This window comes from Pararge aegeria, chromosome 23, assembly GCF_905163445.1.
Source record: "Pararge aegeria chromosome 23, ilParAegt1.1, whole genome shotgun sequence".
NCBI lineage: Eukaryota > Metazoa > Arthropoda > Insecta > Lepidoptera > Nymphalidae > Pararge > Pararge aegeria.
The window spans coordinates 9,859,751-10,000,000 of NC_053202.1; the positions used below are offsets into that span (position 1 = coordinate 9,859,751).

General features: G+C 36.6%; 3 protein-coding genes across 3 annotated transcripts in view; 2 read left to right on the forward strand and 1 right to left on the reverse strand.

The window, feature by feature from the left end:
• The first annotated feature begins 44,282 nt into the window (after positions 1-44,282).
• LOC120634102 lies at positions 44,283-45,053 on the forward strand. The gene has a single exon (XM_039904495.1). The coding sequence runs from the start codon at positions 44,283-44,285 to the stop codon at positions 45,051-45,053; it is 771 nt and encodes a 256-aa protein (XP_039760429.1).
• Positions 45,054-51,744: 6,691 nt separating this feature from the next.
• Positions 51,745-121,658, reverse strand: LOC120634279 (T-cell leukemia homeobox protein 2). The gene is made up of 3 exons (XM_039904768.1): positions 121,106-121,658; positions 79,439-79,667; positions 51,745-52,363 (listed from the first exon to the last, which is right to left on the reverse strand). The coding sequence occupies exons 1-3, from the start codon at positions 121,656-121,658 to the stop codon at positions 52,066-52,068; spliced, it is 1,080 nt and encodes a 359-aa protein (XP_039760702.1). The 3' UTR covers positions 51,745-52,065.
• Positions 121,659-130,079: 8,421 nt separating this feature from the next.
• Positions 130,080-140,250, forward strand: part of LOC120634103 — a 34,453-nt gene continuing 24,282 nt past the window's right edge. The window contains exons 1-9 of the mRNA XM_039904496.1: positions 130,080-130,135; positions 132,442-132,593; positions 133,847-133,923; positions 135,883-136,100; positions 136,712-136,885; positions 137,539-137,700; positions 138,324-138,496; positions 139,219-139,299; positions 139,542-139,597. Of these exons, the coding sequence (XP_039760430.1) occupies positions 130,133-130,135; positions 132,442-132,593; positions 133,847-133,923; positions 135,883-136,100; positions 136,712-136,885; positions 137,539-137,700; positions 138,324-138,496; positions 139,219-139,299; positions 139,542-139,597 (1,096 nt within the window). The 5' untranslated portion in view covers positions 130,080-130,132. The remainder of the gene's footprint in view (positions 130,136-132,441; positions 132,594-133,846; positions 133,924-135,882; positions 136,101-136,711; positions 136,886-137,538; positions 137,701-138,323; positions 138,497-139,218; positions 139,300-139,541; positions 139,598-140,250) is intronic.

A 140,250-nucleotide genomic window follows, 5' to 3' on the forward strand; every position in this document is an offset into this window, starting at 1 on the left:
ATTTTTCATCAAACAGTCTATCTTTATTTTGAGTGTTACGTATTTTCGTATAGTAAATATGCGAGGCTCTGCCCGACCTTCCCCAGTGTGTCCTTTAGCATGATTAAAAATATGTATGTAGGTACTCATTTACAAAGATAATGTTCTTTGTCATGTACTTACCTGCTCGCGTATTTGCGTACAATGACGTTATAAGTAGACAAAGATAAATAGAACTTGATAGCAAAAAAATCGAAACAATACCTAAAAGAAAACAAAATAGAACAGTGCAGAAATACTTACGCTTTTATAACATACTGACTTTAGACAAGTCAATATTAGAGAAGAGTTGTGATAAACCAGTGGTTAGTGTTTCAGCTCCCTGCAGCTCCCTGCAGCTACATTGTAATGAAGCAATTTTACTATAGCTCATCCCATTTCTGAGCAAAGGCCTCTCCTAGTTTCATCCCGGTTTTGGAATTTTGAGCAGTTGCTGTACCACAACGGGTGTATACCTATAAGCATACAGTATACAAAAAATAACATAGTATACATCCCATTTCACGTATACCCAAGCCTTAACGTTTTTATATTGATAACTTCCTCAAGAATCAACAAAAAAAGCAGACTGGTGTAATTCGTTGAAAATAATAATATTTCCATACGTACCTTTGTTAAAACCTGCATCAAAATCTTTAGTAAATATACTAAACATAATTAAAAACTTTCAACATAATTAACATTTTTTTCATGATAACTAAAATCAACTTATTTAATACATTATTTCGGCTCTATTCGGCATTTATAAAATTATTATAAGCAAAATGTATTAAAAAATATTAAGTAATATTAATTAATATGTATTAGATAAGCGGAATGTTGACAACATTATAATATAATTATATAAATGAAATACTTAAATGATGAAAATAAAAAATATAACTATAGTCATATTTGTTTTTTTTTACTATAGTTTATATCCTACTTCCAATTTTTGTTTATTTATTTATTTATTTATAATATGGACGGGTGTGTGGGCAGCCTAAGACTCTTCTGTGAAGTTCCTACTTATCATAATATTAAGAATAATCTTTTATAAATATAATAAAATTGGAGTGTCTGTTTGTAATATTGAAATATCCGTTTTTTACTACATGTACTTAAAAAAATATTACCGTACCTATATATATATATAGGTACGGTAATATTTTTTTATTTAACACACAAAACAGATCATGTCATAACAGAACCATGAGAACAACAACCAATAAAAATAAAACTAGCCACTCTCAACCACATGTATATAAATTTGCAATTTACATCTCTATATATATAAAAGACAAAGGTGACTGACTGACTGACTGATCAATCAACGCACAGCTCTAGCCACTCGACGTATCGGGCTGAAATTTTGTACACAGAATTACAACGTATTTTTGCAAATTCCAACCCTAAGATGGTAAAATGGGGGACGAAAGTTTGTATAAAATCTTTATTTATCAATTTATTGTTCAAGTTACATCCACTAAACTTTGATTGCAGGTTTTCAATTAAAAATAAAGAAATACGAATTTTAAAATTCCAACTCCATAGGCATCAAATAGGGGATGAAAATTTATATAAACGATTCTGATTTGTTAAGTAATTTACGTTCATATTTTTCCTTCCTATTTAAGACCTTTTTTTAAACGTTTGTAGTGTGTAGTTGCCGCGGGCAAAGTATCATAGTATCATATAAAAGAATATAGTGTAAGAGAATACAGTGTCGAGTTAAATTATGAAATATTATTTTATTTTTACATACAAGCAGAGTGCTACAACTAGGTATGCGGAGATTTAATGAAAGAAGATGTTAATATCGCAGGAGGAAGCCAGCTCGTTATGAAGGCGGCATATTCTAACCACTGTTTGTTCAAGCAGAATCTACTGAACAGATTTTGGTATACCTACTTACAGGTAATATCTTGAAAACGATTACTTGTATGTAGGTTTTAAATACCGAATAAAACCAAAGTTCTTATGGATCTAGGGGTTAATATTACTTTAGAGTGACGGCTGATTGTCGCAGTGGACAGCGACCGTGCTTTCTGAGTGTCGTGTGTTCAAGGTGTGATGAACAGGAATGTTTTTAGAGTCTGGGTGTTTATCTGTATATTATAAGTATTTATGTACCTACATTATTCACAAAAATATTCAGTCATCAACACAATAGCTACGCTTACTTTTGGTCTGATGGCGATGTGTGTGTGATCGTGATGATCCTATGTTCGGATCCCTTTAGTGTAGTGTCTTAAATCTTCGTATGAAAACTTAAACATAGCCCGAAGTTCCGAACAATCTTCTGCGCTTGCATGCTCCCGCAGATTTTTACATCAGATTATTCAGTAAAATTTTCATTATAGCGCCATCTACATTTTACTGTAAAAACCACTTCGCAACGTAAAATTATGGAATGTATTACAGAGCCATCTAGTAGTGAGTAGATGATAATTTGATTTAAACCATTCAACGCAAGATGTCGCTACTAACTCTTAAAAGAGTGAAGTAAAGCTTATATTATCTGAAAGATCGGTCTTTTTATTTGTTATTTTCTTCACGGTAAGTATACAGAGGAATGATACAGAAGAAGGAATATGTAGGTATCTACCATATAATCAAGAATCGAAAAGCTTTTTACAGCAATTACTTTATAAGTTTAATAACTTTTGGTTTAATAAAAGGCGACACTTTTGGCAAATTTTTCACTTAACAATTATTCATTGTAAAGTAATCATCTCCTGCGGATGCTACTAATTTAAATTTATCAACAACTAGCGAAATTATTTATTACAAAAGTAATAAATAGACTTGTATAGGTATAAGTATATTTAGAGATTTCAAAAAACTTTACAAACAATTTAAAACACTTTTTTAAACGTGATGAATTTTTGTTCACTTTGCTGTTCACAATTGATCCGTTTGAAATTAATGTTGGAAATAAATAATCCTAATCGATTATGTCAAGAAGCGTGGAGTATATATGACATATACTTACGAGTTACGACCAATCCAAATAATTATTTTTAAATATCGGAAACTGCACAGAGTTAGCGCCAGCGTTACTTCCGTCAGAAAAAAAATCTGAGTTACTCCCTAGTCGCGCCTAAAGAACTTTTACTTCAAAAACTTAAAACATGTTTGCTAAAACATAATCGGTATTTTGTTGTTTTATGTTAACGTCATAATCGAAGAGCTATGTCCAGTTAACCTATCCTAGGTACTTTTAAACCAGTATTTTAAAAAGCTTTCAAAGACGCATAAAAAACATCAACATTGCTTCCTGAAATACAGTATTAACAACTATAAAAAATACGACTGCTGTTTTCAGTTTGCGTTTTTATGTATGACATAAAAATGCAGGGTCGTTAATGCTATTCTAAATTGCTCTCGAAAGTCGTTACCTACCCACAAACGTTAATGCCAGCGTAAATACTCGATACCCCCATAATACTTCACTAAATATGCCCTAATGGTGCTTATTTAGAATGATAGATGATGCACAAATTACCTACCGAATATAGAGGGAACTATATTGATCATTACCAGCCGATTACGGCCCACTTCTGGGCACGAATCTCTCAGACTGAGTAGGATTTAGGCCATAGTTCACCAAGCCGCACCAAGTTATAAATAAATAAATAAATATACTACGACAATACACACATCACCATCTAGCCCTAAAGTAAGCGTAGCTTGTGTTACGGGTACTAATATAGCTGTTGAATATTTTTATGAATATAATACATATAAATACTTATAATATACAGATAAATACCCAGACACTGAAAAACAATCATGTTCATCACACAAACATTTTCCAGTTGTGGGAATCGAACCCACGGCCTAGGACTCAGAAAGCAGGTTCACTGCTCACTGCGCCAGTCGGCCGTCAATTAAGTTATTGATAGACTTCACACGCTTTTAAGAACTCTCCGGTATGCAGGTTTTCTCACGATGTTTTCCTTCGCCGTTGAAGCAAGTGATATTTTAATTGCTTAAACGCACATAACTTTGAAAGGTTAGAGGTGCGTGCTAGGATTCGAACTCGGCCCCCCGAATTTTAAGTCAAGCTCCTAATAATAGCGCATTGGTATTACCGCTTCGCTTCATAAAATGTTAAACCTAAAATCGTATTCATACTAAACTAGACGACTCTTACAAATCATAAATAATTGCAAAAATAAATGCAACGTTGCAAGCTGGAATCGAATGCCACGCTCTCAGATTGCAGGTCCTAATAATAGCCGTTCGAAACGCGACATCCCGCATCCTCCAACGATTAGAGCGTGGTGGGTTTAGAGTCTCCTGCAGAGGGGTCTGTGCCCAGCAATGGATCAATAATAGGCTAATAATAGTCGTTCAAAACCCGCCATCCCGCCTCCTCTAACCATAAGAGCGTAGTGGGTTTAGCCTCACCTGCAGAGGGGTCTGTGCCCAGCAATAGATCAATAATACGCTGAGGAATAACCAAAATAAGTGCACTTTATTTGGCAGCGTACCACAACGCTAAACTACTTAACTGGGGTACGAAAATGAGGTAACTCTTAAGTCTAAGTTTAACTCAAGCCACCACTCAATAGACGGGATCGTTCAGTAAACTTCACGCGGTCTATCTCAATTAGATTCCGTAGTGTTGTAAGTTATCGATAAACCGATATCGATAAACTAAATATGTACTTTTTCATAGCGAGAATTAGATATAGATTTAAGAATAAGATAAACAGCGAGCCCTCGACTAAATTTCTTACTAAATTATCATACGCTTTCCATGACAAAGTAAAATTTTCTCTATCGCTTAAATGTAGCTTCAACGAAGGAACGAAAATCAGAAAGAGTCCAATAGGCTAAACAACCAACGCTCAATATTATCGCTGAGTAAACTTCAGGCAGTCGATTTCAATTAGATTCTAACACTAAATCAAGTCATCCGTAAGTCATCACTTACGGATCAGAGACATGGTCGCTAACTATGGGCCTCATAAGAAGGCTCAGAGTCACTCAGCGGGCGATGGAGAGAGCTATGTTAGGAGTGTCTCTACGTGATCAAATCAGAAATGAGGAGATCCGTAGAAGAACTAGAGTTACCGACATAGCTCAGCGAGTTGCGAAGCTGAAGTGGCAATGGGCGGGGCACATAGCTCGGAGAACCGATGGACGTTGGGGTCTTAAGGTGCTGGAATGGCGACCCCGCACCGGTAAACGCAGCGTAGGTCGGCCCCAAACGAGGTGGACAGATGACATCAGGAGAGTAGCTGGGAGCCGTTGGAGGCAAGCGGCCCAGGACCGTGCATTGTGGAACTCCCTACAAAAGACCTATGTCCAGCAGTGGACGTCAATTGGTTGAGATGATGATGATGATGATGACTAAATCAATATCAATGAATGATGATCAATATCAATGGCATACACATTTGCGAAGCTAGAAATGTTTTGTAAGGTTTTTTATTCAATGGCAAATTTGATGTTTATTGCATATCATACACTGCCGCAAAGTAAAGTCTGCTTCTATCGATTAGAGATACACGTGCCAACAAAGTCATCCTATATGAGTTCCATTTTCCCTTTATCATTTTGAACCATACAACGAATAAAATCACAAACAATAGTTACCAATAAAACATAATCTATATCTATATAATCTATCTATATCTATATAAAAATAAATGTGTCTATATATTTTCTCTGCCTTGGTAATGAAAAAGGGCAACTTTTTGTCATTTTGCTAAAACTAAGTTTAAGATTTTTACTGCATCTGCAAAAGAAGCTTAAACTACGTACATACCTAACTCGTTTTTCCACAAAACCGAATCGAACAAAAAGACATAGAAAAAAAGAGTAAAATACGCAGTCGCAGGGCAGCTTTATCGATAAAACATAACGCTACACAACCCTAAAACCGCAAGAATGAGATGCCCTAAACTTAAATCCGTTTCCCGCCATCGCACAATCTGTTCCACGCAACCGACCAATCAGAGGGCAAGAGGGCGTCAGCGGTCGACAAACAGCGATGGCGATTGGCTGAAATTATTGAAACGATAACAAAAAACAGTCTACATCATAAAGCTTACAATTGAGTGCCACTTTTCCTTCTTGCATTCATTGCCAACATGTAGAATGTACGCGCTATATGTATTATAAAAAAGCCAAGGAATAAAAGAAAGGGATGGCCTTCTTAGGTATAAGAAACCGAGTAATAACTTTTAAACGTCTTCTCGAACGCCTTTGGATTACTTTTTAAGTTTTTACAGCACTTTCTATTTAAATCATTATCTAAACAATATTAGAAACAATATCTGTAGGTATACAGCACACATAATACTTATACAAACAGCTTAAACCATTTTTAAATGTACATTTCTGTACATATAACAAAAAAACTGTAATAATAAATAGTACAGATTTTTAGGTTATACCTGAGATATTATATACTATTCTATATTTTTATTGTTTTGGTATTTTTGCTTGCTACATAATTACCAACAATTGATTGACAGCCTAAGTATTTATTATTTAAAAAAATTCAAATTCAAAATTCATTTATTTCACGTAGGCCTATAAGAGCACTTTTGAAAAGTCAAGTCTATCTGAGTGAAGTGACTCTACCACTAGACTGAAGATTTAGAGAGCGACGCTAAAGTGTAACATCTATTTAAACACACAAATCACAAACATTACTTTATTGGCTTCACCGTATTACGATAAAAAATACACATTTAAAAAATCATACGTTTTTTCTCTTTCTAGAAAAAAAAATAAACATTTTCCTCATGAATACATATGGCGCGATACATTTAACAATTCGTTTTAAATTGATGAAGGACGTTAAAAAATTCCCGTCGAGATGTACCTCTATTACCTTCTGAAAAAGAAAAATGATTTATTATCACTTAACTTTTTAACTTATTGGACATTAATGACTTTTGATTTCGCTCCATCGCTTTTAAAACTCCGGGGGATTTTTTATTTTGTTCCCGTTGAAGCTATTGTTCTGACAGCGCCTACTTGGACAAGCAAAATGGCCGCCAATCAGAGTTTAATGGGAATAGCAATATTTACTAATAACTCTGAACTTTGTCAATTTATTTTCCACTGAACAATGACTATATAGTGTTTCTATATTCATTGTTCGGTTTATTTTTGTAGCAATTACCAAGAGATTGACAGCAGAACGGGTTTTTTTTGCGATTGTAGGTATGCCGTATGTATTTATTTATCAATGTTGTACTCTTTTGCCACAGACACTGACCTATATTAAAGAGCTCAGTAACAAAAGAGAATAGAACCACTGCATTGAGGGCCATTGAGGAAAGGTAGGTACGTCAAAAGATACGTTTAGATATCATAAAAAATCTGGGCCAAGGAGGTAGTAGGTATTGTATATAATTTAAGGCAAATGGCCAAAGCAATCTCAGATAAAGAGAAATATCTCAGAGTGCTTTAAATGCTAGACACATTGGGAACAAAAAAATAATTCCTTTTTGCATAGTGATATATTAAATCAATATTTTTGGCTTTGGCTCTTTTGCCTTAGATTATACACAATGCTACCTACGTTTATGACCTCAACCTATCCTCAATGGCCCTCGATGCAGTGGTTCTATTCTCTTTTGTTACTAAACTCTAGCAAGCTATCTGAATCTGACTGAGGACCAACTGAACAAACTTGAGCGTCTCCAAAATCTTGCTATTCAGTTCATATTTGGCCTGCGCAAGTATATGACCACGTTTCTGAATTTCGTCAAAAGCTCAAGTGGCTCCCTATTCGCCGTCGCCGGGATCTGCGCGTACTTTCGCTTCTGTACTGTGTGTTATTTAATCCCAAAACACCTCCTTACTTGAAGGATAAGTTTAACTTTGTAGGAGCGGCATCTGACTTAAGATCTTGTCGTATGCTGACTTTGAGCATGCCATTCCACAAGACCAAGTTTTATAAGCTTTCCTTCGCAGTTCAGGCTATCGAATTGTGGAATGCTCTCCCTACGGACATACGCCAGGCAAAATCGCTTGATATGTTTAAAAATGCAGTTAAAGCTTATTATCTTGCGCAATAAGACGACTGGTTATTTTTATTTATTTATATCATCTATTCATTAATATAGCTTTTCATAATATATATTAGTTTATTATTTTTATATTTATTTTATATTTATATATATATATGAATATTTTATTTTATGTTTTTATTTGTGTATATTTTGTTTATTTATTCGTTTGTAGTTATTTGAATGTAGGTTTATAATAATTTTACACCACCTTTTTGTTCTCGCTCTTGTTGTCTCCTAATCCTAAGGTTGCCGGGCAGAGATCGCTTTTAAGCGATAAGGCCGCCTTTTGTATTCTACTCCAGTTTTTTGTGTTTCTCTCTATTCGTCCTTTATTTTCCTAACTGTGTAGTGGTGTACAAATAAAGAGTTTAAATAAATAATAAATAAATAAATAAATAATAAAATAAACTCTATAATATAGGTCAGTGTCTGTGGCATTAGACTAGGTAGGTACAACATTGATAAACACCATATTTTGTTCTCGCGTACAATCTAAACGTATCGTCTGAGTTCTGACGTACCTAAACCTTTCCTCGGTGACCCTCTAGCAAATATGGCAAATAGGTATTGTACTGTAATTTTTACGCCAGAAATATTTATTATATAAATGCGAAAGTATTAATTGTCCTTCATTCACGCTCTAAGCAACCATCTATCTTTTTTTCTGGCATAGAGTTCCGAATCGTTTCTTTTTCTAGGATAAAAAGTTGTCTATGTTACTCTAAGTCCTTTGTCGAAGTTTGCACTTACCTAATGCTAAAAATTTTTATGATTGGTTTGCTGCCATTCCCCCAAGGTTAACCCGCTACCATTCAGACTTCATCATCAGAAACCAGAGAATGCAGACTGCAGTCAAAGGCTAGCTTCTTCACATCAACCCTACCGAAATGGCTACAGAGTACGGGTCTCCTCCCACAATGAGAAGGGGTAAAGACCGTAGTCCACCACGCTGGCCCACTGCGGATTGGTGGACTCCACACACCTTTAAGAACATTATAAAGAACTCGCAGGCATGCAGGTTTCCTCACGATGTTTTCCTCCACCGTTGAAGCAAGTGATATTTTCATTTCTTACAACGCACGTTTTCAGTGTCTGGGTGTTTATATGAATATTCTAAGTATTTATGTATATTATTACTGAAATATTAATCGGTCATCCTAGAGTCCAATAGGCTAAACAACCAACGCTCAATATTATCGCTGAGTAAACTTCAGGCAGTCGATTTCAATTAGATTCTAACACTAAATCAATATCAATGACACAATCATAACACAAGCTACGCTTAATTTGGGGCTAGATGGCGATGTGTGTACGATTGCCTTAGTATATATATTTTTTTTTTTATAAATGTCAATGGGTAGTTTATTGAAGAATTTTATGCAATTTCCTTTAAACGGATTAAACTTTTAAGAACTCCCCACATGTGACGCCAGCCTAAACATAAAGGCCGGTCGTATACTAGCGAGCGGCTGACGTGTCGTGGGCGACGCGATATGGTATCGTGACGACTTTATTCCGCGGACGCAATTTATTCGCGCCGATAACGATGCTCCAATAGATCCGATCTTAACGACTCTCTCACAACGATAAAAAAAACAAACAACGATGCGATTTAAAAGTTCATGTTGTAAGTAGAATGAGCTTATCGCTTGGTTGAAACTAAATTGTTATTCTTTGATACTGTGATTTCAAGCCATGTATGTATGCTATTTTAATCCTTTGCTGATGACTGATGAGCGCCATTTTTTTTCTAAATTATAATTAATAATGGACCTAGAGGTGGACCAAGTAGAAAGCCCGCTTGATGGTAAGTGGAAAACCATCGGCAATAAACTGAGTAACACTTATCAGGTCATGCGAGGAGCACATCCTGCAAAGTGTTGCCCTGCGTCCAACAACGATTAAAGAAATTAAAATTCATATCTTGAAAACTACTGAATTGATGTTGATGTCTCTATCGTATTTTATTTTATTCTTTACTAGCTATTGCCCGCGACTTCGTCTGCGTTTGAGTTTGGTTTTTAATGTGGCATTAAATTTAGTTGCAGATCTAAAAAAAATTTAAGTATGTAGTAAAGCCTTAAATGAGGGGTTTGCTGCTGTCCGCTGAGGAGTTCTGTCCTCTATCTCCAGCCACAGTTTAGGCAAAATTGAACACATATTATAACCTCTATAGTACAAAAATAATTATTTAAATCGGTTATAATTTGTCGGAGTTGTGTAAAATCGTCAAACACACATATCCCCTCTCTCCAAGGAACCGAGCTCAATGTCGGAATAAAAAGTATCCTATATTACTTCTAACACGTCCAAGAATATGTGTACAAAGTTTCATGAGGATCGGTTATGTGGTTTTTGCGTGAAAGCGTAACAAACAAACTTACATTTACAGTGCAGAAGTCATTTGTGGGACTGAGTATACGCTTTTATAATATGATTCCTAAGGTAATTTTTGACCTACCAATGCATAAGTTTAAAGAATGTGTTAAAACACATTTATTACAGCGAGGTTATTATACAATTGATGAATTTCTTAATGACAAGGTTGCTTGGAAGCATCCGGCTCCGCTTTCATCTCTCACAAGATAGAAAAATGAATTTTGAAATGTAAAATGTAAATTGTTAATGTTGGAAAAGAGCAACTGCTGAGTTTCTTGCCGGCTTCTTCTCGGTAGTATCTGCCTTCCGAACCGGTGGTAGAGTCACTACACACAGACAGACTTGACGTTTCAAAAGTGCTTATATTAGGCCTACTTGAAATAAATGAATTTTGAATTTTGAATTTCATTTATAATATGAGTAGGGATAGGGATAGGGATTTTACTACAAGTTACCCCCTTCACTGCAATCTCACCCGGCGGTAATTGATGACGCAGTAGGTACTATGATGGTAGCGAAAGCGATAGTAGAAGATAGTCACGAAGAAATACGTTGACAAACAAACGTATATTGTGTGTGCATATCTACATAGTATAAAACAAAGTCGCTTGCCTCTTATGTCTGTTAATCGCTCACTCTTCTTAAACCACGCCAAAAATTTTGATGCGGTTTTAATCATCGTTGAAATGAATTTGTACAGATGGTTTAGTATGGTAAAGTCTAAGTTTTTTGTAGGCAGAAAAAAATTATATTTTGTAACTAAATCGTTGAAAAAATATATTTACTTATTTTTTTTTCTCATTTATATCGCTAGTCAAGTATAAAACTACCCACATATGTAGGTATCTACTACACCAACTAGTTTCATATAAGAAAAACGAAAAACGAAAAAAAACCCCAATCAAATCCGTCAGTTTTAACGCTATGATGTCACAAACAAACATATTTTAGAACACTCCTCACTGCGTCAGAAGATAAAAAAAAAAAAAAACAACTTAGTCGGTACTATATTGCAATAAAGCTTAAAGATAAGGGCTATTTCGCGAAGTGAGCGCGATTTATTTGATTTTGATAAACCCACTACAATGGGTAGAATTGTAACAACTCTTTTGTAGATTGTGTAGGATGGATTTAATGTGCACCGTGCTTTATATAAAGGATGATGCACATTATAGATAGTTTTTAATCTAAACATGTTGTTATGATCATATTTCATGGTAAAGAATATACAACCTAGGTAAAGAGTAAGAGAGTTTTTTTTTTATATACATAAGTTACTTAAGGTATGATGGGGCTGTCATATCCGTGTTGGTTTATCCAACACGGATATGACAGCCCCATCATACCCAATATATTCCCGTCCCAAATAATTATAGATTAAAAAAAAAAAAATACTAACAGTAGAAGAGATTTTTGGGACAAAGCTCGTCCGGGGAAAACCTACCGCTACGCTTATTTCTGCTGCTAATCAGCAATCTGCCTTATTTCAGTCTGAAATGCGTGGTTGTTGGTATAATACCTATCAGTTCATACGTTTAAACAATGCGTCAAAACACATTATTTACAGCGAGGTTCCTATAAAATTGATGAATTTCTTAATGACAAGGTTGTTTGTAACAAAACCGCTCCGAATCCGTCTCAAAAAAAAAATTAAGATTTTAAGAGCTGCTGTTTTCTTGTTGGATTCTTCTTGGTAAAATCTGCCTTCCGAGCCGGTAGTAGATTCACTATAAACAGACAGACGTCACGATTCAAAAGATATTATATTAGGCCTACTTACTTGAATTGAATGAATTTAAAATTTTTGAATTTATTTTCTTAGAATTTAGATTTTTTTAATTTTGAATAAAAGGCAGAATCTTTAGACTTTCCTCTCAGGTTGATGGACCCAGGACGCCATTTTGTAGGACGCGTTTGTTGCATTCCCTGCGAAGTGTTGATCTATTTATAGGCAAAAGATTAATAATATTAATAAATAAATATACTACGACAATACACACATCGCCATCCGAAGTAAGCGTAGCTTGTGTTATGGGTACTGTGATAGCTGATGAATATTTTTTGTTATGAATATAATACACATAAATACTTATAATATACAGATAAACACCCAGAAACTGAAAAACATTCATGTTCATCACACAAACATTTTCCAGTTGTGGGAATCGAGCCAACGACCTTGGACTCAAAAAGCAGGGTCGCAGCCCACTGCGCCACTCAGCCGTCAATATGGCACCACTCATCATCTAACGTTTTTAATATAGCTCGTTCGGAAACTTGTTCCTCATGATGCATAGTGAAGCATGTTACCCACTAAGCTATCGGGGCATGTCTGACATACACGTCAATAATGTATTATAGTGAAAAACGAGAGGCATTTGTACATTCATTAATACCTGTTGTTTATCGCGGTTTCATTTAAATACCTCCGCCATGTAATCCGGAGAGTGTGGACGCCGGGTGAAAGTATTGGCAGTTAAAAATTGAGGGGTTCGAATTTTGACACAATTAATGTTTTATTTTTGCTAGTTTGTCCAGCTAGCGAATATAAAACGAGTAGGAAACGTTATCGGATGTAACGATTAAATCGGATGCCTAATGAAAAAAAAAGCGTTTCACCATCCCTTAGAAGATAACTAACAACGTTAGGTGCCATCTAAAGTTACGAAATTGATTCGGCGATGCTTAATGTTTAGGGAAGTCGTAAGCTGTTAAAAATTAAAAAAAATGTTTTTGTTATATAATCGAAATTCATACGAAAAAAGAAAAATATGATAATACAAGCAAAAATACCACACCTTATGGCAAGAATTATAGACAAGTTATTTCAGTTGCCTAGTAAAAAACGGACATAAAGAGTAAATATGCTGTTTAGTGGCTATAGGTATTCAAACTTGATGGCCCATTTTTTGTGATTAAATTGTAAAATAGATGAAATATTTATTGTACAAAATCACACAAAAGATCAAACAAAAAATAATAACAAGACATAAAAATGAACAAAGGTTCTCTATAGAGAGTTCTCTCTAAAGGTCTTTTCTATAATATACATTTTCTTTTGTTTTTTAAATACTTTTATACTACCATTAAAATTTGACATTTTCTCTGATTTATTGCTATTACTATTTTTATCTTCGCACAATAATTATAACCAAAGCTTGGACTGGTAGAAAATGTCTCCAGGCACTAAGTTTATGTAATTTTATGTACATATTATTTTTTTATATATTTATTATTATCATCTTTATCAATGCCTTACCGGTCCACTACAGAACACGGGTCCTCTCAGAACTAGAAGAGTTTAGGCCACAGTCCTCCACGCTGGCCAAGTGCTGATTGGTATTGTTCAGTAAAGAATTAAAAGAAACAAGATTGTTGCAGAGATTTAGCGGAATATAGATAATAAGCATGCACACTTTCCTAACTATACTATAAAACAATTAAGACGGTTGCAGAGATTTAACTGAATAAGGGTAACAAACAAATAAACACACATTTACACCTATAATATTACTCCACCAGCCAAACCCTTGACTATCTATTCCGAGAATATCCCCGCTTCGGACCATGAGTGGGCCTTTGGGCATCCCCGAGCTGCGGTCCCCGATGCGAAAAAGAAATGCCTTGCAATCATACAATACTTAGTGCATTAAAAAATTTTAGTTATAATTATTATAAGTGTGTAATTTTTATAGTTTTAGTTTATCTACCTATCTAAATATTTGATACATCGGCCAGGCTGTTCTTCCTATACAGATGTTTATGAAGAACAGCCCGGCCGACGTATCAAATCCCAGAAGCAGGGCTGTTCTTTTGCAAGAACTTGTGTATTACGAAATTATTAATTATAAGCATATAAAATATGAATATGTAAGAAAACTATATTAAAAAAAAAAACCTATATTATGGTTTTTGAAGTTATACTTCATTTGGCGCGTTAGGGAAAAATGGTGTGAGTAAATTTTTACGATGTGTGCGCACAAAAAACCGTCACCATTTTTTTTCTTAAAAAAGGTTTGACAGTTTACTTTCAATTATTCAAACAGTACCTTTTTTCTATTGTTAGTGTCGTTTTCTCTACAAACGTAGAATAAGGCGTAAGATACAATTTTCGAAAACATTTTTATCTTATTACGCCAAAGAAGTATAACTTCTAACGCGTGTACATAAGTACACACACGTTTTTTTAATCACAAACTTTTAGAAATCTTTCCGTGTTCACCTCGTCGTCCATAATAAAGTTTGATCTGAACATAATATTAAATAGCTTTTAACATTCCAGCTGCTATCTTAATGTGTCCGAGAGACATTTATATTTAGCCCAATACGTGTCCAATGTTTACCTTTTTGCTTCTTTATCTGTGCTCTCGCTCTGTGTTTTCTGATTTTCGGGTTCCTTAGGTGAGCCAGGTTATAATCGGTACTTATTTAATTATTTAAATTTATCAATTTGTACACTTTGTGTGTATACCACATAAAATTAAAAAAAAAAAAATTACAATGCAAGTAGGATACAAAAGGCGGCCTTATCGTTTAGAGAGATCTCTCCCAGGCTATCTTAGGATTAAGAAAATGACTAGTAGGTATTTTTTTTTTGTTTTGGTTATAATATTTGTAAGCATAAGCTGTCTTAAATTAAATGTGATTTAATGTTTGTCTACGTGTGTCATCAATCAAAGAAATTATTAAAATTAAGTAGTGTTAAAATCGAGGCCGGCCACCAATAAGTAACGGACGAGAAATTATACTGAAGTATAATTTCTCGTCCGTTGTTCGCAAAGATACTTGTACGGTCATACCTCTAAACATGCCGCAAAACGAATGATCGTTCCGGTACGATGTCGCGTGGAAACCAATTAAAGGGTATAATGTAACGGCCATACCCCTACAAACTTAGCTCGCTATCATTTACCACCAGGTGAGATTGCAGTTCAGTAAGGCTAGCATGCGCACGTGTCATTATCTCGTGTTTATTGTTACTCGTGTTTCTTCTACAGAGATAGACGAGATACTTGGTAGACGTAAATCTCTCGTAGCGCGTATGCTAGCCCTAAAAGGCTAACTTTTAGTAGAGTTGAAAAAGCAATGTACAGAACCCTTTCTAACGCCTAAGTATTTGGCGTAATCAAAAGTGTCTTCAGTGATTTGTGGGTATTCGGCCCAACTATTGAATGCTTTAAAACCTTTTAAGTCAGAACTGAGAGTTGATAGCGGCATATAAAAATGTAATTAATTGGTCCTATTAAAAGCCCCCCCCTTCCCCCCCTTTTAGCCTTTTTGGTACACAGGTACTGAACCCTTTTATATGGGATTTGATGTGGTTTTTCGTGTAGGACATGTTTTTAACAATGTTTTAATGATTTTCATTGCGCCTGCTAAGTATGTGTTTAAACAAAGTTATTGCACATTTCAACGCCTCCAGCTCGCGAACCAGAATTGGAGTAGTATGATAGGTTTAATTTGTTTGTATTTCAATTTCCACAAGCCTAGATATACACCTAGACACCTAGATAGATAAATTATGCTGTTTATGACGATTAAAAGAGATGAGGCCTGTGACTTTGACTATCACATGCTCAATGACTAATGCTTGACTAATGATTTGATCACGTACAGATACTTAGTCACTTGAAGATAACGTAGCTCTCTGAGCATTTCTTATCAGGTCCATAGATAGCGAACACGTTTTGTAGCTGTTATAGACATGCACACAGTTGGCCCAGCTCTTATTGTTTTGAGGCCAATAATTTTTATTATTAACGATAGGCCAGCGCTTGACGACTATCATGCTCGTTAGAAAGCAATTATGAGGTCTAGGTTGGAGCAAGTTTGCCTAGAAAAAGCCTATTCACTCTAGCTTTGAAGGTACTCAAAGCTGGAAACACAGTTGCCGGGAGGGCGTTCCACATCTTAGCGGCGAGTATCAGAAACATGGATAAGAAACGTTTCATGCGTGTCGATAGAATATCCTCCGCTCACGTTGTCTCGCTGTTCTGTGGCAGAACTGGGAAGGAGACACTTACCAAAGTATATCCGGTAAAACACCGATAAACAGGCAACATTGCGTCGGTGCTGGAGACTATGTAGTTTCGCCTATGTTAACGATTTGTCACCTATAATTCTCCTGGCGCGACGATCCACCGAATCTAAAGCTTCAAGCTGGTACTTGGCAGAGCCACCCCACAGGTAACTACATTACTCCATGCTTGTTCGCACTTGAGCCTGGTACAGTGCGAGGCTGTTGCAATTGGTATGTGCAAACGTGTGCAACGTTTGACGTCAACAGAAGATTAATTCACGACAATTACGACATATTTTAGTGATACTTGGTATTATGGGACAGAGCTCGTCTGAGGAAGTATTACCGCCATTAATCGTGTTTACTGAAGTACATCAATCAGTTAATATATAATTAATCCACGTGAAAGCAGTACTGTTGTAATCATGAATAGCAATTAACAGTCCAATGATGGTCCAGACTCTCCCAACTTGAGAGTTTGCCCACTAAATGAGGGCGTGGTTGCCGCTGTAATTACAGGCACATGAGGCTCAACAGGTGTTAAGTTAACGTGCTGCCATGTGTCCATCAACTGGGTTGAAGGACACATGGCGGTACGTTGCAGGACGTGTTGCACGCATGCCCTGCAATGTGTTTGTCTGTATATAGGGGACGGTTTTACAATCATCAGGTGGCAAACTTGCTTGGTCCCTCAGTTAGTAGGTACTTTGTTAAAAATGCAGTACGGATACGCGTCAAAACTGCCGCGTGAAGCGTCTACACGAGGCATGGGGCTAGCATAGCATACCTACTGTTAAGGGGATCGTACACGAGGCCATACGTTTCTATACATGAATGTCTTTAAGTCTCTATTATTTATGTATCCTATTTATAAAAATATTCATCAGCCATCTTAGTACTCATAACACAAGCTACGCTTACTTTGGGGCTAGATGGCGATGTGTGTATTGTCGTAGTGTATTTATTCATTATTATTATTATTATTTATACACATTGCGAGCGACGGATTGCACGTGATCGTATGCCATCTGGCGCGTTTCCACAAGCAAGTACACTCGCGTTAGTCATGCAAGATTTTCTTGCTAATCAGCTTCTATATCGTGGTGCAGCGTGCTGATAAATGAGGTTGAAAGAACTAAAGCCATTAATAAATCTATGTGTTCTTCACAGAGTAAACTTTCTGACTAAATGCTTGTCCGCTTGTTTGTATACTCATAGAGGTTACGGCGCGCAAACAAAGCCGAGCCCGGGTAACTCAGGCGTCGGGTAGAGGATACCGGACTCCACTATTGGGCTGCGCGTAACTCAGGCGTCGGGTAGAGGGGGAATACCGCACTCCACTATTGGGCTGCTGAGTTGACTCACTCATACGCTGCTACCATACATCTAGTTCAAAATGCGACTACATAAGTGTGTGAAGGTGCCTATTACAGTATACACTGTGTAGTAGGTACACTAAAGCACAATTTACCGCATTACCTCTCTGTAATCGTGTATAACTCGAACCGTAAGCAATGGCCTCCCGGCGTCGTAAATGTCCCGCCAAATAACAATGCTAGTGGCCGTTTGTATACCGGGCACGTTCGTTCGAACTACACGAGTAGTTTTGATACTTACCTACGAATAGGATACCGGGGAATGATAGTAAACAGTGTCCAATTGAAACACGATTTACCACCCAAACTTGTGACTTAAACTGTCTTTAATAAACAAAGAAAAAGCTAAATAGCTCCTTACGTTCCAATAGGAAAAAGTGCCCAATCGAAACATGATTTTCCATGAACCTAAAGTAGTAACTAAAGTCATTTTATAAAAAAAAGGTCCAATATTGCCTTACGTTCGTATATAATACCAGGTAATGATAGGTAAAAAGTGTCCAATCGTAACATGATTTCCGACTAACTAGTCATTCAGTATTTCAATAAACAAAAAATAACTTAGCAATCTTTAATGAACAAAAAAAAGACCAATAACGCCGTACCTTCACAAAACACTTCTTTTTCATTTTCTTTCACATAATTACAAGGAGTGACGGACGATATTTGGTGTAGAAATACAAAAGTACCTGTTACTTAATTTTAGGAATTGGTTGGTTGGGCAACTATGCACGTCTAGCATAATTGTAGATTTTTTGGCTACAAGCCATATTCGTTTGACTTTACATCAAGTATCAAGAGCTCATACACCGAGTATAAAAGAAGGATGTCATAAAAATGATATCCAAGCAAATATATTAAGCCTACCTTTGTAATATACCTTTATTGGACAACATCTCTGACGCAGTGGTGGGAATCCTACCTTTCGCTAGCAAGCTGTAAGGGTCGATTCCTGAGTAGGTCATTATTCAATATTCAGGACAGTTTATACTTTACTCCAACAAATTTGATTATTGATTTCTGGAGCGAAGCTAAATGTTATTTATAAATTGGCAATAAGAGTTTTTGTTGTTGTATAAATAAACTAGGTCTTCAGCCAACTGGGTAAGGTTACACAGTGGCGTGCATAGAGGGTATGCACAGGGTACGCAGATAATATAAAATGAAGAAAATCTCCAGAACGAGTTATAAAAAACTTAAGGTTAGTAAGAGGTTTAAAAAGCCTACTCTCAAGTATTTATAACTCGGACTGGAGATTTTCTTCATTTGATATCATATGTATACCCTGTGCATACCCTCTATGCACTCCTGGTAAGGTATCGGCTTTCCTTTCGAGCCCCGGCATGCACCCTTGGCTTTTCGGAGTTATGTGCGTTTTTAATTTAAGCAGTTCACATATCACTTGCTTTAAGCTTTGAAGGAAAGCATCTTGAGAAAACCTGCATGCCTGAGAGTTCTTAATAATACTCTCAAATGTGTGTGTACCAATACTTGGCCAGCGTGGTGGACTACTTCCTAATCCCTTTTCATTCTGAGAGGCCCGTGCCCTGTAGTGTGATTATAAATAAAGAAATAAATAAATATACTACGACAATACACACATCGCCATCTAGTCCTAAAGTAAGAGTAGCTTGTGTTATGGGTACTAAGATAACTGATGCATAATTTTATAAATAATATACATAAATACATATATAATATATAGATAAACACCCAGACACGGAAAAACATTCATGTTCATCACAGAAACATTGTCCAGTTGTGGGAATCGAACCCACGGGCTTAGACTGATGATGAGCCATGTCGGTAACTGTAATTCTTCTATGAATCTCCTAATTTCTGATTTGATCACATCATCTATCTCAGGATAGCTCTGTCACCCATTGCGGACTCTGAGCCCATGAAGCCCAGCGACGACGTTTTAGAGTCATAAGTACTTTGCATTTCGCGCTGTTCTAAGACTTTGGTCTTAACGCATTTTTGGATCTTGAATAAATCTCACGAAGGTTCCCGAACTCTGCCAAACCTAGCAGGATTCGGCGGTTCACCTCTTTTTCGAAATTTGACTTACCTAACTGGATTGTGTGCTCTAGGTATATTTATCTAGTGGACTACAACTTCGAGTGAAGTCGTAATGGGTCGCGAAGCTGAGGGGTGGGGCATATAACTCAGAGAACTGATTGGCGTTTGACCTGTTGGCCGTCGTCAAAATGTCGTCCTATATCCAACAACCTGTTAATGTGTTTAGCCTCATGTGCCTGCTGCCCGTGCTGTATATTTCCTTAGTCGCCTCGTACGACACCCGCGAAATGAGAAAGGTTGATGACACCTGTATACCGCTGTCACCTGACAGATATTGGCGTAACATATTCTACGTTTCTATGTTTTTTTGGTTGCCTGGAAGGAATCGCTATGTAGCGATAAGGCCACCAAATTGTACTCTCTCGCTCTATGTGTATATCTCTGTAACTTCTTTTTGCTTTGGTGTAAAATAAAAGTGTATTCATTCATTCATTCCTCATACATGAATATCTCAGAATCAAATATTGGTGGATATCTATGTTCGGGACAAAAATTGGCAATTCAGATCACGCACGGTACACCGATCCGCGTGAAATATTAATGCAGAGAGATGCAGTGATCGGCTCCGTACGTGGGATGGAAGGGCTGCCGTGATTTTTATATGGTACCTGCTATATTGTACTGATACGTGTAGACACACTAGTGGTTCCCAGCTACTTCTATCAGAAGCTTTTAGTTTACCTGAGTCAAAAACAAAGATAAATGAATCAATAAATATATGAGTATACTTTGACAATACACACATCGCCATCTAGCCTCAAAGTAAGCGTAGCTTATGTTATAGTTACTAAGATGACAGGAATATTTTTATGAATAATATACACAAATACTTATAATACACGTATAAACACCCAGACACTGAAAAACATTCATGTTCAACACACAAACAATTATGGGAATCGAATCCACGGCCCTGGACTCAGAAAGCAGGGTGGCTGCCCACTGCGCCGTCATTATATATCCTCAGGAGATGTTCAAATCAAATCAAATCAAATCCTTTTATTAGCATAAAACATTGTAGGTATACATGTTTAGTCATAATATATGACATGCAAATCTTAATTTAAACAAATTCATTTATGTAATAATTAATAATACATCAAAATAAATAAAATCAAAATAATCGGCTGAATATAATAAAATTTCATTAATTTTACTGTATGGAACAATGAACATGGAATGTCAAGTAAAAAATCAAGAACTCCTTTACCGAGTAATAGCATTTATCAACCAACCAGTCACGTATTTTTTGACTTTACAATGAATAATTCTCCTGCTGTTCGCGGAGTATAGCAAATTAAGCTTAATTTTCATGATATATTATGGATTTCCGCAAAGTAACGCCTGCTCCTATCCAATATTTGGTCATGATGACTCCAATTAATATTATAAGCCCTAGGAATTTCTAGGTCCTTGAGTTTGAGCCTGCTTTTTTATGCCGCCAAGCAGCATTGCAGTGCCGATCAAAAGGGCGTGGTTTTCCGTGTTATTACAGGCACCCCCTCAGCCTCAAGTTGATGGACACAGCACGACAGCAGACGTGCTCTTTGCCAGCCCTTTAAACTGCCCTTTAAAATTTGGACAGGCTGCTTCGGGAAACGTACCCCAGACCACGTAATCCGTATTCAAAAACGCTAGCCACTTGAAGAGAAAAAAAGCCAATCGCTAATACCAAAATTAACATTCTCCATATCTCTGTCAGAGCGCAACCAAAATACACGACAATTTAATTATTCGTAGATCCACATAATTAGTTTTAATTGCTCTCATCGGCTCATTATTGCCGTATCAGCGTAAGGCTGGATACAAACGCGCGATATGTCGAGAGACAAAAAGTTGCTGCATTTTTGTTAGAAATTCAGATCTATCGACAAAACAACTGAATCGTTAAGCGGGTAACCATTCAGACCATTCAACCAGTCAGAAATATGGTCAGAATTAACATATCTTTTATTTTATTGGATTATTTCGTACGTTAGTGTTTACATAAGGAAAAATAATTACAGCTAGCATCAGAAAACCATCCGGGTGTGTAATAAATGCTAACAATGAGATAAATCTAGACATGTCCAGTTCATGATATTAATGCAAGTCAAACATATTGTCTCTGAAATGTCATAAGTTACTCAAAATATTAGAGATCAGTTTTTTAAGTCACACAGGGTGTTCACTAAGCAACCAGATGATATAAAATAGAAAAATCTCCGTTACGAGTTATAAAATACTTAAGGATATCCTTGTTCGAATTTTGACGACCTCCCTGATGTAGCGGTGAGCGTTCTGGTTTTAAGTTGGAAGCCCCGGGTTTGATTCCCAATTTAGGATTTTATAATTTCTGAATTTCCTCAGGTCTGGTCTATTCGGCTATGGCTAGTTACCACCCTACCGACATAGACGCTAAGCGATTTAACGTTCCGGTACGTTAGCAGAAACCGATAAGGGGTATGAGTTTGATAAAGCTGCTTTACTCCCTAACAACCTGTTACCGTCTTAGATGCATCATCACTTACTACCTGGTGGGATTGCCGAAATGAGCTGACTTGTAATGGAATAAAGAAAATCACATATCGTTGTCAGTTATATTCCCTTAGTCGCCTCGTACGACACCTGGGGGATGCAGAGGGGTGGGGAGTGGTGACAACCGTATTCTTATTTGCTTTCACAACACGGCGTACATTGACAAGATAATAAACAAGTGCCAAGACATAAAGCTATAAAACAAAATGTCGCTCGTGTGTAGTTGCACTAGAATTCACCGCGAGAGGCACGTGAATAATTAAACTGAACACTCCCATTATCATAGTTCGTAATATCGTTGTCATTTGGCTCATTAACTCATTAATACCCACGTCATAAGGTTGATTAAAATCGAACAGTTCGACCGCAGTGAAAGTATCAAACTAGTTTCAATTTAATGGAACTAATTTTCCAGACGAAATGGATATAATCAATCCATTAAACTGACCTGTGACCTTGTCCACGTAAAATGTCTATCATCGGTGTCATGTCAACCAATGGACGTCTACTGCTAAACATAGGTATTTTAAAGGGTGTTCAAAATACCACGGTTTTGTGCCGCTTGTGGTTAGCGGCTCGTTTGACAAAGTCTAGTCATCTAGTCGGGGGTCTACCAACGTTGCGTTCCCATTGTAAGGTCGCCATTCTAGGCACAACCTTTGGCCTCCGACGTCCATTGATTCTCCCAGCTTTCGCACGCGACTCGTAGTGTTATGTCGGTTTCACTGGTTCTGTATGAGGTAGTTCCAGTATTTCTTTGCTAATGTTATAATGTAATAATAAATTTATTAATTTCATAATGGTGAAAACATTACGAATACCAATTTTATTTAATTTATCTAGAATACAGTTTTCTTTATCAATATTATTGATGCAAAATATAATAAACTAATTTAAAATGGTTGAACCACAAACTAAGCTATAACTTGTGATTTTGTTTTATAGCTTTTGGAACTCTTTCTGTTAGAAGGTATCAGTTATTACACATAATATATTATGACTCTTAAATGTTAAAATTTCGAAAAATATTAATCCTTTTTCTGGTAATCTGGTTTAGAAATTTACAAACTAGTAGGTATTTGAATTTATTTAATTTTGCTATTTTAGTTAGCATATTTATATAGTTAGGAATGAAGTTCAATATAATGCAAAAATATGTCACGAATTTAAACAAAGCCACTTAACATTTGTAACGCGTGATGTAATATTACTTTTATTGTAACTTTTATAGCACTAGGGTGAAATAAACTAGTCTACACAATTATTAAGTCGCATTAGATCTAACGCGCACCCGCTTTTTAATCCGTCAAGCGTACTTGATTGGAGAACTGTTTACACCATACTAACTCGATTATAAGACAATTCTGATCCGATTTTCTGACCAATTTAATCTCAGATGTATTTAAGGAACGAAGTTATAGAATGCCAAAATATGCCACAGAGTTTAATAATAAAGTATTTAATACGGAACTAAATAGTTAGCAAATGTAACGAGTAACTTATAATTTGTAATAAGTAATTTGTAATTTCTATAACGAATACTACTTTTTTCGTTAATATTACAGCACTAGTGCGGAATAAATTGTCTCAACAATTATTTACTCCAAACAGATCTAACACGCACCCGCTTTTTAATCCGTCAAGCGTACTTGATTGGAGAACTGTTCACACCATACTAACTCGATTATAATACAGTTGATGCGATTTCCTATCCAATTTTAGCTTAGATATATTAAAGTAACGAAGTTATAGAATACAAAAATATGCAACAGAGCTTAATAATAAAGACCTAATACGAATCGAAATAGTTAGCAAATGTAATGAGTATCTTATAAATTGTAATACGAATACTACTTTTTCGTTAATATTACAGCACTAGGGTGGAATAAATTGTCTCAACAATTATTAACTCGCAATAGATCTAACGCGCACCCTCTTTTTAATTTGTCAAGCGCAGTTCATTCATGAACTGCTCCCCCAAACTAACTCGATTATAACACAATTCTGATGCGCTTTTCTGACCAATTTCATTATTTATGGGCGTCGGTTGGTTTTTCGGCAATTTTGATTGTTCTCTACCTACTCACAGAAAGTAGCGATCCGCCAATATCGGAAGCTAGAATGCCTAAGTTTTGGTGATATATTGACATAAATTCATTGTGAAATCAAAATCTCCTGATGCTCCGGTGTCGGAGCGGAACGAGTACTGAGCTGTAAGTACATTGCGGAAGATCTGTTTTTTCTGGACAAGAAAGATTGAGAAAATTTTTAATTACAGTTACCTACTATACCATCGTCATCATCATCATCAGACAATGTGCGTCCACTGCTGGACATAGTCCTGTTTCAAGCAGCGCTAACTTTCCTTATTTTCGGATTTCCTAATCCAGTTTTCGGAGGTCGTCGCTCCGTCTACTTGGGCGCCCGACACTCCGTTTATCGACACGCGGTTTCCACTCGAGGACCTTTCGACTCCATCGTCCATCGGTCCTCCGACAAACATGACCAGCCCACTGCCACTTCAGTATGCTAGCCCAAAGACTATGTCAGTTACTTTAGTTCTTTGGCGAATCACTTCTTTACAGATTTTATCCGTCAGATATACCAAGAATAGGTCTTTCCATAGCACGTGAAGTTTGTGGATCGGCCTCGCTGCCACGCTTAACTTGTCAGTGTCATATACCGTATTCTATCATCAAAGTTAGATGTGCGAGCCAAACTAAACCCCCCCCCCCCCCCCCAAGTGAAGTCGAAGTCCTACCCACGGGGCTATCAGCGCTTCCTTGCAATATAGGTACAATATGCTAAAATAATATATCTCGCGCGAACTCTTCCAGGCAATCAAAGTGCTGTAAACTAAGCAGAATTGGCTCCGTTAGCTTCTATATACCTTGCAATTGTCTTATAGCGTCTACGCAGACTTAATTTTCTACTTAAAATCATTAACCACGCCTGCCCATAAAGATAATAAGTGGCACTAAAACAAAACCGTACTTAACGATATCAATAACTGTATGGTATGGACGATAACACGGGCCCTTCTGCGCCAACAATTAACTTATTGCGATCATCGAGGGGTTATGTTATGGGCATAGGGTAGGTATTTGATGTAGATGTTACAGTCGCTTCTTATTTGACGGCCGATTGGCGCAGTTTGCAACGACCCTGCTTTCTGAGTCCGAGGCCGTGGGTTCGATTCCCACAACTGGAAAATGTTTTTTTTATGACCATGAATGTTTTTCAGTGTCTGGGTGTTTATATGTATATTCTAACCATTTATGTATATCATTCATAAAATATTAATCAGTCATCTTAGTAGGTACTCATAACACAAGCTACCCTTACTTTGATAAAATAAAAATAAATCTGCTCATACAAGCAGTGGCGTGCACTTCATAGATGCACAAAAGCACCCTAAAATATACTTATATATATGCGATCTTATAGTAGGAGGATTTTTGCTATTTTATGCAATTTTCCTGCTGTATGCATACTGTTAACAAGTACCCAATAGGCACCCGACGGACGTGACGTAGTTGGCACATGATTATTACAACCAGACACAGAAAACATTTATGTTCATCACACTAACATTTTCCAGTTGTGGGAATCGAACCCACGGCCTTGGAATCAGGAAGCAGGGTCGCTGCCCACTGCGCCAATCGGCCGTCAATTGTCGTACAATAAAAAATACATTGACACGCACCTGACAAGAGTATTTTTTTAATGGCAAAATGATGAAATATTAGGCATACATTAATTTAAAAAGTGACATATCTGAATTTATCAAACACTACGAGTAGGTATAAAAGCAATTGGCCCCCGCTCTATTGAGCTTTAACGCGCTTTTGTGGGTTAAGGAAATAGATCCAGTATAATCTGGCCCGGCAGTCGCCCACTGGTCTTTTGGTGTACAAAGAGGGTGGGGGTCAACGTAGGGTGGTGTTGCTATGAAATTTATTTGTTTGTGATCGAATTATAATCGATCCGGCTCGTGATAGGAATCTTTATGAGAATGGCTATGTATTGTTAATTAATATGGATTGTATTTTTGTGCTTCAAGCGGTGATAGCTCAGTGGGTAGGACTTTGACTCCACTTTTGAGGGTGAAGGGCAGAGTTCGAATACCGGCCCGCACCGCCGATGTTATGATAGTTTTTCGATGTTATGTGCGTTCTAAGCTGTTAAAATATCAATTGCTTAGACGGCGAAGGAATACATCGTGACGAAACCTAGATGTCTAAGTTCTCCATAATATTCTCAAAGGCGTGTGAAGTCCACCAATCCGCACTGGGCCAGCGTGGCGAATTTTTGGCGGATTTGCATAGTGGGAGGAGACCAGTGCCGTTAATGTGAGGATATGATGATGATGTAGCCTATAAAAAAAAAAAGAACATTAAAAATATTATAAACACTAAAATAGGTGAATAATAATAATACAGTGCAACCTCGATATAACAAATCGGAGGGGAACAAGAAAATATTCGTAATATCAAGTAATTCGTTGAACTGAGGTTTGTTATGTTGAGGTTAGATTGGTCTAAAATTCGCTATAAAGAGGTAAAAGAACTTTTACGTTTCTGAGCCATTTTAACTCAAATCTTTAACAATAGTGACGAGCAGAGGTGTTTACATTACTTTCCATCCAACCAACAATGATTACTGTACAAACAAAAGCGTGTCGAAACATCACATTATAAGAGTAAGAGTTATATTATTGGTGGAAACTTTATATAAAGGTTTTGGGTTGGCAAAATTCGTTAATTACAGGTATGAATACTTTTTCTTGATAGTTGAAAACTCGTTATAAAGAGGTTGTACGCAAAGAATGTTCGCAATGTAAAGGTATATTTTATATTGACTCTTATGGACAATTCAAGGGGATTACGAAGAATTTGTTAAATCGAGGAAGTCGTTATATTGAGTTACGTTATATTAAGGTTGCACTGTATAATAATTTCAATAAACTTGTTCATTTGTAAATAACAAAGGACTGTAAAAAACCTACCTCATTAGTTCCTTTAGAAAATTTAAATATACCTAACCGAAAGCATTAGGTTAGTAAGACTCCAATAATTAACTCTCCTAGTTTAGTTTAATAGAACCCCGTAATGTTCGACAAAATAAAACTGTTTCGAACAGATGCGAGTAAAAACGAGTAAAACAATGCCTTGGAGTAAATAAAAAACGCATACACGAATCGATACACACTGTATAAGTCGAATTACGAGCACGCCGTATAAAACAATCTGTCCAAACAAACAAAACACTTGAACTGCCTGTCACACTCCGTGACAACGAATTAAAAAAACAGGATCGTAGGGCTGTCACGCTTAAGTTTTTTTCTAAACTCCCAAATATATGTTGCGTGTCTCTTTGGCGGGCGCTGCTGTGAGTTGTGCTACTTTAAAAACGGCGTCATCAGCAGTGGCGTGCACTTCACATATGAAATGAATAATGAATAAAGCCAAAGTCAAAGTCAAATATTTCTTTATTCAAATAGGCACATAGATGGCACTTTTGATGCGTACATTACATGTAAAATATGACATAGAAGTGAGTTGATGGCTTATTGATCGTTAACTTAAAACTAAAGCTACGAGGGTTCCAAACGCGCCCTAGTCTAAGAAGAAAAGATGAATATATGAAGAAAAGATAAGATATGGACGATACACACATCGGTATCTAGCTCCAAAGCAAGCAGTGGCGTGCACTTCATAGATGCACAAAAGCACCCTAAAATATACTTATATATATGCGATCTTATAGTAGGAGGATTTTTGCTATTTTATGCAATTTTCCTGCTGTATGCATACTGTTAACAAGTACCCAATAGGCACCCGACGGACGTGACGTAGTTGGCACATGATTATTACAACCAGACACAGAAAACATTTATGTTCATCACACTAACATTTTCCAGTTGTGGGAATTGAACACACGGCCTTGGAACCAGAAAGCACGGTCGCTGCCCACTGTGCCAACCGGATGTCTAAAATATGTCATCATATGCTCAAATGCACTGCCTACCTTAAAAATTTCATACAACTTGTATATATAGGAGAATTTTTTGGATTTTATGCGCTCTTCCTGCTTATACCTACTCCAGTTAAAACACCTATGCACGACACTGGTGAGAGCTAAGACAAAGTACATAGAGTTAGGTATATTTTTTAACTAAATACTTATTTTGAACCTACCTACATTTTACTTATTATTTATCGCAACTTGTGATTAGTTAATGATCATTTATTTCAGTTTAGCTTAAATTTCATTTTCGAATCTAGAATGTAGTTATATCCGACCAATGATAGTCGACGGCGCAGGGTGTAACGGTAAAACACATAAGATTTCATATTTTCTTTCATATTGAAAATGAAAACATTTTGTATGTAGGTACTTTTGGTTTAAATAATTTATTAAAAAATAAAATTTATATGGGAACATAAATAGTTATATAGTATATATAATAGGCCAGGTATAGTTTAGGGTAAACTTCGAAACCCTAGACCAGTTCAGATTGACCTTTCAGTCAGTCAGTTTAAGATAAATAAATGTACTTACGGCAGTACACACATTTCCTATCTGGCCACAGAGTAAGCGAAGCTTTATATAAGTGTAGATAGATCTATAAACAATGAATATTACAGCCGTGCCAGCCCTAAAATATATGCTATCCTCGTAGCGATATTAAAAAAAAAACAATTATACACTAAATATTATATTATACTATACATTATGCGAGTCACATACATTGTTATCGATATTATAAGGTTTCTACTGGTTTAGGCTGTACTATACCTGTTTCCCAGTATTTTTCATACCTATAAGATAGTAATTTTTAGAGTTGGTTTTTGCTTGGACATTTATTTTTGAAAGATTTCATGTAATGTTTCGACTAAACGTCTTATGTAAGAAAACATGTGACATGTCAATTGTTTTATACAGGAAAAAAAACGACTATAAACAGACGATTGCCACGTGCCAACCCTATTAAGTACCGCATGCGCTAACCCAGTAGCAGTACAATAAAAACGTAGGGGTGAGATCGAATTATCCAATAATATAACGCGATGCACATCTGATATTATCGTTTGATGCATCGATATTATGGGGGTTGCGAATTTAATTATTTATTTGTCTCTCCGGCCGCTCTCACTTTAGATAATTATGTTGTTACTTACGTACCTATTGATGCTGAGTCCCTGGTACTTAATAAACGCAACGATTGAGTTATCTACTGTCAAAATTGGTTATTTCATTTAATCCGACTGTATCTGTTTGTGATAACTGTAGTAATGATGGTCGGACCAAGCAGTTTGGCCACCTGATGGTAAGTGGAACACCATCACCTAAAAATAGAGCAAGATTTGCAAGGAACACGTCTTCAATGGGCCACCCTATGTCTATATTCTTCTTCTTCTGCTTGCGGCTCAGGTTCGCCTGGTCCCTTTTCGACCGGTGTCACGTCGACCGGCTACGATCTATTGTGACACCGCTGTCTAGATCTCCAATCAAGCATTGGTCGCCGCCAATAGCAGCGCTTTCCTTGCTGGAAGAAGTTTAGCATCCTCTGGTTGTATTATATACTTCCCCAAAAGAGTGCTGCGTTTATGTATCAGCTCGGGGCAGGAACCGATTAAGTACAGCGGCGTCTTCGCAGCCTCCTTACAGAGTATATATAGATCTGTGTCCTGCAGCTTTAGGTTGAACATGTGCCTGTTAAGCCCACAGTGCCCTGTAAGCGCTCGCACTAGTTTGCATAGGTTTTTTTCTGTTGAGTGCTAGTGCCTTAGACGCGACCCTTCTGTTGAATGGTTTTATTAGCACTCGGGAATGGTTCATTCCTGGGAGCTGTCTCCAGGGAATGGAAATGGTTTGTAGGGTGAGTTGCGCCACGCTTTTGGGTATCCCGCAGACCGGCTCAGGGCCTATTTGCTTATCTAAAGCGCCTGATTTTGCTAGTTGGGTACGCTACGTTGGGTTCCAGGCCCTGAGGGGATCATCGGCTATTTCGTTACCGATGACCCCCTCATGGCCTGGAACCCAACGTAGAATGACCCTGTTAGTTAATGCCATGGTATTCAGGATTTGCCTGCAGTTTTCTAACAACTTTGAGTTCAGGACCTCCTATGTCCATCAACCTGAGGCGTAAGCTGGTCTAGTTGGAGCTTTGGCCGTGGCTAGTTACCACCCTTCCGACAAAGACATGCCGCTAAGCGTGTTTAGTGTTCCAGTGCGATGTCGCGTAGAAACTGATTAGGGGTATGACTACCATACTCCCTAACAGGTTAGCCCGCTACAATCTTAGACTGCAACATCACCTACCAGGTGGGATTGCAGTCAAGGGCTAACTTGTAGTGGAATAAAAAAAAAAGACTATTTTGTATCTCAGTTGACACTGTAAATAGTTGCTACCGAATATCCTGTTACATCCATATTTTGCCATTTGAATCCTTAGTTTCCAACCAAGTTCATTACAACTCTTGGGCGTTATTTGGTGGCAACTCTCCACTGTAGCTAGATAATTTTGGTGTCAACTTTGACATACAATCGGTCTGCGGACCATAGCAGTGTTGCTTGACGGCACAAATAAGCATGGCTTTATTACTTCTCCGGAAGAGCTCAGTAACAAAATGCAGTACCACTACTTAAAAATTTTGAATAATAAAATAAAACTGTCCAAATATTTTAGCCAAAATAAAATGCGCGCAGTAACTTCAAACCGTTTGTTTGCAAGTTGTATAGCACAACAAGCTATTTCAAGCTACTCGTGCTGAAATCCACTCACGTTCTCTTTAGCAAAACAAAAAAAATCCGCAACAATATATTAGTTCAGCTATTTGATAATCGCCTGTTTTGTTTTAACATAAGTTATGTTTTTAGTTTCTGTTTTCAAATTGGGTTTACACTACAACTGTATGTTTCTAATTTTTTTAGTTAAGCTACGAGTAGTTTCAGTGTATAATCTGTTGGTGAAGCTAAAAAATAAATAAATAAAAACGGTCAGAACGCTTCTTCTCAAACGCGCTTTTAATAAATGATCGAATCTTGAACGACGCGAAAGTAGAGAATTAAGGGCAGTGGATTCGACCGCCGACGACGAATGAGAATCGTGTAGAACTAGAAACTGCTATCCATACGTCTACTTTCAATGCCGCACTGTAAAGAAATGATCAAGCGAGCGAGCATCGCTGAACTACTATTATTGCTGAAAGCTCGTCGCTGAGCGACAAAACTAGTAAAGCGAGTCGTCGCCGGCAGTGTGAGAGAAAATCACCGATAGTTTGTCGTTTACTCGCCCGCGGCGGTCGTACCACTGCCTTAGACTTGCAAATTTTAGCTAGAGGCTTGTGATATGCGAGACGCTAACTTGAAACTTGCCAAGCACACAGATTTGACACTTTTGTGTGGCGCTCTTGAAAACGCAGGACGCCGCAGTATAGATTTGCCTTCACACGAACAAATGGCGAGACCATAAAAAAAACACTACAATGAAATTAAACTGTGCGTGAGAACTCAACAATAAAGACATTTTAGTGTCGCATCGGCATCATACTCTATCACCCCTTCTAATTTATATCTCTTTTGAACAAGATGTTATCCATTGAACGTACAGTCAAGTGCAAAATTCACTGCACCAACGATTTGCAGATTATGGGAATCACGCCTCGGTTCCGGAGCCATAACATCCTATATTACACCGTGCTTTACATTCTAATTTCAACTCTATTGAAAAGTAAATAGAATTGAATTTCGCTTGCTGTGTATACAGATTGTAGCAATTACAGAGTGTGTTTTGATAAAAGCGTAAGAGCAATCTACGAGTTTTTGTGTTTCGAATTTTATTGTCTTGTTAATAAAGTCTAATTTTAAATGTTAGTTAGAATCAATATCAAGTGAGTTAACGCGTGTAATCTCTAGGGGTTAGAGTAACCCCGGAGCTTTGTGGGGTGGTTTGGATGTTTATGAAGGCGCACTTGTTTCTAGGGGATTACAAAAACTGTTATTGTGTTTGTATCATACGCGAGGGTTGAAGGGGAGGAGGGGAGTCTTTATGAGTTAATAAAACGTGAAAATTGGCACTGTGTAATGCGGTACGCTTGTTATTCAATCATCTAATGATATTTTTATTAACGGCCGTGCCTTCTGTTTTAATGGGGTTTTAATTTAATATATTTTTCGTTTGGCGATATATAGGTATCTACCTATATTCTGTCAGCTTGGGTGATATATAAACAAATATTAGAAGAGCAACCTGGTTAGAGTCAATAATTCACTCACAAGCTTTTTTATCGATTACGTAGTCCTTTACATTATAATAGTACTTTTCTATAAGCTTACGTTTAATGCAAACTTTGAACTTTTTAAGAGACATCTCCAAGATATCAATGGATAGTTTATTGTAGAATTGTATGCAATTTCCTTTAAACGAATTATGAAACTCAAGTACCTTGCAAAGTATATTGCACTGTAAGTTTATTCTTACTTCTAATGTTTAAATTATTGTAGACACTTTATTTCTTAAATTTAGAAATGTTTTTACACATTATACATTCTTCTTTTTGCATAGGTACCTATAGGTAGTACTCTCCCACAGCTTTATTCAACTCTCAGAGTATTGGCGCACAAGTTGTTGCAGGTGGACACGTTTATTATATACCTTCTCAGGGGATATAATAGGAGGATATAATTTTTATCTCTTGCCCGCGCTAGCCCTGCTGGTCAAAAACCCTGCACGCTTTGCCACTAGACCAACGAGGTACGAGTTACTACCTTGTATTACGTGGTAATTAATGTCTTTTATATTAGTCCAACTGGATGGGAATACAAAACAACATAATAGTTTTCCCACTTGACCCATCATATCAGTAAATCTATCACTAATCCGTTCCTCTCCCGTCATCCCATATTCGTGCGAAAATTAATCTTAGCGACCATTTCACTATGACCCCCCGACCTGCATACAATTCACGTCGACATAGCTGAACTTCAATAGGGTTAGATAGCACAGGGGTCTCTCGCTGGTTTTGATAGACCTAAACCCCATAGTAGGTTTGTTCTCTAGAGACAAATTATAACTGTATTTGGAAATCGTCACGCCAAACTATGCGAAACTCTCCCACGCTTTTGATGAGTGGATTATAATTCAACTAGAAATATGTTTGATTAAAATCGAAACAATTTATGTTCCTAACCTAGCTTATATAAACTAACAAAAAAAAAAGAAGTCATTAATTATTTCGAGAGACTCGGATCATAAATTGTTAGTAAAATGCAAAGTTAAATATTAGTTAACTTATCCTAACGAAATGGTTTAAAAACAATAAAACCCTTCTGGCATGACCGTGTACCATGCAGCAATGGGACAGGTACTGACAATCAATCCTGCCAGCAAGTGCCCTCAGAAGGCCACTGGAACTAGCCCGAATCCTGGGCACTAAAGATGTACACCCTTTTTTCATGACCGTGTAGTAACAATCTAAATTTCGGCAAACAACCTTGACGCACTGCAAGACCGATGCAGTCATCAGCATCCTAACGCGTTAACACATATTATACTGTACGCGAAGGGCATTGTACTGTTGTATACTGTATACGCGTGTAATTAACCACAGGCTGCTCGTGTAAAAGGAAGTAAAGTATGCTCTGAAAAGAGTGAGTTTAACAGGAACTGTAACAACGAGCAAACCTGCGCGCGATAAAGATCATAGTGTTTCAGTAAGGCACCACCAACCAGATCTTATGTTTCAAGAAATTTTGTTTATTGATAGATCTTAGATACAATGTTTTTATATACTTTATCTAGAACTCTGCGTATAAACTATTTTTGGCCTAAATAAAGTTTATAAGAGCATTTTATAGCACTTTAGACTTTTAAATGAAGTCTAACAATCACGCTTGGTTTTAAAGATCCAACTCTTGAAGTTTAGTTTATTTATAAAAGCGCCTTTTTTGCTTTTTCTTATACTATTATTTTTAATAGAGCAAAATTAATTAATAACCAATTCACCCTCAAATTTATTAACATTAGAGAAATCGGCTAAAGATAATGGTTGAAAATTAAAATTAACATGATTCCTGCCTTATCGACTATAGATGAAAGTTATATAAATTAACAAAAATCTTATTTTGCAAATTGAAAAATGAAATTAGTCTTATCAAATTAGTGTACCTACTGTAATCGGTCCTTGACCTACAAAGTTTTAACGAAATCAAACCGATTGAAGACGGTCAAAGCCAAGTCCAAAGGAGTCGGTTACAAACATAAAACAAAACAGGTGAAGCTAATAAAAAGCGTGTTAAAAGACTAGCCTCTATTTTCAGGACAGAATTGTATAAAAACTAAGTGGAATGAAAGGATTTAAATACTCCATTTAAGTTTTAATATAACTAGAGCTTTTCCTGATCCGAGCGTTCGGGAAAGTAATATACCAGAGTATTCTGTATATATTATTAATAAAAATGGTCCGTAAAAAGGCTTGCAAGTAATGGCTTAGCTGTTAGGTTTGGCGTCACGACGGGGTGGTAACTAGCCACTGCCGAAGCCAGCCACCAGAACATACCAGTTGTAAAATCCAAATTGCTCCTTCTGGGGATCGAACGCAGAACCTCCAACTAACCAAGGTTTATGGGTAAAGACATTATAAATTGTAATTCAGATTCGATTCTATCTCAGTCAGATTCAAGCCCTAAATTCCGTATCGGACCTAAATACCAACAATCAAATCGTTAAGCGTTAATATTTGATAAGCGAACTTTTCAATGTTAAAAACTCCCTCTCCCCATGTTATTTTCATCGCCCTTACTCGATAACGCTTTTATGTTCCCCCCTTACTTTGCGAAAAAATGAAAATAAAGAGTAAATTTTAAGTTTAAATTGACTTTGACGGATGACAGCTACATTCTGACCCTTGACCGTCTTGTACTCAAATATTCATCGCGTCAACAACTGCGGAAGATTGGCTTAAGGTGAGGCTATACTTAATATACCGAACAGAACCTGGAAACAAAGTTTTTTAATTATATTATAATTATATAATATTATTAAAAAGATATCTATATCCACAAAAAAGTTCAAAGTTTGTATTAAACGTAAGCTTATGGAAAAGTCCTAATTTAGTATAAAGGACTACGTTAACGATGATAAAGCTTGGGTGTGAATTATTGCTCCAACCAGGTTGCTTCTTAAACAGTTGTGAGATGGCGATAGCGAAAAAAAAATTGTAAAAAAAAAATCGAAACATTTTTAAGTCGATGCCAAGTAAAATGTATTAAGTTACTATGTCACTATATATCATATACTCCTTATTCCTTTTTATATAGAAGCAAGGGTTCATTAAGGCATATTTTTTTTAAGGAAGTAATTTTGGAATTTATAATCCACTCCATCCACGACAGTCGCGCTCAATTATCGGCACTGGTGTGTAAATGTAGTGTGTACTTTTATTAGGTACGCGTCGCGTAGGGTAGGTATTATGCGCGTGTTGGTCTTTTATTTGCAATAGGGTTGTCATAAGTAAATACTTAGAATGTTTTGTAAAATAAATATGCTTCTTTTGATTTAATATTTTTACAGGGTGATTCCTTATGAAATATTCTTATACATCTTTCAATATTATTTCGTAATTCTGTTAAACGTTGTATAATGGTTGTACAATTGTCGTTGGGAGTGTGGAAATCAATTAAACTTAGGTGGGAAGCTACTAATAATATGTAGGATTATTTAAGGCCCACAAACGCGGCGGGAAGGCTGGATATTTCTACTTAATGCGCATCGTATTTGATACGACTGCGGTCCCTTAATGAGTCGGGTGACGCCGAGCTTCGCTGTAAAACCCGTAGACAGGAGAAAGCAGTAGACAGTACATCGTTAAGTTTGTTTTTTAATGAATAGGACAATCCACTAAGTATAATGTCATGCTCGCAATCGAGGGTTTGTTTTCGAGTATCGAAACATGTCAATATCAAAGCAAAATTAACCTTATGCTACTTGTCCGAAATTATTTAATCAATAAGCTTATAAACACTTCGAGTAGCATGCAAGGAACACGTCCTGCAAAATGCCTCCCTTCCCTTCATTGGTGTCCTATTACTGGTGGGGGTATTTATTGGTGGGGCGTAGGTAAACGTTTAGCGTCATGTGCCTGAAATCATTATCGTATTTTAAGATTCAGCGACCTGGGCCGCTAAGCCGCAAAAAGGCAAAAAATAATATCCAATAGTTTGTCGATTATGAATGACGAATCTAAAGGCAGATGGAAAAATAACACAATTTTCAAGAGTGCAGGTGGCTTCTTCCGCTACATTATTAAAATTAAACTAGTTATCCCTACTCCGCGAAAAGCAGGACAATCTATATGGTGTAATTTATAGTTTCTTCAATCTTTATACTTCATACTAAACATATATCTTCGGCAATGTTCCCTTTACGCACGTTAATCTCTGAAAACAGAGCATCCTCACTATATGTGGACTTTACAATGAATTAGACTTAACAACTATTCATTGCAAAGTCAACATGTGCGTAGAGGGTATATTGACGATCTGTTTAGTTTAGAGTATAAAAATTGAAGAAATTATAAATTAATTTTCACAATATATCATGGATCATGCTTCTATCTAGTGTTGCCCAAATGCAAGAACAAGACGAGACTTAGCCAGTCTTGGTCTTGGTCTTGCGCCAATACACCTGGTCTTGGTCTTGGTCTTGGTCTTGCGCTCCCAGTCTTGGTCTTGGTCTTGGTCTTGCAGCAAGAGTCTTGCAAGTCTTGCAATTACCTATTAGTCTATTACTATTTATTAAAGTTTACTTTAAATCTTAGAAAAACGTATTAGAATTGGAACATTGTGAGCTTGAATTAACATAGCCATAGTAAAGATCAAGCAGATTAATAAATAACTGAAGATTTGATAAGAAATTCGAAAAATCAACTGACCTTTATGTCGTTTTCCATGGAAGTAACTGTTTCTTAATAAACATTTATGATTTATAAGCTTACATTTGCTAAAACATGTAAAAAAACAAATTAATTACAATAACTTGACTGTATTTTAAAGAACAATACTTATCTGTCTAGAAAGAGATTGAACCCTCAACTTATAAGAAATTTAATAAAAGAGTTTTACGATTTATCATTTATTTGAATAAAAAATAAAATACAACACAAATCAACAGCTTTATCATTAGGTTATGATACTTTATATCAATTCTTTTGACCAAGAATTAATACAAAGTAACCATCTGGCTGACTCATCACTTAACCTATTTCTGTGTTTTCTAATTACTAATGATGCTTTAGAAAATAACCTCTCAGCAGGTACTGAAGTTGCAGGTATTGAGAGAAAATCACGGGCCATTTTCGATAAAATCGGATACTCTGTCTCATGCGTCCTCCACCAATCTAAAATCACCAATCTGAAACTTATTTATTCTTTGGAACACCTGTAGGTACTCTTAAAATTCGAAATTATTTTGCATGAATAGTGTCAAATGTTATGATTTCGGCGCGGCGGCAACGATTGTTTTAGATTTCAAAAGAAGCCGCCGGCGCGTGTATCATAACCATGTACTTCCGAAAAGCGGCAAATTTCTTTGAGAAGTAAGTACAAAACCTTTGATGCCGCATTATCAAAGTGCCGATGGTTAAAACATAACTATGCATGCACTCAGTTTGATTTTAATAGATATTTTTTTATTCGCTATGTTTATGGTATTAGTCGTAATGCGCATAGGTCCAGTTTTTCATATTCTTTGATATAGTTTTTTGCGTCTCATAGAATTCCTAAGCGTACCTACCTACCTATACACCGAACTGTTACACCTAACTACTCCGTGAAATAGCGCTAAGTCCTAGCTGCAAGACGCAAGAGTCTTGCAGGCTATGTCTTGTTCTTGCTCAAGTCTTGCACGGTCAGTCTTGGTCTTGGTCTTGCTAAAAATACGCGGTCTTGTTCTTGGTCTTGGTCTTGCAAAAACGCAAGAACAAGACCAAGACTGCAAGACCAAGACTGAATTTGGGCAACACTACTTCTATCTGATTGTAAATGCATGCAGTCGATTATTCAATCGACTGACAAAGCAGATTGTACCCAACCTTTCCACTTATCTTTATTAACCGACTTCAAAAAGGAGGAGGTTCTCAATTCGTCGGAATCTTTTTCCGATTACTCGAAGACGACTGAATCGATTTGAAAAATTCTTTTTTGGTTCCATTTAAATTTTATTGATATCGGTCGAGCTGTTATTAAAAAATCAACAATTATGTAACCCAAACTAGCAAATTATAATAAAAATATCTTCATCATCATCATCATATCAACCTCTTAACAGCCCACTACATTGCGCGGGTCTCCTGTCATGAGAAGGGGTTAATCACCGCCACGCAGCATTGGCCCAGTCCATTTTTAATTGGTGGACTCCACATACCTTTATTTATTTATCTATTTGTTACCTTTGTTTATTTATTAACCTTTGAGGACATTGTGGAGAACTCTCAGGTATGCAGGTTTCCTCACAACGTTTTCCTTCACAAAGCAAGTGATATTTCAATTTCTTAAAACGCACATAACTTAGATAAGTTAGCCCCGAGTGTAGTTGAAGTTCTACCCACTGGCCCTGGGCTATCATCGCTTTCGAAGCAAAAATATATGATCACTATAACCAGTGCCACTTCTGTCGGTTTGCAGGTGCGCGCGAACCTCAAATTGCTTGCCAACCCCGGATTATATTTGATACGGCGCTAATCAGTCTCACTTACGCGTTAATTGCTTTCCGCGCCGCCCCCTAATAAATAATACTTGAGTCGCAGTACCTAGCTATTGTAAAGAGAAACAACCCGCTACTCTAGCTTTGCATGAATGAATGAACGAATGAACGGAAACACATTGCACACGTAAGTACAGAAAAGATGGGATACCAATTTGGCGGCCTTATCGCTACATGGCGAATTTTGTGTACTGAGTTTAGAAGAAATTACTGCGTTTCATTGCTTGGACGATAAAAGTCGTTTTAAGTGGTTTCTACAAAGGTTGCAAGGACAGTCGGTATCTTTTTTATTCCACTACAACTTAGAAATTTACTGCAAGTTCTCATGTGCAGTCCAAGGTGGTAACGGGCAAAACTGTTAGGGGTAATGCAGTTATATTAAAACTATAACCCTAATCGTTTTCTACACGGAATCGCTCAGTGGCACGTCTTCTTCGGTCGGCTGGTAACTGGCCACGGCAGAAGCCGGGAAATTGACCAATCCCACCTGACCAGAGCAGAGAAAATTCAGAAATTATATATTCCCAAATTTCCCTGCCGGGAATCGAACCTTGGACCTCCCACTTAAATCCACAGCGATCACCGCTAATTCAGTGAGCTTGTCCAACCAAAATCAAATGTCGATGTCTATAGAAAAAAAAACGTTTCACCAACTCTTAGGTGATAACTATTGGTATATGCCTAGCAATCTTCTTAGATTAGGCGTTACTTATTTAGGCACTGCCCATAATCAACTGACGGGTTGGTAATGTATGGTAGTAGTAGCACAGAATACGCTGCTGCCCGTTCTCTGTTATATTCCCTTAGTCGCCTCGTACGAGTCCCGCGGGAACAGGAGGGATTGTGACAACTGTATTAAGAATGGCAGTCACCAAGCGGCTCGATAAAAAAAACAAATACAAATATATGGAGATATCGCGTGAGAAACAAAACAAACCAATAATTGGATGGTTGTCTATGAACCGAAGCATTCCTGACGTGTCGTGACGGACAAATTACCGACAAAACCCCCGTGTCAACTGCTTAGCTATATTATAATACGAACGATTTGAAATGGAATAATTTATTATTTAATCTATTTTTCGGTATAATTATGGTTTCAGGGCTTACCACGTTATTGAAGTGCTTCTGAAATGTTCGCGAGGGCTCATACTGGTGACTTTTTTGCCATCAGAAGAATACGCATGGCATCCTTGATGTATAGAACTTGGGTAAGCAGTAAGGGCATTCTCAAGCAATGGCGTGCACTTCATACATGCACAAAAGCACTGCATACCTTAAAATTGAAATATAGCCTGAATAAGAGAAGGATTTTTTTCCATTTTATGCCACTTTCCTGCTGTATGCATACCCTGGTAAGAAACCAAGTGCACGCCACTGTTCTCAAGGCATTAATAAATAGATACGATTCTACAATTTACAAGCTATATATTAAACTACATGTAGGGCTGCCTGGGGGCATTCTGATTTGCAACTATTTTGTACCTATATTTAGAAGAAGAAGAAACACTTTATCGCACGTATAACATACAGGAAAAGAAACAGTAAGGAGTATACAGTACACAATGTAGACATGCAAAGGCGGCCTTAATGCTGCAAGTCCTATCTACAAAGGTTGCTTGTAAGAGATTGCTCTTACAGGCAACCTTTGTAGATAGGACTTACAGCAAAAGAACGGGGTAGTGCCAAGAGTGTTGATAGATATACATAAATACCAAAATGTAAAGATACAAACCCTACTAATATTGTAAATAAGAAAGTGTGGATGTTTGTTACTCAATCACGCAAAAACGACAGAACGGATTTGGATGAAATTCGGCATACATGTAGCCTTTGACATGGATAAGAACATAGGCTACCTTTTATCCCGATCCCGATTGTTTATGAGCAAAGACGCGGGCAGACAGCTTTGAAATTTGCATGTCACCTATGCTATGGAAAAGTACATGTACATTGTATACCCATCTCTCAAATAGTGCCACGGGCGTGTAGGATTAAAAATTATTAACGACAAAGCTTTAGAATAAATTCTGAAGTGCACGTAGACTTGGTCACGGGCAGAAGCTAGTACAAATATAATTAAAATAAATATACGTAATATATATAAATATATAATAACAAACATATTATAAATAAGTTTAACATACAATTTAAAAGAAAGAAATATAAAGAATCCGCTTCAAATGCCATCACTCAAAGAGAGGTAGTAGGTGTTCAGACGACTCTTAAATATCGGAAGGGAACTATCACGATAATCCACGGATTTCAGCAGACAGATTGTTGTGGCTATATTTAATATTAATATCTTATGTAAGTTTTTTGATTTAGTTTAGTTTTTTATTGTTCTGTTATAGAATAGTGTAGATGGGTCATAGTTACCTAATGAAAAATGATAATTATTATTAATAACAAGCGAATTCCAGGACTTTGCTCGCGTAGAATTTCAAATACGAATATAGTTATCTTTACTGTAATGTAATAAGTGTGAAAGTGTGTTTGTCTGTCCTTCCTTCACGCCCTAACTAAGCAAACAATTAACTTGATTATTGGCAAAGAGCTAGTTAAAATGACATGACGGGTAGTAACATAGGCTACTTTTTCATCCCGGGAAATCCAATACTCCGCGAAAAGCAGGAGCATCTGTATGGTGTAATTTATAATTTCTTCAATCCTTATACCACACCAAACAGATCTTTGGCAATGTAATCTCTACGCACGTTTCGCTCCGAAACCGGAGCATCCTCAGGAGATGTGATACAATGAATAATTGTTACTTAAAAATTATTCATTGTAAAGTCAAAAAGATATTGCGCAGGTAATGGGTTGTTATGATGAATGAAGTCGATTCCCCAGAGGGCGAAGTATCTTTGCCTTAAATTTAAAAAATTAAACCTTCATTTACCATTCCAAACAGTCATCACTACATCAAATAGAGTTTGTCAGTTTGTCCTCACGCCACGCCGATTATATCGAGCGTCAGTCTTCGATACCAGTTCCAGTCTTATTTGTCGACTAATTGGAGACAAAATGACACGCGATCTGTGACAAAAAACTAAATCTGCTCTATGCTCAAGTCTAAAACAAATCGTGTGATTCAATTTTGATTTGGCGTTTATGTGTTACGAGTGAAATATTAGATAGAAATTTTGCAGCGGTAATAGCGTCTCGCTCGCGGGGATGAAACTTTCTGAGATACGAGTATGTGCGTTTTTTATTTATACAAATACTATACTTTAATGGTGAAGGAACTATAGCGTCGGGAGAAAACTAGCATGCCTGAGAGTTCTCCAAGACTTCTGGACCAGCGTGGTGGACTAAGGCCGTCCGAGACCTCGTGCGGCGTTAGAATATTGGAATCGTTTTAATATTTCCCTAATAACTAACTAATTTTTCAGAGTAACTGAGGATATGAGTGATTTATGAAAATAAATTAATAAATATAAGCTTACAGAAGCCACTTCTCGACAGTGACTTCACTAGGCGACGGTGATTGGTGAACTGGGTTCATAAACTTAAAGCTAAAAAAAAGCGGGTTCTAAACGGGATCTGGACATAGAAAAAACCCGAAATAAACTAAACTTCTTTTGTAGTCTCAATAAGGGTGAGAATGAAAAATCATTAAAACGAAAATTGTTTTAAAACTTGCAGTTGCTATAAACAGAAAAGGAATAAACACAAAGCAATTTCTTATAATGAAAGAAAAATCCAATGCATTTATTTTTAAACTGCATTAAAAAAAATAACGTAATAGCGGCGCGGGAGTCACGTATATTTATAATCTATGCAATTACAACCGACCTCCTTGCCTCGAAGATATTAAAACTGTATTACTATGTAATTGAGATCCTAAATTGTCGCTAAACCGACCGTTTTCGGGGACGGAAATAACATTTTTTACATCAAATCGATTTCGTTTAATGTAGTTCTGAGACAATTGTTTTCTTGATAGCTTCCCGTTTTTGCTTCTTTTTCTATATTTCTATAATTTGAGGTTTTGTGGACGGGAAGTCGAAATGGACTGTGCTTTAAAGACAATTTGATGGTTTTAATATTGAGACATCTTTGGAATCATAATCGTATAAACAACATGTGCATGTTAATTGAAAAAAAAGTAAATAATACTATCCTCATCAGTTTCTAGCATTTTCCCATTAATTTTCTATCTATACTTATAATAAAACTGTAACTGGAAGATTTCTGTACATCTTCTTCTATATATATAAAAGGAAGTTGTGTTAGTTACACCATTTATAACTCAGGAACGGCTGGACCAATTTTTATGATATTTGATTTTTTGGATTTCTCTTAGTCCGGAATAGGATAATAAGTATTGAAACATAACATTAATCAAAAAAAAAAAAAAAACGATCCGCGGTACGAAGTTCGCCGGGACAGCTAGTTTAATATATTTTTGAAAATTTTGACCGGGGGATGCTTTATAATCGATACTGAGTCCAAAACAGATTTTTATTCTGTCCGGGCATCACGTGAAATCTACTGAACGGATTAAAATAAAATTTGGTACAGTGGTAGCTGATACTCCGAGTCAACATAATATAGGCTATTTTTTATTCCAGTAAACAATAAGCTTCTCCCGGGAAATGGGATGAAAATTTTTATCGATTTTATTTGATACCTCCGTTAAATTTGATTTTTTTTTTATTTGAAAGTGTATACTATCAAGCATGTGTTGTGTAATTTTAATGAAGATCTGATAAAAATTACGACACATATAACAGCGAGTCGCAAGGCATATGGGACAACGATCGAATGCATGCGTACCATCTTACTTATATTATAAGTAAATGCGAAAGTTTGTGAGTATGGAGGTATGGATGGATGGATGTATGTATGTATGGATCGATGGACATGTTTAAAGTAATCATTATTACTCTAAAAAAAAGTCCGGGAGGCTAAATGTCTGACTGTTGAGGCACAATAACCGCTTTTTGTTATAATTTGACACGGGTACAATCTTAAGATGGTGACGTTCCTATAAAATCTTTATCCAAATAAATCGTCCACCTCGAGGTGCTCATATCTCCATCCATGGCGTAGCGGTTGAGGTCAGACGGCACATGAAGTACCTAGGTCTTGTGCTGGATGGACGTTGGAACTTCAATGAGCACTTCGAGCAGTTGGGCGGCAGACTGATCAAGGCTGCTTCTGCTCTTGGTAGATTATTACCCAATATCAGGGGGCCGGCCTCGGCTTGTAGACGCCTCTATGCGGGTATTGTACGGAGTATGGCACTGTACGGTGCTCCTATCTGGATTCACGCACTTTCGCCGCAAAACAAAAGACTGCTGAGGAGGCCGCAAAGAGTTATAGCGGTGCGTGTTATCCGTGGATACCGAACAGTGTCATGGACTGCAGCGACTTTATTAGCTAGTGATCCACCATGGGAGCTACAAGCCGAAGTGCTGGCCGAGGTTTACCAGCATAAGCTGGACATAAGGTCAAGAGGCGAGCAGATAACGTCGGAGGGAATCAGTAGAGCGAGATCCATCGCTCATTTGAGCCTGATTCAGAGATGGCATGAAGACCTTGAGTCCTCTAATGTGGGAAGCTGGACGGTACAAGGGATTCGCCCACATCTGGAGCGATGGCTTAGGAGACGTCATGGTCCACTGACATTCCACCTTGTGCAGGTACTTACAGATCATGGTTGCTTTGGCAAGTACCTGAACAAGATAGCGAGACGGGAGCCCACTCCGGGGTGTTGGGAGTGCGATGCACCAGAAGATTCGGCATATCACACATTAACAGAGTGCGTGGCGTGGGCGCCGCAACGACACTCTCTGCTGGCGGCTTTCGACGGCGACATTTCGCTAGTAAATACTCGATGATAGGTACTGAGTCCAAATGGCAGGCAATGACGTCATACTGTGAAACAGTAATGAGGCTGAAGGAAGCGGCGGAGCGGGAACGGGAGTTGGCAGCGGACGCCCTGCCACTCCGCAGGAGAAGAACGGGTTGTAGAAGGCGGAGATTTGCTCGCCTTATACCTCCTGATTAATATATTGCCTTATATATTATAGCCGTACAATTGTCGAATGAGACGTTGAAGCGCAAATGTTGAGTGCAATTTGTGATCCGTTGGCGCTTCACATACAACGTAGAGGGTACGCTGGGTTTTAGTGGGTATTCTGGTCATCTGGCCAGTGAGTCCCACATACCCTTTCGTAAATGAGGCTAGGGGATAACATCTCCTGCATCATTTGCGAGAGGGATGCGTAAAAGCATTTCCCAGCGAAAAAAAAAAAAAAAAAAAATAGGTATAAATAAATAAATACTTATTATATTATTATTTTGATCAAGTTTTGATTATTACTTACCTTTTTTAAACAACTAGCAGTCCCTCTGGAACTTTTAAAGGGGGACAACTTTGTAATTCGTGAAACTTTAACCGTATACATAGCGCACGCAGCTCAAAAGTAAAAAAAGCCGATTTTGTAACATTCTACATTGATGCTATGCTCAACGATAAATGGGCTAACCACTAATACAATCAAAGTAGTTTCTGAGATCATAGCGTTCAAGTAAACAAACAAACATAAAACTCCTCAGCTTTATATATTAGTATAAGATTAGGAATATGTTGATTGTAGACTAGATATACATCTGATTATTAGATACTAACTTCGTGACTTGTCTCTTCAGCTTGGTAGTAATTGCGTATTTATATTTACTGAAAAATAATGTTTTTAACAAATTTTTCCTAAAAAGAAATAAACGATTTTGAAGCATTCAGTTGCATTATCTAGATCAAATAATATTTAGTGAAATCTTTAAATCATCTAGGTATAGGTATAAGTACTGGAGACAAATTCCAGCATTTGGATCATTCTGGAGTACTAATGAAACCATTAAACAGAACGGCCACATCTGAGGCATTAGCGCTCAGTAGACAAAACCTGAGGACACTGTGACTTCAAGTTAAATGTGTGCTTGGTTCAACCTAAAGCTGCAGGACACAGATCTATGCAGACTCTACTAAAGACAGGCATGGATCTATAGATCCATTAAAATGCATATAAAAAATTTGGGAAATTTTTATTATCCATACACTACGTAAGGTGGCAGAGACGCCATTACATTTCATCGGTTTCTGCCCCGCTCTGATGCACAAACGTAGCGACCTTTGGGGGAAAAATATATAAAAGCCATATAGTAGTAATTATTACTTTTTATAGTTGTAAATACTGATGGTAAGTAAAAAACCCATCGCCCATAAACCGAGCATTACTTCGCAGGGCATGCAAGGTTCACGTACTGCGCTGTACCACCCTGTGTCGATCAACCCGAGTCATAGGTGTTAAACTTCATGTCCTTGTAATTTCTTAGCGGTTGGCCACCTGACTGTTACTACGCTACGCCATATTACATGATGTGACGTCACTAGAAGAATAATTTATAAAGAATTGCTTAGATACATATTGCTTTATATAATTCTAATCTAAATATGTATAATGTATATATAATGTTTTTTTTTATAGATTAATAACTATGTAGTTTTTAAAATAACATACCGGTAACTGATATCATAAAATATTATTATTGTTTCTTCTATTTTTTTTTTTTTTTAATAAATTAAAAATTAAAAATAAATATACTACGACAATATACACATCGCAATCTAGCCCAAAGTAAGCTTAGCTTGTGTTATGGGAACTAAGATGATGAATATTTTTTTGAGTAATATACATAAATACTTAGAATATACATATAAACACACAGACACTGAAAATATTCAATATTCACGCTCATCACACAAACATTTTCCAGTAGTGGGAATCGAAACCACGGCCTTGGACTCAGAAAGCAGGGTCGCTGCAAACTGCGCCAATCGGCCGTCTAGTCTATTATTGGTTCGTTTTGTTGTCAACATTCTAAACGGTGCTCGAGCCGTATTGAGCAGTAGCATTATTTTCTCAAGGATTCATTCTGCATCAAGCAACTGTAGGGGGAAACTCTGCTCGATTATATGTCAAATGTAATAAGTGAAAACGAGTATTATGCCATTCCACAAGACCAAGTTTTATAAGCTTTCCTTCGCAGTTCAGGCTATCGAATTGTGGAATGCTCTCCCTACGAACATACGCCAGGCAAAATCGCTTGATATGTTTAAAATTGCAGTTAAAGCTTATTATCTTGCGCAATAAGACGACTGGTTATTTTTATTTTTTTATATTATCTATTCATTAATATAGCTTTTCATAATATATATTAGTGTATTATTTTTATTTTTATTTTATATATATATATATATATATATATATATATATATATATATATATATATAAAATAAAAATCCTAAGGTTGCGTGGCAGAGATCGCTTTTAAGCGATAAGGCCGCCTTTTGTATTCTACTCCAGTTTTTGTGTTTCTCTCTATTCGTCCTTTATTTTCCTAACTGTGTAGTGGTTTACAAATAAAGAGTTTAAATAAAATAAATAAATATTATTCCAAGTCCAATGCCCACAAAAAAAGCGCTCAGGCCGCGATTGCCACAGATTCGCAGGTTCAAATCCTGTCGGTTCCGAAATTTTTTATATGCATTTTAAATTTATAAAATCCAATCCCCATTAAATTACACCGGTAACCACGACCTACAGACCGGAACACAGCATTGCAACAATGCTGCTTAACGGCAGAAATAAGCATGGTACTAGTGTCCCGGTCAAGCTCTGTCACAAAAAGCTCTGCTCTACTCAAAATGGCTATTGCCTGTTTATTGGCTTCGACTTAGCATCAGGTCCGTCATTTATAACTTTATCATCACACGGAGAGAGGGGCTTAGAGCGGACTTTAACAAGAATGCCTTTAGCAAGAAATAAAAACAGTTTTATTCATACATATTTCGTATATTTTATTAAAACGACGTCTCGCAGCCAATTGATTGAAAACGTTTAACAATTTACAATAGGTAAGTACAGCATTTTTCACTTGTGAGTTTTCTCTCGTACGCATATTACAGTTCAGTCGGAACGACAGGCCGTGCGTTAAATAAATTGGTTTATTTAAATATGTTATGACATTATTTCAGTTGTGAAAGACAAGTTTTTTGCTCGTATTTTGCTCACTGTCTGGAATATCAAGCTAATAATACACCTAATAATTATTTACAGTGAGTATTTCAGTTTAATTTGCTATAATCCGTGATAGGCAAATTTGAATCATTACGCGTCATAATCCTAAGTTTCGTCGGGTAATCTCCGACTAAACTCAGGATTCTCGCCGGATATTGCCCGACTAGTTTCGAGCCTATACTGTAAGGTGATTTTGGTTTGATTATCATAAGTAATAACATATAGATTCTCCAAAATATGCTGTCTCTTAATTTTTTGGGTATACATACCCATACATACAAGATTTTTGCAGCAAAAATCTTTTACAGATACGATTCAGATTCTTTTACAGATTTTGTACGTAGATAACGTAATACTATGCGAATTATCCAGTCTTGGGTGTTAAAAAAAAATCAAATACACCAATCACTTAAGTATGTTTGTCATTGATTACAGCAAATAAAGCTTAGATAAATCTTTATAGCATATCAAAATTGCATGCAATCCGATATCTAATAATTATTCAATTATAAGTAGGTAGGTTTTTTTATATAATTCACTATTTACAAATACACATATCAATGATATATATTACGTAAACACATCAATGAAACTGGGTTCTAATTTCCAATAATCTGCAACAGCAGAAAAATCCGTAAGTTCTAATATAAATATAACACTGAACATAAACTTGGCTGACACACTATTGCGTGTTTTGATCTAACTTGTCTACATTCCATGTACGCAATCCACACAGATATTTCTAAATATACTCTTCAATCACGTTTTGTTCTGATCATCCGCATCCTAAGAAAATGTTAATTTCATAACGGGCAATTGCAAAGTACATGCGTGAAATTGTGCTTTGTGAAGTCAACCTCTTCTAATATTACAGATATGTAAGGGTAATTATATAATTGTAATATAGAGATCATAAGACACAAATAAACATGCGATTCGTTAATTATACTCGTAAATGGAAAAATTATCATTAATGAATCGCATTAATAATTAATTGAAATGTAAATTTTACTACGGACAATTGCAAAGTACATGTGTGAAATTGTGCTTTGTGAAGTCAACCTCTTCTAATATTACACATATAATGTATGGTAATTATACCATTATAATATAGAGAAACATAGTAAGAAACAAATCAACATTCGATTCATTAAAATACATCACAATTTTTTGTAGGCCTATTTCCCATACTAAAATGATTGTCTCCTGTATTTAGCTGTCGCGGATTAAAGCAAATTGTATATCATGGATTTCCGCAAAGTAACGCCAGCGTCTACTAATATGTAATTAGCTTTAACACTAACATTTTTAATCTTCAATTGCTGGTATTATAAGGGGCTTATATTCACCGTTCAAAGAAGTACTAATTTGATATTTTTAAAGTATTTTTCAGAATGGTAAGGTATACTATATAACTACAATTTTGATTAGGTACCGCGTTAAATAAATAACGAAGTGACAAAACGCAAGAATCATGAATCCATCATTTTATCATCACCATCATTGTATGTGACATAAAAACACCCAGCAGAGTATGCTTGGTTTTTTAAGTCACATTTACATCGGCAAAGTAACGCAGAAATGCATTACTTTGAGTAGATTCTATCCTTACAAAATAATGGAGACTCACAATGACATCATCCAAAAATCTGAGCGGTGAGACATGCACTATGCCTTTTGGGTTCCTAGTGTGAGATTTTCTGTCTAACGCCATCTAGTGACAATACTGTTTCCAAGTATTGCAAATAGATGGCGCTTTTTGATTTCATACAAGTTGCATTTAACTGTTACACGATCGAATAGGTACATGCAGGTAAAAATCTCATAAGAGGCACTTTGATGCATTAGGGACTTCTAAGCGCAGAATGGCAGTCATTGTTCTTTGTAACTGTCTAATATAATATAGTGTGAATAAACTTATATGACGATTCGACTAAGGCGACTTTATAAAATGAGTTTATAAGTGAATACACAAACCTAGATTTATTTTTAATTTAATTTACTTCATTAGTACATACACATTTTGACTTATAATTTAATGCTATTCATATATTATAATACTGATTGAATTATTTACAATTATTAATCCTATTTTTTTTTTCTCTACAACTTATAATTATTTTATTATTTTAACACTGGTGCTAAGTAATTATTTGTACACGAAAGAAAACTTAAAATCATAATTATGAAAACTATAACCCTATATCTTAACATCATCATCATCCTAATGTGAAACACAGACCTACACACATATTAGTGGAGTTTTATACAAGGCTAGTGTGAAAAGGGATAAAATACGCAGTTACAACCAGAACATAAGCTAAGTTTAAATTTAAGTTCAAACATGCAAAGTAAAATCAAGTGTCTCCTATCACTTTATTAGGTACGCGTCGCGTAGCATTGGTACTATGCACGTGTCGGTCTTTTATCTTCAATAGGGTTGTCATAAGTAAACACTTAAAATGTTTTGAATTAGTTTATAAAGAAAAATAAATATGCTTCTTTTGATTTCATATTTTTACAGGTTGATTCCTTATGAAATATAATTATGCACCCTTCAACAGTATTTCGTTATTCTGTTATACGTTGTAAAATATAAATATATATATATATATATATATATATATAAATTTATTTATATGCACAACCTTACTCTCTTCTTGAGCTGGGTTTCACGCGATTGGTTGCCCGGAAGAGATTACTACGAGTATGTAAGGCGGATTCTAAGCATTGGGTGAACTTTTTATTTACAATTTTCCTGTATTTTTATGTGGTATACAATATAAGTTTACTCATTGGTTCATAAATATTATAAGTCTTAATAATCTTAAGAGTCTGTATCTTTTAAGAGTGGGAGTCTTTGCAGTAAATTCCACTCATAAATAGAGCCGGAGCAGCAGCAGAGCTAGCACAGGCCGGAGACAAAAATTATGTAATAAAAATTATGATTATATCCCCTGGCAAGGGATATTATTAACGTGTACACCTGCTAAAGTACGGGTACAGGGAATAGGAGAAGTTTACCCCCGTTTATTATTACACATATATTATTTGGATATTATTTCCACTTGTGCACCAGTGCTCTGAAAGTTGATGAAGCTGTGGGAGAATATTTTTTTTTCCTCTCCCCAGGGAGAAAATTGTCTCCTTTCCATGCTAGCCGTGCTGTAGGGTAATGATCATGATACAAAAAATAGTGCTGTCCTTTTCACAGTTCCATGTTTAAAAGTATATCAATACTTTGAGAAAATTATTTTTAAAGCATTTAGTTTTAGTGAAAGTTCATTATAAACAAGTAGGCGCTACTGTGTTATAATATTATATTCGCAATTTCATTAGCATATAATTTTTTGCTATAGCTGATTGCTTGCAGTGTAAAATAACAAAAAATATAGTTTATATTTACAAGAAAATATCATTTCTATTTCGTTATGCAAGTGCGATCGATGCTAGTAGAAAAACGTTATATTTACAGCAGCTCCTAAAGATTTAATAGGATCACGGATTACTACAGAAAAAAAAGAAATCGTCCTACATAATATTCACGTATGATAAATTTTAGAAACCCCGCTGGTGAAAAGTATACTATATTCATCTCCAGGACGCATATGGTATGTGCTAAATTTTATCAAGTACTGTGCAGTGGTTTTTAAGTAACCTTGTATATATTACATCGTCTTCTCCCACATAGATAGAGACTACAGAGCTACGCTTCGTTGGCGGGCTTCTAAACATATATCATAATATAAACCTAAAATCTGGACTAATCTCAACATATAGGTGATGCAACAGGGGGTGGATGTTGCGGCGGTGCTGATCCGGGGGCGTTCATAAACGACCCCTGACCCCCAGCCCACGGCTGCAAATTCTGTAAAGCGCTTAAAGCGGTATTCGATGGGGGCGGTGGTGCTGTATTGGGAGGGCTCTGGTAATGAAGCGCTGAAAGCTGTGCGGATCCTGGAGGTGGTTCTGGCATGTAGCCTTTGCTAAGCGCTTCCGCTTGAAGGGATAGCATCAAGCGATTTGCAGCTTGGCGTTCCGCTTCTCTTTCTTCAGCTGTTTGTCTTCTGTAACAAAAGGAGTCAACGTTATTGATTTTTGAAGTGAAAAGCTTACGAAGCCGCACTGGGCCATTTATGGTAGAGAAAACTTTTTTTTTGTTTTCGCGTCACCTGTGTGCACCGCGCATTTTAGTGGGCTGAATTTTTACTTCATCCAGACATCGGTTATGCCACGGGGGTATTCAGACGCACTCAATCCATACGCCGACCTAAGCGGAGGTCCGAGCCCTCACAGGGGCACCCTTAAATCCAGCACCCAAATTTCTCCCTGATGTGGACGACGTTCAACTCTTGGCTGTACCAGAAGATGGTCCCATCTTCTGGTAAAGCTGCCACAAACCAGGTTGTTATCAGCTACAAACCGAAAAAGGTGTTGTTTACATATGGCTATAATAAAAAAAACAATAGCACCACTGTATGATCTCTGAAGTACCTTTCCACCACTAAGGCGTGGTTCAAGTACTTCAAAAGAGCTAACATAATTACCCAACATAGTATACAGAATAACAGTATGTGAATAATTCAGTGGAACCAATCAGCGTGAATATTTCACCGGCCATTAGTTCCAGTCCGCTATGGGCCAAACACATTCGGTAATGAGAACACACATCTAATTGGCCATAATAGTGAATATTTTATATCGTTTTATCAACTTTAGTTTATCTCTGTAGAAGAACTAGAGTTACCGACATAGCTCAGCGAGTCGCGAAGCTGAAGTGGCAATGGGCGGGGATAGCTCGGAGAATCGATGGACGTTGGGGTCTTGAGGTGCTGGAATGGCGACCCCGCACCGGTAAACCCAGCGTATGTCGGCCCCCAACGAGGTGGACAAAGGACATCAGCTGGGATCCGCTGACGGAGGCCGGAGGCAAGCGGCCCAGGACCGTGTATTGTGGAACTTCCTACATAAGACTTATGTCCAGCAGTGGACGTCAATTGGTTGAGGTGATGTATATAGTATATAGTTTATAAGTATAACAACTACGTTGAATTGCTAAAAAAAGTAACATCAACCCATTACCAGCCCACTACAGGGCAAGGGTTCTCCTCCCAGAATGAGAAGGGTTTAAGCCCTAGATCGTGTCTACTGGCCAGTTGCGGATTGGTAGACTTCACACGCCGTTGAGAACATTACGGCGATCTCTCGGGCATGCAGGTTTCCTCACGATGTTTTACGGATTGGTAAGTGATATTTACAGTGCTTAAATTAAAACGCACATAACTCCGAAAAGTCTGTGGTGCGTGCCGGGGCTGGAACTCAGTCTCCATGACAGGATAGCCGAAGACTTTCCAACTTGGCTATAGCTCTGCCTCTAGTATATTTATACATAATTTTTGACAAGCATTACGATTCGTTCCAGAAATCTTTAGTCAAATTTGATCGAGTTAAGTAAAAATTTTCCTGAAACCCTACTAATATTCTAAATGTCAATATAAGTTTGTTTGTTACGCTTTCACGCAAAAACTACTTGACCGATCCTCATGAAACTTTGTACACATATTCTTGGAAGTTTTAGAAGTAATATAGGATGCTTTTTATCCCGACATTAAGCTCGGTTCTTTTGGGAGAGGGGATGAGTGTTAGCCGATTTTACACCATAACTCCGACAAATTATAACCGATTTAAATAATTATTTTTGTACTATAGAGGTTATAATATGTGTTTAATTTTGCCCAAACTATGGTTGGAGATAAAGGACAGAACTCCACAGCGCAAAGCAGCAAACCCCTCATTTAAGGCTTAGCGATACTGAATACTTTTATTTCTTTTTAGAACTACAACTAAATTTAATTCGAAATCAAAGTTAAACAAATCAATTCTTGGCATTATTATACAACCTTAATAGCACTGTATTAGCAACAATTAGTAAACTAAAAGGCTGTCATGACCGAAGTAATTAATCTTTAAACGTTCTAACAGCTTCACTTAAGCAATGTAAATATTATATGAGAGTTAGAAATCAAACTGGAATCGAATTGATTTATTTAAATTAACTACTCAGCCTATGCAGTTAGTCATTGAATTAATTATGTTTGTATGCTAAATCAAACGGATATATACAACGCTGTATACACGATGTCGGCATTTACCAAGAGATCAAAGGTTAAACTACTGTATCTATCATTGTATACTGTGGTAGAACGGAAGTATATGTGAAACTTCAGGAACCTATACAACCTTTCTAAGTTACGTATGAACCCTTGATTATAGTTTAACACATTGAAATATAAATCCGTACTTGTACGCGACGCGCGCTGTATAGACGGTGGACGGTGGACCTTCTGTATCTGCAATTATCTGTGTATACTGTGGTAGTACGGAAGAATATGTGAAACTTTACGAATCTATACAACCTTTTTTAGTTACATATTAGCCCTTGATTATAATGTAACACATCGATATGTAAATCCGTAATTGTACGCGACGCTGTATTGACGATGTCGGCATTTACCAAGAGTTCAAAGGTGGAACTACTGTATCTGTATTTATCATTGTATACTGTGGTAGTATGGAAGAATGTGTGAAATCCTCGCAATCTATACAACCATTTTCTTTGTTCTTCAACAAGTTAGCCCTCCGTAATGTCACCTGATGATGCAGTCTAACATAAAAGCGGGCTAATCTATAAGGAATATTGCAGTTACAATAATACCATGGTAACACCTAATTTGTCTGTACGCGTTAGTAACGGTACGCTTAATCACTAAGCAGCGGAAGCCTCCTGGACCAGACCAGGGAAAATTATCTAAACTTTACTTAATTAAAAAAAAGACGAAAATTCTGTAAACTATACATTCCCGAACTCCCACGGCGAAATTCGCAAGTCATAAACAGACTTTACATATATACCGAAGTTACGCCACCAGTTTGATCCCAAGTCAAGTAGAATGTCATCCTGTAAATCGTAAATTTCACGCTTTTAGCTAAATGTACCGCCTGAATAATTTATAACCTGCCCGATTCACTTAACATTGCGGTTTTGAGCTTGAAGATGGAGAGGTAATGCTAAACTTTGTTACTACCTATTGAGAAAACGTTTTTGACGACTCCAAAATTCAGTTTGAAGAAAATAGGACCGAACGAAAAAAAAATTACATTATACCTATTCCGTATTAAAGCTTCGCTAAGCCGAAGCTTCTTGCAAATTGTATGCTAAGAGTATACTGTTCAAACCTTTATATGGATACTATCGCTGAAATGCGTTGTTAAATTGCAATATTTTGGTAGCTTATCTTTATTGTTACGTGGTTTACATTTAACACATATAAAAACAAAGTACCCAACATTACTTAAATGTTCCAATTTACATATCATATGAGTTTTGTGCATCAAGTTTTTATCGAAAACATTTTGTAGCAGAGATTTTGATACAATTGGAGATCGGAGATTGGCGCTGTGGGCAGCGACCCTGCTTTCTGAGTCAAGGCTGTGGGTTCGATTCCCACAACTGGAAAATGTTTATGTGACGAACAAGAATGTTTTCATAATGAATGTATCGAAACACGTTTAATACATCGCGGTTACTATACCATTGATGCATTTCTCAATAACAAGGTTGCTTGAAAGCAAGAAGTGCCGTTTTCATTTCACACAAGATAGAGCAATGATTGTTAAATCGTAATATGATGTTTGAGAAGATCAACTGCTGATTTTCCTGCCGGCTTCTTCTCGGTAGAATCTGGCTTCCAGAGTGGTGGTAAAGTCATACACACATACATTATGTTTCGAAGTTTTTGTGTATTAGGCTTCTTCATCATCGTCGTCATATATTCCCATAACCGGCCCATTATAGGGCACGGGTATTCTACCACAATGAGAAGGGGTTAAGTCCACCACGCTGGCCCAGTGCGGATTGGTGGACTTCACACACCTTTGGGAACATAATGGAGAACTGTATGCAAGTTTCCTCACAATGTTTTACTTCATCGTTAAAGCAAGTTTTATTTGAATAGATTAAAAAAACGCACATAAATTAGAAAAGTTAGAGGTGCGAGCTGGGATTCGAACTTGCCCTCCCAAAAGTGAAGACGATGTCCCACCCACTGGGCTATCACCGCTTCAACTACTCAGGCTTTGAAATTAATAAATTTTGAATTTTAATCTTCTTTAATTTTTATTACCTGTACTACCTAGTAGGTATAGATGCAATTCAAATATTGTTCAACATTTCATAAAGTAACGTTCACACAGCCTTGAACAATCTCATCGTAATTGCCGAAAACACCGCAAAACGCCTCAAATTGCACGAGCTCAAACGCGGATCGGTTGTGCAACTAATCGCCGGTGCAATTTAAACTCGTCCTGCATCATCATACAAATTAGTTTAGCTGGAAACGACCTGGCTTTAAAACGTTTGCTTTTTAACTTTTAATGGTGGTGATTACATTTTAATAACTGTTTTTTTATAGATATAACTGAAGAAACAAGCAGATGGTCTGTCTAATGTTTAGTTCAAATTATAGCCATTAACCTGAGCCGTAGGTGATAGATATCATCATATCAAACCATTACCGGCCCTCTACAGAGCACGGGTCTCCCCCTACAATGAGAAGGGGTTAAGGCCGTAGTCCACCAGGCTGGCCCAGTGCGGATTGGTGGACTCCACACACATTTGACAACAGTATGTATTACTCTCAGGCATGCAGGGTTCCTAACGTCACCGTTTAAGCAAGTGATATTTTAATTACTTATAACGCACATAACTTAAGAAAAGTTAGGGTGAGTGCTGGGATTCGAACTCGCATCCCGACAGAGAAGTCGAGCTCCTACCCAAAGCGCTATCACCGCTTTACAGTAGAAGATCATTTTCTAAACGTTTTTCAAAATTGAATCTTAACAAGAGACTTCTAGAAAAGTTGTGAAAGCTCTAGGCACATAAAACGTTTACCGTCTCCCCCAAGAAACCGCTTCTAGAAGGTGCCTATATCTTTGATCATAAATGTGAATATCTTAACTTATCGTGGCCTTTGCTTAAAAGGGGTGAATACACTTTAGCCAAAGTACCACCTTGCTTAAAATATTAAACGCAAAGTCCCAGTTTTGAACTTTACTGTATCTTACAGCGTATAAAATATAGATACCTAAATACGTTTTACATAACAGCGTTTAAAGTTTTCGTTAGGTTTTTTTACCTTTTTACGTGAAACGTTTTAATTTAATATGCTTTTAAATATATAATGCTAAATACAGTTCATCAGTGGTATAAGCGCATTTTTTGTTCGATACTTGTATCTTAATGAAGTTTTTCGGGATGGAAAATTATAGGAGTAGCCCGGAATATTTGAAAAAATTTGGAAAATCCAAAAGTGCACGCCTCATAATCTCATTTTTTTCACAATAAAATAGATTTTTTTTTAACTGAAACTTTCAATGCTCATTACAAATTTTTTTTTTCATATTAATTATTATTATTTTTTTGTAAACAAGACACGGGAATGTCATAATGATTGCACATTGAAAGTTACAATTAATATTAGCTAGAATAATTACATGGAAATTTAACGACAGTGAATTGAACGCTCATATTAACTAAGAAATTATGTCGTGTGTTACTTTAGATAATTAAAAAAAAAATATTCCGATACGATCATTTTTTCGACCAATTTTGATGCCACATACACCCGTCCATACACGGACGTCCAGAAAAGATTATGTTTAATGTTATTATTTACTATGTTAAACAAAAAAATTGTTATTGAAATGTATTTTATGTGCCTGACAAATTATTTGACTTGATATTAGTGTACTCAAATTAACCTGTAAGTGCAATATAAATAACAAAAAATCAATTTCAGTTTCGAGAAAACTGCTTTTTTTGAAATGTCGAGAGTAGAGCACAACCTCAACGCTTCGCTTATGAGGCGTACAATAGGGAAAAACTTAATGCCTTTGTTATGTGGGATCTTATTATAAGTTCAAGAATACTTTACTAATCTTGTAATTGTTATTTTGTATTTTTTTAAATTTAATGAATTTCGTGGTTAATCAACATTTCTTAAATATAGTTCAACGGGTACATACCACGATAATATTTTGGGATTTGTCGATATTTCGACTCAGTTGCATGGATCGTGGTCATGACGGGACTGAGATATCAAGTTGGATGTCAGTGTAGTATGTCGAACAGCTCGTGAAATACAAACAAAAGGAACACGAAGGCGGGTAGTCTAATACTGCCCGTTTTAAGCAAGCAAAGTTGACTACGGCCTACAACCCTTGTCATTGTTGTTGACGGCCGATTGGCGCAGTGGGCAGCGACCCTGCTTTCTGAGTCCAAGGCTGTGGGTTCGATTCCCACAACTGGAAAATGTTTGTGTTATGAACATGATTGTTTTTCAGTGCCTGAGTGTTTATAAGTATATTATAAGTATTTATGTATATTTTTCACTAAAAATATTCATCAATCATCTAAGTACACTAACAGAAGCTACGCTTACTTTGGGGCTAGATGGCGATGTGTGTATTGTTGTAGTATATTTATGTTTATATTTATTTATATATTGCGTAAGGAGACCCGTGACCTGTAGTGGCCCGGTATGTAATGGGTTTATATGATGGTAATGATGATATGTTGTTTGCACTTCATTCTGATATTTAGTATTCTTAAGTAACCGACTAATGCGGCCCTTTAACATTGTTAACATTAAGCCTTAACGAGCATTAAAATCGAACACCTTAATCTGTACTCGGCTTCAAGACTCAGAGCAAGAGCCTTAATAATTTCGATTACGATAAAAAGGTTTCAATTTAATTGAGTCCCTTTAGGTCACAACGTGCCATATCTTTGCAAGCTTAAAAGCTTTATTTATAAGACGTAAAAGCACAAGCAATTATAAACCTTATATATATTAAACACAAACGATATTGCCCTGCACAAAATCATGAATACTAAATCCAGTGAATATTTGTAACAGCATTTTGAACTCTATCTCAATATTTATAAGGTAGTATATAAATGGGTTGTAATCATGCAAATGAATTGCGAAGACCACTCAGTAAGACTAACTATCTTAATTAGCGAGATACATGGTATTTATATGTATGGGGCTTTTGAAAATTACTAATGCAGGCGCTTATAGAAGATAAGAGTATCGGTAGATATGACTTTAAGACTAAGAGTTATCAGTAGTTGCTACTATCTCTGCACTATTTACGTGTTTGGAGGCCATATAAGCTGTACGGTTTTTCGGAAGCGATGAAAGCTCATAGAGAGAGAGAGAGAGAGAGAGAGAGATAGCGAGGTAGAGATGCGCCGAATGTAGGTTCAACCGAATATGAATGTTCGACCGAATATTTGGTCCAAAATATACCGAACCGAACGATTAGGCCGAATGATTTTCTGAAAAAGTATGTTAATCAAAAGCAGTGTTCTTAAAAAATAGCAATTTCATAGAAATTTAATTTAGTAATTTTTCATTTGTAAGAAAAAAGCTGATGTATATTTGATTGAAATTTTATTTAAATTGATTGTCAAAATTAATCTTTTTTATTTTGTCAATAAATAATTGATACAAAAAGTAGTGTTTCTTTAATTTACAAAAAACAATGTACAACTTTCGGAATAAACCACACTTTTGAAATTAGGTTAACTAATTTTATTGTTGTTAAATACTGTTATTTTTTTAAATATTAACAATAACTTAAATATTTGGCAATTATTCGGCAAAGCAACCGAATATTCGGCCGAATACGTACATGATAAAAATATGCCAAATGTACTGAATACGAATATCCGGCCGAAAATTCGGCGTATCTCTATACATAGCATAGTCGGTCCAGCTTTTACCTACGGTTCGGAGTGTTAGCCTCTAAATCGCAAGTCACTAGGTTGCATTCTATCGAGATGAAGATGGTGAGATATGTAGGAGTGGAGTGGAGTTAATATACTGGATAATTTGCGGAAGTATTTTAGTATCATCCTGTCTATCCTGCCTAGTGGCGTGCACTGGTTTTCTTTCCAGGGTATGCACACAGCAGGAAAATTGCCTACAAGGCATTCATCCTCCTCTTATAACAGTTATATATACATTTCAGGATAGGCAGTGCTTTTACGCATCTATGAAATGCACGCCACTGATACTGCCCTGTAGGAAGCCATTAGTAATAATAATAATAACTAAATATACTACGACAATACTCACATCGCCATCGCGCCCCAAAGTAAGCGTAGCTTGTGTTTGTTGGCGATGAATATTTTTATAAATATAATACACATTAATACTTACAATATACAGATAAACACCTAGACACTTAAAAGCATTCACGTTCATCACACAAACATTTTCCAGTTGTTGGAATCGAACCCACGGCTCTGGACTCAGAGAGCAGGGTCGCTGCCCACTGTGCCAGCTGGCCGTCAATTAGTGGGTTCATAATTGGGATGGGTTTCGCTACCCGAGTAGATATTACCCCGTAGAAACGTGAGCTAGGGGCTAGATGAGAAATGTTTCAATCTACATGCCTACACTCTCGTTCGAAAATCCTCATTCAGAGTGAAGCTCACAATCAAAGTCGATTTTTAAAAGATATCTTATGAATTTTTTATGGAGTAGAGTGCTGTCAACAGGAGTGTCTGTGAATGAGAACCTTCAAAAGCCACGTGGATCGTATGTACTAACTTCTAATATTCCAAACATTCCTAAATCCAGACGGTGCCACTACATTTTAAAATATTTGGATTGGCTTAGAAACGAAGCGGTGATAGCTCAGTGGGTAGCTGTTGCCCGCGACTTCGTCTGCGTTTGATTTTGTTTTTCGATGTGGCGTTCAATTTAGTTGTAGTTCTAAAAAAATTTAAAGTATTCAGTATCGCTAAGCCTTAAATGAGGGGTTTGCTGTTGTCCGCTGAGGAGTTCTGTCCTCTATCTCCAACCACATTCAGATCCACACAAAGTTTGGACAGAATTAAACACATAATATAACCTCTGTAGTACAAAAATAATTATTTAAATCGGTTATAATTTGTCGGAGTTATGGTGTAAAATCGTCAAACACTTTCATCCTCTCTCCCAAAGGAACCGAGCTTAGTGTCGGGATAGAATTTTCCTATATTACTTCTTACACTTCCAAGAATATCTGTACAAAGTTTCATGAGGATAGTTTAAGTAGTTCTTGCGTGACAGCGTAACAAACAAACTTACATTGACATTTACAATATTAGCAGGGATGTTCGTTTAAACCAAATTAAATATCTCTTCAACGGTGAAGGAAGGAAATCTTGAGGAAACCTGCATACCTGAGAGCTGTCCATAATGTTCTCAAAGGTGCGTGGAGTCCACCAATCCGCACTGGGCCAGTGGACTAAGGCCTTAACCCCTTCTCATTGTAGGAGGAGACCTGTGTTCTTTAGAAGGCCGCAAATAGGTTTATGATCATGACGATGAAACTCAGTCCATCACAAGGTGAAGGCTAAATCGAAGCGCCACGTTATCAAATCATTAACAACTTCCAACTAACGAAGTTTGAAGCATAACTAAACTTAAACAAACAAAGACCATTCATAAGTAGATGGAGGCTTTGAGGCAGGAACGGGGAGTAATTAAAATAGGCGGCTCAAATAATGAATGATTGAACAAGGCGCTAAACCTATTATCGAAGGAACTTTATTACGGCGGTTAACAGGGGCCCGGTGATGTACCTACTGCGTTTGTATGTTATATCGATAGGCATGCCGTTAAATTGTTTCTTGTGCTGATTATTGCGACATGATTATTGAAAACGCGAAAGTTTTTCAACAATTAATCTGTAGATAATATACTTTTTAGAGGTTACGGAAACAGCTGTTTCTATTGCAAAGACGTCGGAAAGAAATTAAGATACCTATTTATTTTCGGAATCACTAGTTTATATATTGATAGTGATAGTGAATTGATAAACGACCAAGACACCGCGAGGTATATTTGCATCGGTACGAGTCCATGTAGCACTGGAGTGTATCTTTTGCTTTTTCGGAAGGACATTTGCCGATAACCACCTGAGGGGTTGCTACGGCATCACCGGAGGAGTGGGGCGAGCGCGAAAGCTCGCCATGAGAAGAGCCCCAAGGCAAGACGACATCGGGGGGGAGAGTGGGAGACGTCGACCCGAGGGTGCCTCCTGCGAGGACTCGGACCTCGGCTCGGTTCGACGTTAATCTGACTGTTGGTGGACTTTTGGACTAATCATTGTTTAGTCCGAACGCCCCCGTGTCCGTGGTAAGGATCCACGTCCGTATGACGTCAGAAATTGGGGCCCTCGTCTTCGCCGGCGAAGACGCTGTGTTTGTTGCGTGTGTGTGTTGTTGGGACACGTTGTCGGTAGTTATTTTATCGTCAGGGTCGTCAAGGACATGCTTCGGATGTGGCTCGACGTCGGGGACGGGGGTGTAAGTGGACGCCTGGACCACTAGGAGGGTGGGATGTCGGACTGCCCCGGAGTGTATCGATAATGCAGTCGTATTTATATCGAAATACCCACCAAGTGAATGTCATGAACATATCTATTAATTAAATAATAATTATAAGCGTTTTTGTAAAAATCCTAATCAATTTAATAAAACATCTGGCAAATATGAATTTATAGTTATCTAAAGTTTAATTATTTAAGCAGTTTATAAATTTACTGTAACAGAATGCTAATCTGTCATGTTTTTACGATGTAGTAATTCCTTCATTGCGTTATATATTCTTTTAGTGCGTTCCGGAGATTAGCGTTGTGTATAACTCTGTCCCTCGGAGAACTCATTAAGTCTAGCCATTATAATAATCATTAAAGCCCACCAACCCAGATAAGTGGAGGAGACATCTTAGCTTTGAATACCTCCCTCTTAGGGTAGAGACGTCATGCGGTATGTTAACAGGCTTACGATGTTGTCGTTGAATACTAAAAGTCTAACGTTCTTTTAAATTTCGTAACAGTTTTAACAACATTGCCCGTATTACAATATTTACTTGTTAATTCTCGCGTAGGTACATCAAAAACTTTGCAGAGCCACTTCATCATAATATTCAAAGCTTAGGGTTAACGTAATTTAATTAACGTAAAGTTTATCGATATTTCATACCGAGCAGCTTCCGCATCCCTATAATTAGATAAGTGAGGCGCAATGAAACTTCGCTTAAATAAGCCAAGCACCCGGCAATTAGTAATTTCTGCCTGATTATTTTATAACCCGCGTCAAGATGTTCGAGTTTACACTGGAAGAGACAAAAGGAAGTTAGGTCGTCATATAAACGGTATGTACTCCATTACGGGACGGCCGATTGGCGCAGTGGGCAGCGTCCTTGCTTTCTGGACTCAGAAGGCCGTGGGTTCGATTCCCACACCTGGACAGTATTTGTGTGATGAAGATGAATGTTATTCAGTGTATGGGTGTTTATCTATATATTTTAAGTAATTATGTATATTATTCATCAGTTATCTTAGTACCCATAACACAAGCTACACTTACTTTGGTACTAGATGGCGATGTGTTTATTATCGTAGTATATTGTCGTAGTATATTTATTTATTATTATTATTTATAGTAGTTCTATATTCTAAGAGTTACCATGTGCGTTTTAAGCAATTGAATATAATTTAACGGTACCTTTACCGTTAAATTATATTCAATTGCTATAATATCGAGAAAACCTGCATGCCTGAATCGCGATGCACGTGAGTGGACAATGCCAAATTCCTAAGTCATCGGAACCTCCTAAGAATTCTTGACATCAAACTGTTCTGACTCGGGACCCAGACTCGCATGATTCATAGTCGAACATAGGTACTTAGCAATAGCATGCATAAATAAATTAATAAAAAATAAAGCAGTAAAATAAAATATTTATACTTGTCAGTTTTTTTTTTTAATTATATACCTATTGAAATAAATATAAAATATTTTATACGTTCTTTGCATCCTTAACTCTATGTTTGTCGACTTGTATACACTTGTGGTACTTAAATACTAAAATAAAATGAAACAACAGTCATGATGCTCGTAATGTCAACTGTAGAAAACATATTATTTGGAAGGTGTTTTGCAATTTAAACAGTATCAAAACACTTTGCTTAGTTCGAAGAAGTAAGCAAATGAAATGCCATATACAGGCAAAATTCGTAAATCACTGGGCTGAAAAAAAAACACATCTAATTCAGAAAAGGTTGTATTGGCACTTCCAGGAAAGCTTACGCTGGGGATCGCTTTATTTCGGCGCGCAGTACACGACGGTTAATTCAAACAAATTTATGTGAGGTAATTAAGATCTGTTTTATTAATTACTTTGCTCTTTCTCAACAGTTTTTGCGTATTACGTTATTCATTTTTTTTGTTTAGTGTAATTGCTACTGAAAATTTTTTCAGGTGAATAATTTATTTACTTTTCATGACTCTGAAGGCTCTGAGGTTTTTAAATTTCTTGTCGTAACATTTTTGGAAACAATAATTCTTTCTCTCCGAATATATAAACGCATTTTTTGAATAGTCGTCTGAAGTGTATGATGACAGTCGGTGGAGTGAGAGCGGGGTGCAAAGGTGGGTTTCAATTTCTTTGATGGACTCTTCGAGATAAATCAGTTTGACATATAGTTCTCAAATCCGTTTAATCCAAATAAATATAGATTATTTTGAAAAAATTACATGAGTCATAAATTTACGAACGCTTTGTCTTTCACTGGCCGATTAGCGCAGTGGGCAACGACCCTTTTTTCTGAGTCCAAGGCCTTGGGTTCGATTCCCACAACTGGAAAATGTTTGCGTGATGGACATTTTTTTTTCAGTGTCTAGATTTTTACATGTAAGTATGTATATTATTCATAAAAAATATTTAAAGTCATATTAGTACCCATAACACAAGCTACGCTTACTTTGGGGCTAGATGGCGATGTGTGTATTGTCGTTGTATATTTATTTTATTTTATTCTGTCTGTGTTTCAGTGCGTCTATGTATTTTTGTCTAATCATATACCTGAAACAGGTGGATCAATTTAAATGCGTCGCAGGTTAAAAATGGGATACCAGGTACTCGTAAAACACTCTCTTTCGTTAGATTACCCTCTTATTCTACCGCCCACCAGTGACAAACGACGTGCAATAAAAATTAACGACTACGCAACTTATCCGCTCCCTTCTGACTTCCACGTCAATCAGTAAAGGGATTTGTTCAGTAATTCCTGAGAAGACAGCCTACAAGTAACAATTATCCAAAAGACATCTTCAGCACCACGAAAACAAAACGGAGTAACTCCGTTTAAGAGAAAATATAACATTGCGCCTTACGTGAAACTAATAAGACGTGTTATCGTACGTGTTTACCGAATTAGGTTTGGTTAACAATCGTAAACGAAAGAACGCTTTATTTGGATTAAGTGAAGGTGGATATTTGTGTGGAAGGTACAGGCCCCCTAATTCGAGTTTAATATTCAGTTACAAAGGCAAAGAATTACAAGAAATGAAGCAGGGATAGGTGGTAAATAAATAAAGACGCCCTCCGGATTGGTACACTACGTGTTAGATCGTGGTTGATGGCGATTCGATTTGTTAGGGCAATATAGATTGAATCCCGAACTTTATGTCGTCTTTAAGAATGTGTAAATTGGTTATATATTTAGGTGCTTCGATAAGTTGCAGAAACCAATTTTACTCACACTAACATATTATGAAAATCATCAAATTACCTATTAATATCCCTGCTGGGCACAGTTCTATTCTCTCATAGAAGACAGAGAAATAGAGCTTGTACCCACCACACTGTTTTTTTAAAGCTTCCAGAACTTGGTGATTATCAACTTATCAAGGACTAGGTTTAATGAGGTCTACGAGGCGCGGGGAAGACAACACCAAAACCTCCAGGATGAGTACCCACTTAAAACCTTTGCAATTTTGGTAATGGTTTTTGACTACTGGATAAACGAAGCTGTATACAAGGTATATCTTTCTAAATAAAAACAAAATAGTAAGAATGTTTAAGTCGGTGCCAAGTAAAATGTAATACCTTATGTTATATATATATATGACGGCCCATTGGCGCAGTTTGCAGCGACCCTGCTTTCTGAGTCAAAGGCCGTGGGTTCGATTCCCACTACTGGAAAATGTTTGTGTGATGAACATGAAAGTTTTTCAGTGTCTGGGTGTTTATTAGTATATTATAAGTATTTAATGTAAGTATATTATTTATAAAAATATTCACAGTCATCGTAGTACCCATAACACAAGCTACGCTTACTTTGGGGCTAGATGGCGATGTGTGTATTGTCGTAGTATATTTATTTATTTATTTATCTAGTAATTTTATACATTTTACTTGGCACCGACTTAGAAATATTGTAGTAAGTATTTATTTCTTGCTTTTCGTTGTTTTAAACATTTCCCGTTCTTTAGTAAGTTGCAATTTTATCTGAGTTATAAGCCAAGTGCCTATAATATTTGAAACGTTCCCTCGATATTTGCAGGAATCCTCCAATAGATCTTCACGAAATTAAAATGGGACCAACTCTGAGGTATGACATACCAAACAAAAAAAAACATCAAAATCAGTGTATAATTACCATACTCCCTAACAGGTTAGCCCGCTACCATCTTAGGCTGCATCATCACTTACCACCAGGTGAGATTGCAGTCAAGTGCTAACATGTAGCGAAATAAAAAAAAAAGTTTGGTAGGTATCATAAGGTGTAGCCAGCGATTGCAATTTAAGGACACAAAGTTATGTTTATTTCTTTTTATGTGCTTATAAGATTCTTATTTAGGTACTACAGATACTACTTCCTGTCGAATTACTCTATCTATTACTGAAAAGTGATTTTTAATTCGCGACGTTGAAAAAATCCAAGCATACAAATAGCAAGAGTGACTTTGTTATACACCCGACGCAGAAACAACGTCTGTCTGTCTGTGGCGTCTTAGCTCCCGAACGGATGAGCTTACTTATGGGTAGGATACATACGGGTTACGCGAAAAAAATATTTAATTTTACAACTCCTTATGTGTATCAAATGAAAGGTTTTACTAGTAGAATAATATACAGTATATTGAAAGTCGGGAGTGTTAATTTATACGTTCTTTCTACTACGTAAAGATGAAGATAAAGATATTAATATTTGCTGTGCATAAAATACCTTACACCAGGCGCTCACGTAGACACATAAAATAAACTGAAGCAGTATTGTGTGTAACAGAAACGGGCAATAAAACTGCGAACAATGCATGTAAAAAGGCGTAGGTTCTTTTCCACCGCGGTAAATAATTGATCATTCAAACTGCCGAGTTGTGTTACTCATACATAATTGAACTCCCCAGCTACCCCAATGTTACCGCCTGCTTGATGTTTAGGGATATATTTATATAAATAGACGGATACGACGTTTTACGACGATTTCGCTTCCGTGTTTATCGGTGACAGGTTTGCGTTTGACCAAGATATCCCCGATGAAAGTTATGGCCGGTTTACAGTATTCCAGTGACATTCCAGTCCAGTGATTTGTTTCTACTGGAATAATATAAATAGTATTGTTTTTACTCATAATTCAAGACGCCAAAAACGCCCCGGAATAATATAGGTATGAATGAATGAATGAATACACTTTTATTGCACACCAAAGAAAAAAATGTAGTTACAGAGATAAATAAATAGCAAGAGAGTACAATTTGGTTGCCTTATCGCTACATAGCGATTTCTTAAAGGCAACCAATGCGTAAAAGGAAAAAACAGAAAAGAGGTAGGTGCAATAAATAAGATTTAAAAATTATACAAATATATAAATACAAAAAAATATATATATATAAATATACCTATAATATATAGGTAAATATTAATATAAATTATATAGGTAAATAGTATTTTTTCCAGTCATAATTTAAGACGCCACAAATATAATAAGTATTGATATCCATCATCAAAATCCTCGTCATATTATTGTTTCATTGCTTAGCGCACCATGGGCAGTCTAAGGTCCTTCTTACCAAACAGAGTCAATATATTTATATAAATAGACGGATACGACGTTTAACAAGGATTTCGCTTTCGTGTTTATCGGTGACACAGGTTGGCGTTTGACCAAGATACGAGGATCTCCGATGAGAGTTATAGCCGGTTTACAGTGTTCTAGTAACTTTTAACTCCATTGCTTTATTGCTACTAATGAAAATAGTATTTTTCGGTTCAGTGTTTTGTTTTCACTCTATTTCAGCTATGCTGTTTCGAACTATTTTGTAATAGGGTCTCCGGTCTCTATCTCAAAGGCTTTTGAATAAGTTTAATCTTATCCAGTAGTAAAATAATCAATCGATCATATTGAAGAGAATATAAAACAAAACGGGTTATTTTTCTGTTCCACTACAAGTTAGCCTTTGGTGGTGATCTCACCTGGTGGCCAAGCGGCATCGCACTGGAACACTAACTCGCTTAGCGGCACGTCTTTGTCAGCGTAAAATTGTCTTTAAAAACACTAAGAACCAACGAACAGAAACAATTCGTTCCCTGGTTTCAGGGCATAGGTTGATGACTTACGGCGCGAGGTCTTAGTTCAGTGCCAAGTGTGAGATTTTCTACCTAAGTTAACTTATTCGATTACGTGAAAGTTAACTAGGATTTATATGATATCAAAGAAGCGCCATCTAGTGTCAATACCGCAAAAGCGTACTGTCACTAGGTGACGCTCTTTCAGTACCATACAAATCGTAGTTAACTTTCACGCGTACGTATGTAAACGTACGAGTAGCTAGCAAATGTCACACTCAGCACTCTGAGCGAACGGAGTTATTTATAAAATTGATTGAGTAAAAACATAATGACCGTTATCAGCTGCAAATGCTGCATTATATCTTGCCGTTCCTATGACGTGATTCTTCTTCTTCTTCTTTGAGTTAATGACTTTTTGTCATGCCTGTACGGCACAGTTTACTTCGCCAATGACAGGTGGATGACGTGATAAATAAAGTAATATTGTCTGTAAGGAATAATTCTTGTACCGTATCGGTAACTCATTTATAACGTCACTTGAACAATGAGGTGTTATATGAGGTATGTATTTATAGGACAGTCTGTGTCCACCGAAGTCCATTCTTTATGAATACATTTTCTGATAAAATAATATACTCCTGAATGACATCTAAACATATAGAAACGCTATATAAAAACTTTTCCTCGGAGGACTAGAAAAAAATGCTTTAAATAAATAAATAATAAATAAATATACTACGACAATACACACATCGTTATCTAGCCCCAAAGTAAGCGTAGCTTGTGTTATTGGTACTAAGATGCCTGATGAATATTTTTATGAATTTTATACATAAATACTTTGAATATACATATAAACACCCAGACATTCATTCATGCTCGTCATTCAAACATTTTCCAGTAGTGGGAATCGAACCAACGGCATTGGGCTCGGAAAGCAGGGTAGCTGCAAACTGCGCAAATCGGCTGTCAAAATCGGCTTTAGGATTATAGCTGTGGAGGAAAAGTTATATTCTCTTGTAAATACTCGAATTAGGGGTCAGAAAAAAAGGATATCTTATAAAGCAATGTTTTTGCGTTAAAACAGTTTCGATTTAAGCTTGCGATGAAGAAATACAAATATTCTTTACGAGTTAAAATTCGCTATCGTGTAAAGCACGCATACTAAAAGTATTCATGCGACTAATAGGAGAATAATCCAAAGAGCTTTCGCATTTATAATATTAGACAATATTAAGTTCTTCCAAGAGGTAACGCTTTCTTCGACTTGGGCACTCCAAAACCATTTTACATACAACCAGTAGGTTCGATTCCCACAACTGGAAAAATATTTATGTGATGAACATGAATGTTTTCCAGTGTCTGGGTGTTTATCTGTATATTATAAGTATTTATGTATATTATTTATAGAAATATTCATCAGTCATCTTAGTACCAATAACACAAGCTACGCTTACTTTGGGCCTAGATGGCGATGTGTGTATTGTCTTAGTATATTTATATTTATATATTGTATGTACAATCTTGGTCTGGTTGGACGCTTCAGCCGGTGCTAGTTACCCTACCGAAAAAGAAATGCTGCTAAGCGATTCAGCGTTCCGGTATTATGTCGCGTAGAAACGTTTTAGGGGTGTGGGTTAATATACCTGCCACATTATCTAACAGGTTAGCCCGCCACCATCATAGACTGCGTCATCACTTACCACTAGGTGATATTGCAGTCAAGGGCCAACTTGTAGTGTAGTAAAAAAAGTGCAATATTCTCGCTATACTCAGGATACTTCGGGCACAGTAACGAAAACATTTCCCGCGTTATTCCGTTTAAAACTTGTTTAGTCTGATTAACAGCAGATGACAAATGTATTTATAGAAGTTAGGCACTTAAGGGCAGGAAGCCTATTCAGAACAACAAGCCTATTCAGCATCTGAGTGACATGAAGTTAAGTTGGAAACTCTGAAAAGTATCCATCAAATTTTAGGTTAAACCATTATTTTACATTCCTTTTGATTTTAGTACTTTATGTACCAAGTATAGCTTTACAGTCGAGGCAGTATGAGGCGCGTGAGCTGAAAGCGAACGCGCTAAGGAAGCCGAGAGTGTAACAAGTAACGTACCTGTTATGCGCGTTACTTATCATACGACAATTTTTATCACACTTGCGAGGATAAAACGGGATAAACTTCTAAATATTTTCTCAGAAAATTCGAACCATTTTTTGATGTTTTTGGCAGGGTAAAATCGATTATTGCTCTGCTTTTCAAGTTATAACCACAAAGCGAAAATATTAACTAAAATGGTAATCTTGGATTATCAGCCTCAAATCGATGTAAAGATAAAATATGTTACTAGTTAATTCCCAACAGAGATTCAGTTCGTATGACTTCATCTTTGTTGGTTTAAATAAAGGTTTTATAGCTATTTGATGGGCGCATTTTATAGTTTGTAACGTTATTTCCTTTCCACTGAGATACTGAAGTGACCTACAGTTTCTTACGAAATAATATGTGTACTAAATCCAATTTCTTTCTTCTTTATCGAAAAGTAATTTTTTTCAATAATTTAAATAATAAATATCAATTTAGATTGTATTAGAAACTTTTGCACAGCTGAAGGATTAATAGTCTGTTATTTTTAACCACAGACAAAGTCACAGGGACGAGATAAATTGAGGTCGTTTGTCATAGATCAACAACCAATTCATTTGCGCCCGCTAATCTATACGCTGTGACATTTGGAATAATAAACAACTTCTAATAATACAATGATTGAATGTTTAGTATACCAAAGGGCTTCGGGTATAAAATAGGTAGTCACTTAATACGGTTGTCAGAGATAATGAATAAAAACTTTTAATTCAGTGAAGATAGCTTTAATAAAAGTTAATATCAATGAGAATTAGTTTTGTCGGCGATATTACTTAATATTTATTTCAAATCGAGATGGACTTTTATGCTTTTTTTTTATTTAAAAAATTTAACCGTCCCATTAGGAAAACTCTTTAGAAGTATGGCAGTTATATTAAATCCGTAGCCCATATATTTTTGTCTATTTTTTCTTGTCTTGTAATTTAAACAATCTTTTTGTTTCATGTAAAGTCTATTTTCAAATTGTTATGAAAATAATAAATATACACCTACATAAAAAAAACTCATTCTATTGTGTTTTTTTAACTTATTTTGTCGCATTTTTTTCAATCATACCTTACACTAAAAGTAAAGAAATTATTGCTTACATTAAAAGACAAGTTAGAAAAAGTTGATTGTAAATGATGATGTGGATTAAGACGGACGGTTATGGTTGTATAACCCATAAATAAGGAGGTACTCCCAATCGGTTTCGAGGCGTCATCGTACCGGAACGTAAAATCGCTTGGCCCGCACTACTTATGCTAACTAGGCACGACCGAAGAATCCCATACGAGACCAAAGAAAATTCAGAAATTATGAATTCCCAAATTGCCCCTGGCGGGGATTGAACCTGGGATATGCCACTGATAAGACGACAACGCTTACAACTGCACCAACGAGGTCGTCGAATGGGATTCTTGTTAAAGTTCACGATAAAAAGCATCTAAAAAATGTTAACAATTTGAACAAAATGTTGAAAAATCGTCAACATTTCTGTTAAAACGATGTCCGGCTTAAAAGTCAATCCGTGTCCGAGTTATCATAAAAATACAATAAAAATTCTAACTAAGAATGTTATCAATTTGTTAACATTTTTGTACAGGGCAGTTTTAACTGCGTTCAAGTAATAAAAAAACGAGTTTTGTTATGTGAACAATTTGAATACATTTGTCCTTAGATATTTCTACTGTAGTAATTGTGCTAGCTTTTGCTTCCGGCCTTATTAATGAAAGTCTTGGCACACATGGTCCTCCGGCTCTGTCATGATGTGTGCGAAAGCGTTCCCGTGGCCCAGCCATCAGGCGACTTGGTGAAATACCGTGGGGTTTTAATTGGTACGACTCCGACCACTCTCCGTTTAATTCCTCCCAACGTCCTGGTTGTAACTCTCCGTCCTTTCAACTAACTTAATGCCAAAAAGATGTTTTGATGCTTATCAGTTTTTAATTATTTATTATTATGGGAGAAAGGGAATTAGGGAGGTGTGAAAAAAAATGTAATTCGCCATTTTTTGGTAGTGGCCATCTTGCATTTGAATTAGTGTACAGTATTCTACTAGTCAAGCCATTTTATTTGATACCCATATTGAGGGAGTACTTAGTGAAAAATACGTAGGTAAGCCATTTTTATTTTGGTGCATTGGACTGTGACCCTGTTTTCTGAGTCCGAGGCTGTGGGTTCGACCACCCACAACTGTAAAAATTTCGTGTGATGAACTTGAATGGTTTTCATTGTATGTGTGTTTATCTGTATATTATAAGTATTTATGTATATTATTCATAAAAATATTCATCAGGCATCTTAGTACCCATAGCCAAAGCTACGCTTACTTTGGGGCGATGTGTGTAATGTCGATATATATTTATTATTTTTATTTAATTATTATTTATTTATTTTTCTGTTGCGGGAGGCGTCTTCAACCGATTTACATCAACCATAACATTCCTAATTAACCTTTCAAACAAAAAAACTAAATTAAAATCGGTTCATACGTTCGGGAGCTACGATGCCACACACACACATACGCGTCAAACATACAACACCCGTCGGTTTTGCGTCGGGAGTTCAAAACAAAGCAATTCCAAAACAATGTAAAAGCCATCTTCGGAAAGGGCAATACAAAATTCCAAACCCCTGTGAGACAATACACGTTGGTGGCATCGTCGATTACCTAATGGACAAGCGCTGTTTGTGTTCGTAGCTGATAAGGGCCCGATATGCGCGGCGCCACTGGCTTCGGAAATATGTGATGCGCTGATACATCGGGGCACAGAATGAAGAACATACAGAAACCGTGTACACGACTGATATTGAAGCATCAAAAACCAACTACTTTAGAACTGTTTCTCGATAAAACGGTTAGTCGTTTCATAACATTTAGCAAATAACAGTTTTTTTTATTCCACTACAATATCAAGTTGTGGTAAGTGATGATGTCATCTAAAATGGTAGCGGGCTAACTGGTTAAGGAGTATGGTAGTTATACTCCTAATGGGTTTGTACGCGACATCCTACTGGAACACCGTTGGTAAGGTGGTGATTAGCTACGGCAAAAGCCTCCAACCAGACCAGACCAGAGGAAATTCCCAAATTACCTCTGCCGCGAATCGAACCGGGGACCTCCTACTTACATTCACAGCGCTCACATCTGCGCCAGGAAGGTCACAGTAATTATTTTACCTGTTATATTCTAAGCGATAATCATAAAATGGGAAAATGGTATAAAAATTGTGACCTAGCATCATTCCACGTGTGTAGTTCGACGTGCGCGGGGCGCTTTTTCTGTTTTTGGGCACAATGCACTGCATACAATAATGGCTGAATGAGGGTTCTGAATGATCTTAATTCTATGCATCGGGGTTTGCCTTGTATGCGAACCATTTGGTTTATATTTTACTAGCGGTGATAGCCTAGTAGGTAAAGGCTTCGGCTACCCTATCAGGGAGAAGGAGTTGGATACCCGCCACGCCACCTTCCCGAAGATATGTTTTTTTTTTAATTTAAGCCATTATCCTACTTCTAATATTATAAATGCATTAAGCAATTTAAGCGCTTATAATATAACGTGTTTTAACTGTAAAGAACACATTGTGGAAACCTGCACCTCAAATTCAAAATTCATTTATTTCAAGTAGGCCTAATTAAAAAGCACTTTTGAAACGTCAAGTCAGTCTGTTTTTAGTGACTCTACCACCGGTTCGGAAGGCAGATTCCACTGAGAAGAGCCGGCAAGAAACACAGCAGATTGCTCTTTTCCAACATCATTTTAAAGTTTAACAATCTTCATAATTTTGAATCAGAGATGAGAGCGGAGTGGCCTGCTTCCAAGCAGCCTTGTCGTTAAGGAATTCATCAATCGTGTAGTAACCACGATTTGTTAAATGTGTATTAATATATTGTTTAAACTTAGGTAAAGGTAGAACTAATATTACCTTCAGTATCATGTTATAAAAGCATATACCCATCCCCAAAAAGGATTTCCGTACTTTTCTCAGACGATACGTTTTACGTTTCTAGTTAGTCGACTGTTTATATCGGCTTTTTGTTTATAATTACTTATGTTTTGTTTAATAAAGATTATATTATTATAAATATATCACAGAGACACGGAGTTCTCCATAAAGTCCTCAACGGTGTGTAAAGTCTACCAATCCGCTATTTTCTAGAAAAAGAGTGTCAACAATATGCTTAACTGCACTAAGCGACGGTAGTGAGCCATTATCCATCATAAAAAAGCGCGCTCTGTTAAATTAAACAATCGATTTATAAGACGTCTCTTCGCATTAAGCAGCGGTGTTAATGGGTGCTTATCGGTTTTGGTTTTGTTATTCTTTATTAAGTGCTTGTTGTTATTTTGGACTGGTGGTTAACTGTAGGATATGTCAACAAAATGTAAGTTAAAATTACATATTTTTTTAATTCTACTGCCCTGTCCTTGGCTGCAATCTCACCTGGTGGTTAGTGATGATGCAGCCTAAGATAGTAGCGGGCTAACCTGTTAGGGAGTATGGTAGTCATACCCCTAATAGGCTTAATTATGGTCTTATCGCTTAGCGGCACGTCTTTGTCAGGAAGGTGGTACCCAGCCACGGCCGAAGGAGACAATTTAGTAATTATTAATTCACAATTTGCCTCTGCCTGGAACAGAACCCGGGACCTCCTAATTTTGACGGCCGAGTGGCGCAGTGGACAGCGACCCTGCTTTCTGAGTCCAAGGTCGTGGGTTCGATTCCCACATCTGGAAAATGTTTGTATGATAAACATGAATGTTTTTGTTTGTATTATATTCATAAAGAAATATTCATCAGCTATCTCAGTACCCATAGCACAAGCTACGCTTACTTTAGGGCTAGATGGCGATGTGTGTATGGCCGTAGTATATTTATTTTAAATAAAAAAAAAAAAAACATACATACGTATGCCTCTTTGGCCGAACTAGGAATAACGATATCCTAGGATTCACTTTAATGAATGTGATCACGAGAAATAAATTTTATTGTTTTCCCGTGAATATTAATTTCGCAAAGGTTTATTTATTTGGCTTGACTAGGACTAGACTACCCCTTTCACCCCTAACGATGAGGTATTGCAATTTTCCCACGTGAATGTTGGTAATTTTTCCACACAAGGTCAAGGTCATTTCTATTTTCGTAAAATTATGCAAATATAATGGACATTAATGCTGGGAAATCCACCTTATCTATGATTTAATCATTAAACGTTATCTATTCGGATAGATATAAAGATTCTTATCATCATATGCTAATGAACGTTTGTGAGATATATCGGATCGATTTATCCGCGTAGTTTAGATTTTATCCATATAAAGCGGTGATATCACAGTGTGTACGACTCCGTTTACTTTCGGGGGGCCAAGTTCGAATCCCAGCACGCACCTCTAACTTTTTTAAGTTATGTGCGTTTTAAGAAATTTAAAAATCACTTGAAAACATCGTGATGAAACCTGCATACCTGAGAGTTCTCCATAATGTTCTCAAAAGTTTGTGAAGTCTAAAAATAAAATTATTACACAATATGTATTCCTTAATAAGAAGGTTGCTTTATTGTAAGAAGTTGATATTGAAAAAGAACAACTGCTGCGTTCCTATATGGCTTAATCTCGGTAGATTATGGTTTACAAAACGACGGTAGAGAGACACTACAGACAGATTTGATGTCATAAAGGTGCTTCAATAAAGATTTTTAATCTGTTTAAAATTTTGTAAATCAGGTACATATCAATAAAAGCGGGTGAATGTTCCAATCAACCATACATAAAAACCACTCTACTTATATATGCGTTTATTGCTTGAATAAAAAAAAGATCATAAATTCTTCTTCATCATAACCTTTTTAGATTTTAGACTTGTGATTGGGATTATTATAATGACCAAATTATAAAAATCTAGAATCGGATTAACATTAGTACTATCGAGAGTTCTTATTAAGTGGTCCAGTTTTGAGAGCACCTTTTTATCTGAATTCTAAAACGTATGAAGTATATTATCTTAAAATGTATTTTAATGGCGACATATTAATCAAAATTTATTGGGGGATAGCTGTTTCCCGCGATTTCGTCCGCACCGTTCGTCTTTTTCTGTAAAAGTAAGCTCATCTAGGTAACTAGCTCTTTCATTAGTATAGGTACAATTTGGGACTTTGGCTAGTAGGTTTATAAAACTGATATTAGTTGTTATAGTTAGCTGATATAAGTCCATTAGCCAGCAATTGAGCAACGTGGTGGGTTAACACTCCAACAGGTATCTCCTGATCTTGAAGCATAGCGAGAATGAAGATTATTTTTATAGTCATAATTGACAAACCAAGTAGAAAGCCAACCTTCACACAGTGCATGCAAGAAGCACGTCCTATATATGTTTAAGTTATACTTTGCACGGCCAAGAACAGAATATAATGAATCGCATTGAAAAATTAATTTTTAATCAAATCTAACTTACCTTAACTACCTTTTAACCTCGTAATACATAAACTTTTAATTATATATTTATAAATATCTTCCAGGTATCTTCCTGCAGGGCTAGCAGAGCCAGGAGACAAAAATTATATCCCCCGATTATATCCCCTGACCAGTGGCGTGCATAGAGGGTATGCACAGGGTATGCAGATGAAATAAAATGAAGAAAATCTCCAGTACTAGTTATAAAAAACTTTAGGGTAGGCATTGCAAGAGTTATAAAAAGTATTTATAACTCGTACCTACTGGAGATTTTCTTCATTATATATCATCTGTATTATTATCAATCGGTATATATTTTATTTGTATTTATATGTAAAATATTTATATATACATATATATATATTTATATATTATATTATTATATATATATATATATATATTTTATTTTAATAATTGTATAATTTTAAATCTTATTTATTGCACCACCTACCTCTTTTCTATGTTTTTTCCTTTTACGCCATTGGTTGCCTGGAAGAAATCGCTATGTAGCGATAAGGCCACCAAATTGTACTCTCTTTATATGTATTTATATCTTTGTAACTACTTATTTTTCTTTGGTGAACAATAAAAGTGTATTCATTCATTCATTCATTCATTCATCTGCATACACTATGCACGCCACTGCCCCTGACAAGGGATATAATTAACGTGTCCACCAGCTAAAGCAGGGGAACAGGTAATAGGAGAAGTTTACCCCCGTTTATTATTATACATATTACATATGTATATTGTTTGGATATTATTTCCACTCGTGTGCCAGTAGGTACTCTAACAGAGTCTATAAAGCTGTGGGAGAAGATAAATTTTTATCCTTTCCCCGGGGAGAGAATTGTCACCTGCCCACGCTGATATCGTCCCAAAGAAATCCTTTTTGAGGCTCGATTCGGTGGTCGAAACGGCTATGTACCTTACTATAGTTACATGCAGGTCTTAACAGACGGATTTTTATCACTTAATATTTATAATATCACTATCATTAACGGTAGCCATGGTGGACTACGGCTATTTTGATGATAAACTTGTTATAAATGTTAGATACAAACAGATTAAATGTTAGACGTTTTTGAATTACATTTTTTGAATTCTTTATTTAAATAATGTATTCAGATAATACTTAAGTTGTGTTGATAATTTTATATTCTTAATGCGCGGATTAGAGTGAATTTTATCTACTTTGCATTTCACATGTATCTATTTCTCACGGCAGTGTCGTGGTTTTCCCCGGATTAGGTCATAGGTAAAAATATACATTTATACAAAAAAAAAATATTATATTTCCTATTATTTATTGGACTAAATGAAAGTTTATTTGTCTAAGAAATTGTTTACACGTTAACTTAATTGTTTGTCCTTCTGACCGTCTGTTCATCACTCAAGACTAAACCCAAAAATAGTGAAAACATCTCACCGCGCAAATCTCACTTCACACCCGTGGAATGTTACTAACTCACAAACTTTTCCCATTTTCCCCATTTTATGGTAAACGTTTAGAACATTAGAGATAATATAATTACTGTCAACTGCCAAATGGAAGACCAATCGTCTGTTCGAGATACACTACTAAATTGGAGTGGTTTTTGATGCAAAGTCAACCGTTAACAGTCAAAGTCAAAGTCAAAAATATCTTTATTTGAGTAGGCCCATAGGTGGCAATTTTGATGCGTACATTACAAGAGAATAAACGGGGTAGTGAGATGAAGGCGATAACCACAATTAAAGCTTAAAAGTATAGCTACGAGTGTTCCAAACGCGTCCTGGTCTAGGCAGCCCACAACAAACTTAGCCGGGTGTTTTTTTTTGTTATCACCATCTCACATTGTCATTAAAAATTATTATAAGAGCAACCCTGTTAAAAAATAATTAACACTCAAGTTTTTTTATCGATTACTTAGTCTTATATAATACTTATAATAGGACTTTTCTATAAGCTTACGTTTAATAAAAACTTTGGAAACAATGCTGAATGTATATATGTATCGTGGACGCGGTTTCTGTATGTTCTTAATTCTGAGACTCTGACTATAGTTTTTACCAACATAAATTAACCGATAACGTACCTCCATTTTGTCCTCCGGTTCTGAAACCACGTCTTGACTTGCGCGTCCGTCATCTTCAAGGTTTTCGCCAGCGAGGCTCTCTCAGCCGACGCAAGGTACTTCTGCTTGTGGAACCGCTTTTCCAGCTCAGCTATCTGCATCCTGGTGAAGGAAGTTCTGGGCTTCTTGCGCTTCGGCGGCGTTCTGTTCTGGTATGGATGGCCAATTCGCCTCGTGATGGGGAACGACGCTGGAAAATATAAAAAATTCTCGTTAGCATAAAAATATATTTTTTATACGCTGTATGAGAGCTTCCCTAGGGCGATGCAGGATCTTGTGGCGCCATCTAGTTAGTCCAAGAGGAGACCGCCACAAAATATGCAGAACATGAATAATAAAGTTGTACATTTATATTGTCTGGTCGGGTGTTGAAATCACTTCCTAATGACATCTTATACATAGATTTTAATTAATTTGCACTTTATTTTTTAAAGGCTTCGATTTAAATAATGCTTATGAGAATAATTTTCCACCGGGTTTTTTTTTCATCAAACGGGTTCAAATTATTGATGTATAAAAATTTATGCGTCCTCATTCACTCACAAAGCGTATAATAATACAATAAATAAAAGTAGATGACATGAGGAGATTGATGTCCTCTCTGGCGCAGTGGTGAGCGCTGTGGTATTTTAAAGAAGTCCGTGGTTCGATTCCCATCGTAGGCTATTTGGGAATTTATAATTTTTAAATTTTCTCTGGTTTGGCTTCGGCCGTCACTAGTTACCTCCTTACCGACAAAGTTGAGTTTTCCAATGGCGGTCTACAGTTATCTTTACTACCTGTTACCTATCTATCAAGTAAAGATAAGCGGTCAAGCTATGCATAGGTAACGAATGCTATTTTATTAAATGCCTCGGGTAACTTTTATTAGCTGGCAGTTGCTTTTCCGAAATAATAATTAAATAATAAATATACTATGACAATACAAACATCGCCATCTAGCCCCTTAGTAAGATTGCCTAATATCAGCACTTTTGAACCGTCAAGTCTGTCCGTTTGTAGTGACTCTGCAACCTGTACGAAAGCCAGATTCTACGGAGAAGAAGCCGGCAAGAAACAACTTTTCCAACACCATTTTACGATTCAACAATCATTGTAAATCATAATATTAGCATGGTTCTATTTTTCTGAACTGTTCACAAACACCGTAAAAAGTAAAACTGAGAAAGAATCAACGAAATTAGCAATCACACAAAAACCTATTCAAATTTCATTCGAACAACTTTATCACAAAATGGCATCTGGTTGTAAGCGATTACACAAAATTACCCGCAGTCTTAAAGGCACTCAAATCTTATCTTTGTAATTGAAATCACGACTTAATCGACGTGAATAACGTATGAGAATCACAAGAATTGTATGAATAAATAAAAAATCTCATTAAAACGTCGCATCAAGTATGAATTGCTAATAATAATACGCTATAATAAAAAAAAACATCTATAAGTAGGTAATAAATGTTTTTTTTTTCTTTATTCTTTTCCATATGGAAAAGGCAAAGGTATATCACCGTACAGCCATGTCTTCAATAAATGTTAAATTACATGGTCGCTTCCTAGTTTCTGGGTCTATGAACATTCGATTCAATTTAGGAACATTTTTTTTTAAATTCCGGAGGCACACCTTTATCCGAAGGTGAGCCACGGCCACAGCCTCCCACCAAACGAGATAAACTTCTGATATTATAAATTTCCAACTTGCTTCCCCCACCGGATCTCTCACTTATAAGACCACAATGCTCAATACTGTGCCAGGGACGTCGAACGTTGCGAACTATAACGCGACCTATAATGCGACATGACGTTTTCAGTGCTACGAGAATATGCTATGTGAAATAAAAACAAAATAAAATAACCACAGTTTGTATCCGCCTTAATTCATCAGTTACGGAGTTCTCTTTTCAAAATAACTTACAAGATGGCGGAGTTAACTTTTTTAAAATTCGAAACTATAAATTACATTCGCTGGATCGAGCTGTGATTGGTCGAGCGCACGGTAATGATCGGTGTTCTCCGTAATAGATCGATTTGCATTAAATGGCCCGTGAGATGAGATCATGCTGATATTAACTAGGATATTGCTTTCAATGCCAATTGGGACTTAAGTATAACCTAGTATTCAGACTGGCGTGCCATTATATTTAATTGTTTAGCGATATTTTCCGGAGTACATAACTTGCCTGAAAACGACAGGGCTGATGTTATTTGACTGTGAAGAAAAAAATCGTGGGGAAACCTTCATGCTTGAGAGTTCTCCATAACGTTCTCAACTGGTAGACTTCGGCCTAAACTTTTCTTATTCTGAGAGGAGACAGCCAGGGTGATGACGTATCTCGCGACAGGCTTGCGATAGGCGTCAATCTTGCAATCACTGCTGTCAAACGTCACCTTTGTTTATTTATTGTATGGAAAAGTGACGTTTGACAGCAGTGATTGCAAGATTTACGCCTGCCGCAAGCCTGTCGCGAGATACGTAATCACCCTGTACCTACCTCTTTTCTATGTTTTTTCCTGTTAGGCCATTGGTTGCCTGGAAGAAATCGCTATGTGGTGATAAGGCTACCAAATTGTACTCTCTTGATATGTATTTATATCTCTGTAACTACTTTTTTTCTTTGGTGTACAATAAAAGTGTATTCATTCATTCATTCATTCATCCTGCCGTGTCCCGTAGTGGTCCGGTAGCCCCTACCTACCGGACCACTACGGATGATGATGATAATGTTATTTCCTCTCAGAAAAAGACACCGTAGTCCACCACTCCGGCTAAGACTTCACACGCCTTTGAAAACGTAATGAAGAACCGCTAACTTGCGAACGTAATGTAGCAAGAGATGCTTATAATAATAATAATAATCTTTATTTCGGATATTTGTCCATATCGTGTAAACAAAACAATGTAATTAAACCTATTTTAGTACTTAACAACTAAAAACAACATTATTCTATACACAAAATTCCTTCTAGTCTAACTAAGCCCCAGTGGCGTGCACTGGGTTTATTACCAGGGTATGCATACAGTAGGAAAATTGCATGAAACGGCAAAAATTCCCCTCCAATTCGACTCATATAAAATAATTTAGATATGCAGTGCTTTTGTGCATGTGTGAAGTGCCACTGCTGAGCCCCCCCCTATAGCGCGTGTGCACACCATCCCAGCTTCCCCAGAGAGAGCTGTCCAGCCTGCATGCCAGTGTACTGAGGAGGGTGTTAGTGCTGCTCACGAGCCTGCTCATCATTGACGTAGCACGCTTGCGGATGATCGCGTAGAAATAATCTACCCGCGCATCCGCAAACATCTCTGACGCGCTGCAGCGTCGTGGCTTCTTCAACACCGCCCTCAGCACGTTGTACTGAACTCGCAGGGCGCTGTATGTTCGCTGAGTATAGTGTGCTTAAATTGCTTAAATTAAAAACGCACGTAACTTTCAAATGTTACAGCGTCCCGTGAATCGACCTAACCACTAGGCTATCACGGCTTCAGAGTATGTCTTTTGGACAGGAAATAAAAATGTGTAGGTAGCTAATTAATTTTTAGACATCGAATCAATATAAAAACAATAAAATTAGAATATTATCTATTTGACGAGACCAAACGCCTAAAATAAGTAAGTGCGTTAAATATATGAAAACAATAAAATACATATCTGCATATAAAGTAGTTTTTACGAAACGTGTCAGTAGAACTTAGAAATATATAATAAGTACAAGTTTTATCCCTCGTCTCCTTATGGAAATTTAACAAAAAATCGACTAAAAACAAAATAGAGTCGAAATTTAAATTTGTTAGTTCACGTAGGTAATAGAAGCTTAAGAAATTACGAGAAATTAACCAGGAAGATACTATTATTTTCGTATATTATCTGTAGAAACAAAAAAAAAATTCCAAGCAGTTTTAATAAATTGTTGCATCAAAACTAAGCTTTTTAGAAAAAAACAGTTAAACTTTTTCCAGGGCATATTGCGTACCTACTCACTTCTCTGTATAAAGTTTATATTCATTACAGAATATGTTGTAGGCATCAATTGAATATTTTCAAAATTGGAATTGAATTGAAACTCGAGCTTTCATTGGTCGCCCGCAGCGTAATGGCTGTTTCACGTGACCGCAAAATATGCACCAATTGCGGGGCTCGCTTACTTCAATTAGGGTTGCCATATATTTGAGTTTTACCTGAACTAGTGGGGTGGAAGGATCTGGTCGCGGCTCTATACTATTTAATTCTCTACCGCCAAGCAATATATCGTTCCATGCAGAATGATGCTATAATAATAATAATAATAATAATCATTTATTTACTTCATAAAGAAAAATGTATACAGCAGGAATCTCCTTATGAACACAGTGATACTAAGGTAACTTGTGTTACAAGTGTCGCCACCTTCCTTCGGGCCCATTACAACAACGTGAAATTAGGAAACTACAATCATTGCAATACATAATAGTTAAAACAAAAATTAATTAATTTTTTTTTTAATAGTTTTTTTATTGAGTATTTTTTTTTCTTTTTTTTATGATGCTGCGCAGAAAACGATTAGGGTTAATAAGAGCTAACTATGAAACTGTTACGTTATGAGAATCAGTAACTACGTTTGCATCTCTAATAATAGAAATATAAATAACTCGCTTATCACATCAACACATTACCGGTCCACTACAAAGCACGTATCTCCTCCCACAATGAGAAAGGTTTAAGCCGTAGATCATCAAGCTGGCCAAATGCGGATTCACCCGCCTTTGTGAAAATTATGGGGAACGCAGGCATGCAGCATCCCTCACAGTGTTTTTCTTCACAATGAAAGCAAGTGCTATTTAATTACTTAAAACGCACATAACTGAGATAAGTTAGAGGTGCGGGGGTTCGAACTCGGCCCGGCAAAAGTGAAGCCGAAGCTCTAACCACTAGGCTATCACCGCCTAAATACCTAACTATAAAAGTTAAATCAATATATTGTTTAATACAGTTATGTTCTTACCTGAGTTCTAATAAATACGGAAATTTTAACGGGACTACTAATGGTTAGGTGGAATATTTTCAAATTAGCTGTCTGATGACGATGTCGACGTAGAAATTTTATAGGCAAAGACATTAAGCCCACACAGCCAAGTCTTCTGTAGTAATAAAATGTATGCCCCTTATTGATTATGCTAGCAGATGAGCTTCCGACGGTGGTTATATCATATGGTATACACAGGCTGTATAGGTATCAACCTTTGCATTAGTTAATAATATTCGTATTTCAAATCAGTTAGTTACGTGTGTTGAAATGGGGGCCATTTTACTTTTTCATAATTAGAACATTTAGATGCCGATGTAGCTAAATGACTTTAATTTATCTACAACAGTATTGTTAAAGACAATATTAAGATCATGTTAGACTGAAGTCAGATGCTAAGATTTTATCGAATAAAAAACAAAAGAAGTGTGATATGAAGTTTGACCAACTCGCAGATAATGCGTACCTAGCTGTCGCGTTTAGAAACCGATTGGAGATATGCGGTTTAGTATAACTGCCATACCAGGTAAGCTATCTTCTAGCTTAGACTGCATAATCACATAACACCAGGTGATATAGCAGTCATACTCTAACTCGTAGAAAATTAAAAATAAAATTTTTATATTTTTTAGGCCATCAAACCGTCAAACTAATTTTTGAACCTACCAATACAAAAGTTTCAAGATTATGTTAAAACACATTCTTACACCGAAATTACTATACAATTGGTGAATTCCTTAATCATAAGGTTGCTTGGAAGCATCCGGCTCCGCTTTCATCTCACACTAGATAGAAAAATGAATGTCAAAATGTAAATTGTTCTTGTTGCTGCGTTTCTTGCCGGCTTCTCGATAGAATCTGCCTTCCGAACCGGTGGTAGAGTCACTAAAAACAGACTGCCTTGCCGTTTCAAAAGTGCTTATTTGAAATAAATGTATTTTGAATTTAGAATGTTGAAATTGGAATGTTGAATTTTGAATCGGACGTACTAAAGCACCAACAAAGCAGTTGCTACTCAGTGATATTACAAGCTAACTTTCATCCAATAAACCTACATTACAAAGGAGGGGGGTCGTTATAGCGTTACACAAACCACGCATGCATGAATCATACGCCCTAAACGGATTATGGCCCAGCAAACCTTGTTAGGGCACCCTTCTCACCGATGGAGCTTCTGTGTATTGTGAAACTACTCTCTCTTTCTTATCTTATCTTTTTAAGAACAATTCATCGATGTACATTTTATGAAGAGCATTCAAAAGAGTTACTTTGTTTCCCATCTTATCTTTGTAAGAACGATTTAATCATTAATCATTTTACACATTTTTTTTACTAGCTGTGCCCGCGTAGATTAAAGTGTGTGACCCTATCATTAGTTTTAGATGTTGGGAGCTTTTTTTCTGGTGGGAGGTTTTGGCCGTGGCTAGTTACCACCCTACCGACAAAGACATGCCGCTAACCTATTTAGTGTTCCGGTGCGATGTCGCGTAGAAACCGATTAGGGGTCTGACTACCATTCTCCCTAACAGGTTAGCCCGCTACCATTATCACTAACCATTGGTGGCGTTGGTGTTCAGACTCATATGGCTGTAATTACACCGGCAACCTCGCCCTTCAGACAAATTCACAGCAAAACTGATATGCATAGCGAGATCTATCACAGAAAAAAACATTATTTAATTAAATAAGTCTCTAAGGTAAATTGAATTTATAAGGATTATCACAAAAAGTTGAAATCGGACATTGTAAGCCAAAGAAAAGTTAATAGAACGCTTAAAATAAGCGAAATGCAATAACAATAAGTTAAAGTGGGTGAAGAATTAACAGACAAATTAACATTGAAAGGGTTTAACCGTCTGGAGGGTAGACCCTTTATGATATTATTATCCCTTTGGGCCGACTCGCTTCCACCCTTGCTTTGGATTTGGCGACTCAAAACAAATTTGGAAAATCATATCTAAACGAATACCGTATTTGAATTAAGAATTTTAACTTTAATCTCACATATAATTTTGTTTCTTGTCAATTAAAATTTTCTTTATTCAAAATCAGACTTTTAAGTTATGACTAATAATAATTACAATCTAAAATTAATATTAACTATCAATATAAGCCGTCCAACTGTTCACTTATAGGCATGGTACCCAATGTTCTGGCGCTATTGCCCCTTTGAATTGCTAGAATGAATGAATGAATGAATACACTTTTATTGTACACCACATAAACATAACAAATTAAAAGTAAAAATTAGCCGTTGGGCAGAAACTAAGGGAATAAATTATGAAAAATTATAACTAACAATTATTAATTAATTAATTAAATTAATAACAAATCGATAACACAGGCGAAACTACATAGTCTCCAGCACCGACGCAATGTTGCCTGTGTACCGGATTTTTACCAGATATACTTATAATTATATTAATTAATTATTAGTTATAATTTATAATTATTAATTAATTATTTTTACAAATAACTAACTAACTAAACTAACTAAACTAAACTAACTAAACATAACAAATTAAGCGCCATCTCTTGGGTCACCAGAGGTCCAGACCAACTTTTAGGACACGATGTTAAAACATTTTTTACATATAATAATGTATATATTATATTGTGTATAAGTTCATTAAATTTATAATATCTATGTATATCTCTGTAGGCTCAGAGTCACTCAGCGAGCTATGGACAGAGCTATGTTAGGAGTATCTCTACGTGATCAATCCAAAAATGAGAAGATTCGTAAAAGAACTAGAGTTACCGACATAGCTCAACGAGTCGCGAAGCTGAAGTGGCAATGAGCGGGGCACATAGCTCGGACAACCAATGGACATTGGGGTCCCAAGGTGTTGGAATAGCAACCCCGCAACGCAGCGTTGGTCGGCCCCCAATGAGGTAAACGGCGCTGGAAACAAGCGGCCCAGAATCGTGGAGTTTGGAACTCACTACAAATAACCTATGGACGTAGGTTTTTGACAAAAAAAACCCTGGCAGTGGACGTCAATCGTGAAGTGATGCTGTTGACGATGTTCTATACTAATATTATAAAGAGGAAAGGTTTTTTATTTGTTTGTAGCAAACAGACACCGAAGACCGACTTTAACCGTTTCCTCGCCAAAAGGAAGCTAAACTATCACGAAGTAACAAAGGCTAAACATTTTTTTTTTCAATCGGAGATCCTTATGAAATTTGCAATAAAGTAACCCAAAATAGCTTTATTTGGCGTACGCTAAGATTTAAAAAATGTGTATTACATGATTTATAGCTACTCATTTTTACTTACAAAAAAGTCAAAGAGAGAAACCGCCAGCACGAAGGGAAGTCGAAGAGGGTAGACGAATGCCTGTCATTTAATTGGACTCAGGTGTAAGTTGTGATAAAATGTAACAGATTAAGGCTCACGGGGTGAAGTCTCTGGGACGATCCCATCACCATCGGCAATAATGAAAAAATATCAATGCATGATTCATAAGCGCCTGTGATAGGCTAATTTAAATTAAGAAATATGTTTGAGCTTGAAAAAACATAACAAAAGTGATTCTTATCAACATAAACTCAAAAACTGCCGAAACTGTGTTTATATTAAAAAAATTAAACAAGCATGGAGTACTGTAGTCACCTGTGGGGTGGCTCTGCCAAGTACCAGCTTGAAGCTTTAGATTCGGTGGATCGTCGCGCCTGGAGAATTATATGTGACAAATCGATAACACAGGCGAAACTACATAGTCTCCAGCACCGACGCAATGTTGCCTGTGTATCGGATTTTTATCAGATATACTTCGGTGAGTGTGCTCTGGAACTTCACAGTCTAGTTCCTCCTTCCCCGTTCTACCACAGAACAGCGAGACACCCTGAGCGGTGGCATCCTTATGTGGTTGATATTCCATCAACACGCACGAAACGTTTTTCATCCACGTTTCTGATACGTACCGCTAAAATGTGGAACGCCCTCCCGGCAACTGTTTCCAGCCACGTATAATTTGAGTACCTTCAAGGCGTGAATAGGCTTTTTCTACGTAAGCGTGCTCCAACCTAGACCTCGTCATTGCTTTCCAACGGGCATGATTGTCGTAAAGCGAAAAAAAAAAAATCAAGCTAGAAAATCGCACTCATATTTATAAGCAAGCCCGAGGGGAGGCCAAGGAGGGAAGACAAATACCTGACGTCTAATTGGACTCAGGCATCACTGGGACAAGAGGTGACAGATTAGGGTATACAACGCGAAGTCTTAGATCGGGGTGAACCCCTAGTACGTGACTTATAACCATCGCGTGAAAAATTACAATGATGTGTATAAACGATTCATAAGCGCCTACGATAGATCTATTTCAATAAAGTAGAAAATCAGTTCAAATTCTTAAAAACGTACACAAACAAATCGCCAGAAGGCGATAAGCCCGATGAATTGTATACGTTGTTTTGTTATACATTTCTTTTTTAAATTATGTTTGTGTTGTGCAATAAAAGTATAACCATTAATTACGCCGATGGCCGATTGGCGCAGTGGGCAGCGACCCTGCTTTCTGAGTCAAGGCTGTGGTTTCGATTCCCACAACTGGAAAGTGTTTGTGTAATTAACATGAATGTTTTTAAGTGTCTGGGTGTTTATTTGTATATTATAAGTTTTTATGTATAGTATTCATAAAAATATTCATCAGTTATCTTAGTACCCATAACACAAGCTACGCTTACTTTGAGGCTAGATGGCGATGTGTGTATTGTCGTAGTATATTTATTTATTATTTATTTATTTATTCATTCATTCATTCATTAAAAGAATTATTCATATCAATCTAAACTCGAACACGGCCGAAACAGTGGCCTATATTTCAAAATTTGAAAGCTAGAAATTCGCACTCATATTTATACGCCAGCGCGAGGGGAGGTCGAGGGGGAAAGACGAATGCCTGACGTCTAATTGGACTGAGACGTCACTTGGGATTAGAGGTAGTCACTCCATCACGCCTGTAGTCATATCGGCCACGCGACTACTTTCCCAGTTTTATATGATTTTAACACCTTCTGTTTAGCTATAATTCTGCATTTGTAAATGGTAATCTTATTTTAAATGTCAGCTGTCAAGATCAACCCATTACCGGCCCACTAGCACGGGTCTGCTCCTACAATGGGTAAAGGGATTAAGGCCGTAGTCCACCAGGCTGGCCCAGTGCGGATTGGTGGACTCCATACACCTTTCAGAACATTATGTAGAACTCTCAAGCATCTAGGTTTCCTCACGATGCTTTACACTAAGTATACAACGTGTAAATGGAAACGAAGTTATACTTAACTTGCTTTAGAAGTACATTATGTACTGTGTTTTGAAACTTCTCTGTAAAACCGAAATGCTTATAGTTTTTGAGTAATATACCGCCTCATTTTAAACTGAAAGAAATCAGATATAGCCCCAACAGCACATGCAAAATTCAAAACAAGTGCTAATGCCACTTTATTAGGTAGGCGTCGCGTAGCGTACGCACGATGCGCGTGTCGCTCTTTTATCTTCAATAGGGTTGTCATAAGTAAACTCTTCGAATGTTTTGAATTCGTTTGTATGGAAAAATAAATATGCTTTTTGATTTAATATTTTCACAGGGTGATTCCTTATGAAATATTCTTATGCACCCTTCAACAGTATTTAATGTATTCGATTACACGTTGTATATTAGCTGTACAGCAGTGGCGTACATAGAGGGTATGCACAGGGTATGCAGATGATATGAAATGTAGAAAATCTCCAGAAAGAGTTATAAAAAACTTAAGGATAAGCATTGTAAGAGTTATAAAAAGCCTACCGTTAAGTATTTATAACTCGTACTGGAGATTTTGTTCATTTTATATCATCTGCATACCCTGGGCATACCCTCTATGCACGCTACTGCTGTACAGTATATAATGTGACATTAATTATGATGACGTTAAGTTGATAGCTATATAATAATTTTAGTAGCGGCATGTTTAAAAAAAATTTGCGCTTAAAATTGCAGCAATCGAATCAGAAGTTACAGCCTTCAAGCGTTTAAAAGTAATAAATTTGTGAACAATAAAAACGATTTTTTATCCCCATTCACATCTTGTACGGGGATTGCTTTTATTGGTCGTAAATACTGAATCACACTGGAAATCAAAAATACGGTAGCGGGTCGCTACATTTTTCAATTAAGGCGCCGGACGGTGCGAATGGAAAAAATGGACGGACGAAATCTCATGAATATGGCATGCAACAACCGATGCCAATCCCGAGCAGCCAAACAAACCTTGGTGCAACATTATAGTCTGAGAGCAGAAGCTATGTTGATCTAGTCGCTTAAAACACAAAATTTCCACTTTACTTCAAACTGTCCTTGTAAAAATAATTCTATTTTATGACTTTCAGACCTATCATCTTATCAGTGATGCCAATAGCGTCAGCATTAATAAAAATTACACGATGTAATGGCATAGAACGAAGTTAGATTTTAAAAATACAAGTTGTTTTAAAAATGGCGTTTTGGGACGTCGCTTAAAACACAAAATTTCCAATTTATTTCAAACTGTCCTTGTTAAAATAGCCCTATTTAATGACTGTCAGACTTATCATCTTATCAGTGATGCCAATAACTTGAGCATTGATAAAAATTACACGCTGTAACGGCATAGAATGACGTTAGATTTAAAATATACAAGTAGTTTTAAAAATGGCGTTTTGGGACGTTATATCAAACAGTCTACTATTAATGTTTAATCACCGATCATCACGTGAGCTAACATGTGTTTAGAAAGTAAGACCGATACCTTGTGTTCATGTGGTCATAGTTGTTTATTATTCGTAAATTCATAGTTGCAATGGAAATCAAAAATACGGCAGCGAGTCGCTACATTTTTCAATTAAGGCGTCTCGTGTATACCTATTGCATGTAAGAAACTATTCCAATCCCTGGCAGATAAACAAACCTTGGCGCAACATCATAGTCATAGTGCTTACAGCAGTTTTATTAGTCTAGTCATTTAGAAAACTATATAAGCACTTTATTTCACAGCAACATTCAGTCTAATGCAGTATTTGAGTACACAGGAAAACGGATTGCTATTGTGGCAAAATGTTAGCCTTTCGTACAGAAAAAAAAGCTTTCTTTGATAAATACCAGTTATTTAAAGCAGGTAAAGTTAAAAAAAAAGCTTGGCTGTAAAATTTCAATACTCCAGTGAAATAAGACATTTTCTAATAACAGGAGCGCATTGGCGGGACATGTAACGATGGCGCGAATGAAAAACGGGCAGACAAAAATCTCATACATATTGGACGCAACATGCGATACCAATCCCATGTAGTTGCTTTACTAGACAAACCTGATGTATTATTATAGTCTAGGAGCTAGAGGCTATTCTATAAAGCTCATATTTTCACAGCCTTTAAACAAAACCTCTTAAAATCATTTTTGAAATATTATTTAAAACAGTAAAATACAAATTTTCATAACATGTTAACTTTAGTGACGGAAATTTGAAAAGTCTAAGTAATAAATAAATTGACAACGAAATGTAATGGTTTAATTTATATTTGCATGAAAATAAAGTAAAAAAAAGTAAATCAATGTCTCATTAAATCAAAAATAAACCTTAAATTCTTCTGACTTCACCAAAACTTTTTTGAGATTGTTGTAATTATCTAAATAGTGATCTCAAAATACACTAAACTATAAACGTTTTTCGCTCAAGCACTTTATATATATAGTCTAGTATCGTTTAAGTGCAAAATTATCTAAACACATACATTTATGACCGGTTTAAACGTCTCCAACAAATCGTTCACCAACTCTTAAACTAGTGGCAAACAAAACTGAATGTAGTGAACAGTGGATGCTCATGGAAAATTCATTGGTTGAAAGCGGGATGCAATCGGTATCCAGGCTTAGGTTGCATTTTTGAACATTGCATTTGTATGAACACAAGCTTTTATGACGCTGTACTTTTAGCAGTACTCTTTATAGTATTCTATATCGATTTAATTCCTTTCCGAGTTTATTTGGGTCTGGATTCACTGTCTCACTTAGGGTCAAGCTCTGGCTCATGAAACAGTACAAATCGGGTTTTCTGTTTTCTCAGTAGTAAGAAAACCCTATAAATGTACTAGCTGTTGCCCGCGACTTCGTCTGCGTTAGATTTTGTTTTTAAAGTATTCAGTATCGCTAAGCCTTAAATGAGTATAGTAGTATATATATATATAACATGTGACTGTCAATTAATTATAGACAAATAATTTGCAATAAAATTAAATTGCGACTATAATTAAAGATCTAAGCTATCCTATCTCTTAAGTTGGACCAGACTGCTCATGGTGTGCCAATTTAATTTAAAATCGGTTAAGTAGTTTAGGAGTCCATCGCGGACAAACATTGTGACAGGAGATTTATATATATTAAGATTTATGAAAATTAATTTTTCATCTCTACTCAAAGTTCCAATGAATTGAACCTAAGTTACTCTCATTTCTCACAAAAAAAAAAAATCTGAAACTTTTCACCGCATGCGGGCGAGTCAACTGTTTTTTTCTTTTTAATTGTCATTATTATTATTTACTATCAATGACGTAGGTGGAATAAAAAAAAAACTTTCAACATTTTGCGCCATTCTCGACGTAAAGCAACACCTATTGTTATCGCAAGCATTGTGAACGAACCCAATTTTCATAAGAGACACACATACTAAAGACTAATCATTTTTTTTTTAGTTTTATTAATTGTAATTAAACGACAACGAATCACCCAGATATTTTAAATAGCAAACAGCGCGCTGCGTTTATATAACTTTAAAATGAAAAAAACTTCGATACGTAATTTTTTACGGTCGTGAGAGTGCCAGATCCATACGTACAGACATCCGGACGTACTCAAATATTTTTAAAATTTAATTTTTTTTTTACTTTAAACAAAATAATTGTTTTTAAAAATATCGAATACGTTTAAACGAATGTATTTGCTTGATATATATATATATATATGATAATATTATTCTATAAGTGCAATGTGAGAAAAATACAGTCATATTTAGTTTCGAAAAGTCCTTGACTTTGATATAGCGGGAGTGGAGCATCGCCTCATAAGCGAAGCGTTGAGTGAGTGCAATATTTAACAAATTCTTCAAATAAACCATGTCATGTCCATTCCAATCAAATTTTACATATACGTCTTATATAAATTACTTCATTGTAGCTTAAACAAGCAAGAAACGTTATTCGATTAAAATGAATAAAAAAAAACAAATAGCTATGACCTATCCGATTAAGATTCCCAAGTTTACAAGCACGCAAAGCAGTGCCTTGTACCGTTTCAAACGTTAACCTCTCGCGTTATATTTTCATAGTAAGTATTCGAATAATAAGTATTTTGTCAAACAAGAACGAAAAATTACGAGTTATTTAAGTATCTGCTTATTTTGTATTCTCTATTCTGTGTTTTGTTTTACCAAAATCATTTTCTACGGTACGTACCTACGAGCCATCATACAACGATAAACCAAAAAGGTACGTGTTATAACTAATACTTCCACAATTATATTGTCTATTTTATAAATTTAAAAAGCATATAAAAAATTTACGGAACCGACAGGATTTGAACCTTCGACTCTCTGGCAATCGCGGCCTGAGCGCTTTTTTCCAATTAAGCTAAGGCTCTCCTACCATCGAGGCCAAAATTAGTATATGGCTTTTTACATCAGTCTTATAGCGACTGTAGTGTATATTGTCTGTTTGTTTGTTATTTATGTTTGGCTCAAAACCTGCACTGATATTAACGAAATTTGTCACAGATATAGATTAAATCCCGGAAATGAAAAAAGGATAAAACTTATCCCGGGAATGTAAAGACAACTATTGACCAGACAAAGAATACTATTGAATCCACGCAATATTTAAAATACCATATGTAATAATAATGGTTTTGATAAACGCGAGCTTAGCCGCGAGCACAGCTAGTGTTTCTCTCACTGCAATAAAAAAACATGCGTCTTTGGGGACTGCCGGTACAAGTAAAAATTATATCTATAAATATTTACAACGTGTAACCGAATTACGAAATAATGTTAACGGATTAATAAGTTAAGATATATTTCATAAGGAATCCCCCTGTAAAAAAATTAGATCAATAGAAGCATATTTATTTTTCGATACAAACGAATTTAAAACTTTCTAAGTGACAACCCTATTGAAGTTAAAAGACCGATAAGTGCATAGTACCTACGAGTGTCGGTGACAGGAGTCACATGATTTTAATTTTGCAGGTGATGTAAGGGCTGTATCTTATTTCTTAGAGTATAAATTAGGTTTTCGATTTCACAACGTCAAGTCTCGGTAACAGTACACAATGTTTTCATTTACACGTTGCATACATATTATACATATTATATATATACTCGTAGCTCATGGAAAGCGTGGTGCAACGCCAGTTTCCTGCCTTTTGTTCACCCTAAAAGAGCTTAACGCGCCTAAAGAAGTTTCACTTCAGAATCCTGTATGAGTCATAATTGGCCTCTTTGAAAGACAATTTTGATTTTTTATTTTTTTTTTTACTTAATGTTAGCTAAAATTCCTATGTTTTTTTGCTAAAATTCTTATATAAGTTATTTAGGTACCCGTATTACGTTGGCACGCATTCTATCAACCCTCATTAGCTGCACGATCATGTTTTGTCACTAAAATTTTGTCCACTGGTTGTCATAGTGGCACTGCTGTGTTAAGCTACGTTCAGACGACGTTTTTTTTTATCCCGAATATCGTATACGATATTGTATCGCATACAGCGGTTAGGGTCATGATCCATTTAGTCTATTAATGTCCCGCTGGTAGGCATGTGCATCTTATAGCAAAAAGTTTTGAACATGTCAAATTTGACAAATTTTCCAATAAATTAATATTATAACTATTATATAAGCTTTGACAAAATGATCGATTTGATTGGATAGTTCCTTTATTTATGTTATATAGTTGTAAATTACGGCAAACAGATAGCCGAATTGATGGGGAAACCATTTCCTTTATACAAAGAAACACATTCAAGGGCATGCAATGAACACGTCCGACAAATTTCCGCCCCGTGTCCATCAACCTGAGGAGTTAAGCCTCATTTACTGTAATAACACCAGCAACCACACCCTATAGTCCGCAACAGAGCAATGCAGCTTGTATACGAAAAGGTATGGCGGTTGAACTACCCCAGACGAGCTCCGTCACAGTAAGTTCTCCAAATATGAATAATAAATAAATACTACGACAACGCACACATCGTCATCTAGCCCCAAAGTAAGCGTAGCTTGTGTTATGGGTACTGAGATGGCTGATGAATATTTTTATGATTAATATACATAAAAACTTATAATATACATATATACACCCAGACACTGAAAACATCTCATCACACAAACTTTTTCCAGTTGTAGGAATCGAACCCACGGCCTTGGACTCAGAAAGCAGGGTCGCTGCAGCCAATCGACCGTCTATAAATATAAGTGAGAGTGATAAATTTTCACACTCATAAGCTGGATTCAGTCAATATTATTGTATGGTCACAACAATCGTTGGTCCGGTTGAAAAATTCTGAAATCTGTTTTTGTGATACAATGCGATAAAATCTCGCATACGATAATCGTGTCTGTGTATAGGCAGCTTTATGGAACAACGTAATTAAGGGTAATCACGTCGGTCTTTCTCATATGAAAATTGAATTGAAATATTTGAACCATCATTTATAAGTGTTTTAGAAGCAAATTAGATGCATGGTTCTGTAAAATAACATGGGAAATATTGTAACGTTATTTAAAACTATTTTAAAGGTAAATTAGAAGCGAGTTTTTTTTTTTGTAATAACATGTAAAATGAGTCACAATTAAAGTTATGTTTGGTAATTAGTTTGTGAGGTAGTCTCTCTGATTGTAATCTTGTTTCTTATACGGTCGAAAACACTTACTATGTAATAATAAAGGTTACGTATCAAGTAGATCAAATTATTTCTAGCTAGCTTCTGGCCCAGACATTGTCTGCATTTGTCTTCGCGGTTTTCAAATTTTGTCAAGCAAATATTACAAACTAGCTGTTGCCCGCGACTTCGTCTGCATTTGATTTTGTTTTTTGATGTCGCAATAATTGTTGATCTAAAAAAAATTAATGTATTCAGTATCGCTAAGCCTTGCCAAGCAGTTTGTTTGTTACGCTTTCACGTAAAAACTACTTAACTGATCCACATGAAACTTTGTACACATATTCTTGAAAGTGTTAGAAGTAATATAGGATACTTTTTATCCCGACATTAAGCATTAAGCTCGTTTCCTTTGGGAGAGGATGAGTGTTTGACGATTTTACACCATAACTCGACAAATTATAACCGATTTAAACAATTATTTTTGTACTATAGAGGTTATAATTTGTGTTTAATTTTGCCCAAACTGTGGTTGGGGATAGAGGACAGAACTCCTCAGCGGACAGCAGCAATTATCCTCATTTAAGGCTTAGCGATACTGACTACTTTAATTTTTTTAGAGCAACAACTCAATTGCCACATCAAAAAACAAAATCAAACGCAGACGAATTCGCGGGAAACAGCTAGTTTGTAATATTTGCTTGACAAAATTTGAAAACCGCGAAGACAAATGCAGACGCTTAGGCGTAGGCACCGAAACATGTCTTTTTTTTTGGCTTGGTGGGAAAGCTTTTTTTTGCTACCTCCGACCCTTGGGCAGGACGGAGATGATGTACCCCCTCTGAAGAGGACCGATACATGTCTACCGCAGTAGTGTCGAATATAAAAACAATCAAGCTAAATAAAATTGGGGGTAAAAATAATATATTTTTTTATTTTTTATTTGTAGGTGCTAATCTCTTGATCACGCTTCGTAATTTAAGAGCCATGAAAATTAATCAAAAACGCCGGGGGTCTGGGTACATTGTGTAGAATAGCGGATGAAAGTTTGTATATCTGTTTGACGGCCGATTGGCGCAGTGCTTTCTGAGTCCAAGGCTGTTCGATTCCCGCAACTGGAAATAGTTTGTGTGATGAGTATGAATGTTTAAGTGTCTTGGTGTTTATCTGTATTTCATAAGTATGTATATTATTCATAAAAATATTCATCAGTCATCTTAGTACCCAAAACACATGCTACACTTACTTTGGGGCTAGATGGCGATGTGTGCATTGGCGTACTATATTAGGCTATTTTATTATATATATCTCTTAGTCCCAGTATTTTGCCGGTTTCTTTTTCTTCACAGAGACAGTGGGACGACATTATTTGCAATAAAACTTTTGACACACTTTTAGACCAAATGCCATCTAAAAGAGACCGTGCTCGTCTTCTCGCTCTCTCTGCTAAGGAGTCCGGCTACTGGCTACATGCTCTCCCTTCAGCTAACCTGGGCACTATGTTAGACCACTACACTCTGTCGGTGGTGATTAGTCTTAGGCTTGGCGCCTCTATAATTCGATCCTCATCGATGCCACTGCGGTAACAGCGTTGACACCTACGGTCACCATGGACTCTCCTGTTCAAGAAGCGCTGGTCGCTTCTCTCGCCATAGCACCATCAACGACATCATCCGACGTTCTCTTGCCACCGCTCACGTACCAGCTGTATTAGAACCTATTGGTTTGGCGCGGAGCGATGGCAAGAGACCTGATGGTATGACGCTCATACCTTGGAGGCTTGGAAGGTCACTTCTGTGGGATGCAACTTGTGTTGATACCCTAGCTGCATCACACATCCAGGCCACTTCGTCAATGGTAGGTGCGGCTGCTTCTTCTTCTTCTTCTTTTGGAGTAGAGACTTTGGGTCCGTGGGGTCCGGAGGCAAGAGCCCTTTTCAAAGAATTATCGAAAAGGGTTATCGAGTCTACCGGTGATCCTAGAGCGGGCAGTTACCTTGGCCAACGAATTAGTTTGGCCATCCAAAGGGGCAATGCTGCCAGCATCTTAGGAACTGTGCCTCGCTGCGGTGGTTTCGAGGACGTTTTAGATTTTATTTAGTTTTTAAATCATTTATTTTAGGTTATATTTATATTTTAAAATATACTTAGTTTTATTCTATTGCTACCTATTTTCATCATAATAAATAGCTCATATCCCAAAGGTTTATATAAATAATAATATAATATTTTATATAGGCACCTGTATTTTCCTCCGCGTTTGCCGTAAGCTGCTCTCTCATATATTAACACATTTGAAATATGGCGGCTTTTATGATCTCTCACGTTATGGATTGGTGATAAAATACATCAAACTCCCGGCGGCTTTACGGCTGTGTAAAAATACTATCACTTTGGGCGCAGATGAATTATTGCATTAAATTTCAGACGGACAAGAACGCATATTTACGACAAGCAGTTCCCCCTGTCTGGTGGGAGGCTTCGGCCGTGGCTAGTTACCAACCAACCAATAAAGACGTGACGCTTAGCGATGTAGCGTTCCGGCACGATGTCGCTTGAAAACGATTCGGTGTGTGTGTTTTCGTCCGGGAGGTATACAACGGGTTCCCCGGGCGTCTAACAAAGCCAACAGTGGTGGTTCTTAGTTTGGGTATTTAGAGGAGGGAGATAGGAGGTGCCCTCTTTAGATATATTAAAACACATAAACAATATATTGAAACACATTTTTTTTTCACGAGAATTGAAATCGAACTGATATTTCCTGAATTCTTTCTGCGTTGAAACAAAAAGCTTTAAGCCCCTATTGAACACCTTTGGGGGTGAAATTTTTATACATGTTTACATTAATTATATACTATAATATGATTCCTAAGGTAATTTTGGACCTACCAATGCATAAGTTTAAAGAATGTGTTAAAACACATTTATTACAGCGAGGTTATTATACAATTGATGAGTTTCTTAATGACAAGGTTGCTTGGAAGAATCCGCCTCCGCTTTCATCTCTCACAAGATTGAAAAATGAATGTTAAAATGTAAAATGTAAATTTTTGATGTTGGAAAAGAGCAACTGCTGAGTTTCTTGCCGGCTTCTTCTCGGTAGAATCTGCCTTCCGAACCGGTGATAGAGTCACTAGTCACTACACACGGACAGACTTGACGTTTCAAAAGTGCTTGTATTAGGCCTACTTGAAATAAATGAATTTTGAATTTTGAATTTATTGGTTTTATTCATTCTCCTTCCCATTAAAGATATGCCCGATGACCACGCTGGGCAGGCGCGTTGGTCATCGCAGGCGCAAGGCGCGTCGCAGGTAGCCGCTGGACTCATGCGGCACAAAACAGTGGAATTTGGAACTCCCTACAAAAGATTTATGTCCAGCAGTGGTCTATCTGTTGATATGATGATGATACATTTATTGTAGTATTGTATACCCTCAGTTTTTCTCTTGTTTTCCAAATAGTACCAGCTAGGCTCTGCGTTCCAGAGATCGCTATTAAACTATAATTGTAGGTAGAAGCCAAAGGGAAGTGTCGGTTTTCTATGTTAACGTTGATTACTTAAATATGTTTTATTTTTGTATGACGGTTGTTTCTATATCGATTATGTCACAATATTTTTTTTTACTAAAGTAATAAATGTACAAGTCGTGCCCGCGTGGATATTGCCAAGAATGTTGGCTGCATTACCGCGTAGCCAGGCTGATCTGTTGCGCAAAAATTTAGACATCCCTTTTGGCACTGGTAATGTTTAATGTAATTATTTTTTCATATTTGTACTACTACTACCTGCTACTAGACTAGACCAGGACGCGTTTGGAACCCTTGTAGCTTTAGTCTTAAGTTTTACGTATATGGTTACCGCCATCCTCTTACTACCATGTACACATTTCTCATTTAATGCATCATAAGTGCCATCTATAGGACCTGAATAAAGATATTTTTGACTTTGACTTTGACTTTGTTTTTGACTTTACTAGCGTACCTACTTGATATAAATTAATTTTGCATATTGACATACAATATTTTGGCCCGTACCCGGACTGACTAAGACTTGGTGATACGTAGAACACTAAACCAACGTGTGTAGGCGGATAAAGGCTGTTAAATAAACAAGTTTGGGCCAAATATACACACATGTGATCCAGCTACGGAGGCGTTATCATCGCATATCGCTTATTCCAAATTTTCATAACCTCCCGGGGGAATTGGTGAGAGAATTTGTGTATGAGGGCGGTATTACAGTGTTCCGATGATTTTGCGCTATTGTAAATATTATACGATCACACTATCTGCTTTAATCTGTGGTATAAGTTTACTAGCTTTGGCCCGCGTCCTTCATTACATTTTTTTACATATCACGTGGGAACAGTTTGTTTTCCTAAAAAAATGGAGTCTACGTAATCAGTGGCGTACATACAGTGTAGGCACTTAGCGGGCAGTTGCCATAAAATTTAAAATATCTCCAGTACAAGTTTTATAATTAACTTAGAGTAGGCATTGTACGAGTTTTGAAAAATACTTTCCTGTAAACTTTTTCCGTTTTAAACATGCCATCAGAAACAAATCTTAGTAAAAGATTTGCCCGCTCGCAATCGAGGAATCAGTTTCGAGTATAGGACTATTGATCATCCGAGTAAAATTAATCTTATTTACATTGATTTAAAGCTCAAATTTGCCTACAATTATTTAGCTCTAGCTAGCAGAACGTTTGTCAAACAAAAAATCAGAAGTACAGAATTTACGACTACAAAACTATTGACATTGGGTCAATTTTCTTTCGACGTTTGTTTCGTTTGTTTATTTTGATGATTTTTTTTTAGTTATTATATAAATGAATTTGTGTAAAAAAAAGATTTGCATGTATACCTACAATGTTTTATGCAAATAAAAGAATTGAATTGAATTGACGATAAAGAGTTTATATACGAAAAGACTCTTCGAGGGCTTCTACTAAGTCACAGATTACCGATGACAGCACTTTAATAAACTAATTCTAAGCTCCATTGGATGTTTTAACAGTGTGTGTGTGGCCTACCCACATTTAATGACAGCAAGAAAACTGTTGCGATTGGTTCGGATTGGTATCGAGAAGAGACAATAATAGTAGTGTATGTAGCTATACGTAATTTTATATATTTAAACTCTTTATTTGTACATCACTACACAGTAAGAAAAAAAAGGACGAATAGAGAGAAACACAAAGACTGGAGTAGGATACAAAAGGCGGCCTTATCGCTTAAAAGCGAGAGCCAGGCAACCTTAGGATTAGGACAACAAGAGCGAGAACAAATAGGTGGTGTAAAATTATTATAAACCTACATTCAAATAACTACATACGAATACATAAACAAAATTTACACAAATAAAAAAAAATATATAAAAATATAAATTTAAAAATAATAAACTAATATATATGTAGCTATACGTAATATTAATGAATAGATGGAAAAAAAAATAAAAACCAGACGTCTTATTGCGCCAGATTAAGATTTAACTGTATTTTTAATAGGGAATGTTACATTACAGAAAGGCATATTCGCCCAGCGAATAATCTCTTAAAATAAAGATTTAAAAACAAAAAAAAAAGTCACAGATCATCTGCTAGGTCAGTCTGTTATAACTTTAAAAAAAGGATAATAAACAAACACACTTTCGCATTCATAATATTAGTATTGATGTATAAGTAAGGCGAGATATCCACACATGTGGTACGGGGCGCATCATCGCGTATGGATTGCGTCAAATTTTTATGAGATCCCCCGGGAAATGCGGGAAAGAGGCTTTACGGGAGTCGGTATGCCGCCTGATAATATTTTAGTGTATCAATGATTTTGCAACTTGCAAGCTGGCATTTTATTATTATATAAAAATATTCTTGAAAAAATTTAAAATTGTATATTAAAATTTGTAATAATAACAAATTTAACTGGATTTTTTTTCTAACCCACACAATATAACATTAATAATATAAAAAAAAAAACAAAAACAGTTAATTATAATTTCAACCATATTGCATTGCCCTAACTGGGCTTCGTGTCCCAACAGATCAGACAAGATTTTTAATCAGTTCCTACGCCGATTTTTAATCAGAAATAATAAATTCCAAATTGGTCTTGCCGGCAATCGAACCCGGGCTTTCGCTGGCGCTGTGCCATTTAGGTACATCATCATCACATCATGATTACGTATCTCGCGACAGACTTGCGACAGGCGTAAATCTTGCAATCACTGCTGTCAAACGTCACTTTTTTTATTTATTGCATGGAAAAGTGACATTTGACAGCAGTGTTTGCAAGATTTCGCGAGATACGTAATCCCTGCCGGTCTCCTCCTACAGGTGAGAAAAATTTGACATTAATAGACAGTTATTTATCTCGTTTAGCTAAAATTCTCTCTCATTGAAAGGAAATCTAAATAACTGGCCTTTTATTCCTCGAGCATAGCCGAATCCTGTTCAGCGAATGATCGCCTGAGAGACATAAAAGTTAATACTGATTCGAATGCTACTGTTTTAAAATCTACGTTTAAGTTTACAGGTAGATAGTTAGTTAGTTTGATAGTTTTCTTTTTTTCTACACAACAGTAGCATTCGAATCAGTATTAACTTTTATGTCTCCCAGGCGATCATTCGCTAAACAGGATTCGGCTATGCTCGAGGAATAAAAGGCCAATTCTCATATAATTCAATCCAATATTAGCACCAACAAAATAATATAAAATGGCGCATTTATTGTTACAAATGGCGGTAAGTAATAAAGTGGTTTTAAAACGTCAATTACTCGGCTATTAATCATGCCATTTAGTGATTGGGCGGCGAGCTACAAAGCCCGCTCAGTATATAAAATGCCTGCAGCGACAGGATGTTTGTTTGTGCATAGTTTTTTTTATTTTTTTATTTTTTAATAATCGACGGACCAGGCAGATGGCACAACTGATAGTAACTGGAACATCATCGCCTATAAACAGATCAACACTTCATTAAACAAATGACGCGAAGGTAGATTTTAAGATATTGGATAGAAGCAGGCGTTACTTTGCGGAAATCCATAATATATTATGAAAATTAAGCTTAATTTGCTATACTCCGCGAACAGCAGGAGAATCTGTATGGTGTAATTTAAAATTACTTCAATCCGTATACTCCACACCAAACAGATCCTCGACAATGTACCGTGTGTAATGTGTAATGTATGTAATGTTATGAATAATTGTTAAGAACTGAACAATTATTCAAATTCAAATTCAAATTCAAAATTTCTTTATTCATGTATTTCTTCATTCTTCCTATCACAGGCACTTATGAAGCGTTCATACATATTTGTTTACATAATTGTAACGGGATGGTGATAACTTCGTTCGCCAACTTAAATCTAAAGCTACGAGGGTTCCAAACGCGCCCTGGTCTAAGAAGAGCCCACAACAAACTTATTCATTGTAAAGTCAACATCTCCAGCAAGGCTAGCACGGGTGGGAGATGAAAATTATGTCCCCCGATTATATCTCCTGACAAGGAATATAATTAACGTGCCCACCTGCTAAATCACTGCAACATGGAATAGGAGAATTATACCCCCGTTTATTAATAAACATATATTATTTTGATATTATTTCCACTTATGCGCCAGAGCTCTGTGAGTTGATAAAGCTGTGGTAGAAGATAAATTTTTATCCTCCTGCCCGTGTTAGCCGTGCTGAGGATGCTCCGGTTTCGGAGCGAAATATGCGTAAAGAACAATAAGTAACAGATCCTCGGCAATGTACCCTTCATTGCCGAGGATCTGTTTGGTGTGGACTATACGGATTGAAGAAATTATAAATTACACCATACAGATTACCCTGCTGTTCGCTGAGTGTATCAAATTAAGCTTAATTTATATAATAGATTTTAAGATTAAATTTGTTCTGAAGTAATAAAACCTAGTCAAGTAATAAACGGCTGACTTTTCAAAGAAAAGAAATATAACTTTAATAAAAATATGTTATTAGACATCGCAGTTCTGTTTTCTTTTTACGGTGTTGGCAGCGCTGCCGCTTTGCAGGAAATATCAAGACGTCATGTTCGTTATTACCTACTGTTTGTAGTTTAATCCAATAAAATAATACCTAGTTGTTACACCTTTTGTACTGGTTCTGCTTCAAAATGTTATAAGACTACGTGTTATAACTATGTTATTATTCTTAGGGGTTATTTTTAACCCCGTTCATAATAACGACGGTGTGTTAGAACCTTAGAAGTTTCACGTGCCTGTGTGTGTGTGTGTGTGTTTGTGTGTGTGTGTGTGTGTGTGTGTGTGTGTGGGTGGGTGGGTGTGTGTGCGTGTTATGTGTTTATTGAAAGGTGAACTAGTCACTAGTGTTTTTAGCTAGATTAATCAAAGTTGGACCAAGAAAACCGCCTCCTCAAAACGGCGGGTAAAATATATTTTATCCACGACTCTTCTTCTTCTTTTGATTAATGGCTTTTCGTTAGTGCCAAAAGAACACAATGTACTTATCCACGACTTAAAGAGGGCTTGACTAGTAGGATTCCACTGTGACTGATTTGAAATGCAAGATGGCCACCACAAAATGGCGATATAATTTTTTTTCACTAGACCCGTAATATGGGTATCAAATGAAAATCTTTTACAATTCGGTACAATACAATACAATATTTAAAGTCGGTTGTTTCTAAATTTAAAATTTATTGTCATATACTGGTTCTGCTACAAAATATTGTTTACGGAAAATAAAAAGTGTGGTTTTATAATAATATATAAATTTATAACTGCCGTTTAGCAGCACCAATAGGCATGTAAGTATTGCCTGGATTATTTTTTTAATTTAAAAGTTTTTAGAATAAATCATTTTTAGAACTGAAACACAGTTTATACTAGTTCGTAGTCAACGAACAGCTGGATTGTTTTACAATAATTACAGATAGGTATTTACGATGTAAAATGTACCTCCCTAATAACTATAACCTATAAATATCATCATAATAATTTGATAATACATCTTAATAATTTGTGAAGCTCTTACATAATTTTAATTTTTATGTGTACAATATGTTAATGAATTAAATAATAATTAAAAAAAATTTTTAGGCTCAATATTGTCATACAAACAACGCGAACATTTAAATAAGTAATAATACAAAGTTTATTAACCGAAATTCACAAGTAGACTTAAAACTTATTATGGTGTAATCATAAATTCTTACGAATTAAACCGTACACCACCGTGCCGTCGACAAAAGGTAACCTAAGAAAATTTATTAATAATTTCATTAACACCTACCTACTCACTACATCAATCAAGATTTTACCTATAAATAAAAATTCCCTCAATATTAAAAAGTAGGTACATCGGTTAAATTTTAGAATTTAAAGTAATGTTGCTAATAAGCTGATTTAAATAAGAATTAGACACAACCGTCAAATCATTTATTCATAAATTGCAATCGACAAAAATCAAGTTTGAAATACAGATTTACGAAAAAAAAAAAATACATAAAACAATCAAGAAAATAATCGTTTTATTCGCGATTCGTGTTTGCGCCCGCGTAAAGGGCACTTTGACCTAAATTATATAAATTATAGACGTACAGGGCTCATTAAGAAAAATAATGGAATGATGCAAAACGTGCCGACTGAGAATTGAAACCAATTACTGAGGATTGTTTAGGATTCCGAATAAAGTTGCCTTGAAAGTCGGGTAGACTAAATGACAGTGTGAATCTCATCCTCGATAGCCTGCTGGCAGTGGCGTGCACAGGGTTATTGACCAGGGTATGCATAAAGCAGGTACATGGCATAAAATGTGAAAATTCCCCTCTAATATGAGTTATATAAAATAATTTGGGCAGTGCTTTTGTGCATGTATGAAGTGCACGCCACTGTCTGCTGGACTAGAGGCCTCTCCCAACGTGAAGGTTTACTCATAATCACCAGGCTGAGCAGACAGTCTAGTGATCTCAGTAAGTAGTTGATAGAATTGGCAACGAAGACGCTGCCCGTTCTCTTATAAACCATTTCCCCTCGTATAACACTGTATAATTCACAATTTTCTCTGGTCTGGTCTAGTGGGAGGCTTTGGGCGTGGCTAGTTACCACCTACCGTCCTACCGACAGAGATGTGCCGCTAAGCGATTTAGTGTTCCAGTGCGATATCGCGTAGAAAGCTATCTGAGGTATGACTATACTCCCTAACAGGTTAGCCCGCTACCATCTTAGACTGCGACATACCTACCGTCAGGTGAGATTGAACTCAAGGGCTAACTTGTAGCGGAACAAAAAAAAACACCCGAGGAAAGAGCCCCCCTCTTTCCTCGGGTGTTTATTTTTTTGGTGACAACTGCGTTCTGATCTGCCGTCACCACGCGGCACATATATAAATCTACACTAATTTTTATTTTTTTATCTAATTAGCGACCTCGCCTTTACACGGATGAAATGAAATGAAATATTAATTTTGCTGAATATGAGTAGTTATTAATGTTTATGATATAAAGTTCCAACATAAATGTGTGTGCACTTTTGAACACGCGTTAGAAGTTATACTTCTTTGGCGTAACAAGATAAAAATCTTTTCAAAAATTCTACGTTTGTAGTAGAAACGACACTAACAATAGAAAACAGGTAATGTTTGAATTATTGAAAGTCAAGTGTCAAACCTTTTTTAGAATAACTAAAATATTGATTAAAGCTAACTTCATGGTGTCGGGTCTTTGGATAGCCTAGGATATAAGATAGGCACAGCTTATTTTCGCAGTAATAAAACTAATATATATAATTTACAACTCTAATTTTTCTGTTAAGATACTAAAAATGTCATAGGTGATGAGAAAACTAACGGACGGTAGGTTATCGATAAAGTTGAATCTGAATTGACAACGATCAATATGCTGTTGATTTAATTAAGATAAATTTGTGGTGATAACGCAATAAACATGTAAAACAGTTCCCGTATCAAAATTTATATGGCCATTCGGAGATTGTAATCTGATATCTACTTACACGGTTTTGCGTTTTGTAGAAGAGAACAAGAAATAATTTTATTATTTAAAGGTTACAAAATTTAAAAAAAGTCCCACGACGTAAAAGACTTGTGACTTGTGGTGACGGAATATCAGAATCTGGTTTCCAACCCGGTGGTCAAGTCAATACAAACGGACCAAAAGTGCTTATGGAGTAGACGTCACTTGAAATAAATACATTTTCAATGTGATTTTCTTTAATACAGTTTTCAACAACCTTACCTTATGGGTGTAGTCCAAATAAATAAATAAAAAACATACTATATGTTGAAGATTCACGATACCTAAATTGATTAAGTAAATTAACAAATACTTTTGCGAGACCTTGTATCAAACAGTTGATTATTGTAATAAGGAAGTTATGTTTTAATAGTTGATAAGGTAGATATATTGGTTATTTGTATGAAAAATATAAGTTAGTTGCGAGACCTAATCTCCGATAAGTCTATTTAGAGTATATTTTATTAGTAATAAATATAGACGATTTATAGCTGTAAAATTAAACATAAGATTTATTTAAATTAAGCGGTCGATGCTTCCCCGTCACCAACCATACTGAAGCTGACCAATTTGTAAACAACCGCTTCACTCTTTATGTATCTCTATCTCTGTCTACTAATATTGCTATCTCTTTTACCTGTATTTGCATCCTTGTCTCATACTCTAATAAAGATACCGATATGCGCGCGCTTCTGTGAGCATAAAACCCCGCCTCACGCGGTCAAATCACGCACTTCACTCGCTGACTCTGAAGCGAACGCATCTCCGGTAAAACGACTACACCTTGTTGTTTTATTTCACTACTGTGGATTGGACTCGTCTACGATCCTCCACACTATATGATGATAATGAAAGTCTACATCAACTATTTGAATGTGTTTTTACGAACTAACAAAAAAAGTATCTCTCTTGTCAAATAATGGTCTCTCAATAAGTTCAAAGTTTATATAAAACGTTAGAAATAGCTTATAGAAAAATACTATTATAATATTAAGGATTACATGTTTGATAAAAAAGCTTGGGTATCGATTGCTCTAACTTCCTAGCTGAACATTATCTCGACTGTGAGATGGTGGAAAAAAAACCTGGCTAAGTTTGTTGTGGGCTCTTAACCCTCCTAGCTTTAGTTTTAATTTAACGAATGCAGTTGTCACCATCACCTAACACGAGTGTTAACATGTTAAATGTATGAACGCTTCATAAGTACCGGTAATAAGGTGTACATGAATTTGACTTTGAATTTAAGTTAAATAGTCTATCCGTGAATCCAGAGCTGGCAGGAACCTTGGCCAATTTAGTTTGGCTGTTCAAAGAGGCAATACTGCCAGTTTCTTAGGTTTAGTGGTTTCGAAGACAGAGGTTTTAAGTTTTCGTTTTACTTTTGTTTTAGTGCATAGGTTTTTTTTGTTCATAAATATTTTAGGGGTTACTCTCTATATAGGTTACTCTTTTATATTTATTTAAGGGTTTTAGGGGGTATTTAGGGGATTGGTGCAGTGGCGTGCACTGGGTTTCTAACCAGGGTATGCATACAGCAGGATAATTGCTTAAAATGGCAAAAAACCTCCTCCTTACTTAAACTATATAACTATGAGCTATATTTAAATTTTAGGGTAGGCAGTGCTTTTGTGCATGTATGAAGCGCACGCCACTGCGGATGTGTAAAAAGAATGAGAATTAAAAAAAAAATTATAAACCAAAAAATTTATAAAATATGGCATAATCGAAATTCTATTATGGCATAATATGCGGTCAATAGCTCAACATATCCATAAAACCAAATGAATAGTCGATTGATATTGATCAGGTGAAGATAAAATCAACGGATAAGATCTATGTAAATTTTACCCACATGTACTTATCTAAGCGAGGCGACCGGGAGTTTTCTTATCAGATGACAAAACGTGAACTACTAAACAATTCACGTCGTTTATTTTTAAATGCCAGTTTATTTTTAACACTGACTTCATAATTTGAATCTTTCGAGGGTTCCGTGCACGACGGTTTCTTCTTTTTATAGTAATAGCTAGCTTCTGCCCGCGACTTCGTCTGCGTGGACTTCAGAACTGGGTCCAATTGGGTCCGTGGCTTCGCTCGGGATCTACTTCAGGAATCGGGATAAAAGGTAACCTATGTCCTTTTTCATGTCAAAGGATGTAGCCTTTTGTAGCATGCCTAATTTCATCCAAATCCGTTCAGCCGTTTTCGCGTGATTGAGTAACAAACATCTACACATTAATAATAATATTACATAGTATTATTTCCAATCGTGCGCCAATATTCAGAGAGTTAATAAACCTGTGGGAGGAGGTAAAATATATTCCTTTCCCTGGGGGGAAAAATACCTCCGTCCTGCTCCTGCTAGCAGGGCGGATTACAGTGGGAGTAAGGAGAGACGTCAACACTAACAGCGCCTCCAGTGAGTCTCGGAACTCAACTTGGTGACATTTGGACTCTTGAGTTTGTTGGAATAGGGTTTACTCCATATACCCCCGTGACAATAGATAAGACCCACAAACGAAAATTTGTGGGAGTTGCCCTTCCAGCTTACATTTTCTCCAGTACCTACAATATGAGCACTTTCAAATAAAGAGTGAAAAGGCATCTTCTAGGCAAGCACGCTCCACCTTATGCTGCATTATCACTTATCATTAGGTGTGATTGCAGTCAAGCGTTTGTCTAAAACAAAAAAAACAAAAAAAAGAATTTACTCAATCGCGCATCAACTGTGTTAAAGATTGAAATACAATTCGGCTGTAACATTTTTAAAACTGGTCGTCGATAACGATCGATCGATAGTATAATTGGCTTGGATCTCGTAATGGCGTAGCCACTTCCGGTTCGCCATTATTACACTAGAGACCGCACGGTTTTACTTAACGCTTATTTAACATGGCTAAGCTCTCGGAAAGGCCGCCGTTGGCCGACGCGACGCAAAATACGGTGATAATACCACGGTGATTAAGGCTGCTTTTAGATGTCGCGTAAACTCTCGTTCGGCTTCCGCGCGTTTATCGCTTCTTAATTTTCTCATAACATCAAAAACAATTTCGCATTTATTGTACTGGTAAGGATATTATGCGATTGTACCGCTACTTTAGTATATTGCTAATGGCATTTATACTATCCGGATACAAAATATAAAAAAGACACCGCCAAAAGGGCCCCATCAATATATCCGACTCACGAAACCCGATGACACAATAAAATGATAGAGTTAGAGTCTTCACTTCCGCAAAAGAGACATTTGTTAGTTTCAAATTCAAATTAAAATTCAAAAATATTTTATTCATGTAGACCTTGTTACAGGCACTTATGAAGCGTTCATACAATTCACATGTTAGACTAATGTTAGTGATGGTGATAACTGTATTCGTTAACTTAAAACTAAAGCTAGGAGGGTTCCAAACGCGCCCTGGTCTAAGAAGAGCCCACAACGAACTTAGCCAGGTTTTTTTTTGTTATCACCATCTCACAGTCTAGTTAATGTTGAGCTATGAAGTTAGAGCAATTCATAGTCAAGCGTTTTTATGATACATGTAATCCTTTATATTATAATAGGATTTTTCTATAAGCTTACGTTTTATGTAAACTTTGAACTTATTGAGAGACATCTCAAGGATTTCATCTGGTAATTTGTTATAAAAAGATATACAATTACCCTTACATGAATTTCTAATTTTATGCAGCCTAGTAAACTGCACTACAAGTTTATTTTTACTTCTTAAATTAATATTCTTTACTCGTGACGTTACGGAGAAACTGGTTTGGCGATAGAAGTTGTATTTGAGAATGCTCGTGCATTTGATGCTCACTATAGGGTAGTAGGAAGCGGTGATAGCTCAGGGTAGGACTCCGACCTCACACTTTGGGGGCAGCCAGCATGCACCTCTCACTTTTCTAAGTTATGCGCATTTTACCAAAAGAAGCCATTGTTCCTTACGGTACCCTCATAGACTTCTATCCAAATATAAGACTGTAGCAGGCATGGGCCCAGAAGTTTTAAATAGGATACCAGGTAGCAGTGGCGTGCATTGGGTTTCTTACCAGGGTATGCATACACCAGGAAAATTGCATAAAACGGCACAAATTCTCCTCCTAATCGGGTTATATAAAATTTTAGGGTATGCAGTGCTTTTGTGCATGTATGGAGTGCACACCACTGCCAGGTAGTATAAGAGATGCACCAAATAATAATTTAGTCAGGAAAAAATGGAAGATTTGGCTTTTCGAGAAAGCTTTCTACAGTTATAATGAATTCTTGGAAAGTAAAACATTGTGAAAATTGACTTTACTTAATTGTTATTATAGAATAATATTAAAATGAATTTACGAATTCATATACATTTGCATGAGATAATTTATTATTTAGTAATTACTGTGTGACGTATAATATTAATATTTATGGATAAATGGCTATTGAGCAATTAAATATCACTTGTTTCTACGGTGAAGGAAAACATCGTGAGGAAACCTGCATGCCTGAGAGTGGAGTCCACGAATCTGCACTGGGCCTGCGTGGTTGGTCTTAACCCCTTCTCATTGTCGGAGGAGATCCATGCCCTGAAGTGGGCCGGTAATGGGTTGATATGATGATGATGATAGAGTAAGTAGTTATTGATAAATGAGTCCTGAACGGGGTGAGGGAAAATTTCACTAGGAAACCGATCATTTATTTCATTATGCGTAATATCCCTATTCCTACTAATATTATAAATGTCAATGTAAGTTTGTTTGTTACGCTTTCACGCAAAAACCACTTAACTGATCCTCATAAAACTTTGTATACATATTCTTGGAAGTGTTAGAAGTAATATAGGATACTTTTTATCCCGATATTAAGCTCGGTTCCTTTGGGAGAGGGGATGAAAGTATTTGACGATTTTACACCATAACTCCGACAAATTATAACCGATTTAAATAATTACTTTTGTACAATTGAGGTTATAATATGTATTTAATTTTGCCAAACTTTGTGTAGATCTGATGAATGTGGTTGGAGATAGAGGACAGAATTCCTGAGCAGACAGTAGCAAACCCCTCATATAGGGCCCACATATAAATAATTTGTCGAACAGACTTAGTTAGCTCTGCATCGTACGCGGTTAAAAAGATACGTAGTATAACAGATGTAGAAACTGCCAGGCTTGTGTACAACTTCATAGCTCAACTAGACTGTGAGATGGTAATAACAAAAAAAAAACCTTGTTGTTAAGTTGTGTTGTGGGTTCTTCCTAGACCAGGGCCCGTTTGGAACCCACCTAGCTTTAGTTTTAAGTTAATGAATGCAGTTATCACCATCACTAACATTAGTGTAAAATGTTAAATGTATGAACGCTTCATAAGTGCCTGTAATAAGGTCTACATGAATAAAACACTTTTGAATTTGAATTTGATATAGTTTTTATTATATTCTAGCTTTAGGTGCGTGGTAGATGTATATAAGACGAGTGCTAACTCGCCAACAAACTGGTTAACCAGTTTGGCGAGAATATTAATAGGCTACAACTGTGCATCTTAAAAAAATATTTAAAAAAAAGAGAGTTCTCCATAACGTTCTCACGGGCGTTTGAAGTCTACCAATCCGCACATGGCCAGCGTGGTGGGCTACGACCTACGCCTTAATAATTCTGAGAGAAAACCCGTGCCCTGTAGTTGGCCGGTAATGGGTCGTTAATGAAAAAGTTAAAATAAAAATAAATAAATATACTATGACAATACACACATCGCCATCTAGCCCCAAAGTAAGCGTAGCTTGTGTTATGGGTACTAAGACGACTGATGAATATTTTTATGAATAATATACATAAATACTTAGAATACACATATAAACACCCAGACACTGAAAAACATTCATGCTCATCACACAAACATTTTCCAGTTGTGGGAATCGAACCCACGGCCTTGGACTCAGAAAGCAGGGTCGCTGCAAACTGCGCCAATCGGCCGTCAAAGTTAGTCGTGATATAGATCCGTGGTCTAATAGGCAGCAGTGGCACGCACTCCATACATGCACAAAAGCACTGCATACCCTAGACTTTTTGTATGATTGATAATTGCGAAGGATTTTTCCATTTTATCGCACCTTCCTTCTTTATGCATACCCTGGTCAAAAACCCAGTGCACGCCACTGATAGGCAGTATATAAGTTAGTTACCTCTTAGAAATAATAGAAAGTAGGTACCTTGTAGAGCTGCCGATCATTTGCTATTATACGTAGTATAACAGATGTAGAAACTGCCAGGCTTGTGTACAACTTCATAGCTCAACTAGACTGTGAGATGGTAATAACAAAAAAAAAACCTTGTTGTTAAGTTGTGTTGTGGGTTCTTCCTAGACCAGGGCCCGTTTGGAACCCACCTAGCTTTAGTTTTAAGTTAATGAATGCAGTTATCACCATCACTAACATTAGTGTAAAATGTTAAATGTATGAACGCTTCATAAGTGCCTGTAATAAGGTCTACATGAATAAAACACTTTTGAATTTGAATTTGATATAGTTTTTATTATATTCTAGCTTTAGGTGCGTGGTAGATGTATATAAGACGAGTGCTAACTCGCCAACAAACTGGTTAACCAGTTTGGCGAGAATATTAATAGGCTACAACTGTGCATCTTAAAAAAAATATTTAAAAAAAAGAGAGTTCTCCATAACGTTCTCACGGGCGTTTGAAGTCTACCAATCCGCACATGGCCAGCGTGGTGGGCTACGACCTACGCCTTAATAATTCTGAGAGAAAACCCGTGCCCTGTAGTTGGCCGGTAATGGGTCGTTAATGAAAAAGTTAAAATAAAAATAAATAAATATACTATGACAATACACACATCGCCATCTAGCCCCAAAGTAAGCGTAGCTTGTGTTATGGGTACTAAGACGACTGATGAATATTTTTATGAATAATATACATAAATACTTAGAATACACATATAAACACCCAGACACTGAAAAACATTCATGCTCATCACACAAACATTTTCCAGTTGTGGGAATCGAACCCACGGCCTTGGACTCAGAAAGCAGGGTCGCTGCAAACTGCGCCAATCGGCCGTCAAAGTTAGTCGTGATATAGATCCGTGGTCTAATAGGCAGCAGTGGCACGCACTCCATACATGCACAAAAGCACTGCATACCCTAGACTTTTTGTATGATTGATAATTGCGAAGGATTTTTCCATTTTATCGCACCTTCCTTCTTTATGCATACCCTGGTCAAAAACCCAGTGCACGCCACTGATAGGCAGTATATAAGTTAGTTACCTCTTAGAAATAATAGAAAGTAGGTACCTTGTAGAGCTGCCGATCATTTGCTATTATTTGGAGCGTATCTAAATAGGACTGTTTCCGCCGATTTGCGGTCAGCTTTGTCACTTAGCGGTTTTTCTAAGCAGAAAGTAATCTGTGAAAAGGCTATTTGCTTACGTAAAGGATCTTGAAGTAAAGTATATCTTTATTAAATGATTTAAATTTATTTATTTTAAGTCGGTCTAATATAAGCACTGATAGCGCAGAAGCGGTGAAAGCGCAAATGAGCGGAGATCGACTTCCCTCTCAGGGGGCCGAGTTCGAATCCCAGCACACACCTCTAACTTTTTTTAAAGTTATTTGCGTTTTGAGTTATTTATTTATTCGTAAGACACACCAGCAATTCATTGTAACTAGATTCATAAAAAAATTAAATTATGTGTTAGAATTACAAATTCTGTCTAGTGCCATTACTATTATCAGTTACACCGGTCACATAATAAAAAATAAAAATTTAAATAAGTACATATTTAACTAAAAACGATTAAAATAATAATGTAAATATGAATTAAGCTATTATAACAGATTGATAAGTAATATTAAATTAAATTTAATTTAAATTTAAATTTAATAAAATTAGCTTCAACGGTGAAGGAAAACATCGTGTGGTAACCTACATGCCTGAGAGTTCTACATAATGTTCTCAAAGGGGTGCGGAGTCCACCAATCCGCACTAGGCCAGCGTGGTGGACTACGGCCTTAACCCTTTCTCATTGTGGGAGAAGACCTGTATGCTGTACTGGGTTAATGTGATTGAATATAAGCACTCTTAAAACGACAAGTTCTGATGCAGGCTATTGTTGGAAATGAATATTTATTAAAAAACAAAACTAAACAAACACCTAATTCACAAAAGTTATTAAACTCTACTTTCGATGTCCTAAATGTAGAGCAAAACAAAGGGACTTAAAAATTGGTCAGTTTGCGTCGAAAACATTGGAATAAAAAAAAAAAGCAAAAAAAGGAGCTGTCAAATTATTTTATTGGCGCTAAAATGACAAAGGTATCCTTTCGGCACACGCTACCCACCGTCTCAATTACTGAGTTGAAGCGCCGACATCCGCACTTCCTCAGAACCGGGTGGTCGCAAAAAACACCCATAATTGGGTGACTATTACAACTTCGGCAAAAGCGACGATGAACTGTGGCAGGGTTCCGCGGATAGAAGCTCTCAATTCGTATGCAAATTAGACCAATTTTTTACCTGACTGCGAAAGGAGTGTTATGTTTTTCGAGTGTATGTTTGTATATTTCTTCGGCAGGTCCTAGAGCCTAAACGGCTTGTGGTATTTTTATGTAAGTGGTGTCAATAGATTCGTCTTAGTCGTGAGAGTGATACTGCTATTGGTACATCAAAATTTAAAAAATAAGCCAGTTATCAAGTTATCAATCCTGCGACCTACCCCTGACAAGATCACAAAGCTAACCACTGTACCTATTGTTAGGTTTCGCGGGTAAAAGTAAATCATATGCAAAAAAAACACAGATATTCACCTAAGAACAGATAAATCATCATCATTTTATTTACATAGATAGATAGATAACCTGCACAAATTATTAAAGAGAAAATAAACGATCAAATAGAAAAAAAATATTTAATTTAGGTATTAATAAAAAAAAATAAAAATTCCTGACACAAAAAACTAACTAAATAAAATAACCGCCATTTTGCGGCGCCCATCTTGGTACGATTTTCATCAAACAAAGCTAAGAACACTCCCGACTACACCTTTCAAAAAAAAAAAACAATCAAAATCGGTTCATTCGTTTGGGAGCTAAGTTTCCACAAACAGACACACACACTCACAGTCATGCGAAACTTATAACACCCCGCCGATTTCGTTATAAAAGGCGAAGCTTATCCATATAATACAGATCTCTCTTGCTCTGGAATATGAGGAAGGTGTAATTATATCATAGTGATATAGGACGATCATCATCCTAGTCTTCTTATAGGATAGATCTAATACCTAAATATTTTTTTTATACACCACATAAAAAACAAGGATGATTTTTCAAAAAACATGTTTCCCTGTGATTTTCCTTGGCTGCAAATTGAGTAGGCAAGATATTATCATAGCTTTTCGTCTTCGCTCCGGACACATTCCACTAAACAGATTGGCGTTTATGCTCAAAAAGACTCCTCCCAATTGTCCAGACTGTGGTGTAGGGGAAGATGTATCTCACATTCTGATGGAATATGTCCGTAGCGAGGTTCAGAATAAAATGTTTGCTGATGTTTACATAAGTTTTATAAATAAATAAATATACTACGACAATACACACATCGACATCTAGCCCCAAAGTAAGCGTAGCTTGTGTTATGGGTACTAAGATGACTGATAAATATTTTTATGAATTATATATACATAAATACTTAGAAAATACATATAAACACCCTTATAACAACCACAAACGTTTTCCAGTTGTGGGAATCGAACCCACGGCCTTGGACTCAGAAAGCAGGGTCGCTGCCCTGTCAAACCCCAAAATTTTTGTCAAACCCCAAGTGTTTGTCAAAGTTTCTGAGGCCGTGAAATAATTATATACTTAATAGACTAGCGTACCCAGTCCGCTTCGCCGGGCTAGATTTTGCTTTATTTTATTTAAACTATAAACTTACATCATTAAATTTTTAATTTAAGTCATATAATATATTAAATCATTCATTTCTCTCCGTATTCATTCTCTTCTATTCTCTTCTCGAGCGGGTGAAGATCATTATCTATACCCATGTACACCCAACAATAGAATATCAATATTTATATAATAGACAAGCGTACCCAGCCCGCTTCGCCGGACTAGATTTTGCTTTATTTTATTTAAACTATAAACTTACATCATTAAATTTTTAATTTAAGTCTCATAATATATTAAATCATTTATTTCTCTCCGTTTTCATTCTCTTCTATTCTCTTCTCGAGCGGGTGAAGATTATCTATACCCATGTACACCCAACAAGAGAATATCATCATAGTAAATAAAAGCTGTATTTGACAGTTCAAAAATAGGGGTGCTCCGATCGTCACCAAACTTTACAGGATTACTCGCCAAGTCAATTCAGATTTGAAATCGGTCCAGCCGTTTCGGGGCCTATACGGAACATTACATACCCACTCACATTCTCTTTTATATAAATAGATTTAAGATTAATGTAGGTAGACGTAGAATAAGCTAGTTTGTAAAGTAGTAATTGTAGACCCACAAGAGCTAGTCACTGTAGTGACTCAGCTCTTTAAAAGAGATTAAAAAAAAAATTTAAATCAATTAAAGGGTATATTTATTTTCTCAGATTAGCCATTAAAAAGCATTTTTTGATGTGTCACATATTTGTACGTCGCACTTGTTAAGATGATGGTGTCTTAGGTCAGAATAATCTCATGTGTTCAAATACTAAGACGTGATTGAATTCGGCCTCAGTTTCGGGGCGACAGAGTTTTGCACATGGTTTAACCAGTTACTGTTTACTTGTATAAGAAAAACATGGTTATGAATAAAATGAATTTAATGAATTTTAAAATTCCCCTGGGACCATCTTTACGCAAAATATCATTACGCTCGGTGTAGTGGTAATTGTTTGCGCAAACATAGGTAAGAAACCGAATTCAAAATAAAAGTTCATTCAATTCAACTGGGCCTTCAAGAACTTTGGAACGTCAAGTCTGTCTGCTGTGCAAACAAACTTTCGTATTTATAATAAATTTAAGTAAGAACAGATAGTATGAAGTAGTTATAAAATATCATGGTTGAGGTAGGTAGATGCTTTGAATAAAATCTCTAGACTTTAAGATGTAAATGTACAGATAAATGTGTACCAATAATAGATATGAGATAAAGTTTAACTCAGAAGTTATCACCGCAGGACCACTCAATGATTCCGAAAAAAGGTTTTTTATAGTGGTAACAAATAAATTAGACGTAGTCGGGCGACGATCGGCGCGACAAATTACGGTGGCCGAGGCGCCTGCAATCTCGCCTCAAAAAGAACCCAAAAAAATAGATGTGTCACGCTAGGGCAAAAAAAAAACAATAATAGTCACGTGTTTCATTACTAATGCAAACCTTTATTGTTTTTTTTTAGTTGTTTACAAAATCACATATAATTGAATTCAAGTAGGTTTACTCTTAAAGTAGGTTCTTGAGCATTTGACGAACTCTCTGGTGCAGTCGTTTATGAGTAGGAGGCAATTTTGGAATTTATAATTTCTCAATGTTCTAGGTAAAGTAGATATATATTAGATTTAACTATCTTAAAGTAAAATCAAGTCTGTCAGTTTATAGAGACTCTACCACCGGTTTGGAAGGCAGATTCGATGGAGAAGCCAATTAACTAGCAAAAGCCTAAAAACTGCAGTTGCTGTTTTCAAACATCGTTTTAAATTTTTTAGAGTTGACGTTACCAAGTTGTGTTAACCGTACCCTATTACTAAAACGCCTGTCTGTCCGGCTGTCCGTCTACACGTCCGCGTGGATTGAATTGGATGCGTCAGGCTCCCAATAGAAAGCCTTGGCGATACTTTTATGTATTACGTCATGGAAATTTGCTTCTAGATTTACTTAATATAGAATAACATTTCATATTGACTTACCTAAACAACTAGCACAAAGAAAATTGCAAAATAATAAAAAAAAACATTTAATATTTTTATTGCGCGAGCAAAAATACGATTTGCATTCTACTTGAAAGAGATTTCTGTGTTCGAGATTAATTCAAGAAATAAGTATAAATCATTTGCATGCCCAAATAACTTTAACGTTGTTTTGCATGATTATTTATGCAACTGTAGATAGGTATGTACTATACCGACTTTTAACTCGGGGATTTTGTCACAGTAATCAAATTACCTATTGCAGATTGCAGCGATCCATCGCTTTATAATGGACCTCATAAGAAGGTTCAGAGTCACTCAGCGGGCGATAGTGATAGCATTGTTAGGATCTATACGCGATCAAACCAGAAGATCGGTAGAAGAAATAGGCATACGCATTTCCCGTGAAGTTTCATGTAGAAGCGTTTTCCGGATTATGGTCTTAGGATGAGCTCATAATGCTACAGATAATAAATAAGTAAGTGTTCTACACTAATATAACTGAATAATTACAAAACATTGCATAAAACTTTATTTTTATTGCGCGAGTAAAAATTAATTTGCATTCGACATAAAAAGATTTATGTGCTTGAGATTACTTTAAGAAATGAGTATAAAATATATGAATGTCAGAACTGACTTCGTTTTCTTGCATGATAATATATCTTTTTGGTTGTGTACCAACAGAATGCATGTTCTCTTTACCCGACTACGGCAAAGCAAAACCGTTATGGGGTAAACCGTTTATGGGGTACGCACGATACCCACCCCATAATACAAAACGGTTAATATGGTAACCCTCTCTGATTATCGGTTCCCTTAAAACTCCTAAACTTCTTATAGTAATTTGATAAATGAGTTATAGTTAGAACTTGTTCAACCTAGTCTACACATATGACATAACAAGAAATCAAATCAGAATACAGGGGTCGCCAACCCTTCTCTTCCCGCTGGTGTCGTACGAGGTGACTAAGGGAGTATGGGCACAGTGATCACCAACCCGTCTGCTCAGAAGTTTACCATAAAATGAGGAAAATTGGAAAAGTTTGTGAGCTAGCAACATTCCGCGGGTGTGAAGTGAGACGTGCGCAGGGCGTTTTCACTGGTGTTGGACACAATGCACTGCATGCAATAATGGCTGAGTGTGGATTCTGTATGTTTTAAATTCTGTGATCAAGGACTATCACCAATATCTTGAGGGTTCAGTATGTTTGTGCATTTGGCAAAAAATCTAACAGAAAATAAGGTTCAAAGTACGCAAATCCTTTTCAGAGGTATTAATTTACAGTAGTAAGTAAGTAGATCGTCATCATATCAACCCATTTCCGGCCAACTACCTAATGGACACGGGAATCCTCCAATAATGTCAAAGTCAAAGTCAAATATTTTTTTATTCAAATAGGCACATATATGGCACTTACGATGCGTACATTACATGTATGACATAGAAGTGAGTTGATTGCGATAAGCTCGTCTCGTCAATTTAAAACTGAAGCAACGAGGGTTCCAAACGCGCGCTGGTCTCAGAAGAAGACCAAGACAACAAACTTAACCGGTTGTTTTTTTTTGTTCATCATCTCACGATTTCATTTAAAAATATTAAAGAAGTAACATGGTTAGAGCAATAATTTACACCTAAGCATTTTTGTCGTTGACAGAGTCCTTAAAACTGTAACTTTACTATACGGTTGCACTGAGCACAGAGGACACTGCTGCCCGTACTCTGTTATATTGTAAAGATTTTATCGCTTGACTAAAATTGTATTGGTGCATCATGCTCAGCTAATAAAACTCCAAAACTATGCAAAAAATACAAAGTTAAAACTGACTTACCATTTAATCTGTCCTTCACAACCTGATGAGCGAACGCCGCTGCAGCCGCCTGCCTCATAGGATCCAGGGCTACGCCCCAAGCCCCCAGCGCTCCGAGAGCCCTGTGAGCTGGCACCCTCACAACCCCCGGGTTGCTGGGAAAATAGCCGCCCCCCAAAGTCAACCCAGGCCGCAGCAGTAAACTAGAGTTAGGGTAAAGTCCAGGATTGTGGCCAAAGTTCAGCGATAGGCTAGAGTCCTTCCCGTCATCTTTCGCACTTTCTGACTCAGTGTCTTGGTCACTCCTATCGTCACTTTCCCCGGAATTCCTACGTTTGTCTATATCCTCGAAATGTTTGCCCAGCAGCCGTGATATGCTGAATGGTAGATTTACTCTCTGTTGATGTGGATTATGAGTTTCGGTCATGTGATCATTCGGAGAGTCCCTGTACCTTTCGTTGAAGCAATCAGAGTCTCTATCTGAGCCAATGCTTCTGTCATACTGTCCAGAGAGTCTACTGTCAGAATCGACATTGATCTCCTCTTGATCATCATCCGAATGTAATGACGACATTTCTTTTTTATTAAAAAAAAACACTGCCACAGTTCAATTATAATTTGTCATTGTTTTTAATAGATAATATTTATTTGTAACACTTCAGTAACTGGGTTTGAGATTTTTGGTAATCTGGGCAAAGTTACGCGCGACCGTGTCAACAGACTGTGTAAGCAAAAACGAGCCAATCAGCTTTCCTCGCGAACGTGATAGTTTGACCGCGCAATCGCTACAACTATGCCTGTTGAGTGGAACAGTTTCCGACAAAAGCTTAATACGATTTCCAAACATAAAAACTCGTTTGGACTCACTAACTTTACCAGAATGGCTCGCCTCGTCTCTTTCTACATACGTCCCGCTTCAACGCTTCCCCCATCCAATCTTCTACCATTCCAATACCGATCAAATTTGTTCTCAGTTACGGTATACTTTCCAATGTTAAATAGATCAACTTACGGCTGTCTTCTATAAGTTAACGTGACGTAAATGGTTGAAGGACCAACAGCTGAAACGAGACCTCTATACACGTTGATTACACAATCATTTAAGTTAGACAGGGACAGATATATTTCCATCAGTGGGTGTGTCTTATCATATTGTAACGCTCCGTTTAAATCCAGTTATGGCCTGACAAATGGTGTACATATTAGGGGGGGCAATGTTAGAAAACTATTTTTGAATCTTTTAAGACATTTAAATTATTTAGAGACCGAACCACCGCTCCATACAATGCACTTTATAATAAAATAGACCCCAGTTTCGTGTTATGGTCATAGATAATGGAATAATGTATTATCGAAGATAGCTTGTTTATGCTATTGGCAGAGACAGCTCGAGAAGTAAAGGGTGTTAAGGCTGGAATGATAAGACTAAATTGGTTGTTATAGTAATTGGTGCGCGCGCGGGAATTGATATTGGTTTTGAACGTGACTGTACTTTATAATAATTGTTATAACTTCAGCTCCATTATTATCAGAGTACCTACCTTCAACTAAGATAGGATACTATATATTTAAGCGGTGATTGCTTCTTAAAGCGAACCTTTTTAGACGCGGTGGTTAAAATGTAAACTGTTTCAGCACGGTGGGGAGCAAAAACAAATCCATCCTTCCTGACCTTGAGTTTAATACACTTGATGAAAAGCAGTTTTTTACTCTGAGCTCAGTACTGCTAAACGAAAATCTCCCGGCAAGCAATTTGGGAATTTATTATTTCTGAATTTTCTGGTCTGGTGGGAGGCTTCGGCCGTGGCTAGTTACCACCCTACCGACAAAGACGTGCCGCTAAGTGTTCCGGTGTGATGTCGCGTAGATTAGGTTGTACCCTATAGATTCGGTTATGTACCCTAACAGGTTAGCCCGCTACCATCTTAGACTGCATCATCACCACCAGTTGAAATTGCAGTTAAGGATATCATCATCATCATCATCATCATATAACCATTAAAGGCCCACTATAGGACGCGGATCTCCTCTCACTATGGGAAGGGTTTAGGTTGTGCTTTAGTACTTCACACGTCTTTGAGAACATTATGGGGAACTCTCTGGCAGGTTTACTCACGGTGTTTTTCTTTGCCGTCAAAGTAAGTATTTAATCGTTTAAATTAAATAATAAATATAATAACAATAAACAACTATTCTAAATGTTGAGTCGACCGTTATTGTTCCGATCGTCGTTTCAGTCAATGGTCTTCGAGCGAAAAGCTTCGACCAACATCTTAAGAAGCTATCGCTTGGTTATTGGATGAAGGGTCGGATACAGAAGGCTGTAGTCCTTGAAACGGCGCGTATTGTGAGGAGGTTCCTCACTTTGGAGCCCTGACCGCCGGTTGCTTGGAAAAAAATGAAAATCAAGAAAAGAGTAAACAACTATTGTAGTACAAAAAATAATTATGTTATTTTAAATAACTATGTCAACGGAGATTGTAGGACTTCGTCATTATCCGCAGCCTATTAAAGTTACACTAGTGGGCACAGAACTCATATAGGATTGATGGTTTAAGAGCATAGTCCAACCACGCTGCTAAAATGCGGGTTGATAGACTTCAATTTTAATAATAATCTTTATTTCGGTCCCCGTCGCCGCATTCTGGTGGCGGCCATCGGCGGGGACCTCTCGCTGCTCAGCATGGCAAGCACTACGCCGGGCAGCGAGAGGTCCCAGCCGAGTAGCCGCTTGGGTAACCGTGGCCGACTTGTTTGGACGTGGTTTTGCAGAAGGAGGCCGCGGAGCGTGTGCGTGAAGAGGCTCCAGACACGCATCCGGTCCGGCGTAGACGAGTAGGAAGAACAAAGCGGCAATTTGCCGCTCGCCAGCTTTTCTTGGGAGGCAGCGGGTAGCTATTGGGCTAGCTAGTTAGCTACCCGTCACTACGGTCTAAGAGGGGGTTCAAGCTGTCCGGACCCCCTCCTCGCTAGCGCGGGAGCCCTAAAATTCGGTTGGGGTGGTTGGTAGACGTCCGAGGTATACAACGGGTTCCCCGGGCGTCTAACAGAGCCAACAAGAGGGACATGCCGTGGTGGTTTTTAGTTAGAGTATACCCCCTTTAGAGGGGGGAGTCCCACATAACCTCCGTCCTGCCCAAGGGTCGGAAGTAGCAATAAAGCTTCTGTTATGGATACTAATAATAATAATAATAATTCACATGACGATAATCTGGTGAAAGCTGAAAAGGAAAAAGTATCTAAATACTTGGACCTTGCTCACGAGATTACCGCCATGTGGAATGTTGAGTCGACCGTTGTTGTTCCGATAGTCGTTTCAGTCAATGGTCTTCTCGCGAAAAGCTTCGACCAACATCTCAAGAAGCTTTCGCTTGGTTGTTGGATCAAGGGTCTGATACAGAAGGCAGTAGTCCTTGAAACGGCGCGTATTGTGAGGAGGTTTCTCACTCTGGAGCCCTGACCACCGGTTGCTTGGGCATTCAAAAGCCCCGCAAGCGGAGGGTGGAAGTTTTTTTTTTTTTTTATAAATTTTTAATAGTGTTTTTTAATTTATTCTTAAGCATTGTTAATAATTAAAAAAAAAAAAAAGAATAATAATAAATGATAGAATAATAATAATAATAATAGCCTTTATTGAACAATCTTACAAAAATAAAATATGATATTTATCCTAATATAAAGTAACTTAATAATAAACTTAAATATTAAATAGTCTGATTGACACCGGTTTTAAGATTGTCTTGCGTTTCCGCAAAGGCCTCCCCTAGAACTATCCCAAATTTTCCTGTTATCGGTCAGACAGACATATCAGACAAAATAAAAGAAAGAAAGAAAGGCAGCGTGTTAGATGGGAGGATGAAATTAGAAAGCTGGTGTTACCTGGAGGAGGAAGACCTATATGAGTACTAAGATGACTGATGAATATTTTTATGAATAATTTATATAAATACATATAAACACCCAGACAATGAAAATATACATGCTCATCACACAAAGATTTTCCAGTAGTTGGAATCGCACCCACGGCGTTGGATTCAGAAAGCAGGGTCGCTGCAAACTGCGCTAATCAGTCGTCAAATATAATTCGGTAGCCGTTTATAATCATGTTCTGTAAAATTTTACTGATTTTCAGCTTGTTGGGAAAAATCCCAAATTCGAAGGTGCATAAAAATGCACCTTCAAATGTCAAAATTGACCGGACTAAACATCTAAAGACAAATAGGTAGTAAGAAAAATAATAAATTAAACACTAAGATTTTGTCTACTTACGTACAATTTCTTAAGTTTGTCATTTTGCGGCTTTGCCCAATTGTCCTATTCATATACCTACTACTTCTTTTCTTCGTAAAGGTAGTAAGCAATATGATATTAAACACTATGTATGTACATCACAGAATTAAGAACAAACAGAATCCGTACACACGACTTCAAAATTCAAAATACAAAATTCAAAATTCATTTATTTCAAGTAGGCCTAATATAAGCACTTTTGAAACGTCAAGTCTGTCTGTTTGTACTGCCACCGGTTCGGAAGGCAGATTCTACCGAGAAGAAGCCGGCGAGAAACTCAAATCAACTCAAATTTGTGTATATTTTGTTTATGTATTCGTATGTAGTTATTTGAATGTAGGTTTATAATAATTTTACACCACCTATTTGTTCTCGCTCTTGTCCTAATCCCAAGGTTGCCTGGCAGAGATCGCTTTTAAGCGAAAGGCCGTCTGTTGTATTCTACAACAGTTTTTGTGTTTCTCTCTATTCGTCCTTTATTTTCCTAACTGTGTAGTGGTGTACAAATAAAGAGTTTAAATAAACCTATTACAATATATCTTATCTTCCTAAAGAATTGGGCTATCATTTTTAATTATCACTTCAAGTTAGCCTTGCAACTGCTACAGCAACCTGTTTTGAATTTGATGCTAGCGACATCTTGTATGCAATAGCAAAATCAAAACTCCTTACGAGTTCAATACTTTTTAAACGTAGCTCTTTATTTATTATTTTGTAATTAAAATGCAGAGTCCACAATTTCGATTGTTTTCGTATTTACGTACCATTTCTGAATAATTATTGTGATTTTAGAGTAAGTTAGCCATATCAAAATTATCTTTATTAATGACATTTTTAAAACGCCTTCTAGTGGGAAGTAGTGGAACTTGATCATTACACAGACTCTCTGTCTATTAGAACTTTTTAAAACATTACTTTTGCTCACCAAAGTTTACAATGTTTACCCTTTTAAAGTATAGATGGAACTATCTTATGCAGAGGCGAAACGTAAACTTATTTAAGATTATGCACAGTCGCGACTCGCAGAATAAGCGAGGCCTTTTTGTAGCTGTAGGTACTTATTCCTAAGAGGGGGCACAATCGAGGCCACCTAAGCGTGGCGTTTTTATTCAGTTCCTTCCCATTTCGAAATCAATGCCGAAATCCTACTACCTATTTATTTCTGATTCATACAATAGGAACCTCGGGAAACATTCATGATAGTGAATTGAAGGCAAGTGGGAAATATCTATTAAACAACATCATCATCATTTCAACCAATCATCGTCCACAGCTGGACATAGGTCTTTTGTAGCCTGTAGGGAGTTCCACAATACACGCTCCCAGCAACCCGCCTGATGTTATTTTTTTTTGTTTTTTTTCTTTTTATTGTTGCTAGCAATATTATTAGTATTTCTCTCTTTTCTATTTTATGTACCCTCATTTCAAATAAATAAATATTGTTCGTGTAGTTCATAAGTATGAGAATAATAAGTTAATTGTTAATTAGTGTAAGTGAATTTGTCCGTACTAATTAATTGATAATAAATAAATAAATCTGCCCACTCGTTGGGGGCCGACGTACGCTGCGTTTACCGGTGCGGATTCGTCATTCCAGCACCTTAAACCCAACGTCCATTGGTTCTCTGAGCTTTGTGCCCTGCCCATTGCCACTTCAGCTTCGCGACTTGCTGAGCTATGTCGGTAACTCTAGTTCTTCTACGGATCTCCTCATTTCTTGATTTTGATTTACAGGCAAAGTTCATGACAATGTGCCAGTGGGAACTTTGATATCAATACGGTTGCATTTTCGATACACCTCAGTCTTTTATGCGACTCTAGACGATGCAAAGATACCTACGTCCTCACGGTGTCTGAGTGGGACAAAAAACAAGATTGTTATTCAAATTATTATCTTACGCAGTGCGCAAGTAATCATATTTTCATACATATACAACAATAATAAATGCAACAAACCATGAAATGTCTAACAAAGCATAGCGACTTCACCTTTAATTAATTTGGTTTCCGTTGTATTTTATATACATTTTTTTGTATATACTAGTGATTGATATGTTATTCAGTGTGATATTATGGTTTATATGCATACAAAAAGGTATTTATTTATTCACTTTTAAAACCCAAGTGGGACTGTTGCGTTGGGAATACCCAAATGGGAACGCACGGTCTATTAATAGGTACTACGGTTATAATCCTCTGTTTTTTTATTCCACTACAATTAGTGTCACAGTAATTTTATAAAGTTGGTAAATAATTAAAAAATTCGTATTGGCCAGATGTTTTATTGAATTGATTAGGTTTTTTACAAATACGCTAATAATTATTATGTAACTAGCTATTGCCCGCGACTTCGTTGCGTTTGATTTTATTTTTTGATGTGGCGTTCAATTTAAGTTGTAAAATTTTTGTTTTTTAAAATTTAAAGTATATAGTATCGCTTGGCCTTAAATGAGAGGTTTGCTGCTGTCCGCTGAGCAGTTCTGTCCTCTATCTCCAACCACATTCATCAGATCTACACAAAGTTTGGGCAAAATAAAACACATATTATAACCTTTATTGTACAAAAATAACTTTTTAAATCGGTTATAATTTGTCGGAGTTTTGGTGTAAAATTGGCAAAAACTTTCATCCCCTCTCCCAAAGGAACCGAACTTGACATCGGGATAAAAAGTATCCTATATTACTTCTAACACTTCCAAGAATATGTGTACAAAGTTTCATGATGATCGGTTAAGTAGTTTTTGCGTGAAAGCGTAACAAACAAACTAACATTGACATTTATAATATTATAGTATAGTATAGAACAGTATAGGGATAGGGATAGGGATAGGGATAGGGATAGGGATAGGGATTCATAAATAGTTTTCAAGAAACAATTAAAAATTAAATTTTATTAACAACCAATGTTCATGACATTTAATTGGTGTGTGTTTCGATATAAATACGACTGCATTATCGATACACTCCAAGATGTATATATATATTGTATAGATATTGTAGTGGAAAAAAACATGATCAGATATAGAATTCGAGAGGTAAAAGCCTATTCAATATTTCGAACCACGTTAAATAGGTCATTCCAAGGGGAAAACCTTTGTTGTTACATTCTATCAAATAAAATGTTTTTCAAATTCAAATTCATTTATTTCAAGTAGGCCTACTTTATAAGCACTTTTGAAACGTCAAGTCTGTATGTTTGTAGTGACTCTACCACCGGTTCGGAAAGCGGATTCTACCGAGAAGAGCCGGCGAGAAACTCAGTAGTTGCTCTTTTCCAACATCAACATTTATTACAATAATTTTGCTATCTTGCGGGAGATGAGAGCGAGGCTGGCTTCCAATCTACTTTGTCATTGAGGAATTCATCAAATGTATAGTGACCTCGCTGTACTAGATGCGTTTTTACACATTTTTTAAATGTATGCATTGGTAGGTCAAGAATTTCCTTAGGAATCATGTTGTAAAAGCGTATACTCAACCCCACAAAGGAGTTCTGCACCTTTCGCAGACGATATGCAGAAGATGCAGTTTAATGTAGACATGTGTGTCTTAGTCCCGGAATAAAATCAATCTAATCGAAAATCTTCAACTGGCAGATTTAAATTATAAGTGATACACGTATATAAAGATCATCAACGTCATCATCGACCCATTAAAGGTCACGGGTCTCCTCTAAGAATCAAAAGGGCTTACGCCCAGTGGCGTGCACCGAGTTTCTTGCCAGGGTATGCATACAGCAGGAAAATTGCATAAAACGACAAAAATCCACCTCTTATACGAGTTGTATATAAATAGGGTAGGCAGTGCTTTTGTGCATGTATGAAGTGCACGCCACTGCTTAGGCCGTAGTGTACCACGCTGGCCTAATGCGGATTCGTAGCCTTCACACGCCGAGTTTAGAACGTTATGGAGAACTCTCAGGCATGCAGGTTTCCTCACAATGTTCTCCTTCACCGTTTAAAGCAAGTGATATATAAATAAAATAAAATAAAAAATAAAAAAGCCTTTTAATTCTTGCTTACGATACATAGATAACATTGCATAAGTACATATTATGATTTTACGCGAAAACATTAAATACAAAGAAAATAGGTAAATAAAAAAATAAACAGAAAAAAAAAATAACAAGTGGTTCTAAATTGCATTTAAGATAATTGATAATTACTATCTGATGTTATTATAAGTTATATATAAATTGCTTAAATTAAAATATATATATATTATTATAATATTAGGGTGGCGCAAAAAAAAGGCGAAAAAATATCGGTTCTCGATGTTTTTTTTCTAAAAAAGTTTCTTAAAAGGTCGCTCAGAATTTTTTTAAATTTCAATAATTTAAAAGTATTTTTTTTTCTCGTTACGGTATATTTTTATATACCAAAAAAAAATAAGTTGCCGAAAGTTTCAATTAAAAATTCAAATTTTAAAAGGTCGCTAAGATTTTTTTTAAATTAAAATTCCAAATATTTTTTCCTTTTATTTAATGAAGTTATCCTTATATATATTTGTTCACCAATAGGTAATTATATATAAGGGTATAACTATTAAATTTAATCATCTATCTGGAGATATTGGATTAAGTAGATTAATTTTGTTAAGTTCGGCTATATGTCATTTAAGTCTTTTGATTTATACTTATTCTTCACAGCTTTCCTTTTATCAGTGCATATTAAAAGCAATCCGACACCAAGCAGGTTGTTCCGGAATCAAACACGAAGGATTTTGAGAGGCCGCGAGGTAGAAGATACAAGGCCATACATGGTAAGCTAGCATCAGTATAGCCACTATATGTTATTGGTAGATGGAAGTATAATTAGAGATGCGCCGAATATCCATTCGGCTACTTATATTCGGCCAAATGATTCGATGAATGAATGAATAAACTTTTATTGTACACCAAAGAAAAAAAAAGTAGTTACAGAGATATAAATACAAGAGAGTAAGTACAATTTGGTGGCCTTATCGCTACATAGCGATTTCTTCCAGGCAACCGAAGGCGTAAAAGGAAAAAAAACATAGAAAAGAGGTAGTCGGTGCAATCAATAAGATTTAAAAATTATACAAATATATAAATAAAATATATAACTATAATATTTATACATAAATAAATTACATTCAAATACAAATAAGATATAATCGTACATGAAATTACCCACAATTAATGTATATACTAAAAATCATATACAACATATATAAATATGTAAATATATAACATCCTCAATTTATATGAAATACATAAATAATTAAAATTACAGATTTAAAATGATCCTCTTCAGCGATGTTCGGCTGATAGAGACATCATCATCATCTGTCTGCGCCTTTTCCCATCATCTGGGGTCGGCTCTCCTTGTCCGTTTCCTCCATTCAAGACGGTTTTGAGCAGTTTCCGCGTTGATATCATTTAGCTTCAGGTCATTTTGGACCGTCGTTAACCAGGTGGCGGGGGGTCTTCCGCGCCCACGCTTCGTCGTCGGTATGTCCAGGGCTACTCGTACCATGTGGTCTGCGGGTCGTCTGACAACGTGTCCATACCAGCGCAATCGTTTTTCCTGTAATTTATGAACGATGGGAGTGATTCCATAACTACCTCTAACATACTCGTTCTTGATTTTGTCGAGGCGGGTGACGCCCGCTGACCAGCGTAACATGCGCATCTCAGTGGTGTGTAACTTTGTGCTGTGCTTTTTGGTAGCGGCCCAGCATTCCGTACCATACAGTATGGCAGGGCGGATTGCAGTTTTGTATAGTTTCCCTTTGATCTTTAGGGGCATTCTTCTGTCACACATTACGCCTGTGAGCTGTCTCCACTTATTCCAGCCAGCTGTAGTACGATAAGTCACGTCATCGTCAATTTTACTATCGTTGCCTATTATGGATCCGAGGTATTTGAATTGCTTTACTGTGGGAATACGAGTATTATTAATATAGAATTTAATTTGGGCGGCGTCGGTTGTACCATCGAATATGCAGGACATGTGCTCAGTTTTTCCTCGGCTGATTCTAAGACCATTCTCTTCCAATGATGTTATCCAGAGATTTAATTGGCTTTGTAGCTCTGCAACAGTGTCAGATATGAGCACGACATCGTCTGCGTACAAGATGTTCCAGGGTACGGGTCTTTGACAGTCTTTCGTGAGATAATCCATGGTCACATTAAATAACAAAGGACTAAGTGCGGAGCCCTGATGTACTCCGACTTCAATTGCAAACCCATCACTAGTTCCAGCGGCGCTTACCACTTGAGTGGTAACATTGTTGTACATGTCCTGTATTAGACAAATGTATTGTTCGGGAACATTTTGTGCTCTCAGCGACTGCCATATCAAATTTCTGGGAACATGGTCAAAGGCCTTTTCTAAATCTATAAAGATCATGTGTAGGTTGGACTTGTTAATCTTCGCTTTTTCAAGCATGATTCGAATGGTTTGTATAGCATCGGATGTACCTTTGCCCGTGACAAAGCCGCACTGATTGGGAGTTAACTCAACGATGTCTCTTATTCTATTATTAAGGATTCTTTCCCAAATTTTGAACGTATGCGACATAAGTTTTATGGCCCTGTAGTTATTGCAGTCCCTGACATCTCCTTTGCCCTTATAAAAAGGTACTAAAAAGCTTAGTCGCCATGAGTTCGGAATAGGCTGACCAATAACTAGTTTATTAAATAGTTCAAGCAACCAGAGTTCTCCCAGTTCTCCTAATCGCTTCCAGATCTCGGCTGGAATTTCATCAGGGCCTACGGCCTTATTGTTCTTCATTTGTCTGATTGCCTTTTTGACTTCATCTATAACAATGCATGGGACAGGACCTTGAACTGGTGTAGGCTTAGCGCTTTCATGTTTTATGGGGTGGGACACGTTTAGAAGATGCCGGTAGTATTCCACCCACCTATCTCTTATGTGAACGTCTTCTGTTAATAAGAGACATTAAAATTATTTTGTTTTGTTGCCGAATATATACGGCAGGGTGAATACTTATTTCGCGAAAAACGTAAATCTTGCAATCACTAAACATTGCGCCAGGAATGTTTTCGATATTTTTTAATTAAAATATAATATATACAAAAGGTGTACCTTCGGCCTGCGCTCAATGGTCATACCATGGGGGTCAACTCCAACTGGTTGTGTGGTGGTGTGATCATACATTCCCAGTACATCCTGACATCGGCTGCGTGCATCGAGGATGCCAAGCAGTTCTACGTGGTCTCCGGAACACATAGGTATTAGTTTTACCAATATAAAAATTATGAAAATACAGAACAGCAGGAGCATAAATAAATAAATAAGTAAATATACTACGACAATACACACATCGCCATCTAGCCCCATACTTCCAAAGTAAACGTAGCTTGTGTTATGGTTACTAAGATTAGCTAAGGAATATTTTTGAGGATAAACAACCAGACACTGAAAAACATTCATGTTCATCACACAAACATTTTCCAGTTGTGGGAATCGAACCCACGACCTTGGACTCAGAAAGCAAGGTCGCTGCCCACTGCGCCACTCGGCCTTCAAAATAAAGTAAAGTAAAGAATCTGTATGGTGTCACTTATAATTTCTTCAATCCTTATACTACACACCAAAGTGATCTTTGGCAATGTGCCCTCTACGCACGTTTCGCTCCGAAACCGGAGCATACCCAGGAGATTATGACTTTACAATGAATAATCGATAACAACTACTCATTGTAAAGTCAAGTATAGCAATAGCAAAATAGAGTGTAGCAAATTAAGCTTAATTTTCATAATATATTATGGATTTACGCAAAGTAGCGCCTGCTTCTATCCAATATCAAAATTCAAATTCAAAATTCATTTATTTCAAGTAGGCCTAGTTTATAAGCACTTTTAAAACGTCAAGTCAGTCTGTTTGTCTACCACCGGTTCGGAAGGCAGATTCCACTGAGCCGGCAAGAAATTCAGCGGATTGCTCTTCAACAGCATTTTATAGTTTAACAAATCTTTAAAAAAAATCTGTTTTTTGAGAGTTACGAGTAGCCTGCTTCCAAGCAGACTTGTCGTTAAGGAATTCATCAATCGTGTAGTAACCACGAATAATTAAATTTGTTTTAATACATTGTCATGATCATTCATCATTCATCTTCATCATCTATTATCATTCATTATCATCCTCATCCTATTATCTAATAACCCGCTTTTCAACAGCAATACATGGTGAGGAAACCACCATGTAACTTAAAGTCTGATTTTGAAAAAAGAACTAAGCCGCGGGTATTTCATAAAAAAGAAGAAAATAGAATGCAACAATCTGAACTTTAAAAGTCACAAAATTACTGATTTATTTATAGACGGATTCTAAATTCTTTTAAATAACAAATTGTCGAATGAAATCTTTGAGACGTATTTCCATTAGTTTTTTTTTATTATTTATTTATTGTTTTTTTTTTTAACTTACGACTAGTATTACAGGAAGTTCAAAGTTTTATTAAGAGCAATACATATATTTACAGGTGGCTTCCATTAGGTGAAGAAGATGAATGTGTGAAAAATGGTGCAAAGAAAGCCATTTGGAAATGTGTACCCAAAGGTAGAGTTTCTGGTTTAAGATATTAATTGTTCCATAAATGAATTTCCACTTAAATGGAACTTACAGGCTTACAAAAAGAGGGTAATTATATAAAGTTGCATCTTCGAGCGCGCTATGGAGGGTAGAGGTAAGGAGAGTCATCTTATATGGGAGAAAAGTTGAAAAAGTGTCCAGTTGTTGCGCTAAATAACAGTTCAAAAATCCTCCACAATGGCGCTGGTGGATGCACAGGGTATGGTATGAATGTAGCAATCGTAGATGAATTGAAGTATGCCGAGTTAAAAAATTGAATGTCATTATCGACTAAAGTAGTTAATTATTGAGAATTTCAACAACTTACGTTGTACAAAATATTGTGGTAAATATAACCTTACTTCCTTGTTTACCTTGTTTATTTTTCAAGCCTACTCTAACAATATTTATATTTGGCGCTTCTTTCTTCTTTTTCATATACACAGATGACTCTCCTTACCTCTACCCTCCATAGAGCGCGCAATAAATAAATTGTAAATTGTAAGTGGGTAGTTTTGAAGCACCATCGTATCAAAATTATATCGACGGTCAACTGCTGACGCGAGCCGCGGCTAAATCACTGCATAGGTAACATGGATTCATACACAACTTTGAAACGTTTTCATTGAAATTTTAGGTATTTTATGTATACTGAAGTATTCATTTGCAACTTAATAATTGCTTATAGCTCTTGACAGCCCATTAATAAAAATAAATCAATTGGCGGCATTACTATACTTATTATACCTTTCCAAAAATTACATCTTGAGGTTGTAAGAAGTAATGGGAAGGTACAAATTGCTAAGCTAATTTATATTAGTAAAAATTTTAATAACAGAACTTTATTGATAAGGAATTAAACTGATTTTATTTATTAATTAAACTGATAACATAAATAGATTTGACCGCCGAATGGCGCAGCGAGCAGCGATCCTGCTTTCTGAGTCCAAGGCCGTGGTTTCGATTCCCACAACTGGAAAATGTTTGTGGGATGCTCTTCAGTGTCTGGATGTTTATCTGTATATTTTATATATTTATGTATAATATATTCATACAAATATTGATCAGCTATCTTAGTGCCCACATCACAAGCTATGCTTACAGGCTAAATGGCGATTTATTATGCATTGTCGAAGAAATGAAATATGAAAACAAAAAAACATAATAGTACTATTTATTTCTTTCTTTGCGAATTTCGGTTAATATACAGGTCTTAAATACAAGCTCACAATATTATTTTATATTGTGAGGTTTTTATTTATACCAGACTCGACCAAGAATTTGCAAGTTAAAAACGATTAAAAGTAAGTGAAAAGTGAAAATGAACGTTAAATATTTGTCGTTCATTTTCACAGTGTCGTTCATTTTGGCAGTGGACCTGGCTGAAAGGAATCAAGAACAACAGTGCTGGTCGATCGATCAGTGCGCCGTGCAATAATTGTTGACATTAATATTTCACATGACGATAATCTGGTGAAAGCTGAAAAGAAAAAAGTATCTAAATACTTGGACCTTGCTCACGAGACTACCCCATGTGGAGTGCTGATTTGACCGTTATTGTTCCGATAGTCGTTTCAGTCAATGGTCTTCTTGCCGAAAGCTTTGACCAACATCTTAAGAACCTTTGCTTGGTTGTTGGATCAAGGGTTGGTAAGCCAGTAGTCCTTGAAACGGTTTGTGGCGTGTATTGTGAGGAGGTTCCTTACTCTGGAGCCCTGACTCGGATGCTTGGTCATTCAAAAGCCAGAGAGGTGGATGTTTTTTTTATAAATTTTCAATAGTGTTGTTTCTATTTATATAACTTAACATTGTTAAGAATTAATAACAACAAAATGAAAATCAATAAATGATAGATCTTAAAAAGTAGGACTTGCACAAATGCTTGAAATAAAATTACTATAAAAGCTTGAAATAACAGTTCTCTTAATTAATTAATTTAACTTACAGATTATGTTTTCGATGGGAAAGACTTCCACAATATACGCTGGATGATAAACGATATAGCCGTTGTCAAAGTCGATGAGGAGTTCAATTTCGAGAGACGTATCCGTGGTTGCGATTTCATACCCAAAATGATTTCGTATAACAACCAGTCTGAAAGTCTAGAAGCTCCTGGAACAGTTGCTTCCATCGCTGGCTGGGGATCTGTTGATAGGTTTGGTGATGTAAGATAAATCATTTTGAATTTCTCAGGCTTTATTAATCGTAGTGTAACTGGACTAAGACTGCTTGAAGGTATAGGTACAGAACTTGGTGAACTAGTAAATTTTAGGATCCCAGGAACCGTAAAGTTCGGTGTTAGTAAACCCCTAGCTAGGTGGATAAAAGGAGGGTGGCGAATTAAAGGGGAATTTGTCACCCAACTAATGACAGGCCTAAGAATGTGGTGTTCCGTGTATCGCACGCCTCTGTGGAGGATTTGGCAGCGATCAGGCCATTGATGATAGGACCCGGCAATCACTGGGGGGTCAAAACCTTGGCGAGAGTGCGGTGAATACGCAAGTGAACCCCGTGCTCTCACTTGTGCACTTAGTGGGTGCAAGTCCCACATAACTACTCCGTTTCCCCAACAGAGTGCTATGCGTCAGGCATTTTCTCAGTATAAAAAAAAAAAAAGTTGGATAAAAGGACATCAAAAGAATAAAACGGGTGCGGGTGCGTTAATCAGAAGCGGTATAAGATCGCGAAGTTACGAAATACCTACAAACGATCCATTAAATCCTTCATAATAAACCTTTACAGCTTTACCTTGTAAAACTGTATTTTTCTTTTGTAGACGTTCGGGCGTTCCACAATGAATTCGCCTGAACTTCTGGAGACTGATGTTATTCTTATATCAAAGAAGAAATGTCAGCGGCAATGGCCGGAGCGATACCACCAGATCATTCAAGAGAACATGGTTTGCGCTAAAGATGGAGTCGACACTGATTCTGTTAGTCTCCTTTGTAAGGTACGCGCATTTGTTTTTTTTTGAAGTACGCTTATTGGGTGTTTAAAATTGCAGCTTGGTAACTATCACAGATTTTTTTTTATTTATTCCATTACAAGTTAGCCCATGACTGCAATCTTATCTGGTGGTAAGTTATGATGCAGTCTGAGATGGTAGCGGGCTAACCTGTTACGGAGTGTGGCAGTTATATTTAACCCAAACTACTAATCGGTTTCTACGTTACATCGTACCGGAACTCTAAATCGCTTAGCAAAACGTCTTTGTTGGTATGGTGGTAACTAGCCACAGTCAAAGCGTCCCACCAGATGATACCAGACGTATCGATGGCAAAAATATAAACATTTATTTTAAAAGTATTATAAAACTTAACTTAACTTTACTTAACTTTTTTTACGTTACCCACGTTTTTCGTAATTATGTTACGGTTAATTACAAATCCCGTGGGAACCGTTTGTTATCCTGGAATAAAGAGGATTTGCTACTGTTTACTCCAGGAAAACTAAATATGTAACCGACAGTCTTTTCTTTCAACTAACTCTATGCCAAGTTCAAGTAGATAGGTTGCTGAGTTATGGCGTAAAGTAACGACAAACAAACAAACTCACACTTTTGTATTTATATAATAGTATGGAGGTATGGATTAATTCCAACAGGAGAAGCAGATAAATTGTAAGGAACTGGTGTATTCTGATGAAGAGAAAGACGAAAATCGTGCAAGAAAATTCATGTTGGATCCGAACAACTCGCAAATACATTCGTCAGGTCATTTGAGCGATACACGGAGAGCGAAACAAACGTCTGGAGGATTTTGTGAGGTACCCGAGTAGTTTTATGCATTTCTAAGGTATAAATTTATTGCTACTAAATATTATGTAGAAATTAAAAAAACTTAGTAGCAAAATCATCATCACATAAACTAATTAGGCCCACTACAGAGCACGGATCTCCTTTAACAATGGGAAAGGGTTAAGGCCGTAGTCCACCACGCTCGCCCAGTGCGAATTGGTGGACTCCACACACCTTTGAGAACATTATGTAGATCTTTCAGACAAGCAGGTTTCCTCACGATGTTTTCCTTCACCGTTGAAGAAAGTGTTATTTTATTAACTTAAAACGCACATAACTTAGAAAAGTTAGAGCTGTGATGCTGTTGTGTGTGCTGGGATTCAAAGCCGATCTGAGCTGAGAAAATCTGAGCCCAAGGACGTGGGTTTGATTCCCACTTATGGAAAATGTTTGTTTGATGAGCATGAATGTTTTTCAGTGTCTGGGTGTTTATATGAATATTGCTATTTATTTATGTGTATTCATAAAAATATTCATCAGTCATCTTAGTACCCATAACACAAGCTACGCTTACTTTGGGGCTAGGTGGCGATGTGTATATCGTCGTAGTGTATTTTTTTTTTATTATTTTTTTTATTTATGTTGTCTGTAGAACGATCATGGCGGACCACTTGTGGCGGGTCACGGCAAGAGTTCCGTCGTTATCGGAGTTATCTCCGCTTGCATGACAGCAAACATAACACAGAAATGTTACGGACCATTCCTCTACACAAGCGTATGGCGGAATCGACATGTTATTAGTTGTGCTATTGAAAAAGACATTGGGTAAGATCTTCTGCTTTTGTAATAGGCATTTCCGTTTGAGCCAAATCCAATCCAACTCTACTTGAGCGAAGTTCGACACAAACGTTCGAAATCCGCTCGTTCGTTCAAACAAAGATACATCTCATCTTTGTTTTTTTATCGGTAAATGCTGATGACTAATTTATACTAATAATTTAAATCTGAAGAGTTTATTTAGTTGAATACACTAATCTCAGAAACTTATTTTTTTTATATATAATATCACTCAATGATCAATAGGAGCAAAATATTTCTTTTGACAGCTTTCGTTTTTTGCGTTAACGTTATGCAAATATTGTTCACAAAGGAATTGTTTCCATTTAAAAAAAAAAAGCCCGCGACAGCATACGTTTATCATTTAAGGTTGTTTATCCTTTTCCTTTTTTAGGTTGGTAAGTGAGCGTGCATCACAGCCACTCCGGCTGTGATGCGGTTGGTTTTGTTGTGGGTGAAGCAGTGGAAGTGGATGCGGTTGTGGCAGTGGGAGTGGCTGAGGGTGTGGCTGTGGGTGTGGATATGGTTGTGGCAGTGGAAGTTGCTGTGCGTGAAGCAGTGGAAGTGGATGCGGTTGTGGGTGTGGCAGTGGCAGACGGTGTGGCTGTGTGTATGTAATACCTAAATTAGATACTTACAAGAGTGTCTCTAAGTATCTAATTTAGGTGTACAAAATATTAATTAATATTTAAGTTTTTATTACATTTTAGTGTAACATGCAGAAAACTGTTGAGGTCGCTAAAGACGCGTATGGTTGAAACGAAGTTAGAATGGCCGATGCGTCGTGAAGGGTAATATTACTTGACCTTTAATTTAAAGTTATATAATATTATTTCAGTTATAGTATGGTAATAACTTTAATGGCAGATTCATTATGAAAGGTATATTATTTAAAATATTATAAACTTGCATGCATTACATTATAATATAATAATAAATACTTGCATTATTACTCTTAAACTGCTTTTACCTGTTCAAAGTGAAGCACGGTCTTAATAACATTCGCAGTCGACATTATTCTTTATAATTACAGACCCGAATTATCCATGAATATATCCAAAGAAGATACTAAAGTAGAAAAGCACATAAATATTAATGGAAAATAAATAGTATATTATTGTATAAAGAGTTTTATTACAGTCCCCTTAATTAACTTAATTAAGTAAACCAGTTAACTGGTGTTATAATTTTTTATTTATATATGCCTGTACATAGTGAGCAAATAACGATCATATCAACCCATTACAGGGCACGGGTCTCCTCCCCCAATGAAGGGCTGTAGTCCACCACGGTGTCCCAGTGCGTATTGGTGGACTCCACACACCTTTGAGAACATTATGTAGAACTCTCAGTCATGCAGGTTTCCTCACGATGTTCTCCTTCACCTCAACGGTGATATTTTAATCAACGCAAGTGATATTTTAATCAATTAAAACGTACATAACTTAGCAAAGTTAGAGGTGCGTGCTGGGATTCGAACTCGGCCCCCCGAAAGTGAAGTCGAGCTCCTAACCACTGGGATATCACCGCACTAATACAGTCCACGGCTAGACTATATGCCTCGACCAATGGGGGAGGGTTTGCCCATAATCCCCACAGTGGGCAGACGAGTTGGTGATCCCAGTAGAAGATAGTAGTAGCAAAGAAGTATACATATATTATAATCAAAATATGTACACAGTTATAAGAAAAACAACAAAAATTATAGATGCTTTAGAACTTTCTCGAAAACTAAAATTGAA

Excerpts from the sequence above, each read along its gene's own strand:
- LOC120634279 (XM_039904768.1), bottom strand. The coding sequence starts at position 121,658 with ATGTCGTCATTACATTCGGATGATGATCAAGAGGAGATCAATGTCGAT. Across the intron at positions 79,668-121,105 it reads TGTGAAGGACAGATTAAATG|CGTCGTTCCCCATCACGAGG; the intron begins GTAAGTCAGTTT and ends TATATTTTCCAG. Across the intron at positions 52,364-79,438 it reads AACCGGAGGACAAAATGGAG|AAGACAAACAGCTGAAGAAA; the intron begins GTACGTTATCGG and ends CTTTTGTTACAG.
- LOC120634102 (XM_039904495.1), top strand. The coding sequence starts at position 44,283 with ATGAAGTACCTAGGTCTTGTGCTGGATGGACGTTGGAACTTCAATGAG.